The sequence below is a fragment of the Somniosus microcephalus genome, chromosome 8 (genome assembly GCF_052327205.1).
Source record: "Somniosus microcephalus isolate GS21.2 chromosome 8, FLI_Smic_1.0, whole genome shotgun sequence".
In the NCBI taxonomy this organism is placed as follows: Eukaryota; Metazoa; Chordata; class Chondrichthyes; order Squaliformes; family Somniosidae; genus Somniosus; species Somniosus microcephalus.
In genome coordinates this window covers 188111793-188255971 of record NC_140994.1, presented here as the reverse complement: position 1 = coordinate 188255971, position 144179 = coordinate 188111793, and the positions used below count along the sequence as shown (strand labels likewise).

Below are 144179 nucleotides of genomic sequence, written 5' to 3'. Positions count from 1 at the left end.
ATCAGTGAGGGACATGGAGAATCAGTCAGCGACATGGAGAATCATTGAAGAATATGGAGAATCAGTGAGGGACAAGGAGAATCAGTGAGGAACATGGGGAATCAGTGAGGGACATGGAGAATCAGCGAGGAACATGGAGAATCAGTGAGGGACATGGAGAATCAGTGAGGAATATGGAGAATCGGTGAAGGACATGGAGAATCAGTGAGGGACATGGAGAATCAGTGAGGGACATGGAGAATCAGTGAGGAATATGGAGAATCGGTGAAGGACATGGAGAAGCAGTGAGGGACATGGAGAATCAGTGAGGGACATGGAGAATCAGTGAGGAACATGGAGAATCAGTGAGGGACATGGAGAATCAGTGAGGAGCATGGAGAATCAGTGAGGAACATGGAGAATCAGTGAGGGACATGGAGAATCAGTGAGGAACATGGGGAATCAGTGAGGAATATGGAGAATCAGTGAGGGACATGGAGAATCGGGGAGGGACATGGAGATCAGTGGGGAATATGGAGAATCGGTGAAGGACATGGAGAATCAGTGAGGAATATGGAGAATCGGTGAAGGACATGGAGAATCAGTGAGGGACATGGAGTATCAGTGAGGAACATGGAGAATCAGTGAGGGACATGGAGAATCAGTCAGGGACATGGAGAATCAGTGAGGAAGATGGGGAATCAATGATGGACAGGGAGAATCAGTGAGGGAGATGGAGAATCAGTGAGGAACATGGAGAATCAGTCAGGGACATGGTGAATCAGTGAGGAACATGGAGAATCAGTGAGGAAGATGGGGAATCAATGATGGACAGGGAGAATCAGTGAGGGAGATGGAGAATCAGTGAGGAACGTGGAGAATCAGTGAGGGACATGGAGAATCAGTGAGGAATATGGAGAATCGGTGAAGGACATGGAGAATCAGTGAGGGACATGGAGAATCAATGAGGGACATGGAGAATCAGTGAGGAATATGGAGAATCGGTGAAGGACATGGAGAATCAGTGAGGGACATGGAGAATCAGTGAGGGAAATGGAGAATCAGTGAGGAACATGGAGAATCAGTGAGGGACATGGAGAATCAGTGAGGAGCATGGAGAATCAGTGAGGAACATGGAGAATCAGTGAGGGACATGGAGAATCAGCAAGAAACATGGAGAATCAGTGAGGAACATGGAGCATCAGTGAGGGACATGGAGAATCAGTGAGCAATATGGGGAATCAGTGAGGACCATGCAGAATCAGTGAGGAATATGGAGAATCGGTGAAGGTCATGGAGAATCAGTGAGGGACTTCGAGAATCAGTGAGGGACATGGAGAATCAGTGAGGGACATGGATAATCAGTGAGAGTTGTGCAGAATCAGTGAGGAACATGGAGAATCAGTTTGGGACATGGAGAATCAGTGCGGAACATGGAGAATCAGTGAGAAATATGAAGAATCAGTGAGGGACATGGAAAATCAGTCAGGGACATGGAGAATCATTGAGGAATATGGAAAATCAGTGAGGGACAAGGAGAATCAGTGAGGAATATGGGGAAACAGTCAGGGACATGGAGAATCAGTGAGGAACATGGAGAATCAGTGAGGAATGTGGGGAATCAGTGAGGAATCTGGAGAATCAGTGAGGGACATGGAGAATCGGGGAGGGACATGGAGATCAGTGGGGAATATGGAGAATCGGTGAAGGACATGGAGAATCAGTGAGGAATATGGAGAATCGGTGAAGGACATGGAGAATCAGTGAGGGACATGGAGTTTCAGTGAGGGACATGGAGAATCAGTGAGGAATATGGAGAATCGGTGAAGGACATGGAGAATCAGTCAGGGACATGGAGAATCAGTGAGGGACATGGAGAATCAGTGAGCAACCTGGAGAATCAGTGAGGAACATGGAGAATCAGCAAGAAACATGGAGAATCAGTGAGGAACATGGAGCATCAGTGAGGGACATGGAGAATCAGTGAGCAATATGGGGAATCAGTGAGGACCATGGAGAATCAGTGAGGAATATGGAGAATCGGTGAAGGTCATGGAGAATCAGTGAGGGACTTCGAGAATCAGTGAGGGTCATGGAGAATCAGTGAGGGACATGGATAATCAGTGAGAGTTGTGCAGAATCAGTGAGGAACATGGAGAATCAGTTTGGGACATGGAGAATCAGTGCGGAACATGGAGAATCAGTGAGAAATATGAAGAATCAGTGAGGGACATGGAGAATCAGTCAGGGACATGGAGAATCATTGAGGAATATGGAAAATCAGTGAGGGACAAGGAGAATCAGTGAGGAATATGGGGAATCAGTCAGGGACATGGAGAATCAGTGAGGAAGATGGAGAATCAGTGAGGGACATGGAGCATCAGTGAGGAACATGGGGAATCAGTGAGGGGCATGGAGAATCAGTGAGGAATATGGAGATTCGGTGAAGGACATGGAGAATCAGTGAGGGACATGGAGAATCAGTGAGGGACATGGAGAATCAGTGAGGAATATGGAGATTCGGTGAAGGACATGGAGAATCAGTGAGGGACATGGAGAATCAGTGAGGGACATGGAGAATCAGTGAGGGATATGGAGAATCAGTGAGGGTCATGGCGAATCAGTGAGGGATATGGAGAATCACTGAGGAACGTGGAGAATCAGTCAGGAACATGGAGAATCAATGAGGGACGTGGAAAATCAGTGAGGGACGTGGAGAATCAGTGAGGGACGTGAAGAATCAGTGAGGAACATGGAGAATCAGTGAGGAACATGGAGAATCAGTGAGGAACATGGAGAATCAGTGAGGGACATGGAGAATCAGTGAGGAATATGGGGAATCAGTGAGGAATATGGAGAATCAGTGAGGGACATGGAGAATCAGTGAGCAACCTGGAGAATCAGTGAGGAACATGGAGAATCAGCAAGAAACATGGAGAATCAGTGAGGAACATGGAGCATCAGTGAGGGACATGGAGAATCAGTGAGCAATATGGGGAATCAGTGAGGACCATGGAGAATCAGTGAGGAATATGGAGAATCGGTGAAGGTCATGGAGAATCAGTGAGGGACTTCGAGAATCAGTGAGGGACATGGAGAATCAGTGAGGGACATGGATAATCAGTGAGAGTTGTGCAGAATCAGTGAGGAACATGGAGAATCAGTTTGGGACATGGAGAATCAGTGCGGAACATGGAGAATCAGTGAGAAATATGAAGAATCAGTGAGGGACATGGAGAATCAGTCAGGGACATGGAGAATCATTGAGGAATATGGAAAATCAGTGAGGGACAAGGAGAATCAGTGAGGAATATGGGGAATCAGTCAGGGACATGGAGAATCAGTGAGGAACATGGAGAATCAGTGAGGGACATGGAGCATCAGTGAGGAACATGGGGAATCAGTGAGGGGCATGGAGAATCAGTGAGGAATATGGAGATTCGGTGAAGGACATGGAGAATCAGTGAGGGACATGGAGAATCAGTGAGGGACATGGAGAATCAGTGAGGAATATGGAGATTCGGTGAAGGACATGGAGAATCAGTGAGGGACATGGAGAATCAGTGAGGGACATGGAGCATCAGTGAGGAATATGGAGATTCGGTGAAGGACATGGAGAATCAGTGAGGGACATGGAGAATCAGTGAGGGACATGGAGAATCAGTGAGGAATATGGAGATTCGGTGAAGGACATGGAGAATCAGTGAGGGACATGGAGAATCAGTGAGGGACATGGAGAATCAGTGAGGGATATGGAGAATCAGTGAGGGTCATGGCGAATCAGTGAGGGATATGGAGAATCACTGAGGAACGTGGAGAATCAGTCAGGAACATGGAGAATCAATGAGGGACGTGGAAAATCAGTGAGGGACGTGGAGAATCAGTGAGGGACGTGGAGAATCAGTGAGGAACATGGAGAATCAGTGAGGAACATGGAGAATCAGTGAGGAACATGGAGATTCAGAGAGGGACATGGAGAATCAGTGAGGAATATGGGGAATCAGTGAGGAATATGGAGAATCAGTGAGGGACATGGAGAATCAGTAAGGAATATGGAGAATCGGTGAAGGACATGGATAATCAGTGAGGGGCATGGATAATCAATGAGAGTTGTGGAGAAATAGTGAGGAACATGGAGAATCAGTGATAGATGTGGAGAATCTGTGAGGAACATGGAGAGTCAGTGAGGGACATGGAGAATCAGTGAGAAATATGGAGAATCAGTGAGGAACATGGAGAATCAGTGAGGGACATGGAGAATCAGTCAGGGACATGGAGAATCAGTGAGGAACATGGAGAATCAGTGAGGGACATGGAGAATCAGTGAGGGACATGGATAATCAGTGAGAGTTGTGGAGAATCAGTGAGGAACATTGAGATTCAGTGAGGGACTTGGAGAATCAGTGAGGGACATGGAGAATCAGTGAGGGACATGGGGAATCTGTGAGAAATATGGAGAAACAGTAACGTACATGGAGAATCAGTGAGGGACATGGAGAATCCGTGAGGGTCATGGAGAATCAGTGAGGAAAATGGAGAGTCAGTCACGGACGTGGAGAATCAGTGAGGAAAATGGAGAATCAGTGAGGAACATGGAGAATCAGTGAGGGACATGGAGCATCAGTGAGGAACATGGGGAATCAGTGAGGGGCATGGAGAATCAGTGAGGGACATGGAGAATCAGTGAGGGACATGGAGAATCAGTGAGGGATATGGAGAATCAGTGAGGGTCATGGCGAATCAGTGAGGGATATGGAGAATCACAGGAACGTGGAGAATCAGTCAGGAACATGGAGAATCAATGAGGGACGTGGAAAATCAGTGAGGGACGTGGAGAATCAGTGAGGGACGTGGAGAATCAGTGAGGAACATGGAGAATCAGTGAGGAACATGGAGAATCAGTGAGGAACATGGAGAATCAGTGAGGGACATGGAGAATCAGTGAGGAATATGGGGAATCAGTGAGGAATATGGAGAATCAGTGAGGGACATGGAGAATCAGTGAGGAATATGGAGAATCGGTGAAGGACATGGATAATCAGTGAGGGGCATGGATAATCAATGAGAGTTGTGGAGAAATAGTGAGGAACATGGAGAATCAGTGATAGATGTGGAGAATCTGTGAGGAACATGGAGAATCAGTGAGGGACATGGAGAATCAGTGAGAAATATGGAGAATCAGTGAGGAACATGGAGAATCAGTGAGGGACATGGAGAATCAGTCAGGGACATGGAGAATCAGTGAGGAACATGGAGAATCAGTGAGGGACATGGAGAATCAGTGAGGGACATGGATAATCAGTGAGAGTTGTGGAGAATCAGTGAGGAACATGGAGATTCAGTGAGGGACTTGGAGAATCAGTGAGGGACATGGAGAATCAGTGAGGGACATGGGGAATCTGTGAGAAATATGGAGAAACAGTAACGTACATGGAGAATCAGTGAGGGACATGGAGAATCCGTGAGGGTCATGGAGAATCAGTGAGGAAAATGGAGAGTCAGTCACGGACGTGGAGAATCAGTGAGGAAAATGGAGTATCAGTGAGGAACATGGAGAATCCGTGAGGAAGATGGAGATTCAGTGAGGGACATGGAGAATCAGTGAGGGTCATGGAGAACCAGTCAGGGACATGGTGAGTCAGTGAGGAACATGGAGAATCAGTGAGGAAGATGGGGAATCAATGATGGACATGGAGAATCAGTGAGGGATATGGAGAATCAGTGAGGAACGTGGAGAATCAGTGAGGAACATGGAGAGTCAGTGAGGGTGATGGAGATTAGTGAGGAACATGGAGAATCAGTGAGGAACATGGAGAATCAGTGAGGGACATGGAGAATCAGTCAGGGACATGGAGAATCAGTGAGGGACATGGAGAATCAGTGAGGGACATGGAGAATCAGTGAGGGACATGGAGAATCAGTGAGCAACCTGGAGAATCAGTGAGGAACATGGAGAATCAGCAAGGAACATGGAGAATCAGTGAGGAACATGGAGTATCAGTGAGGGACATGGAGAATCAGTGAGCAATATGGGGAATCAGTGAGGACCATGGAGAATCAGTGAGGAATATGGAGAATCGGTGAAGGACATGGAGAATCAGTGAGGGACTTCGAGAATCAGTGAGGGACATGGAGAATCAGTGAGGGACATGGATAATCAGTGAGAGTTGTGCAGAATCAGTGCGGAACATGGAGAATCAGTGAGAAATATGAAGAATCAGTGAGGGACATGGAGAATCAGTCAGGGACATGGAGAATCATTGAGGAATATGGAGAATCAGTGAGGGACAAGGAGAATCAGTGAGGAACATGGGGAATCAGTCAGGGACATGGAGAATCAGTGAGGAACATGGAGATACAATGAGGGACATGGAGCATCAGTGAGGAACATGGGGAATCAGTGAGGGGCATGGAGAATCAGTGAGGAATATGGAGAATTGGTGAAGGACATGGAGAATCAGTGAGGGACATGGAGAATCAGTGAGGGACATGGAGAATCAGTGAGGAACATGGAGAATCAGTGAGGGACATGGAGAATCAGTGAGGGACATGGAGAATCAGTCAGGGACATGGTGAATCAGTGAGGAAAATGGAGAATCAGTGAGGAAGATGGGGAATCAGTGAGGGTCATGGAGAATTAGTGAGGGATATGGAGAATCACTGAGGAACGTGGAGAATCAGTCAGGAACATGGAGAATCAATGAGGGACGTGGATAATCAGTGAGGGACGTGGAGAATCAGTGAGGGACGTGGAGAATCAGTGAGGAACATGGAGAATCAGTGAGGAACATGGAGAATCAGTGAGGAACATGGAGAATCAGTGAGGAACATGGAGAATCAGTGAGGAATATGGGGAATCAGTGAGGAATATGGAGAATCAGTGAGGGACATGGAGAATCAGTGAGGAATATGGAGAATCGGTGAAGGACAGGGATAATCAGTGAGGGGCATGGATAATCAATGAGAGTTGTGGAGAAATAGTGAGGAACATGGAGAATCAGTGATAGACGTGGAGAATCTGTGAGGAACATGGAGAATCAGTGAGGGACATGGAGAATCAGTCAGGGAGATGGAGAATCAGTGAGGAACATGGAGAATCAGTGAGGGACATGGAGAATCAGTGAGGGACATGGATAATCAGTGAGAGTTGTGGAGAATCAGTGAGGGACATGGAGAATCAGTCAGCGACATGGAGAATCATTGAAGAATATGGAGAATCAGTGAGGGACAAGGAGAATCAGTGAGGAACATGGGGAATCAGTGAGGGACATGGAGAATCAGCGAGGAACATGGAGAATCAGTGAGGGACATGGAGAATCAGTGAGGAATATGGAGAATCGGTGAAGGACATGGAGAATCAGTGAGGGACATGGAGAATCAGTGAGGGACATGGAGAATCAGTGAGGAATATGGAGAATCGGTGAAGGACATGGAGAAGCAGTGAGGGACATGGAGAATCAGTGAGGGACATGGAGAATCAGTGAGGAACATGGAGAATCAGTGAGGGACATGGAGAATCAGTGAGGAGCATGGAGAATCAGTGAGGAACATGGAGAATCAGTGAGGGACATGGAGAATCAGTGAGGAACATGGGGAATCAGTGAGGAATATGGAGAATCAGTGAGGGACATGGAGAATCGGGGAGGGACATGGAGATCAGTGGGGAATATGGAGAATCGGTGAAGGACATGGAGAATCAGTGAGGAATATGGAGAATCGGTGAAGGACATGGAGAATCAGTGAGGGACATGGAGTATCAGTGAGGAACATGGAGAATCAGTGAGGGACATGGAGAATCAGTCAGGGACATGGAGAATCAGTGAGGAACATGGAGAATCAGTGAGGGACATGGAGAATCAGTGAGGGACATGGATAATCAGTGAGAGTTGTGGAGAATCAGTGAGGAACATGGAGATTCAGTGAGGGACTTGGAGAATCAGTGAGGGACATGGAGAATCAGTGAGGGACATGGGGAATCAGTGAGAAATATGGAGAATCAGTAAGGTACATGGAGAATCAGTGAGGGACATGGAGAATCCATGAGGGACATGGAGAATCAGTGAGGAAAATGGAGAATCAGTGAGGGACATGGAGAATCAGTGAGGGTCATGGAGAATCAGTCAGGGACATGGTGAATCAGTGAGGAACATGGAGAATCAGTGAGGAAGATGGGGAATCAATGATGGACAGGGAGAATCAGTGAGGGAGATGGAGAATCAGTGAGGAACATGGAGAATCAGTCAGGGACATGGTGAATCAGTGAGGAACATGGAGAATCAGTGAGGAAGATGGGGAATCAATGATGGACAGGGAGAATCAGTGAGGGAGATGGAGAATCAGTGAGGAACGTGGAGAATCAGTGAGGGACATGGAGAATCAGTGAGGAATATGGAGAATCGGTGAAGGACATGGAGAATCAGTGAGGGACATGGAGAATCAGTGAGGGACATGGAGAATCAGTGAGGAATATGGAGAATCGGTGAAGGACATGGAGAATCAGTGAGGGACATGGAGAATAAGTGAGGGAAATGGAGAATCAGTGAGGAACATGGAGAATCAGTGAGGGACATGGAGAATCAGTGAGGAGCATGGAGAATCAGTGAGGAACATGGAGAATCAGTGAGGGACATGGAGAATCAGCAAGAAACATGGAGAATCAGTGAGGAACATGGAGCATCAGTGAGGGACATGGAGAATCAGTGAGCAATATGGGGAATCAGTGAGGACCATGGAGAATCCGTGAGGAATATGGAGAATCGGTGAAGGTCATGGAGAATCAGTGAGGGACTTCGAGAATCAGTGAGGGACATGGAGAATCAGTGAGGGACATGGATAATCAGTGAGAGTTGTGCAGAATCAGTGAGGAACATGGAGAATCAGTTTGGGACATGGAGAATCAGTGCGGAACATGGAGAATCAGTGAGGAACATGGAGATTCAGTGAGGGACTTGGAGAATCAGTGAGGGACATGGAGAATCAGTGAGGGACATGGGGAATCAGTGAGAAATATGGAGAATCAGTAAGGTACATGGAGAATCAGTGAGGGACATGGAGAATCCATGAGGGACATGGAGAATCAGTGAGGAAAATGGAGAATCAGTGAGGGACATGGAGAATCAGTGAGGGTCATGGAGAATCAGTCAGGGACATGGTGAATCAGTGAGGAACATGGAGAATCAGTGAGGAAGATGGGGAATCAATGATGGACAGGGAGAATCAGTGAGGGAGATGGAGAATCAGTGAGGAACATGGAGAATCAGTCAGGGACATGGTGAATCAGTGAGGAACATGGAGAATCAGTGAGGAAGATGGGGAATCAATGATGGACAGGGAGAATCAGTGAGGGAGATGGAGAATCAGTGAGGAACGTGGAGAATCAGTGAGGGACATGGAGAATCAGTGAGGAATATGGAGAATCGGTGAAGGACATGGAGAATCAGTGAGGGACATGGAGAATCAGTGAGGGACATGGAGAATCAGTGAGGAATATGGAGAATCGGTGAAGGACATGGAGAATCAGTGAGGGACATGGAGAATCAGTGAGGGAAATGGAGAATCAGTGAGGAACATGGAGAATCAGTGAGGGACATGGAGAATCAGTGAGGAGCATGGAGAATCAGTGAGGAACATGGAGAATCAGTGAGGGACATGGAGAATCAGCAAGAAACATGGAGAATCAGTGAGGAACATGGAGCATCAGTGAGGGACATGGAGAATCAGTGAGCAATATGGGGAATCAGTGAGGACCATGGAGAATCCGTGAGGAATATGGAGAATCGGTGAAGGTCATGGAGAATCAGTGAGGGACTTCGAGAATCAGTGAGGGACATGGAGAATCAGTGAGGGACATGGATAATCAGTGAGAGTTGTGCAGAATCAGTGAGGAACATGGAGAATCAGTTTGGGACATGGAGAATCAGTGCGGAACATGGAGAATCAGTGAGAAATATGAAGAATCAGTGAGGGACATGGAAAATCAATCAGGGACATGGAGAATCATTGAGGAATATGGAAAATCAGTGAGGGACAAGGAGAATCAGTGAGGAATATGGGGAATCAGTCAGGGACATGGAGAATCAGTGAGGAACATGGAGAATCAGTGAGGAATGTGGGGAATCAGTGAGGAATCTGGAGAATCAGTGAGGGACATGGAGAATCGGGGAGGGACATGGAGATCAGTGGGGAATATGGAGAATCGGTGAAGGACATGGAGAATCAGTGAGGAATATGGAGAATCGGTGAAGGACATGGAGAATCAGTGAGGGACATGGAGTTTCAGTGAGGGACATGGAGAATCAGTGAGGAATATGGAGAATCGGTGAAGGACATGGAGAATCAGTCAGGGACATGGAGAATCAGTGAGGGACATGGAGAATCAGTGAGGGACATGGAGAATCAGTGAGCAACCTGGAGAATCAGTGAGGAACATGGAGAATCAGCAAGAAACATGGAGAATCAGTGAGGAACATGGAGCATCAGTGAGGGACATGGAGAATCAGTGAGCAATATGGGGAATCAGTGAGGACCATGGAGAATCAGTGAGGAATATGGAGAATCGGTGAAGGTCATGGAGAATCAGTGAGGGACTTCGAGAATCAGTGAGGGTCATGGAGAATCAGTGAGGGACATGGATAATCAGTGAGAGTTGTGCAGAATCAGTGAGGGACATGGATAATCAGTGAGAGTTGTGCAGAATCAGTGAGGAACATGGAGAATCAGTTTGGGACATGGAGAATCAGTGCGGAACATGGAGAATCAGTGAGAAATATGAAGAATCAGTGAGGGACATGGAGAATCAGTCAGGGACATGGAGAATCATTGAGGAATATGGAAAATCAGTGAGGGACAAGGAGAATCAGTGAGGAATATGGGGAATCAGTCAGGGACATGGAGAATCAGTGAGGAAGATGGAGAATCAGTGAGGGACATGGAGCATCAGTGAGGAACATGGGGAATCAGTGAGGGGCATGGAGAATCAGTGAGGAATATGGAGATTCGGTGAAGGACATGGAGAATCAGTGAGGGACATGGAGAATCAGTGAGGGACATGGAGAATCAGTGAGGAATGTGGGGAATCAGTGAGGAATCTGGAGAATCAGTGAGGGACATGGAGAATCGGGGAGGGACATGGAGATCAGTGGGGAATATGGAGAATCGGTGAAGGACATGGAGAATCAGTGAGGAATATGGAGAATCGGTGAAGGACATGGAGAATCAGTGAGGGACATGGAGTTTCAGTGAGGGACATGGAGAATCAGTGAGGAATATGGAGAATCGGTGAAGGACATGGAGAATCAGTCAGGGACATGGAGAATCAGTGAGGGACATGGAGAATCAGTGAGGGACATGGAGAATCAGTGAGCAACCTGGAGAATCAGTGAGGAACATGGAGAATCAGCAAGAAACATGGAGAATCAGTGAGGAACATGGAGCATCAGTGAGGGACATGGAGAATCAGTGAGCAATATGGGGAATCAGTGAGGACCATGGAGAATCAGTGAGGAATATGGAGAATCGGTGAAGGTCATGGAGAATCAGTGAGGGACTTCGAGAATCAGTGAGGGTCATGGAGAATCAGTGAGGGACATGGATAATCAGTGAGAGTTGTGCAGAATCAGTGAGGGACATGGATAATCAGTGAGAGTTGTGCAGAATCAGTGAGGAACATGGAGAATCAGTTTGGGACATGGAGAATCAGTGCGGAACATGGAGAATCAGTGAGAAATATGAAGAATCAGTGAGGGACATGGAGAATCAGTCAGGGACATGGAGAATCATTGAGGAATATGGAAAATCAGTGAGGGACAAGGAGAATCAGTGAGGAATATGGGGAATCAGTCAGGGACATGGAGAATCAGTGAGGAAGATGGAGAATCAGTGAGGGACATGGAGCATCAGTGAGGAACATGGGGAATCAGTGAGGGGCATGGAGAATCAGTGAGGAATATGGAGATTCGGTGAAGGACATGGAGAATCAGTGAGGGACATGGAGAATCAGTGAGGGACATGGAGAATCAGTGAGGAATATGGAGATTCGGTGAAGGACATGGAGAATCAGTGAGGGACATGGAGAATCAGTGAGGGACATGGAGAATCAGTGAGGGATATGGAGAATCAGTGAGGGTCATGGCGAATCAGTGAGGGATATGGAGAATCACTGAGGAACGTGGAGAATCAGTCAGGAACATGGAGAATCAATGAGGGACGTGGAAAATCAGTGAGGGACGTGGAGAATCAGTGAGGGACGTGGAGAATCAGTGAGGAACATGGAGAATCAGTGTGGAACATGGAGAATCAGTGAGGAACATGGAGAATCAGTGAGGGACATGGAGAATCAGTGAGGAATATGGGGAATCAGTGAGGAATATGGAGAATCAGTGAGGGACATGGAGAATCAGTGAGCAACCTGGAGAATCAGTGAGGAACATGGAGAATCAGCAAGAAACACGGAGAATCAGTGAGGAACATGGAGCATCAGTGAGGGACATGGAGAATCAGTGAGCAATATGGGGAATCAGTGAGGACCATGGAGAATCAGTGAGGAATATGGAGAATCGGTGAAGGTCATGGAGAATCAGTGAGGGACTTCGAGAATCAGTGAGGGACATGGAGAATCAGTGAGGGACATGGATAATCAGTGAGAGTTGTGCAGAATCAGTGAGGAACATGGAGAATCAGTTTGGGACATGGAGAATCAGTGCGGAACATGGAGAATCAGTGAGAAATATGAAGAATCAGTGAGGGACATGGAGAATCAGTCAGGGACATGGAGAATCATTGAGGAATATGGAAAATCAGTGAGGGACAAGGAGAATCAGTGAGGAATATGGGGAATCAGTCAGGGACATGGAGAATCAGTGAGGAACATGGAGAATCAGTGAGGGACATGGAGCATCAGTGAGGAACATGGGGAATCAGTGAGGGGCATGGAGAATCAGTGAGGAATATGGAGATTCGGTGAAGGACATGGAGAATCAGTGAGGGACATGGAGAATCAGTGAGGGACATGGAGAATCAGTGAGGAATATGGAGATTCGGTGAAGGACATGGAGAATCAGTGAGGGACATGGAGAATCAGTGAGGGACATGGAGCATCAGTGAGGAATATGGAGATTCGGTGAAGGACATGGAGAATCAGTGAGGGACATGGAGAATCAGTGAGGGACATGGAGAATCAGTGAGGAATATGGAGATTCGGTGAAGGACATGGAGAATCAGTGAGGGACATGGAGAATCAGTGAGGGACATGGAGAATCAGTGAGGGATATGGAGAATCAGTGAGGGTCATGGCGAATCAGTGAGGGATATGGAGAATCACTGAGGAACGTGGAGAATCAGTCAGGAACATGGAGAATCAATGAGGGACGTGGAAAATCAGTGAGGGACGTGGAGAATCAGTGAGGGACGTGGAGAATCAGTGAGGAACATGGAGAATCAGTGAGGAACATGGAGAATCAGTGAGGAACATGGAGAATCAGAGAGGGACATGGAGAATCAGTGAGGAATATGGGGAATCAGTGAGGAATATGGAGAATCAGTGAGGGACATGGAGAATCAGTAAGGAATATGGAGAATCGGTGAAGGACATGGATAATCAGTGAGGGGCATGGATAATCAATGAGAGTTGTGGAGAAATAGTGAGGAACATGGAGAATCAGTGATAGATGTGGAGAATCTGTGAGGAACATGGAGAGTCAGTGAGGGACATGGAGAATCAGTGAGAAATATGGAGAATCAGTGAGGAACATGGAGAATCAGTGAGGGACATGGAGAATCAGTGAGGGACATGGAGAATCAGTGAGGGACATGGATAATCAGTGAGAGTTGTGGAGAATCAGTGAGGAACATTGAGATTCAGTGAGGGACTTGGAGAATCAGTGAGGGACATGGAGAATCAGTGAGGGACATGGGGAATCTGTGAGAAATATGGAGAAACAGTAACGTACATGGAGAATCAGTGAGGGACATGGAGAATGCGTGAGGGTCATGGAGAATCAGTGAGGAAAATGGAGAGTCAGTCACGGACGTGGAGAATCAGTGAGGAAAATGGAGAATCAGTGAGGAACATGGAGAATCCGTGAGGAAGATGGAGAATCAGTGAGGGACATGGAGAATCAGTGAGGGTCATGGAGAATCAGTCAGGGACATGGTGAATCAGTGAGGAACATGGAGAATCAGTGAGGAAGATGGGGAATCAATGATGGACATGGAGAATCAGTGAGGGATATGGAGAATCAGTGAGGAACGTGGAGAATCAGTGAGGAACATGGAGAGTCAGTGAGGGTGATGGAGATTAGTGAGGATCATAGAGAATCAGTGAGCAACCTGGAGAATCAGTGAGGAACATGGAGAATCAATGAGGGACATGGAGAATCAGTCAGGGACATGGAGAATCAGTGAGGGACATGGAGAATCAGTGAGGGACATGGAGAATCAGTGAGGGACATGGAGAATCAGTGAGCAACCTGGAGAATCAGTGAGGAATATGGAGAATCAGCAAGGAACATGGAGAATCAGTGAGGAACATGGAGTATCAGTGAGGGACATGGAGAATCAGTGAGCAATATGGGGAATCAGTGAGGACCATGGAGAATCAGTGAGGAATATGGAGAATCGGTGAAGGACATGGAGAATCAGTGAGGGACTTCGAGAATCAGTGAGGGACATGGAGAGTCAGTGAGGGACATGGATAATCAGTGAGAGTTGTGCAGAATCAGTGAGGAACATGGAGAATGAGTTTGGGACATGGAGAATCAGTGCGGAACATGGAGAATCAGTGAGAAATATGAAGAATCAGTGAGGGACATGGAGAATCAGTCAGGGACATGGAGAATCATTGAGGAATATGGAGAATCAGTGAGGGACAAGGAGAATCAGTGAGGAACATGGAGATACAATGAGGGACATGGAGCATCAGTGAGGAACATGGGGAATCAGTGAGGGGCATGGAGAATCAGTGAGGAATATGGAGAATTGGTGAAGGACATGGAGAATCAGTGAGGGACATGGAGAATCAGTGAGGGACATGGAGAATCAGTGAGGAACATGGAGAATCAGTGAGGGACATGGAGAATCAGTGAGGGACATGGAGAATCAGTCAGGGACATGGTGAATCAGTGAGGAAAATGGAGAATCAGTGAGGAAGATGGGGAATCAGTGAGGGTCATGGAGAATTAGTGAGGGATATGGAGAATCACTGAGGAACGTGGAGAATCAGTCAGGAACATGGAGAATCAATGAGGGTCATGGAAAATCAGTGAGGGACGTGGAGACTCAGTGAGGGACGTGGAGAATCAGTGAGGAACGTGGAGAATCAGTGAGGAACATGGAGAATCAGTGAGGAACATGGAGAATCAGTGAGGAACATGGAGAATCAGTGAGGAATATGGGGAATCAGTGAGGAATATGGAGAATCAGTGAGGGACATGGAGAATCAGTGAGGAATATGGAGAATCGGTGAAGGACAGGGATAATCAGTGAGGGGCATGGATAATCAATGAGAGTTGTGGAGAAATAGTGAGGAACATGGAGAATCAGTGATAGACGTGGAGAATCTGTGAGGAACATGGAGAATCAGTGAGGGACATGGAGAATCAGTGAGAAATATGGAGAATCAGTGAGGAACATGGAGAATCAGTGAGGGACATGGAGAATCAGTCAGGGACATGGAGAATCAGTGAGGAACATGGAGAATCAGTGAGGGACATGGAGAATCAGTGAGGGACATGGATAATCAGTGAGAGTTGTGGAGAATCAGTGGGGAACATGGAGATTCAGTGAGGGACTTGGAGAATCAGTGAGGGACATGGAGAATCAGTGAGGGACATGGGGAAGCAGTGAGAAATATGGAGAATCAGGAAGGTACATGGAGAATCAGTGAGGGACATGGAGAATCCATGAGGGACATGGAGAATCAGTGAGGAAAATGGAGAGTCAGTCACGGACGTGGAGAACCAGTGAGGAAAATGGAGAATCAGTGAGGAACATGGAGAATCAGTGAGGGACATGGAGAATCAATGAGGGACATGGGGAATCAGGAAAGTACATGGAGAATCAGTGAGGAACATGGAGAATCCGTGAGGAAGATGGAGAATCAGTGAGGGACATGGAGAATCAGTGAGGGTCATGGAGAATCAGTCAGGGACATGGTGAGTCAGTGAGGAACATGGAGAATCAGTGAGGAAGATGGGGAATCAATGATGGACAGGGAGAATCAGTGAGGGAGATGGAGAATCAGTGAGGAACGTGGAGAATCAGTGAGGAACATGGAGAGTCAGTGAGGGTGATGGAGATTATTGAGGAACATGGAGAATCAGTGAGCAACCTGGAGAATCAGTGAGGAACATGGAGAATCAGTGAGGGACATGGAGAATCAGTCAGGGACATGGAGAATCAGTCAGGGACATGGAGAATCAGTGAGGGACATGGAGAATCAGTGAGGGATATGGAGAATCAGTGAGCAACCTGGAGAATCAGTGAGGAACATGGAGAATCAGCAAGGAACATGGAGAATCAGTGAGGAACATGGAGTATCAGTGAGGGACATGGAGAATCAGTGAGCAATATGGAGAATCAGTGAAGGACATGAAGAATCAGTGAGGGACTTCGAGAATCAGTGAGGGACATGGAGAATCAGTGAGGGACATGGATAATCAGTGAGAGTTGTGCAGAATCAGTGAGGAATATGGAGAATCAGTTTGGGACATGGAGAATCAGTGCGGAACATGGAGAATCAGTGAGAAATATGAAGAATCAGTGAGGGACATGGAGAATCAGTCAGCGACATGGAGAATCATTGAAGAATATGGAGAATCAGTGAGGGACAAGGAGAATCAGTGAGGAACATGGGGAATCAGTGAGGGACATGGAGAATCAGCGAGGAACATGGAGAATCAGTGAGGGACATGGAGAATCAGTGAGAAATATGGAGAATCGGTGAAGGACATGGAGAATCAGTGAGGGACATGGAGAATCAGTGAGGGACATGGAGAATCAGTGAGGAATATGGAGAATCGGTGAAGGACATGGAGAATCAGTGAGGGACATGGAGAATCAGTGAGGGACATGGAGAATCAGTGAGGAACATGGAGAATCAGTGAGGGACATGGACAATCAGTGAGGAGCATGGAGAATCAGTGAGGAACATGGAGAATCAGTGAGGGACATGGAGAATCAGTGAGGAACATGGGGAATCAGTGATGAATATGGAGAATCAGTGAGGGACATGGAGAATCGGGGAGGGACATGGAGATCAGTGGGGAATATGGAGAATCGGTGAAGGACATGGAGAATCTGTGAGGAATATGGAGAATCGGTGAAGGACATGGAGAATCAGTGAGGGACATGGAGTATCAGTGAGGAACATGGAGAATCAGTGAGGGACATGGAGAATCAGTCAGGGACATGGAGAATCAGTGAGGAACATGGAGAATCAGTGAGGGACATGGAGAATCAGTGAGGGACATGGATAATCAGTGAGAGTTGTGGAGAATCAGTGAGGAACATGGAGATTCAGTGAGGGACTTGGAGAATCAGTGAGGGACATGGAGAATCAGTGAGGGACATGGGGAATCAGTGAGAAATATGGAGAATCAGTAAGGTACATGGAGAATCAGTGAGGGACATGGAGAATCCATGTGGGACATGGAGAATCAGTGAGGAAAATGGAGAGTCAGTCACAGACGTGGAGAATCAGTGAGGAAAATGGAGAATTAGTGAGGAACATGGAGAATCAGTGAGGGACATGGAGAATCAATGAGGGGCATGGGGAATCAGGAAAGTACATGGAGAATCAGTGAGGAACATGGAGAATCCGTGAGGAAGATGGAGAATCAGTGAGGGACATGGAGAATCAGTGAGGGTCATGGAGAATCAGTCAGGGACATGGTGAATCAGTGAGGAACATGGAGAATCAGTGAGGAAGATGGGGAATCAATGATGGACAGGGAGAATCAGTGAGGGTTATGGAGAATCATTGAGGAACGTGGAGAATCAGTGAGGAACATGGAGAGTCAGTGAGGGTGATGGAGATTCGTGAGGAACATGGAGAATCAGTGAGCAACCTGGAGAATCAGTGACGAACATGGAGAATCAGTGAGGGACATGGAGAATCAGTCAGGGACATGGAGAATCAGTGAGGGACATGGAGAATCAGTGAGGGACATGGAGAATCAGTGAGGGACATGGAGAATCAGTGAGCAACCTGGAGAATCAGTGAGGAACATGGCGAATCAGCAAGGAACATGGAGAATCAGTGAGGAACATGGAGTATCAGTGAGGGACATGGAGAATCAGTGAGCAATATGGAGAATCGGTGAAGGACATGGAGAATCAGTGAGGGACTTCGAGAATCAGTGAGGGACATGGAGAATCAGAGAGGGACATGGATAATCAGTGAGAGTTGTGCAGAATCAGTGAGGAATATTGAGAATCAGTTTGGGACATGGAGAATCAGTGCGGAACATGGAGAATCAGTGAGAAATATGAAGAATCAGTGAGGGACATGGAGAATCAGTCAGGGACATGGAGAATCATTGAGGAATATGGAGATTCAGTGAGGGACAAGGAGAATCAGTGAGGAACATGGGGAATCAGTGAGGGACATGGAGAATCAGTGAGGAACATGGAGAATCAGTGAGGGACATGGAGAATCAGTGAGGAATATGGAGAATCGGTGAAGGACATGGAGAATCAGTGAGGGACATGGAGAATCAGTGAGGGACATGGAGAATCAGTGAGGAATATGGAGAATCGGTGAAGGACATGAAGAATCAGTGAGGGACATGGAGAATCAGTGAGGGAAATGGAGAATCAGTGAGGAACATGGAGAATCAGTGAGGGACATGGAGAATCAGTGAGGAGCATGGAGAATCAGTGAGGAACATGGAGAATCAGTGAGGGACATGGAGAATCAGTGAGGAATATGGGGAATCAGTGAGGAATATGGAGAATCAGTGAGGGACATGGAGAATCGGGGAGGGACATGGAGATCAGTGGGGAATATGGAGAATCGGTGAAGGACATGGAGAATCAGTGAGGAATATGGAGAATCGGTGAAGGACATGGAGAATCAGTGAGGGACATGGAGTTTCAGTGAGGGACATGGAGAATCAGTGAGGAATATGGAGAATCGGTGAAGGACATGGAGAATCAGTGAGGGACATGGAGAATCAGCGAGGGACATGGAGAATCAGTCAGGAACAGGGAGAATCAGTGAGGGACATGGAGAATCAGTGAGGGACATGGAGAATCAGTGAGGAACATGGAGAATCAGTGAGGGACATGGAGAATCAGTGAGGGACATGTTGAATCAGTGAGGAAAATGAAGAATCAGTGAGGAAGATGGGGATTCACTTAGTGTCATGGAGAATCAGTGAGGGATATGGAGAATCAGTGAGGAGCATGGAGAATCAGTGAGGAACATGGAGAATCAGTGAGGAACATGGAGAATCAGTGAGGGACATGGACAATCAGTGAGGAATATGGGGAATCAGTGAGGAATATGGAGAATCAGTGAGGGACATGGAGAATCAGTGAGGAACATGGAGAATCGGGGAGGGACATGGAGATCAGTGGGGAATATGGAGAATCAGTGGGAAGTATGGAAAATCAGTCAGGGATGTGGAGAATCAGTGAGGGACATGGAGATTCAGTGAGGAACATGGAGAATCTGTGAGGAACATGGAGAATCAGTGAGGAACATGGAGAATCAGGGAGAAACGTGGAGAATCAATGAGCAACCTGGAGAATCAGTGAGAGACGTGGAGAATCTGTGAGCAACATGGAGAATCAGTGAGGGACATGGAGAATCAGTGAGGAACATGGAGAATCAGGTAGGAACGTGGAGAATCAGTGAGAGACGTGGAGAATCAGTGAGGGACACTGAGAATCAGTGAGGGACATGGAGAATCAATCAGGGACATGGAGAATCAGTGAGGAACATGGAGAATCAGGGAGGAATGTGGAGAATCAGTGAGAGACGTGGAGAATCAGTGAGGGACATGGATAATCATTGAGGGACATGGAGAATCAGTGAGGGACATGGAGAATCAGTGAGGAACATGGGGAATCAATGAGGGCCATGGAGAATCAGTGAGGAATATGGAGAATCGGTGAAGGACATGTAGAATCAGTGAGGGACATGGAGAATCAGTGAGGGACATGGAGAATCAGTGAGGGACATGGAGAATCAGTGAGGGTCATGGAGAATCAGTCAGGAACATGGAGAATCAGTGAGGGACGTGGAGAATCAGTGAGGGACGTGGAGAATCAGTGAGGAATATGGGGAATCAGTGAGGGCCATGGAGAATCAGTGAGGAATATGGAGATTTGTTGAAGGACATGGATAATCTGTGAGGGACATGGAGAATCAGTGAGGGACATGGATAATCAGTGAGAGTTGTGGAGAATCAGTGAAGAACATGGAGAATCAGTGATAGACATGGAGAATCTGTGAGGAACATGGAGAATCAGTGAGGGACATGGAGAATCAGTGAGAAATGTGGAGAATCAGTGAGGAACATGGAGAATCAGTGAGGTACATGGAGAAATAGTGAGGGACATGGAGATTCAGTGAGGAATATGGAGAATCAGTGAGGAATATGGAGAATCAGTGAGGAATATGGAGAATCAGTGAGGGACGTGGAGAATCAGTGAGGAACATGGAGAAGCAGTGAGGATGGTGGGGAATCAGTAAAGGACATGGAGAATCATTGAGGAATATGGAGAGTCAGTCAGGGACGTGAAGAATCAGTGAGGAATATGGAAAATCGGTGAGGAACATGGAGAATCAGTGAGGGTCATGGAGAATCAGTGAGGAACATGGGGAATCAGTAAAGGACATGGAGAATCAGTGAGGAACATGGAGAATCAGTGAGGAACATGGCAAATCAGTGAGATACGTGGAGAATCAGTGAGGAACATTGAGAATTAGTGAGGAACATGGAGAATCAGTGAGGGACATGGAGAATCAGTGAGGGACATGGAGAATCAGTCAGGGACATGGTGAATCAGTGAGGAACATGGAGAATCAGTGAGGAAGATGGGGAATCAGTGAGGCACATGGAGAATCAGTGAGGGATATGGAAAATCAGCGAGGGACGTGGAGAATCAGTGAGGGATTTGGAGAATCAGTGAGGGACGTGGAGAATCAGTGAGGGACATGGAGAATCAGTGAGGAGCATGGAGAATCAGTGAGGATGATGTGGAATCAGTGATGGACATGGAGAGTCAGTGAGGAATATGGAGAACCAGTGGAAACATGGCTCCATGGTGGCCCAGGCTGGGAACTCAACATGCAGTGGTATTCAATATTCAGGAGAGATAGGCAAAAAGGAAAGGGTGTTGGGGTAGCATTGCTGGTTAAAGAAGGGATTAACACAATTGTATGGAAGGATATTAGCTATGATGATGTGGAATCTGTATGGGTAGAACTGAGAACTACCAAGGGGCAGAAAACGTTAGTGGGAGTGGTATATAGACCTCCAAACAGTAATGCGGATGTTGGGGACGATATTAAAAGGGAAATTAGAGAAGCGTGCAATAAGGGCACAGGAGTCATCATGGGTGAGTTTAATCTAACCAAATTAGTAACAATACTGTGGAGGAGGAATTCCTAGAGTGTTTAAGGGATGGTTTCCTGGACCAATATTTCGAGGAACCAACCAGAGATCAGGCCATCTTAGACTGGTATTATGTAACGAGAAAGGATTAATTAGCAATCTTGTTGTACGAGGCCCCTTGGGTCAGAGCGATCATAATATGATCGAATTCTTCATTATGATGGAGAATGAAGTAGTCGACTCAGAGACTAGAGTCCTAAATTTAAATAAAGGAAACTATGATGGTCTGAGGTGCGAGTTGGGTAAGATTGATTGGGGATTGTCACTCAAAGGGTTGATGGTGGATAGGTAATGGCAAACATTCAAAGACCGCATGGATGAACTACAGAATTTGTTCATCCCAGTTTGGCATAAAAATAAAACAAAAAAGGTGACTCCACCGTGACTAACAAGGGACATTAGGGATAGCATAAGATCCAAGGAAAGGACATATAAATTGGCCAGAAAAAGCAGTAAAGCTAAGTATTCGGACAAGTTTAGGATTCAACAAAGGAGGACAAAGGGATTAATTAAGAAAGGGAAAATAGAACATGAGAGTAAGCTTTCAGGGAACATAAAAACTGACTGTAAAAGCATTTATAGATATGTGAAGAGAAAAAGATTGGTGAAGTCAAGCATAGGTCCCTTGCAGTCAGAATCAGGGGAATTTATAATGGGGGACAAAGAAATGGCTGACCAATTAAATACATATTTTGGTTCTGTCTTCACAAAGGAGGACACAAATAACCTCCCAGAGATGTCGGGGAACATAGGGTCTGATGAAAGGGTGGAACTGAAAGAAATCAGTATTTGTAGGGAAATGGTGTTAGGGAAATTGATGGGATTGAAGGCCAATAAATCCCCAGGGCCTGATAATCAACATCCTAGGGTACTTTCGGAAGTGGCCCTAGAAAAAGTTGATGCTTTGCTGATCATCTTCCAGCATTCAATGGAATCTGGAACAGTACCCATGGATTGGAGGGTAGCTAATGTTACCCCACTATTCAAAAAAGGTGGTAGAGAGAAAACGGGGAATTACAGACCGGTAAGCCTGACATCAGTAATGGGGAAAGTGCTAGAGTTCATTATAAAAGATGTCATAGCAGAGCACTTGGAAAACAGTGACAGGATCGGACAAAGACAACATGGATTTACAAAAGGTAAATCATGCTTGACTAATCTACTGAAATTTTTTGAGGATGTAACTTGTATAATAGATAAGGGGAACCAGTGGATGTGGTGTATTTGGACTTTCAGAAGGCTTTTGATAAGGTCCCGCATAAGAGATTAGCGTGTAAAGTTAAGGCACATGGGATTGGGGGCAAGGTATTGACTTGGATAGAGGACTGGCTGGCAGACAGAAAGCAAAGAGTTGGAAAAAACGGTTCTTTTTCCGAGTGGCAAGCAGTGACTAGTGGGATACTGCAGGGATCGGTCCTTGGGCCCCAGCTATTCACAATATATATTAATGATCTAGACAAGGGAACTAGATGTAATATCTCCAAATTTGCAGACGACACAAAGCTGGGTGGGTGTGTGTGCTGTGAGGAGGATGCCCAGAAACTCCAGGATGATTTGGATGGGTTGGGTGATTGGGCAAAAGCATGGCAGATGCTATATAACGTGGATAAATGCGAGGTTATCCACTTTGGTGGCAAAAACAGGAAGGCAGATTATTGTCTGAATGGCAATAGGTTGGGAGAAGGGAAAGTGCAATGAGACCTGGGTGTCCTTGTGCACCAGTCGCTGAAGGTAAGCATGCAGGTGCAGCAGGCGGTTAAGAAGGCAAATGGCATGTTGGCCTTCGTAGCGAGAAGGTTTGAGTACAGGAACAAGGATGTCTTGCTGCAGTTGTACAGGGCCTTGGTGAGACCACATCTTGAGTATTGTGTGCAATTGTGTTTGCCTTATCTGAGGAAGGATGTTCTTGCCATGGAAGGAGTTCAGCGAAGATTCACCAGGTTGATACCTGGGATGGCAGGAATGACGTATGAGGAGAGATTGAGTCGATTGGGCTTGTAGTTGCTGGAGTTTAGAAGAATGAGAGGGGATCTCATTGAAACTTATAAAATTCTGGCAGGACTAGACAGACTAGATGCAGGAAGGATGTTCCCGATGGTCGGGGAGTCCAGAACCAGAGGTCACAGTCTAAGGATAAGGGGTAGGCCATTTAGGACAGAAATGAGGAGGAATTTCTTCACCCAGGGAGTGGTGAACCTGTGGAATTCTCTACCGCAGAAGGCAGTAGAGGCCAATACATTAAATATATTCAAGAAGGAGTTGAATATATTTCTTAAGGCTAAAGGGATCAAGCGGTATGGGGAGAAAGCAGGGACCGGGTACTGAATTTGGATGATCAGCCACGATCGCATTGAATGGCGAAGCAGGCTCAAGGGGCCGAATGGCCTACTCCTGCTCCTACCTTCTATGTTTCTATGTGAGGGACGTGGCGAATTAGTGAGGGACGTGGAGAATCAGTGAGGAACATGGAGAATCAGTGAGTGACATGCAGAATCAGTGAGGAATAGGGAGAATCAGTGGGGAACATATAGAATCAGTGAGGGATGTGGAGAATCAGTGAGGAACATGGAGAATCAGTGGGGAACATGCAGAATCAGTGAGGGACGTGGAGAATCAGTGAGGGATGTGGAGAATCAGTGAGGGACGTGGAGAATCAGTGAGGGACATGGAGAATCAGTGAGGGACATGGAGAATCAGTGAGTAATATGGAGACTCAGTGAGGGCCATGGAGGGGTTGTGAGGGACATGGGGAATTAGTGATGGACATGTAGGGTCTGTGAGAGACGTGGAGAATCAGTGATGGACATGGAGGGACAATGAGGGACGTGGAGGGACATTGAGGGATGTGGATGGACAGTGAGAGACATGGGGAATTAGCGATGGACAAGGAGGCACAGTGAGGGACGTGGAGGGACAGTGAGGGACATGGGGAATTAGTGATGGACATGGAGGGACTGTGAGTGACGTGGAGAATCGGTGCGGGACGTGGAGAATCAGTGAGGGACATGGGGAATCAGTGAGGGACATAGTCAGTCAGTGAGGGACATGGAGAATCGGTGAGGGATATGGGGCATCAGTGAGGGACATGGGCAATCTGTGAGGGACATGGAGAATCTGTGAGGAACGTGGAGAATCGGTGAGGGACATGAAGAATCAGTGAGGGACGTGGAAAATCAGTGAGGGACATGTAGAGTCAGTGAGGAATGTGGAGAATCAGTGAGGGGCATGAAGAATCAGCGAGGGACGTGGGGACTCAGTGAGGGACATGGAGATTCAGTGAGGAATGTGGAGAATCAGTGCAGTACATGGAGAATCAGTGAGGGACATGGAGAATCAATGAGAGACATGGTGAATCAATGAGGAACATGGAGAATCAATGGAGGGACATGGGGAATCAGTGAGGGACGTGGAGAATCAGTGAGGAACGTGGAGAATCAGTGAGAGACATGGAGAATCAGTGAGGAACATGGAGAATCAGTGAGGAACATGGAGAATCAGTGAGGAACGTGGAGAATCAGTGAGAGACGTGGAGAATCAGTGAAAGACATGGAGAATCAGTGAGAGACATGGAGAATCAGTGAGAGACATGGTGAATCAGTGAGGAATTAGGAGAATCAGTGGAGGAACATGGGGAATCAGTGAGGAACATGGAGAATCAGTGAGAGACATGGTGAATCAGTGAGGAATTAGGAGAATCAGTGGAGGAACATGGGGAATCAGTGAGGAACATAGAGAATCAGTGAGAGACTTAGAGAATCAGTGAGGAACATGGGGAATCAGTGAGGAATATGGAGAATCAGCGAGGGACATGGAGAATCAGTGGGGAATATGGAGAATCAGTGGGGAATATGGAGAATCAGTGAGGAACATGGGGAATCAGTGAGGAACGTGGAGAATCAGTGAGGGACATGGAGAATCATTGAGGGGCGTGGAGAATTAGTGAGGGACATGGAGAATCAGTGAGGAACATGGAGAATCAGTGAGGAACATGGAGAATCAGTGAGGGATGTGGAGAATCAGTGAGGGACATGGAGAATCAGTGAGGGACGTGGAGAATCAGTGACGAACATGGAGAATCAGTGAAGGACGTGGAGAATCAGTGAGGAACATGGAGAATCATTGAGGAACATGGAGAATCAGTGAGGGACATGGAGAATCAGTGAGGGACGTGGAGAATCAGTGAAGTACATGGACAATCAGTGGAGGAAGAGTGTGGGATATGGATGTGGCTGAGGCAGAGGCCAAACAGGTGGCTAGCACTTTGCTGGGAGTGTACTATAAGCCCCCAAACAGCCAGGGGGAGATAGAGGAACAGATATGTCGGGAAATCTCAGAGAAGTGTGCAAATAATAGGATAATTATAGTGGGGGATTTCAACTTCCCCAATATTAACTGGGATAGTCAGAGTGTGAAAGGCTTAGAGGGTGCAGAAATTCTTAAAGTGCATCCAGGAGACCTTTTTGAGCCAGCATGTAAAAATTTCTACAAGAGAGGGAGCGTTACTGGACCTAATTCTAGGGAATGTGGCCGGGCAAGTGGTCGAAGTGTTAGTAGGTGAGCACTTTGGTGACAGTGACCATAATTCGGTGAGATTTAAGGTAGTCATGGAAAAGGACAAGGATGGACCGGAAATAAAGGTTCTAAATTGGGGGAAGGCCGATTTTAATATGAAAAGACAGGATCTGGCCAATGTGGACTGGGATGAGCTACTTGAAGGAAAATCCACATCGGAGCAATGGGAGTCTTTCAGAAAGGAAATTGAGAGAGTACAATGGCAACATATTCCCGTAAAGGTCAAGGGTGGGACCAAGAAGCCCAGGGAACCTTGGATGTCAAGGGATATACGAGAATGGATTAGGAAAAAAGGGGGGCTTTTGGTAGATACAAAGGACTAAAGACAGAGGAAGCCCTAGAGGAGTATAAAAAGTGCAGGGGGATACTTAAAAAAGAAATTAGGAGAGCGAGGAGGGGCCATGAAATAACACCGGCGAGCAAAATAAAGGAAAACCCTAAGGTGTTTTATAAGTATATTAAGGGCAAGAGGATAACTAGGGAAAGAGTAGGGCCCATTAGGGACCAAAATGGCAATCTGTGTGTAGAGCCAGAGGATGTAGGTGGGGTTTTAAATGAATTTTTTGCATCTGTGTTCACTATGGAGAAGGACGATGTGGACGTAGAAATCGGGCAGGGGGACTGTGATATACTTGAACATATTAGCATCGAGAGGGAGAAGGTACTAGCGGTTTTAGCAGGCTTAAAAGTGGATAAATCCCCAGGCCCGGACGAGATGTATCTCAGGCTACTATGTGAGGCAAAGGAGGAGATTGCAGGGGCTCTGACACAAATTTTCAGAACCTCTCTGGCCACAGGGGATGTGCCAGAGGACTGGAGAACAGCTAACGTAGTACCATTATTCAAGAAGGGTAGTAGGGATAAACCAGGGAATTACAGGCCAGTGAGCCTAACATCAGTGGTAGGGAAATTATTGGAAAAAGTTCTGAGGGACAGAATTAGTCTCCACTTGGAGAGGCAAGGATTAATTAGGGATAGCCAGCATGGCTTTGTCAAGGGAAGATCATGTCTGAACAATTTGATTGAAATTTTCGAGGGGGTGACTAGGTGTGTGGATGACGGTAGTGCAGTGGATGTGGTTTACATGGATTTCAGTAAGGCTTTTGATAAAGTCCCGCATAGGAGACTGGTCAGGAAGGTAAGAGCCCATGGGATCCAGGGTGCCTTGGCACATTGGATCCAAAACTGGCTTAGTGGCAGAAGGCAGAGGGTGATGGTGGAAGGTTGTTTTTGTTAGATCCGTGGTTCAGTGGATAAATAATTACACGGATGCTGTACATAAACAAATAACAGGTCTTTACTGGAGGAGGGTAATCTCTAGACTGGGGTACAGAGGCATGCGCACAGCTTATATACCGGTGTGGTCACTGCCGGTACTACAGTATACAGGAGCTGTAAAAAAGTAGTTCTGACTTAAAGCACATACACTACAATTCCTCCCTTTTTTGATTAATAATACTCCCTTAATATTCAAATAACAATTACATTTTTACATGTACATTCAATAACAAAAGTCCATTTATAGATTCAGTCTTTGGGGCGGCTTCCTGACCCTTTCGGGATAGCACCTTTTTGGAGGTTCTTGTTCTTGGTGCAGAGGCGATTCTGACCCCTTTTCATCAGGTAGTTCATCGGGTTCCACTGCTACATGGTCTGAAGTAGATACAGGTAGGCTACCCTTCATCCGAACATCCGAAAACCGAAACCCTCTAAAAACCGAAGGTTTTTTCGGTCAGCGTAAGTCGTGCGCACGACATGACCAGAGTGGCGCACGACTTACGCTGAGCAGAGGGTCAGCGTAAGTCGTGCGCACGACCCCCCGCGGACCCCCCCGCCGACCCCCCCGCTGACCCCGACACCCGCCGACCCCCCCGCGGACCCCCGGCGACCCCGAACCCCGCGGACCCCCACCGACCCCGACCCCCGCCGACTTACGCTGAGCAGAGGGTCAGCGTAAGTCGTGCGCACGACCCCCCGCTGAACCCCCGCGGAACCACCTGACTCTCTTCCAAAGGCTCGAAAGCAACGAGAGTTCTGAGCCCGCGGCGGTGCCGGCCCCTGTTCCGACCGAGCACGACGACCTGTTGGTGGAAATGCGGAACTTCATTGCATTCCAGGCTAGCAGCGACGGACAAGCCACGACTGCGGACCCCCCCGCGGACCCCCGCCGACACCCCGCGGTCCCCCCCGCGGATCCCCGCCGACCCCCCCGCGGACCCCCGCCGACCCCGACCCCCGCCGACCCCCCCGCGGACCCCCGCTGACCCCGACCCCTGCCGACCCCCCCCGCGGACCCCCGCCGACACCCCCCGCGGACACCCCGCCGACCCACCTTCCGAAATCCGAAATTTTCCGAAAACCGAAACACGGCTGGTCCCAAGGTTTTCAGATAAAGGATAGTCTACCTGTACTACCGGTATGTCGGGTTCATCCCCAGGTACTCGAGACATGGGGTTGACGCATTCCTGTGATGCTAAGATCTGATCGACGTGGCGTCTCACAATGTTCTCCCCGACATCCACCGTGTACACCAATGGCCCCTGCCTTGTACATATCGTTCCGGGTTGCCACTTCTCTGTTCGATAGTCCCGGGGCAAGACTGGTTGCCCTACATTGAAGCTCCTTGTCGGCTTCTCGTTGATGTGCTGGAATTGTTTGTCCTCAACATTTCTTTGCACATTTGGTCTGAGCAAGTCCAGATGAGATCTCAACCTTCGGTTAAAGAACATCATGGCCGGGGTCTGGTTGGTAACTGCATGTGTCGCGTTTCGGGAGGCTAATAAGAAATTGTCCATCTTATGCTGTAGTGGAATTTCCTCGTCGCACATGGCCTTTATCGCCTTCTTAAAGGTTTGTACGAACCTCTCAGCCAATTCATTGGTGGCTGGATGATACGGGGCGGATGTGTAATGCCTTACCCCATTCCTTTTCATGAATTTTTGGAACTCGTCGGACACAAACTGTGGTCCATTATCAGAGCAGATCTGCTCTGGCAACCCGTTTCTGGCAAATATGGTCCGTAGGACTGCAATCGTTTTCTCTGTAGAGGTTGAAGACATCTTTATCACCTCAGGCCACTTTGAATGAGCATCCACTGCTATTAAGAACATTGAGTCCATGAATGGACCAGCGAAATCAATGTGCACCCGTTGCCATGGAGAGGAGGGCCACTCCCATGGGTGTAGAGGGGCATGTGGTGGTGCATTTTGGACCTTCTGGCATCCTGAGCAGCTCTTAGTTAGGTCTTCGATTTGTTGATCGATTCCCGGCCACCACACATAAGCCCTAGCTAGGCTTTTCATTTTCACTCCCCCCAGATGACCTTCATGTAGCTCATTTAGCACTCTCTCCCTTAACTTGGGTGGAATCACCACTCTGGATCCACACATCACTGTCCCCTGGCATACTGACAGCTGTTCTATTCTGGATGAGAATGCTGGCAACAGTGAGTCACCATGTGTTGGCCATCCCCTCACCGTCAATTCATATACCCGTGACAGCGTCGGATCATTGCGGGTCTCCTTCTCTATACCCGCATTTGTTACTGGCAATCGTTCAATTATCGATGAATAAAATATCTCGATAGGGTCCACTGCTGGTGCTTCCTCCACAGTAGGCAGTGGCAGGCGCGATAGCCCATCAGCGTTCCCATGCTGTCTCGTGCCTTTATATTCTATTTCATATTGATTCGCCCCTAGAAACAGGGACCATCTTTGTAACCACTGTGCATTCATTACTGGCACGCCCTTCTTAGGATTAAAGATGGAGACAAGTGGTTGGTGGTCAGTCAGCAAGGTGAACTTCTGTCAATGCAGATAGTGGTTGAATTTTTTTACTCCCCATACTAGGCTGAGGGCCTCCTTGTCAATCTGGGCGTAGTTGCGCTCGGCTGAGGTTAGTGACCGAGACGCAAAGGCTACTGGCCTCTCCAACCCGTCTGGGAATTTGTGCGACAGCACCGCTCCAATGCCATAGGGTGATGCATCACATGCCAAACGAATTGGTAGTGCTGGGTTGAAATGGGCCAACACCTCTTTTGATGTGAACAATTCTTTACACTTCTGGAAAGCTCGTCTACGTTCGTCATCCCACTTCCATGGTACCCCTGGTTGCAGTAGGGTGTTCAGCGGGTGTAATACCGTAGACAAATTTGGTAAGAACTTGTGGTAATAGTTTACCAGCCCGAGGAACGACCTCAGTTGTGACACATTTTCCGGTGCTGGAGCCTTGACTACTGCCTCTATATTGTCAAGGGACTTATGTAACCCCTCTTCATCGATGACGTGGCCGCAATACGAGATCTGTTTCTGGAAAAACTCGCATTTGTGGCGATTAGCTCGTACCCCATATTCCTTTAATCTGGCGAGCACCTTCTCCAAGTTAGCGAGGTGATCACCGTCATTTTCGCCCGTGACCAAGATGTCGTCCAAATAACACTGGGTCCCTGGAATCCCTTGCAGGACCTGATCCATCACCCTTTGCCAGATAGCTGGAGCCAAGGCTACTCTAAACACCAGCCGGTTGTATTGATAGAGACCTTTATGGGTGTTGATCGTAAGGTAATGTTTAGAAGCTTCTTCTACCTCCATTTGCAAGTACGCCTGGGCTAGATCAATTTTGGTGAAGCGTTTACCACCAGATAGCGAGGCGAAAATATCCTCAATTCGTGGAAGCGGATATTGCACCGTGTGAAAGACTGGGTTCACTGTCACCTTAAAATCCCCACAGATGCGGACCTTCTTTGGTTCCCCAGGCGTATTACTCAACGACCTCTTCATTACAGGAACGATGGGTGTAGCCCACTCGCTCCAGTCCACTTTGGACAGTACTCCTGAACGTTCCAACCCTTCCAGCTCTGCTTCAACCGCTGGTCTGATCGCATAAGGCACTGGTCTGGCCTTCAGAAACTTTGGGCTTGCATTATCCTCTATTTTAATTGTTGCTGTTATTCCTTTTAGTGTTCCTAGTCCCTCCTGGAACACTTCTTTTGCGTCAGTTAGCATTTTTGACAGTCGTCCAGGTGTGACGTCGTCATCCTTTTTGGCCTCCACCTTCAGTGCCTGTATGGAATGCCAATCTAAATGTATCTTCCGGATCCATTCCCATCCTAGCAGTGGTGGTCCTCCATTTGGCAATACATATATATCCATTTTAGGTATTTCCTGACCTTTATATGTCACTTTCACCCTTATTTTTCCTTTGGGGTAGACTTTTTGCCCCGTATACGTCTTCAAGACAATCTCTGTAGCTTTCAAGGGTATGTGTGAAAATAGCCACTTGTAGTCTCTTTGATTTATGACTGTTAGAGCTGACCTTGTGTCCAATTCCATTTCCACTTGGACTCCGTCTATCTTGAGTGTAACCCAGATAGTCTGATGATCCTCCATTTCGGTTACATTATGTAGTTTCAGACAACCCAGCTCCTTGCTTCCGGAGTCTGTGTCACTTTTCTGTTCGTCTGAACCACTGTCCATCACCTGGTGTAGCTTTTTGTACTTCTCCTGTGGAGATTTCTTACTGTTGGTTTTCTTCCCAGACCTGCAGACTCTTGCTATGTGTCCTGCTTTCCCACACTGTCTGCACACTTGGTCCTTGAACCAACAATCTTTCTGGTCATGTGTTGTTCTGCCGCAGCGATAGCACTTCCCTGTTCCATAGGTCATTTCGTTGGTGCTATATTCTTGCGGTCTCCGTTGTATCTCTGCAGCGCCCCTTGCGGCTGCTTCGTGTGATACTGCCATACTGAAAGCTTTGTCCAGCGTAAGGTCCTTTTCTGATAGAAGCCGTTTCTGGGTTCCTTCACTTTGTAGCCCACACACAAACTTGTCCCTTAACATGTCTGCTAGTCCCGCTCCAAACTGGCAGTATTTCGATTGCTTGCGCAGTTCCGTTAGGTACTCAGCATTGCTTTCGTCTTTGTGTTGGTTCCTTTTATGGAACTTAAATCATTCTGCTATCAGCAGCGGTGTGGGGTTTAAGTGGTCCTGTAGGATTTCTACTATGCTTTCAAAATTCTTGTTTACCGGCTTCTCTGGGGTTATTAGATTTCGCAATAACCCATAAGTTTTTGCACCCACGGAATTTAACAGAACCAGTGCTTTATTAGCATCTGGCACTTCATTCACCCTGCAGTACACCTCAATACGTTCCACATATGTCGCCCAATCTTCGACTTCATTGTCGAACGTAGAGATACTGCCACTCTTCGGCATCCTTGGTTGTGCGTTAACTATCACCAATGGCGCCTCCCGTGCTTCCCCTTCTTCTCCGCTGGCACAAAATGGCGTCTCCCGCGCTTTCCTTCCTTCCCGCGCTCGCCCTTCTTCTCCGCTGCGGCTTCACAAAATGGCATCTCCCGCGCTCTTCCTTCTTCTCCGCGGCTCAATGGCACCTCCCGCGCTCTCCCTGCTTCTCCGCGGCTCAATGGCATCTCCCGTGCTCTCCCTGCTTCTCCGCGGCTCAATGGCATCTCCCTTGCTTCGCCCCGCGGACCCTGATCAGCCCGTGATCCCTGGCTGTGCTCTGCGCATTCTTCTCTTGATATTTGTCGACGCCGCTCAGTCTAGAACCCGACTGTTTCTTACCCTCTCTCTCTCCGGTTTGCAGTATTTTTCCTCGACGCCGCTCGGTGATCAACCCCCGGCTGCGCCCTGCTCTCTTCACCCTCTTTCTTACCCCATCGACGCTGCCCAGCTCTCTCTCTCTGCCATCGGTCGGCACCAGCTGCCGCTGCTCGGGAAGGGTCTGCTCTGGACCTGTCGTCGGTCTCTTACTGCTCGTTGTGGCTGGGGAACCAAGCCCGGCTCTCCACAGCCTCCCCAGCGAAGTTGGATCTCTGCCTGACTGCTGGGCGGTTGCTCACAGTCGACGCCCGTGTTCCTGGACTCGACTATTTTTTATTTTTATTTTTTTGTTATGTTGCACGTAGATTCGCATCAACACTCATCGCCACTGTTAGATCCGTGGTTCAGTGGATAAATAATTACACGGATGCTGTACATAAACAAATAACAGGTCTTTACTGGAGGAGGGTAATCTCTAGACTGGGGTACAGAGGCATGCGCACAGCTTATATACCGGTGTGGTCACTGCCGGTACTACAGTATACAGGAGCTGTAAAAAGTAGTCCTGACTTAAAGCACATACACTACAATTTTTGTGACTGGAAGCCTGTGTCCAGTGGGGTACCGCAGGGATCGGTGCTGGGTCCCTTGCTGTTTGTGGTCTACATTAACGATTTGGATGTGAATGTAAAAGGTATGATCAGTAAGTTCGCAGATGACACAAAAATTGGTGGGGTGGTAAATAGCGAGGAGGGAAGCCTCAGGCTACAATATGATATAGATGGGTTGGTCAGATGGGCGGAACAGTGGCAAATGGAATTTAACCCTGAAAAGTGTGAGGTGATGCATTTTGGACGGACTAACAAGGCAAAGGAATACACAATGAATAGTAGGACCCTAGGAAAGACAGAGGATCAGAGGGACCTTGGTGTGCATGTACATAGATCCCTGAATGCAGCAGAACAGGTGGATAAGGTGGTTAAAAAGGCATATGGGACCCCGAGCTTCCGGTCGCCTGTCATTTTAATTCACCGCTCCATTCCCACTCGGACCTCACCGTCCTTGGCCTCTTGTATTGTTCCACGGAAGCTCAACGTAAACTCGAGGAACAGCACCTCATCTTCCGATTAGGCAGTCTGCAGCCTTCCGGACTCAATATCGAGTTCAACAATTTCAGATCATAAGCTCGGCCCCCATTTCATTTTCTCTTGTAATTGTTCCACTCCTTTTCCAACCCCCCTTTCCTTTTGTTTCTCTCTCACACCAGGCAGCTATCTTTTGCCCTGCCAGTACACTTTACACCTAATCCCAGCCTATTACCATCTCGTCTAGCTTCTAATCTCTTTTACTTCTTTTGTTTCTTTTATTCTTTTGTCCGATCGCAGCCCTGCCTCCGATCTAGTTTATTTTCTTTCCAGTTTTGAAGAAGGGTCCAACCCGAAACGTCAACTCAAATTTCTCTCCACGGATGTTGCCTGACCTGCTGAGTTATTCCAGCATTTTCTGTTGTTATTTCATATGGGATACTTGCCTTCATTAGCCGAGGCATAGAATATAAGAGCAGGGAGGTTATGATGGAGCTGTACAAAACGCTGGTAAGGCCACAGCTGGAGTACTGTGTGCAGTTCTGGTCGCCACACTATAGGAAGGATGTGATTGCTTTGGAGAGGGTGCAGAGGAGATTTACCAGGATGTTACCTGGGCTGGAGCGCTTCAGCTATGAAGAAAGACTGGACAGGCTGGGGTTGTTTTCCTTGGAGCAGAGAAGGCTGAGGGGGTACCTGATTGAGGTACACAAAATTATGAGGGGCATAGATAGGGTAGATAGAAAGGAACTTTTCCCCTTAGTAAAGGGGTCAATAACAAGGGGGCATAGATTCAAGGTAAGGAGCAGGAGGTTTAGAGGGGTTTTGAAGAAAAACTTTTCCACCCAGAGGGTGGTTGGAATCTGGAACTCACTGCCTGAAAGGGTGGTAGAGGCAGGAACCCTCACAACATTCAAGAAGCATTTGGATGAGCACTTGAAATGCCATAGCATACAAGGCTACGGACCAAATGCTGGAAAATGGAATTAGATTAGACAGGGCTTGATGGCCGGCGTGGACGCGATGGGCTGAAGGGCCTCTTTCTGTGCTGTATAACTCTATGACTCTGTGGGGGAGAAATTGGGTGAGTAGTGCCACCTGTTAACGCCTAAAGAGGCAGCCAGTGGCTGTAGCGCCACCGGTGTGCGCAGCACCCCATTAGCGCCCCATTCGTGATATTTGGTAGCGAATGCCACTGTAGCGCCGTTCGCTACCCACGCCCGATTCACGGGGCCTTGCTGTGCCGGCAGCGGCGCAAGTTAAGGTGGGGGTGCGGGGCGGCCGCCTTTTTCGGCGGCCGCCTGCCAGCACCTCCGTCCCTGGCCTCCTGACCCCCCCCCCGCAGCATTGCCGGCTGTTTCCTGAGAGCCCGGCACTTCTCCTCGGTGCCGGGCTCTTTTGCCGGCGCTCGTGATCGGGGATCACGCTGTTGCAGGCCCCTTCCCCTTAACAATGGGAGGAAGGCCTGCAGTACTGCAGCGTGCCATGCCGCAGCGTGTGGTGCTGCGGCATGTTGCGCTGTGGTATTCAGTTTCAGCGCCCTAAGAGGGACGCAGAGTGCCTCGAGCCTCGCCCCGTCTCCCTCGAGGGTTTCTGAAACTGAATTTCTGGCAATCGGTATTACTCCCAACGCAGCGCAAAAATCAGCGCCCAGGCAAACTTGGCGCCAGTTTGGCGCCTCAACCCAATTTCTAGGCCTATGACTCTAAGTGCTGATCAGCAAATTCAGAGATCACACCGTGGGCCGTGTGATAGTGGAAATTGCGGTACATTAAACTGGAGCAGGGTTTTCTACTTTACACTCCTACTTTATGTACTGTCCTCCTTATTTAAAAAAAACCTCTGGACTATCTCCCATCAATCTTCATTTCTCTTAAGAGAATAATATTCCTCTAGCCATTTGCCCTCTCAGCCCAGTCGTAATTCATTCCGACACTTGCCTAACTCTTCAGTGAGCTATTTTGCTTCTCTGTCACCTGCGATAGTCAAGTAAGTCTTAAATTCGCCAATCTACTTTTCATAGCTATTATATTGTAATTGCTTCCAATAAGTGTAATCTGCATTAAGAGCTTTCTTATTATATAATTTTCAAGTGGGATTGACTGATAAAAGTTGTGACACATCCAGAATGCTACTGGTTAGTTATTGAAAAGAATCGGCCCCTTTGTTTTGAATTTCTTGTAGACAGATGGCACTGTTGATCACTGCCACATTGAACCACTCTGCTGTATTTGTTGAAATCATTATGGGAATTTGATGAACATACGTTCCCTTACTGACACTGTGAATGTCTTATTCCTTGTACACATGCAGTGAGAAATGGTGTACACTGATACTGTATATTGGAAAGAGTTGTAAGATTCGCGAAATTTTCATTAAATAATCACGTAGGAAAATAGGGTTAATAAAGCAGCTTTATTGACCAAAAGAAGCTTATACAGAGAAACCTTTGATAAAAGGGCACACAAAATGGCCACCAGACCTCGTGACCAGCTTCTGGGACCATTTGAATTTCTGTTACTGCAAGCCAGACAGGCTTGTGGATTGAGGACATTAAAAGCCCATGGAAACCAGTTTCGGGAAGCCGAAACTCATGGAACTGAGCATACATATTGATTAGATTATAAGTACAGGACAGATTTGGGTGGCAGGATGAGACCCATCAAGAAATGGGCGGACAATTGAACGAACGCTTAAACCCATTACACTGTACAAAGAGAAGCCGTTTAACAGCCATCCAGGGCAATCTCCAGACCGATCAATATACAAACCAAGTTACGGTAACAAAGCAAAGACATTATCGGCCCAGGAAGGCCAGTTAAGCTATCACCGACTCCCGTTATGAAGGCAAAACACCCCTGCAGAGAGTTCTGCCTGCCAAAATTATTACAAAGACAGGACTATGATTTGGCGGGAGATAAGAATGTTCCAAAAAGGTATAACTGTGGATTGAGTAAAGTCCATCGGTGAGTTCTCCATCGGTACGCTTGGGAACAGACTCTTCGGTACAGCACTTCGGTTCGGAGCATCGAAACTTCGGTTAGGAACGTGTTCGGTGTTTGGCCAGGCAAGGCCCGGCCACGACGAGAAGACGACGAGAAGAATTCGGCTTGGAAGCCAGCTCGGCCAGGCAAGGCCCGGCCACGACGGAAAGACGACGAGGGAGGCCCGGGTACTTTTGTTGGGAGATCATCGACGACCCAGGCCGGAGAAGAAGACGCTCAGGGCCCAGGTACTCCAGTTCTGCTCCACCGTTGGAGAAATCAGAAGGACAATTCTGACTGTATAAAGAGTCATTTCGGAACCAGCATCCCGCCCCGGGGAAGACCATCGGGAGATCATCGACGACCCAGGCCGGAGAAGAAGACACTCAGGGCCCGGTACTCCAGTTCCTCAACATAACATCGGCGAGCGCTCATCGCAGGAGAACCAAGAGGAAAACAAGCTGCGCCAGAAGCTTCCAAACCCACGTGATGACAGAAAGCTGTGTCGAAAGGCTGCAAAGCCTTTTTCGCAATTCTTAAAGTGGTGAGCATGATCCCGAGTCCCTCAAATCGAAACTTAGTTAGGTTTAGGGGAGGGGGTTAAGGGTAATTGTAATGTGTTACCCCTTTCACGATGTGCCGTGTGTTCCCCATTTCTATAGAGTTAAGTTTATAGATGTGTGCATGCTTGTAGTTGCTTTAATCTGTGCATATGACATGTATTTTATAATGCTGCAAACTGTTCAATAAAGGCATCCATTTCGTGCTATTCGACCTGGTCTATTGAGTCTTTCTGCACTACAGCTCCCTGCACCTAAGTCCAAGGTCTAGAACCATAGGGGCGAGTGGGTCGAACCACTCACGGGTAATTATTGCAAGAAGCCTGGCAGGAGACCAGAGCAAGCAAGAGAAACCCCCTACAGAGTGGAAATTCTCAATGCATTAGCAAGTACCTACGGTTTCTAGGATGTCTGTGTCCAACAATCTTTTGCCTATGGCTAAGTGGAATTTGTACCCATTGCAGTAGGAAAGCTAGTGACAAGCACCATTCTCCCCTACACAATGCGCAATTAGTGTAGATACTAGGTAAGTAGTGCTGAAGCTTTGGGTTAGGGTCACCCAATGCCCACGAGAAGAAGTGTTATTTGTTACAGTGTCAGCCATGGTTCAGTGGTAGCACTCTCAAGTCCCAATGATCAAGTCCCACTCCAGAAACTTGAGCACAAAATCTAGGCTGACAATCCAGTGCAGTACTGAGGGAGTGCTACAATGTTGGAGGTGTCATTTTCGGATGAGACGTTAATCTAAGTTTAAGACATCTGCCCTCTCAGGTGGATGTAAAGGATTCCATGGCACTATTTCAAAGGAGAGTAGGGGAGTTCTCCTCGGTGTCATGGCCAATATTTCTCCATCAATCAACATCACAAACAAAGATTCTCTGGTCATTATCACATTGCTATTTGTGGGATCTTGCTGTGCACAAATTACAACAGTGACTACACATCAAAAGTACTTTGTTGGCTGTAAAATATTTTGGGAAGTCCTGAGATCGGGAAAGGTGCTATATAAATGCAAGTCTTTTTTTTCTATTATTTAGTTTAATTTTCTGTAAACTAATGTGCATAGGAACAATCCTCCACAGCAGAATTATATTATCTGGGTAGACAGTCAGAGCACACTATCAATTGTATTTAAAAATATCAAATCTTATTTTAGATTTATTTAATCACTAGCAAAATGAAGGAGTCTTATTTTATGCACGAGAAAACCTGTCTGAACTTGGAGGAAAATGTTACAATTTAACCCTCCTGGTTTAGCTGACGGAGTGTGCATGGGAAGTTGGCTGTGGAGGTTGGCGCCCTGATTCAAGCCCCATTTCGCCACCCATTAATTTAAATGAAGCACTATGCTGGCCGTACTGAATTCTTTGCTAGAAACGGAACAAACACACTCGGTAAATTACATATGGTTATATGAGGAATGATTTTTTTTTGCTAAAAGTAGTCCATACTTCGCCTTATGTTCTGTTTTAGATCCTGAGGGGGAGTAATTCAGTATAGCCCAGGAATGGGCACTAACTTCTGAAAAGTTTGAGATTTAGCGCCAAGCGCTACTGAATCTCTCTGCATGCTAAATTAAGTTTTAGCACTCAAAGAAAGGACTGGAGTGCTAAATCAAGCGCTAATGACTTAGCTCAGTGGCGTTAGACTCAAAGCGCTAACCAATATCAGGTGCAGTTTAATTGCTAGTCATCATTGCCACAGGCTCTTTCCAGTTCTTAAAGGGGAGGTTCAACCATGCTGCAGAACCTCATTCTCAGCATTGCTGGTTCTGCAGCTGTTTCAGCAAGCAGCAGAAGGCCAAGGAGAAGGATGGAATGATGGGGGTGTGGTGAGCAATGGGGATCTGGGGTTTAATTTATTGGTATCACAGTCTGATGAGGTGGTCACGGACCACCCTTCCAGAAGGCCGACCGAGTGGCTGCTTCCTCCCTCCTCCTCCTCATCTTCCTTTTCGTCCTTGTCCTCGTCCTCGTTCTCCTCCTCCTCTCCCTCTTCCTTCTCTGCCTCTTTCTCCCTGGTGGCAAGGGCTGGGCCCTCATAATGGCCAAGTTGTGGAGCATGCAGCAGACCACGACTAAATGGGACACCCGCTCAGCCCAGTGCTGGAGGGCTCATCCCAAGTGGTCAAGGCAGCAGAACCATTGCATGGCTTTCATTATATGAGTGCTAAGGAGGGGTGTTGGGGTTGCGGAGGGGAGTCATGAGCCAGGTGGAGAGCGGATAGCCCTTGTTTCAGACCAGCCAGCCGTGAGCTTGATGTGATTGTTGGAAGAGTGCTGGCACACCGGTCTAGTGCAGAATGAAGGCATCGTGGCTGCTGCCAGGATAGCGGGCATTCACATTGAGGATTCGTTGTCTGTGGTCGCACAGCAACTGCACATTAAGTGAGTGGTAGACTTTGCTGTTACGGAAGACCTCAGGATTGTTATGCGATGCCCGCAAAGCCACGTGGGTGCAGTCAATGATGCCTGGCACCATGGGAAAATTCCGCTCTCCTGGCAAAGCCACATGCACGTTTGTCCTGCTTCTCTCTGGTGATGGGGAAGGAAATGTAATCCCTTCTCCTACTGCAGAAAGCCTCTGTGACCTCCCGGGTGAAGCGATGGATGGCAAACTGCGAGATGTTCGCTATCATAGAATCATAGAATGGTTACATCGCGGAAGAAGGCGATTCGGCCCATTGAGCTCATGCCAGCTCTCTGCAAGAGCAGCTCAGCTAGTCCCACTCCCCCGCCCTTTCCCCGCAGCCTGCAAGTGTTTTTCTTTCAGGTACTTATCCAACTCCCTTTTGATAGCCGTGATTAAGTCTGCATCCATCACCTTTTCAGGCAGTGCATTCCAGATCCTAACCACTCGCTGAGTAAAAAAGTTTTTTCTTACGTCGCCTTTGGTTCTTTTGCCAATCACTTTAAATCTGTGTCCTTTGGTTCTTGACCCTTCTGCCAATAGGCATAGTTTCTCCCTATCTACTCTCTCCAGACCCCTCATGATTTTGAATACCTCGATCAAATCTCCTCTCAATCTTCTCTGCTCTAAGGAGAAGAACTGCAGCTTCTCCAGTGTATCCACGTAACTGAAGTCCCTCATCCCTGGAATCATTCTCGTAAATCTTTTCTGCACCCTCTGTAAGGCCTTCACATCCTTCCTAAAGTGTGGTGCCCAGAATTGGACACAATACTCCAGTTGAGACCAAACCAGTGTTTTATACAGGTTCATGATACTTTCCATGTTTTTGTACTCTATGCCTGTATTCATGAAGCCCAGAATCCTGTAAGCTTTTTTAACTGCTTTCTCAAATTGCCCTGCCACTTTCAACAATTTGTGTACATATACCCCCAGGTCTCTATTCATTCACCCCCTTTAGGATTGTAACCTTTAGTTTATATTTCCTCTTCTCATTCTTTCTACCAAAATGTATCACTTCGCACTTTTCTGCATTAAATTTCATCTGCCACATGTCCACCCATTCCACCAGCCTGTCTATGTCCTCTTGAAGTCTATCACTATCCTTCACTATACATCCAAGTTTTGTGTCATCTGCAAATTTTGAAATTGTGACCTGTACACTCACTTCCAAGTCATTAATATATATCAAGAAAAGCAGTGGTCCTGGTACTGACCCCTGGGGAACACCACTGCATACCTTCCTCCAGTCTGAAAAACAACTGTTCATCACTACTCTCTGTTTCCTGTCACTTAACCAATTTTGTATCCATGCTGCCACTGTCCCTTTTATTCAAACGCCTTTTGGAAATCCATGTACACCATGTCAACTGCATTGCCCTCAACAACCCTCTCTGTTACCTCATCAAAAAGCTCGATCAAGTTAATTGAACACGATTTGCCTTTAACAAATCCATGCTGGCTTTCTTTAATTAATCCACACTTGTCAAAGTTACTGTTAATTTTGTCCCTGATTATTGTTTCTAAAAGCTTCCCCACTACCGAGGTTAAACTGACCAGCCTATAGTTGCTGGGTTTATCTTTACACACTTTTTTGAACAATGGTGTAACATTTGCAATTCTCCAGTCCTCTGGCACCACCCCTGTTTCTAAGGAGGATTGGAGTAATATGGCCAGTACCTCCGTGATTTCTTCCTTTACTTCCCTCAGCATCCTAGGATGCACCCCTTCCGGTCCTGGTGACTTATCTACTTTAAGTACAGCTAGCCTTTCCAGTGCCTCCTCTTTATCAATTCTTATCCCATCCAGTATCTCCTCTACCTCCTCCTTCACTATGTCTATGGCAGCATCTTCTTCCTTGGTGAAGATAGATGCAAAGTACTCATTTAGTACCTCAGCCATACCCTCTGCCTCCATGCATAGGTATCCTTTTTGGTCCCTAATTGGCCGCACCTCCCCCCCCCCCCCCCCACCTTACTACCCGTTTACTATTTATATGCCGATAGAAGACTTTTGGATTACCTTTTATGTTGGCTGCCATTCTATTCTCATACCCTCTCTTTGCCCCTCTTATTTTCTTTTTCACTTCTCCTCTGAACTTATTATATTTAGCCTGATTTTCAGATGTATTCTCGACCTGACATCTGTCATACGCATTCTTTTTCTGCTTCATCTTACTCTCTATCTCTTTTGTCATCCGGGAAGCTCTGACTTTAGTTGCCTTACCTATCCCCCTAGTGGGAATGTACCTCGACTTACCTGAACTATTTCCTCTTTAAAGGCAGCCCATTGTTGCACTACAGTTTTGCCTGCCAATATTTGATTCTAATTTATCTTGGTCAGATCTGTTCTCATCCCCCTGAAATTTGCCCTCCTCCAATTAAGTATTTTTACTCTAAATTGGTCCCTGTCCTTTTCCATAGCTAATCTAAACCTTATGATACTATAATCACTGTTCCCTAAATGTTCACTTACTGACACTTGCTCCACTTGACCTACCTCATTCTCCAGAACCAGATCCAGCAATACCTCCTTCCTCGTTGGGCCGGAAGCATACTGATCAAGAAAGTTCTCCTGAACATACTTCAGAAATTCTTCCCCCTCCCTGCCCTTTATACTATTACTCTCCCAATCTATATTAGGATAGTTGAAGTCCCCCATTATCACTCCTCTATAGTTCTTGTATCTCTCTTTAAATTCCCTGCAAATTTGCTCCTCCACATTTTTCCCACTAGTTGGTGGCCTATAGAATACACCTAGTAGTGTAATGGCAACTCTATTATTTCTTAACTCTAGCCATATAGATTCTATCCTTGGCCCCTCCAGGACATCCTCTCCCTCCAGCACCGTAACATTCTCCTTAACCAATACTGTCAAACCACCTCCTATCTTTCCTGAATACCTTATATCCAGCAATATTTAAAACCCAATCCTGCCCTTTTTTGAGCCAGGTCTCTGTTAATGCCACAATATCATATTCCCATGGCTATTTGCGTTTGCAGCTCACCAACCTTTTTTACTGTGCTTCGTGCGTTCACATACACACACTGTAAACCTATCTTAGACCATCCTGTGTTCTCTCTTAGTCTGACCCAGCTAATGGCCCAGTAATTCCTGTCACAACGCGTGAGTAAGGACGGGGTACTCACGCGTGTGCCAGGAAGAATTGCCGGTTTTCAGAATGCACAGCGCATGCGCTGAAAACCGGCATTTCCTGTCCTCTGACCCAAGGGGTTAAGAGGCTGAATGCATGCGCGGTATCGGGCAGCGCGTGCGACTTGGATTTCCTGTATTTTTACAGATTTGCGCATGTGTAAAGGCCTCCGGTTTTTACGCATTGAAAAACCACACGTAAGTACTTAGTTTTACAGGTAAGTGGTCTTTTAGTACAATTTAGAATTTTTTTTTCCACAGGTTTATTATTTTTAAAGAATCTACAGTAAGGTAAGTTTAGTTTTAGACCCTATTTTTAAAAATTTATTTTTTTCAAAAATTTGATTAATTGTTTAAAATAGTTTTTTAAAGTTATTCATAGTTAATTTAATTATTGGGATGATTTTTAAAATTTTATTTAAAGTTTAAGTAGTGTTTTGGGTGCAGTACTTTTCATGAGTTTGACAGTCTTTACTATCAAACTTATGAATGAAGTTTCCCCTCCCCTGATTGGCTGAACAGTGCTCACCTGATCCCAGCCGGCACATCGCACTAACTACGCCGCTGGGTCAGGTTAGCACAGCGCGCCGGGATCAGAACCTGACCACTGACAGGAAATCCACTGCGGGCCAGATTTCAGATGTCGGCGCGCAGGGTGAGCGCACATCGGGGGCTTGCACGCGCGGCAAGCCCCCGACAGGAATTACTGGGCCGATACCTTACTATTTCTTGTTTTAGTGCTATCTGTCTCTCCCAATCCTTTGTGCCCTTTGTTTCTCCTTTCTAATGTTATGTCCTAGTGCCCATCTCCCTGTCAACTTAGTTTAAACCTTCCCCAACAGCACGAGCTAACCTCCACGCGAGGATATTGGTACCAGCTCTGTTGACGTGCAATCCGTCTGGCCTGTACACGTCCCACCTCCCCCAGAACTGGCCCCAGTGCCCAGGAATCTGAAGCCCTCCCTCCTGCACCATCTCTCCAGCCACGTATTCACCTGCTCTATCTTCACGCACGCATGGCAATGGGAGTAATCCAGAGAATACTACCTTTAAGGTCCTGCTTTTTAATCTCTTTCCTAGCTCCCTAAAATCTGCCTGCAGGACCTTATCCCTCTTGCTACCTATGTCATTGGTACCAATATGGACCACGACCTCTGGCTGTTCACCCTCCTCCCTCACAATGTTCTGCAGCTGCTCAGTGACACCCTTAACCCTGGCACCAGGGAGGCAATATACCATCCTGGAGTCATGTCTGTGGCTGCAGAAATGCCTGTCTGCTCCCCTAACTATCAAATCCCCTACCACTATTGCTTTCCCTGTCTTCCCTCCCCCCCACCTCCACACCCCCCCCTTATACAGCTGAGACACCCGTGGTGCCATGGATTTGGCTCTGGCTGTACTCCCCAGAGGAACCATTGCCCCCACCAGTACTCAGAACAGAATACTGGTTGGAGAGCGAGATGCACTCAGGGGACACCTGCACTACCTGCCTGGTCCTCCTCTTCTGTCTGGCAGTCACCCATTCCCTCTCTGCCTGCATACTCCTTAGCTGCGGGGTGACCACCTCCTGAAATGTGCTATCCACGTAACTCTCAGCCTTGCGGATGCTCCACAGTGATGCCAGTTGCTGCTCAAGCTCCATAACCTGGAGCTCGAGCTCCTCTAGCTGACGACACCTCCTGCACACGTGGTTGTCCAGGACACGGGAAGCATCCTGGAGTTCTCACTTGGCACAGGATGTGCATTCCCCTGGACCAAGCTGCCCTGCCATGCCTTTATTTATTTGACTATTAACTAACTTCTTTTTTTAAGTAACTTAACAGAAATGAACTTAAGACTTTAAAAAAAAATCACTAACTCTTCACCAATCAGCTCCTTACCTTGTGCTGACGTCACTTACTATGCTCCCTGATACTTGCGCTTCCTCCGGGCTCTTGGGCCTTCCTTTATCTGCGGCCACTGCTGTCACTGTCCTGCAGGTCTGTTCTCATGTCTATTAACTTAGAGACCTTGGCCTAGAAATTGGGTATAGCCCCGCTTGAGGCGTTAGAACTGGCGATGCGCTAAGTTTATAGCCAGACGAGAGCTATCCGTGCCTGGGGCGATATTGGGTTGCATCGCCCCCAAAGGGGATTCAGGCGCTAAATCAGCCGTTGCACGGTGCTCTTAGGGCGCGAAAGGTCAGGCGCTACTCAATTTCGACGCGGACGGGCGCAGCGCAGGTGAACTCAATTACGGCAAAGCACGAGACCTGCAGGCGCCGGCCGGCTCTTAAAGGGGTGGGTCAGTCAGACTGAGCTTCAACACCCAACGCCCTGTAGGCCTCAGATTCAGCGCTCGCCCTTGTCTGGCGGTACAAAGTTCATCACTATGGAGAAGGTTAGGCAGAGAGCAGAGCGCTTCAGCACTGAGGCTCTGGACCAATTGGTGGCTGCAGTTGAACACCGTCGACAGGTGCTGTACCCGGATAATGGCAAGAGGCCAAATCAGAAGGCTTACCGACGATCTTGGAGGGAGGTTGCTGTGAGGGTCAACTCCAGCAGCATGGTGACCAGGACCCCTGTTCAGTGCAGGAAGAAATTCAACGACCTCACGCGGATCGTTAGGGTGACTGATGGTTTACCAAACTTGTGCTTCCCTCCATCTGCAGCTGTCTTCGGGCACCCTGCTGCAATGATGTGCCACTGGCCGTCTGTCAGTATGCACCCATGGCCCTTTCTGGGCAGACACATGGACAGATGTCTCAAGGCCTCATGTAAGGGCTCTTGCACAATGGGGGGCATGCGATGATGTCTCAAGGCCTCATGTAAGGGCTCTTGCACAATGGGGGGCATGCGAGGATGCCTCAAGGCCTCATGTAAGGGCTCTTGCACAATGGGGGGCATGCGAGGATGTCTCAAGGCCTCATGTAAGGGCTCTTGCACAATGGGGGGCATGCGAGGATGTCTCAAGGCCTCATGTAAGGGCTCTTGCACAATGGGGGGCATGCAAGGATGTCTCAAGGCCTCATGTAAGGGCTCTTGCACAATGGGGGCATGCGAGGATGTCTCAAGGCCTCATGTAACAGAACCTCCCCTTCTTTCCCCTGCAGTCGAAGATGGCGCAGATTAGAAAAGAACAGCGTCGAACCGGTGGTGGACCTGCACAAGTGGTCACTCTCACGGATCTGGAGGAGAGAGTGCACCAGATACTTGGAGGACGTCTGTCTGGTCCAGTGACCACTGCATCTGCCGACCCCATTACTGACAGCGAGGGTAAGACTCTCACCTTTTCCACCTGTTGCCTTCCACTTGGTCCCCCCGCCAGCATGCATCCTCAGTGTGCAGCCATGTCAGAGCCATGCCACAATCTGGCATGCCTTTCAGCAAACCTGTCCTTTTGCTAAAGCCACTCTTCCACCTCCCACTTTCAGATGAAGCAGCACCAACTCGGGCTCAACGCGCTGAAGCTGCCAGTGCCAGTGCCACCGGAGGCGAGGACCAGGAGGAATCCGGACCAGCCGTTGCAGAATCCGGGGAGCTGAGACATCTGCAGGCTGGGGATAGTAGTCCCCTGGAGGGGAGGGGCGGTGGCTCTGAGGATGAACCAGTTGCCGGACCAAGCGGCATGGAGCAACGCAGGGGGGATAGGCAAGTTTAGCCACCGTCTCCCCGCAGGGCAAGGCAGGTCGTCATGACTGCTGCACAGAGTGCAGATGAGGTCCGGCGCCTCGCAGAGATGAGCAAACAGGCCCGGGTCAGACACACGGAGCTGATGGCTGCAGTGGAGAAGATGCCTGAGTCAATAGATTCATTGGCTAGGAGTATGTTGGACGTCGGGGCAACAATGGAGAGGACTCTGCAGGGCTTTGGCACAACAATGGAGAGGTCTCTCCAGGTGTTCGGGGAAACAATGGACAGGTCTATCCAGGGCTTCGGGGCCACAATGGACAGGACTATCCAGGGCTTCGGCCCAACAATGGAGAGGACTGTCCACGGCTTTGAGTCGGCAATGGAAAGGACTGTTCAGGGCTTCGGACAATCCCTGGAAAGGTCTGTGCAGGGCTTGTCCGAGGCAGTGGAGCGGTCGGCTCCTGCCTTGTCCGAAGCCATGGGAAGAACTGTCCAGGCCTTCTCCGAAGCACTGGCACCTGGCACACAGATCCTCACTGTTGCCACGCATTCACTTGCTGGGCTCGTCCACAGCCAGATTGACGCAACGCGATGTCTCACTGCAGCCACCCTCTCTGCATCAGATAGGATCACCCCGGGCCCTTCCACTCCCGTACAAGGCCAGGAATCCGTGGAGCCTGCGATTGTGGCGGATGAGCCGAGCCGCTCCCCTCAGATAGCCAGTGTGTCGTCCGACCATGGTGCAGGTGTCCTCTCTCGGCAGGAGACCATTGCACATGCCAGCGCTGGGACGCCTGCATTGCAGCTGCCACCACCTGCAGGCCACGCTGCTCCCAGCCATGCTCAAAGCAAGCATCCCGCGTCCGCACCCTCCAAGCCCACAGGTCGGCCAGGCCGTGCCTCAGGGGCTTCTGCGCTTCCAGACAGTCGGCAAGCATCCCCCAGCCTTGAGGCTGCCATTGGGGTGCAATTACGTAGGAGCAGCAGGGCGGGAAGGGGCCGGGCACGAACGAGAAGTCGTTCTCCCTCAAGGGGCCAGTTGTAGAGGGAGGTGCTGAGACGTTTGTTTGTCCAAATTCACGGACACCCTCACCTGCTGTTATAGGTGCAGATTTTTGTTGAGTTTTGCTGCTTTGCTGAACAGGTCACTTTTATTTTGGCAGTGATGGTTTCTGCTCACTTTACGTTGTTTAGCTGTAATGAAAGACTTTTGTGTCAATAAACAGAAGTTTAAATGTTGCTTGGTGCATGTGACTACTTTCAGTGATGCTGGCATGCAGAGGCCCTCAAACATCCAAAGTGCCCATTGTTAAGTATGTGTGTTGTATTGAACAATTAACACAAAGACTTAAACGTATAACTCAAACAGGTCTTTACTGGTTGGAGGTAGGGACTATACATAGGTCTTTACTTCATGCCCACAGGCGGGAACTGAGGGGAGATCAGTACCCACAGTACTATTTATACCCCTATGGCCAGGAGTGGTACTGCGTATCACTACGCCCAACAAGTAGTGCAGTCCTGTCCATAGGTTCAAAGTAGCACACATATTACATACACAACATTCCTCCCTTCCTAGCTTTACAGTCATCTCCCCATTTAACATAACGTAATAACATATATACATATATAACTTCAGGTTTACATAACAGAATAACATAGATACATAGATAACTTCATGTCAAAACAGATCACAGATTCAGTCTCTGCGGAAAACAGTTCACAGATTCAATCTCTGTGGTGGAGTCGGTTCACATTGCTGGAGTGACTCATTCAATAGTCCTTCCATGGATTTAACAGTTTGAACTTCCGAACTGAATTGGCTCCGTTCGGAGGGACCACGTGTGTGATCTGGTAGAGGTAATAATGGTTCAGATGGGTCATCTTCTGTTTTGACTTTTCCTTTTCTGCTTCTTGGAGACTCTCTGGGCTCCACTGTCAGCTGCCAGCTGCATGCGCAGTTCCTCCTTCTCTCCCTCCTTTTTCCGTAGTAGAGCCACCTTCTCCCGATGTTCCGTAGACTTTCGGTGCTCCTCCATGATTTCTGTATGGTGGGAGTCGAAGTTACAAGTTGGGCAGGACAGGACATAGTAATATTCGGTGTCGTCCTGATCTAGGCCAGCGAGAGGGTCTTCTATTTCCTCCATACCCAGCTGGGCGTTAGCCAGCTTTTGTTCCAAGTCCAGACATCTTTCCTGAAGAGACTTCTTCATGCGTACCTCTTCATCCAGCTTTTTCTGGGCTTTCAGCAAGTCGTTTACTAATGACCTCATTTGAGATTTTACTACTTCAACTTCTTTTGGAGATTGATTGATCGGACTATTAAATCCCTCTACCGGAGCAGCTGTTTCAGCGGTCTGTTGTTCTACGTTGACGTGAGTCAGCGTACTTTTGGCATCCAAGGGCTGCTCTGTTGCAGTCATCTCAGTCTGTGTTGCCACCTCAGCTCTTCCAATAACCTTTGAGAGCTCCGAACCCCTTCCGTTTGAATATTGAAGTTCGTGTTCAAGTTTTTCCCATTTCAGAGTCCTGTCCTTCAGCATATGCAGGAGTTGGCTGACCGTTAACTCCTCTGACATCAGACGTTTTGTGTGCTCCTGCTCCATTTTCTCCATCAGCTGCTTCTGTTGTCTTTCCAGATTCTCCAACTCTATATCAAAGAACTCTTTCGTTGCATTCAACTCTTGCTCACAACGGCGAAGCATTTGTTCTAATTGCTGTTGTAGTTTGAAATGGAGTTGAGTTCGAGCCCGGTGTCCCTCAGAAATGGGCACATCAGTAGACTTGCCAGACTCAGAATCCACAGTTAAACTATGTTGTTGTTGCTCAGTGGAATTCTGTGCTGAAACTTTGTCTTTTGCACCTGAGTTGGGCTTACCATCATCCGTTCCAGAGTCTGGGCCGACTATCTTCACCGAGTTCTCACTCATTATTGTTTGTAGGAAATGCCAGTCCATATTCATTTTCCTAATCCACTCCTGTCCTAGTAGTGGAGAACCTCCTTCAGATAGCACATATAAGTCCATTATTTGACTGTCTTCGCCCTTGTGGACCACTGCAACCTCTATTTTCCCGATGGGGTACACTCTTTGCCCCGTGTATGTTTTCAATATAATCCCCGTATCCTGTAGGGGAATATGTTGGAATAACTTTCCGTAATCTTTCTTATTTATGACCGTCAATGCCGATCCAGTGTCCAATTCCAGTTTTACTTGGACTCCTTCTATCTGAAGAGTGACCCAAATTGTCTGGAGGTCTGCACCCTTACCAGCGTTGAGTACTCTTAAGCTAGCCAGTTCATTACAGCTTAAGCTAGCCAGTTCATTACTGCTAGCGTCTGAATCGGACTCCTGTTCGGTCACCTTGTGTACCTTTGCGTATTTTCCTTGCGGTGACTTCTTGTTGCTGGTCTTCTTCCCTGACCTGCATACTCTAGCTATATGTCCAAGCCTACCACAAGTTCTACATTCTTGGTTTTTAAACCAACACTGGTTCTGATCATGCGTTGTCTTTCCACAACGATAACATTTGCCAGAACTCACACCCAATTTGTGTGCACTGAGCTCCGGTGACCGTAGCTGCATTACTGCCGTGCCTCTCGCTGCGGCTTTGTGTGCTGCTGCCATAGTGACCGCCTTCTCAAGCGTCAGCTCATTCTCCTCGAGCAGTCGCTTTTGTGTATCCTGTTTAAATAAACCACACACAAATTTGTCTCGAAGTGCCTCTGTCAGTCCCGTTCCAAACTGGCAATATTTCGCTAATTTACGCAATTCCAGCAAATAATCAGCATTGCTTTCATGCTGCAGCTGCCTTCTGTCGTAAAATTTAAATCGTTCCGCTAGCATCAGCGGCGTGGGGTTTAGATGATCTTTCAGGACAGTAACAATCTCATCGAACGTCTTATCCGCCGGTTCATCTGGTGATAACAGGTGTTTCAATTGCCCGTATGTCTTCGCACCCATTAAATTTAATAATGTTAGAGCTTTATCTTGGTCATGAATTTTATTGGCCTTACAATAATTTTTTACTCTTTCAACATATATGGCCCAATCTTCGAGGTCACTATCAAAGGTGCTAATATTCCCGTGTTTAGGCATTGTAGATTTGCAATTTCTCAGATTTTATTTTGTTTACTTGTTATCAAAGATGGCGGCTTCCCGCTCTTGCCGTCGTCCTCCGCCCACAAAATGGCGGTTTTCCCGCGCTTGGCGGTCTTCACCCGTCCCCCGACACCGTCTCCCTTCAGCCCCCGAGTGCGGCCCTTATCTTTGGTTCCGATCGCTGGCCCGCGCTGCGCCTCGCACTTGAAGCGGCTCCCGGCCTCTGGCTCACCCGCTCGCGCGGCTCTTATCAGGGATTGCGATCGCCCTTATCTTCTCCAACTTCCCCAGCCCTGCCTTTGCAGCCAACACTGCACGGCTTACCCCACCACCTAGGTTGAACAAGGAAACTGCAGAAAGACTTCTGTCAGTCGCTGGAAGCTGTCAGGATGTTTGCTGCACTCCAGTGCTCAGTCGCTGATGGAGGCTTCAGAGTCCTAAAGCCTGTCGCTTCTAGTGGGGTGGTGATGTTTGAAACCTCTCTTCAACTGCCGCAGGGTAAGAACCTGACTCGTCGCCAGTGTTAAGTATGTGTATTGTATTGAACAATTAACACAAAGACTTAAACGTATAACTCAAACAGGTCTTTACTGGTTGGAGGTAGGGACTATACATAGGTCTTTACTTCATGCCCACAGGCGGGAACTGAGGGGAGATCAGTACCCACAGTACTATTTATACCCCTATGGCCAGGAGTGGTACTGCGTATCACTACGCCCAACAAGTAGTGCAGTCCTGTCCATAGGTTCAAAGTAGCACACATATTACATACACAACACCCATGAGGTAAGACTCTCATCATTCTGCCACAGGGGTGTCGAGACGAGTCCAGAGGAGCCTCTGACGAATGGACCTTCCACTTTCAGCAGCCCTTCCATCTTCCTCCTCCTCCTCCTCCTCCTCCGCCTGCTCTTCCTCCTCCTCCTCCTCCTCCTCCGCCTGCTTGTGCAGGGTCCGAGGGAAGGTAATGAATGGACGCGTTCGCCTATAAAGGGCATCTGTCACTTGCCGGATGCAACAGCGGACTGCAGCCTGAGCGACAGTCGCTTTGTCCCCAATGGCTGACTGAAAGGAGCCGTTGGCATAAAAATGGAGGCCTTCAGTCAGTGTAGCCATCACGGACAGAGAGGTTCTGCAGCGTTCACGCGGCTGCAGATCCTGACCAAGCAGGTGGCACAGATCAGTAACAATGTCCCTCTAGATTCGGAGCCTTCACAAACACTGCTCCTCCGACATGTCAAGGCTTGTCACCTGCTGCCGAAAGACCCTCGCAGCCTCCCGTCGGATTGGCTGACCTCCATTGCCCCTCCTCCTTCTGGACAATCCCGGCCCTCTCTCCCGCCGTCTCTCTGCCCCTTCAGTGTTGGGCGATGAGGCCGTCACCCTCCAAACAAGCTCCCATTCGGATGCCAGTTGGTCAAAAGGCTTTTAGGTGTAGTGCTGCAAGTGCTTCGGACAGGGTTGAAGGTCCCAAGTACTGTAAAGCTCAAATCCCAGAACTCCGCTCCACATTAGCTCGCCAACTCTCTCCAGCAGCGATCGCAATGAGCAGGCCAAGTGGCAGAAGATTCTGCACTAGAGCTGTCCCCTTTAAATAGCGCCGCCCTACTCCGAGAAGGGCCTGTTAGCCCTCCTTCGAACTGTCACTAATAGCGCTGGGCGCTAAGGCTCCGGGCGCACCCAATATGCGCTCAGGCGCTCCTAAAAGGCGTTGCACACTGAAATGATGTCATGAGCCGTTTGCGCGCGCGGGTGCGCGCAAACACTTAGCACAGGCGCTAAATGTATAGTCAATTTCTGAGTCGGCACTATCCTCATAGCGCTCGCCCCAACATAGGGCTTCGCCCCAATTCTAGGTCTCTTTAGGCACTCAGCGCCGATGCTACCAACCCAATTTCTAGGCCCTTGGGTTTTGTGGCTCCGCTCCGCCTTTTCAGTCAGATGTCTCCACCTCCTCCACCAATTCCTGTGCTCACAAACTTCCTCACTCTGCTTGCGAATCACTCCATTTGTGAATCTCCCAGCTCTGTGTCCAAGCTCTGTACTGTATCTCCTGTTGCAGACTGGAAGGAACTGCTGGCGAAGAAATGGAGGGCGACGATTACCTTAACTGCCACTGAGAGAGCCATGGTCGACCTGATCTGAGGCTCGAGGTCTGGTTGCAGGAGGTGGCAGAGTTCGGTAATGACATCCTTGCTGAAGTGGAGCCTTCCAATGCACTACTCCTCACTTAATTGGAGGTAGAAGAGGCGTTCTCTATACACTCGAAGGGTAAAGCCTCCTGTTGAGAGCCCTGATGGCCCTCCTCCTCCCTCTGGCCACATGTTGCAATCTTTCTCACTGCCTCCGCTCCCTCCGCAGTAGATCCTGGAGGGCGAGATCGACTGCCAGTACAGCCCCCATTAATGTAACGATGTGTAGCACTTTGAAATTCTGTCAGAATAAATGTAACAAATTTTTCGTAGCCACAACACTCCTGATACAAAAGAAACTTTAAATGACTGAATTAAACTTGCACAATCGCAAACTGACAAGGAAGCAGTGAAACAGCACTAACCTGACAACTGCGACTGATCCCTTTAAATATCGCGCCTGGAGCTGCCATCCACCTGCTTGACACCTTCTCTTCCTGTTGTTGTCAGGGTGAGGCGCTAAGGCAGAGGGCAATAATCAATTTGGCAGATCGGGTGCTCAGTGAGTGTTGCATGCTCACCGACATCACGGTCTGCCAGCCGCTAAAGCCTCAGGCACTAACTGTTAGCGGCGGCGCTAAGGGGCAATTGGATTTGACGTGCGGTGCTGGATTCGCATCGCCCTGGTGCTACTTCATTAGCACCCCATTAGTGCCCCCGCCAGGTGCTAACTATTAAATCCGTGAATCTTAAGGTATGGTGTTCTTCAATAAATAGACGGAGACTGCAGATCAACAATCAACAGGTGTTTACTGGATGAGGGTAGTCTAAAAACTAACAGTACAGATGCCTGCTCAGGGCTTATATACAGGTGTGGTCACTGCCGGTGCTACAGTATACAGGAGCTGTAAAAGTAGTTCTCTCTTAAAGGTACATACACTACACTAACGGCAGGCGCTAACCAACTGAATTTCTCCCCCTTGATCTCTGTCTGAATGCTTTAGCTCAAAAGTTTCTTTTTGTGCCTTCATGGGGCTAAATTATTATTTGTTTCTTTGGACCTCATAGATATGCAACAGGTAAGATATATAATAAAAAATATATATTTTTGAATAGTTTTTCCTTTTGCTGCAGGGCACTTTTTATATTTACAGGATTGGAAATGATTAGTTATAGCTTTTTATATTGCTATAATATTATCATAGTTTGGAACATTCAATCTGTAAACATAGGCTGAGCCGTTACCATAGTGATGAGACCATGCTGAGGAACTGATTCGGTTGCTGGAGAGATTTTCTTTTGTTTGTTCATGGGTTGTGGGTGTCGCTGGCAAGGCCAGCATTTATTGCCCATCCCTAATTGCCCTTGAGAAGGTGGTGGTGAACTGCCTTCTTGAAACACTGCAGTCCGTGTGGTGAAGGTATCCCCACAGTTATTAGGGAGGAAGTTCCAGGACTTTGACCCAGCGACGATGACGGAACGGTGATATGCTTCCAAGTCAGGATGGTGTGACTTGGAGGGGAACTTGGAGGTGGTGGTGTTCCCATGCGCCTGCTGCCCTTGTCCTTCTAGGTGGTAGAGGTCGCAGGTTTGGGAGGTGCTGCTGAAGGAGCCTTGGCAAGTTGCTGCAGTGCATCTTGTAGATGGTACACACTGCAGCCACAGTACGCCATTGGTGAAGGGAGTGAATGTTTAAGTTGGTGGATGGGGTGCCAATCAAGCGGGCTGCTTTGTCTTGGATAGTGTCGAGCTTCTTGTGTGTTGTTGGAGCTGCACTCATCTAGGCAAGTGGAGAGTATTCCATCACACTCCTGACTTGTGCCTTGTAGATGGTGGAAAGGCTTTGGGGAGTCAGGAGATGAGACACTCGCCACAAAATACCCAGCCTCTGACCTGCTCTTGTTGCCACAGTACTAATGTGGCTGGTCCAGTTAAGTTTCTGGTCAATGGTGACCCCCAGGATATAGATGGTGGGGGATTCGGCGATGGTAATGCCGTTGAATATCATGGGACAGTGGTTAGACACTCACTTGTTGGAGATAGTCATTGCCTGGCACTTGTGTGGTGCGTATGTTACCTGCCACTTATCAGACCGAGCCTGAATGTCGTCCAGGTCTTGCTGCATGCAGGCATAGACTGCTTCATTATCTGAGGAGTTGTGAATGGCACTGAACACTGTGCAGTCATCAGCGAACATCCCCACTTCTGACTTTATGATGGTGGGAAGGTCATTGATGAAGTAGCTGAAGATGGTTGGGCCTAGGACTGAGGAACTCCCGCAGCGATGTCGTGTGGCTGTGATGATTGACCTCCAACCACCACAACCATCTTCCTTTGTGCTAGGTATGACTCCAGCCAATGGAGAGTTTTCCCCCCGATTCCCATTGACTTCAGTTTTACTGGGGCTCCTGATGCCACACTCGGTCAAATGCTGCCTTGATGTCAAGGGCAGTCACTCACCTCTGGAATTCAGCTCTTTTGTCCATCAAATCAACATCAAATAGCAAATGGAGGCCTGTTGGTGTTTGTATAGTGTTATACCTATAGAAATATGTGAATGTTCTCATGGATCATGCACCTTGTTTGTTAGAAGTTTCATTATTTAAATTAGGTCTGTCTATTACGTACAGTAAAAAAGATAACATTTCTGTGGATGGACTGTAATTGGAGCACTTTGCCCCTTTTTATTTATGCAGCCATATTTGCATTCACCGCTGAGGCCCTTAACCTACTAAGGCGATTAAAATGAAAGAATTACATTTACAAGGAATTGAGAATTTACATCATTTACTGTTCCCTTCGTAAAGTTAAAGACAACCTATCTCTTTAGGTACATTAACTTTTCAGAAAAAAGATCTGTTGCTGTTAATAGTATTGGAGTCTGGTTCCTGACTGCTCGCCTTTTTTATTGACTTAAATTATTCAGCATGTGTCTTGTAGAATTTACTGATGCCTGAACAGCTTCTGCCTACCAGCTTTACTTATCTTTATGTTTTAAAGAAACAGCGGCGGAATAGTTTGAGATCAATATTTGCAATGCATTTTTATCACATGCTAGCAGTCTTTGGTTTTGTTACTAGCAGAATCTTAAATTACAGCACTGATAATTAGTTTTGGTTCAAACTCAATGTCTGCCACAGGGTTGCACACTTACTTGTGCTTGTACTCGGGCTCCAATCTCTATATATACTTCACTGCATCCTAGTCCAGTCAGTTCATTAAAATGAGTCTTGCTGATGAACGCAGTAAACCGACTCTGCTGAGGCATAAGCAAGCAAAGGTTATTGGCTGGGTTTTATGAACTCTTTAATTCCATTGACATTCTATAACATTTTGTTGATCTAGCTCAGTAGAATGTTAAGCTTTAGATTTTGCTGCAGTTTTTCCCTTCATGTTTTTATAAATATCTCCTGTTCTATTCTTATACTTCGAGGCAAGGGTTTGTATACTAGATTTTGGCTGTGGTTTCAGTCTGTAGTACTGAGGTACCTGAAAAACTGAAGGCTGCTTACGATGGGGTATGGACTAGTGTTCATGACTCCTTGGACAAGGGTAATGTAGTAGACGTAATATATTTGGATTTTTAAATGGCCTTCGATAAGGTACCACATAGTAGACACATGACTAAGGTCAGAACATGTGAAATCAGGGGACAAGTAGCAGAATGCACAGCAAGCTGGCTAAAAAACAGAAAATTAAGAGTAGGGGTTATAGGTTGTTACACAGACTGGCAAAAGGTGGGAAGTAGTGTTCCATAGGGACTGGTGCTGGGGCCACTGTTGTTCGCCATTTATATAAACCATTTGGACTCGGGAATTGGAAGTTCAATTAAAAAATTTACGGACAACACCAAATTGGGGGTATAGTTAATACTGAGGATGACTGCAATAAAATACAGGAAGATATTAATAAACTTGCCGAATGGACGTGTAATTGGCAAATGAACTTCAATATAGATAAGTTTGAGGTGGTGCATTTTGGTAGGAAGAATAAGGAGGCCACATACTGCTTGGAAAATACATGTCTAAATGAGGTAGAGGAACAGAGGGATTTGGGGGTACAGATACACAAATTACTAAATGTAGCAATGCAGGTTAATAAGACCGTAAAAAAGCAAACAAAGCACTGGGGTACATTTCTTGATGGATAGAATAGAAAAGCAGAGAAGCTACCTTAAATTTGTATAGAACCTTGGTTAGACCACACTTGGAGTACTGTGAACAGTTCTGGTCTCCATATTACAAAAAAGATATAGAGGCACTGGGGAAGGTGCAAATAAGTTCTACTGGGATGATACCAGAACTGAGAGGTTATACTTATCAGGAAAGATTGAACATGCTGGGACTTTTTTCTCTAGAAAAGAGAAGACTGAGGGATGACCTGATAGAGGTCTTAAAGATTATGAGAAGATGTTTCCACTTGCGGGCAAGAGCAGAGCTAGGGGCCATAAATATAAGATAGTCACTAATAAATTCAATAGGGAATTCAGGAGGAACTTCTTTACCTAGAAAGTGGTTAGAATGTGGAACTTGCTACCACAAGGAATAGTTGAGGTGACTAGCATAGATCCATTTAAGGAGAAGCTTGACAAACACATGAGGGAGAAAGGAATAGAAGTATATGTTGATGGGGTTAGATGAACAAGGGTGGGAGGAGGTTCATGCGGAGCATAAACACCGGCATGGACCTGTTGGGCCAAATGGCCTGTTTCTGTGCTGTAAATATTATGCAATACTTTGTAGCTCTGCCCCAGTTTTGCACACCAAAATGCACCACCTCAAACTTATCTATATTGAAGTTCATTTGCCAATTTCATGTCCATTCTGCAAGTTTATTAATGTCTTCCTGTATTTTATTTATTTATTTATTTTTTTACGCTGAAGCACCCCAATCTCAGCATGTCATATTTATGCGCTATTGCATGAAAGAAGACATGACAGGGTGGTTATCAACCAGCAAAGCTTAATTGGCCGCACCTGTCAAGATTGCCACTAACCATATTTGCAAGCATTGTCGCACCAACCTGGCAATGACTGGAGAACAGTCTTCACAGGATCCAGATCAGCAGAAAACCAGATGCAGAGCTTTCCTATCTGCTGTAAGGACATTTGCTGCTAAAGTGCACCATAGGGTTGGCGCAGCCAGTGACTACCAGTCAGCTGTAGCTTCGAGCCTGTCTCCACTTCCTTCTTGGCATGCTGCATGGCAGGTGTGTGGGGACTGCGCTACTTGATGTCAGCAACCAGCAAACAGGGGTCAGGTCCTGGGCTGCTCCATCACTTGCCTGCAGACACTTGCCTGCGTAGGGGTTCCCCTCCCTTAATTTTTCTCTTATGACTTCTTAATCTCCTGCGCCCTCAGTCTTGACAAATGCCACCAATGGCTTAAGATGCCTTTTGAGCCTTTTTAAAGACTTTGAATATTTTTGTCATCCTGTCTGAATACTTCACTTTAATTGTCTCTAATCCTTTAAATTCCACAAACACAATTTTCTGTTTCCTACCAATAGTATGCTGCCTATGCCTACCCACATCTACACCTGGACCAGTGTATTATTCAAATGCGATTACCCAGGAAATTTGGGTGCTATTAGCACTTTCCTATTTTAGTGGGATTAGCAGCAGTTTTTAACCATTTAGAGCTGATTTTCACCAGTAAGTGAAAAACAGGCTAAGTAATTAAAAAAGGTCATAAATAAAATAAGTTGCCTGCTTCAGATCAATAACAACTATTGTTTGCTGGTCTTTTTTAAATTGTTTAAATTGGAAGCTAAATACTGGAAAGTTACGAGCATTGTAACCTTAGCATTAGAACATACAGAGATTTACCACGTGTCCTTTCAAAACCAGTCTACAAAGTGCTGTGGAATTGAAGACAACTATTGGATAGTCTCAACTCCATTCCTATTAGGCATGAGCACACAGAACAAAACTGGTCGATAATGGCACGAATGAACGAAGAACTTCACTGCACTGTCGAGGTTGAAGCCAGGCAACAAATGTGTGTATAATCTGGTCATTTCATTCAGAGATGGTGAGTGTGGGGAATGGAAAATGTCACTGAGGTTGGGGGCTGATTCACATTGTTGGGACAGAATAGAAAGTTTTTCTCTACATGTAATCATTGACCTGATAGTGCTGAATACTGTCACAGAGAATTGGGAATGGGCATGTGTTCCATTTCCTAGCACGAACAACCCTCACTTTGATGAACAGAAAATTCACAGATAAAAGGCAGACTACAAACTTTCTGCAAGAATAAATATATGTTTAAATTATAGGATGAATTATGTAGGGCATTGCTACAGCAGAAATCTTTCTATATGTAGTGTCAATGGTGAGTGGCTCTGCTCGGAGTGTTTTGAACAGTCTAATCTTAAACCCTTTTGTGCCAGTAGATGGCATGGGTATTACAGGATTATTTTCCACATCAGCATCATTGTTTTCTATTTTCATTCTCTGGTAGCAATGCTTAATTTGGATATAAAATTATCACCACAGATAATAAATGTAATTCAATTACTTATCAATTCAATTATCACTTTTGTTTGAGTGTAAAGTAACATCACCTTCAAAGAAGCATTCGAACATATGAAGGAACATACGAACAATGACCCTCTGGTCCATTGAGCCTGTCCCACACAATTGCGATACCTTGTGTATCACAATATATACACTCCAATCCACCCAAAACCATGTGATCTCCTGGGAGAGGCAAAAAAACAGATAAAAAATCCAGGCCAATTTGGGGAAAAAATCTGGGAAATTCCTCTCAGACCCAACTAGGCAATCGAAACTAATCCAGGAGATCACTCTGGCCCTGAATTCCCTGCAGTGCCTACCTTCTGTAGGAGGTGATCTCCGCCCCAGCCAGAAACAGGTTCAGCTCTCGCTTGAAGGAATTCAGCGAATCAGCATCCACCGCACGAGACGGCAGCCTGTTCCAGAGGTCCACTATTCTCTGGGAAAAGAACCACCTCCTGACATCTAACCTAGATCTGGCCTTCTACAACTTGAATTTGTGACCCCTGGTCCTCCTTTTTAATTGCAACAAACTGTCAACTGGAACACAATTTATTCCCTTCATTGGCCCAGAAATTCGGGTCCCAACGCGTGAGTACGCACGGGGTACTCACGCGTAGGCCCAACGAGAGTGCCGGTTTTGTGCATGCACTGCGCATGCGCGGGAAACCGGCACTTCCGTTCCCCTGAAAGAAGGGGTTGACAGGTGGAGCGCGTGCGCCGGAGAGGCGGCGCGTGCGCATCGAACTTACGTTTTTTTTGCAGGTTTCTCTGGGAGGGTAAGTCTCCAGCAGTTACACTTTTAAAAAGCAGGCACAAGGCCTGCTTTTAACAAGGTAAGTGGCAAATTAATTAAAATTAAAACATTTTTTTCCACAGGTTTATTATTTTTAAATACTTTAAAGGAAGGTAAGTTTATTTTTAGCCCGGTTAGAAAATGTAATTAATTTTTACAAAAATTTAAATTATTGTTTAAAATAGTTATTTCATGTAATTTATAGTTATTTTAAAAATGTGATTGAAAAAAAACAATATTTGAAGTTTTAGTGATGTTTTGGGGCTTATAGTATTTATAGGTTTGACAGCTCTTCCTGTTAAACTTATGAATGAAGCATTCCCTGCTATCATTGGCTCTCCATGGCCCATGTGATCCCAGAGGACGCATCGAACTAACTGCGTCCCGGGATACGGAAGCACTGTGTGCCAGCAGTTGGAGGAGGCCCAGGATCGGAATCCCATGCGGGCCCACAGCTCAACAGCTGGCGCGCAAGGTAAGTGCAGGTTGGGGGCTTGCACCTGAGGGAAGCCCCCGACCCGAATTTCTGGGCCAATATTATCTTATATAAACCTTCAGCCAATCCTTTTAACTGATGAAAGGGGCTTATCTGATGATGAAATGCTGTGCAGAAAGATTAGAATGAATTGTTACCTGTATTAAAAACTTGCATTAGGTACAAGGTACGGGAGCATGAAGCAAACTGGCTTAGTTTGAATATGAAGTGACAGTGGTTTACTGCATCTATGGAAAGACAACTGACTGCTTCAAATATTCCAGGTAACTACAGCAAGAATATTTAGCAACTGAAGGGTGTTTCTAATTTCAAAGTTTGTTATGTTGATAATGAGCCTATGTTTCCTCTCCAATTTTCTTCCTTCCTCTACTGAAGATACTGACCCACCCCAGGATACAGTTCTATGGGCCCTAGCTGCCCTCTAGTCCTCATCCAAGGTCATTCTTCATGTTGACTGGCCTGCTTAACCACATAAGGCTGAGTCCAAACTTATTCATGCCAAACGTCCATACAGAAGCACTGTTCAGATTGGGATCACGTGTTTGCGATCAGGTGGAGGAACCCTGTCTGATTTTATTTTTCTCCCTTTCCAAAGCCAAGGGTGCTGAGAGTAATTGTAGTATCCTCATCCCACCCCAGCTGAGACCAGCTCATTCGGCACAGGCTGGGGATCAAAGATGGGTCACTCCATTCAATCTAACTTCTGCCCTGCCCTGCTCACAGCACCAAAACTTCCGTGGCCAAGGTCACAAATGAGATCCTATGTGACTGTGATCACATTCCTCCCTGGCACATCTGTGGTATTCAACAGAGCCAACCACAAAAATTGGTGGCATAGTAAGTAGTGTAGACAGGAGCATAAAATTACAAAGAGACATTGATAGATTAAGTGAGTGGGCAAAACTGTGGCAGATCGATTTCAATGCAGGTAAATGTGAGGTCATCCATTTTAGACCAAAATAGGATAGATTTTTTTTAAATGGTGAAAAGCTAGTGTAAAGTCTGTGGGTTGTGCAGTAAATAAATACACAGGCCTAGAAATTCAGCTGTTTGCGCCAGCCGTTAGCGCCAGATTTCCGGCGCTATCCACTTAGCGCCCGGGCACCGCCGGATCTGCGCCTACGCTGAAATTCAGCTGGGCTTTAGCGCCGGCGCAAAGTGTTAGCGCCCGCTCAGCTGCGCGCGCATCTTATGACGTCATTCCGTCGTGCAACGCCGTTTGTGCGCCCCAAACCGGAAATTCAGTGGCGCCCGGCCGATGTGGCCGTGGCGCTGCTAAGAACTGTGAAATGGAACTCAACAGAGGCCCTGTGGGATTCGGGGAGCGCTAATTAAAGGGCACATCCACTCACCCATAAAAGCCAGCCATTTCGCTGCAATGACTTGACTGGTTTGGATTTCTGCACAGAGAGCAAGGCACAGAGATTACTGATTTCGGACACCATAGGAGAGGTATTTTTGGCTTCTAGCCAGTGCTTTGACATTTGCATCCTTGTGATTTTGCTGTTTGGAACTTTGTAATGGGGGCTGCATGGGGGGCCAACCCTCAGTTCCTACATTTTGTGCGAAGGGCTCGCAGACGCTTTGAGAGAGGGCCAGGCATGCCTAGACGCAGAGGGGCCATTAGGCGTCGCCAACGTAGGCCTTACCCAGTCAGGCAATACCGGGAGCAGGTCTCATATCTCACCATGACTGCGGCGCATTGTGTTAAGAGGCTGCGCTTCAGAAGGGAGGTGGTTGAAGAGATCTGCCAGCTGCTTCATGCAGATTTGCAGCCACAGCTCATGTCCAGGGCGTCTCTCTCGGTGGAAGTGAAGGTCACGGTGGCTCTCAGCTTTTATGCAAGCGGCTCCTTCCAAGCCGCTGCTGGGGACATCGCGAACATCTCCCAGTTCGCCGCGCATCGCTGCATCCGACAGGTCACCGAAGCACATTTCGCGAGGAGGCACCAATTCATCTCCTTCCCCATGACCCAACACAAGCAGGAGCAGCGTGCATTCGGATTTGCCAGGATCGCGGCCTTCCCCATGGTGCAGGGCGCCATTGACTGCACGCATGTGGCTATGCGGGCACCTATCCACAATGCCGAGCAATACCGCAACCGGAAGGGCTACCATTCCCTAAATGTGCAGCTGGTGTGTGACCACAGGCAGAGCATCCTAGCTGTCAATGCCCGCTTCCCAGGAAGCAGCCACGATGCCTTTATCCTGCGCCAGACTACTGTGGCTGACATGTTCCAGGCACAGCCTCCACCAAGGGGATGGCTTATCGGGGACAAGGGCTACCCTTTGTGCAGATGGCTCATGACCCCGCTCCGCGCGCCCAGGACCCCAGCGGAGCTGGCATACAACGAAAGCCATCAAGCCACAAGGAACCTAATAGAGCAAACGATAGGCGTCCTCAAGCAACGGTTCCGTTGCCTGGATCGTTCGGGCGGGTCTCTTCAGTATTCGCCGGATAGAGTCTCCCAGTTCGTCGTGGTGTGCTGCATGCTCCACAACCTGGCTATCCGCAGGACTCAGGCACTGCCACCTGACATTGCCCCACCACCTCAGGAGGACGAGCAGGAGGACCCTGAGGAGGAGGAGCACCAGGCCAGGAGGGAGCGACAAGGTCCAAGGGCCGTCCGCCGGGGGCTTCTTGCTCGACACTTCTAGGCCCCCTGTCAGGGAATGGCCTGGCCCACTGAACGCAGCCGCTTCGCAAGCCCTCAGCCGGTTAACCCAACAACCACTTGAAACATGACACCTGCACATGGTGAATAAATAAACATCTTTATTTCAAAAACTCAGGGCCCTTCCCACATGGAAGAGCAAAACAGAGAAGACCCCCAAAAAACAGTAACAAACTTCTGTCACTCCCAAAACCTGGGGAGGACTAACATAACATCACCATCCAAATGGCCTTCGTCACTGGCCTAACAAAAACAAGCCCCCCCCACAACACAAAGACCCCCATAAAACCAAACCACATAATGCCCCCCAGAACAGAAGCCCCCGCATCACCCAAACCCTCGCTCAACACGCTCTATTCGGTGTGGCGAGAGGGCGAGTCTGTCGACAGCCGTCTTTTGCCCCGGCCCGTCCTGCTGCTGCGCCTCAAGCTGGGCCGTGAGGCTGTGGCGAGGCTGGGGGAAGGATCTTCAGGGCGACAAGGCGTCTCGCCAGATGCCCTTGGGGGTCGGCCTACACGAGGGCGGGCCCGGGAGGGGCCGGCTGGTGGCTGCTGCAGCTGTGGGTGGCCCTCTTCACTGGCTGCAGTAGCTCCTTGCACCCTGGCTGGGGGAGTCGCAGGCTCGCCTGCACCAATGGGGACAAGGTGGGTGATGCCAGGCGCGCGCTGGTCGCCAGACACACGTGCACTCGGCCGGCCTGGCCGGGGAGCAAGCGCGCCAAACTGTTGGTCGCCAGACCGGTGTGCGGCAGCAGGGCGGCGGCTGGCCTGGCGACGCCTCCGCGCCAGTGCGAGGGTGGCAGAAGTCAGTGCCCCAACTGCGCCGGCATGTCCCCGCATCTGCAGTGTCATTGTCTGCACAGCACCTCTCAGCTGGCGACTGGCGTGCTGCGCTGCCTCGAGTTGTTCGACCCCCCTCTCATGCGCTGCCACAAGGAGCTCCACCCCCCTGGCGTGCGCTGCTGCGAATAGCTCTAGGCCCCTGGCCTGGGATTGGCCGAAAGCCACCACACTTTGAGCGAGGCTTTCGATGGCGTGAGGCATCTGTGCCACCACCTCCATGATTTCGACGTGCCGGCGCTCCGACGCCGCCGACATCTCGTCCAGGAGGCGCACCTCCTGGGCGACGTCCGAGTCCGGACTGGAGGGCGCCTCCACCCTCTGGCCAGAAGGCTGGCGTGCCGCCGGAGCGTTGCCGCGTGCGGCCACGCCACTGGGACCAGGTTCTGCCCTCCCCTCCACCGCCTCCCCCCTCTGGGCAGAAGGCTGGTGTGCCGCCGGAGCCTTGCCGCGTGCGTCCATGCCACTGGGACCAGGTTCGGGGCTCCCCTCCCCCGCCTCCCCCTGGCTCTCCGGCACGCCAGACGTCTCCCCTTCATTGCCATCTCCTGGAGCGGAGGAGGGTTCCCCTGAGGTGGCGCCTTCCTGCTGCTCCTCGACGTCCTCCTCCTCCGAGGGCCTGGCTGTGTGGGCTTCAGGGAGCACCTCCTCCTCACCAGCTGAAAGCAGGAAGGCACAAGTGTAGCTTTAGAGTGAGGACAGGCCGACAGCGAGGGAGGCCGCACTGGTGCATTATGTGCATTTTTCGGCCAGTGGGGAAGGATGTAGGTCTGATGCGCGAGGGCAAGGAGAGAGGTGCACCCGGTCCTGTCCTTACCAGTGGGTTCCAGTATAGGGTCGGCGTCGCCGAGCGCCACAGGCCCAATCACCGGGTGACGCAGCAGTCGGGCCACCCTCTCTTCCAGAGCCGTTAGCTCCTGGTAATCGTGAGGGCCTCCACCAGTGACACGCAGGCTCCTGGCGTTCCTCGCCAGCTTGGCCTGCAAGAGAAAGGAGGGCGTCTAAGTACAGTGTGGTGCCCCGTTGCTGTGTGTGAGGCCTCCCATGGCGGAATAGCTTGCACAGTGTGGTGCCCTGTAGCTGTGTGTGAGGCCTCCCATGGTGGAATAGCTTGCACAGTGTGGTGCGCTGTTGCTGTGTGTGAGGCCTCCCATGGTGGAATAGCTTGCACAGTGTGGTGCCCCGTTGCTGTGTGTGAGGCCTCCCATGGTGGAATAGCTTGCACAGTGTGGTGCCCTGTTGCTGTGTGTGAGGCCTCCCATGGTGGAATAGCTTGCACAGTGTGGTGCCCTGTTGCTGTGTGTGAGGCCTCCCATGGTGGAATAGCTTGCACAGTGTGGTGCCCTGTAGCTGTGTGTGAGGCCTCCCATGGTGGAATAGCTTGCACAGTGTGGTGCCCCGTTGCTGTGTGTGAGGCCTCCCATGGTGGAATAGCTTGCACAGTGTGGTGCCCTGTTGCTGTGTGTGAGGCCTCCCATGGTGGAATAGCTTGCACAGTGTGGTGCCCCGTTGCTGTGTGTGAGGCCTCCCATGGTGGAATAGCTTGCACAGTGTGGTGCCCTGTTGCTGTGTGTGAGGCCTCCCATGGTGGAATAGCTTGCACAGTGTGGTGCCCTGTTGCTGTGTGTGAGGCCTCCCATGGTGGAATAGCTTGCACAGTGTGGTAAGTGCAGAAAGAGCTATTGATTAACATGCAAGTGCCATTGCAGCGGCAGCAGGGCTGGGCATTAGACCTTGGATGTCCCTTTGGCCCTAATGGCAGGTGCACATGCAAGGATGAGGGGGACATTGGAAAGGGTACTCACCTTGACCAGCCGACATAGGTCATTGTATTTCTTGCGGCACTGGTCCGCACTCCTGGGAACATCGGAGTTGGAGGAGACCCTCCGGGCAATTTTGGTCCACGCCTCCCTGAACTGGCTCCTGGGAGCCTTCCTGCCACTAGCCGGGCACACGACCCGTCTTCTTTTGCGCACCCCATGAAGGAGCACACCCAGCGCATGCTCAGAGAACCGCTGGGCTCTTTCACGGGCCCTCTCCATGAACTCCAGGCGTTGATATGGCACACAACCAGTCCTGAGGCCTAGTTGCAGGGCTACAGCATGCAGGGCGTGGCTGCAGTCAAAGTTGACCCTTCCCCCTTTAAGAGCTGGCCGGCGTCAGGGTGTCTGCTGACACTCACCACATGATCGCACCTGCGCTGCGCCCGGAATCGGCGTTATCAGGCTGCATCGCCGGATTAGCGCCTGAACACAGGGTTCCAACGCCTTTTGCAGCGCTCGGCCAAAAAGTTGGCCAAATCTACTGAATTTCGGCGAGCTCGCCTGCACTTTCCGGCGGCCGCTGAATTTGACGAGCGCCCGACTTTAGCGCCGCAATAGCGTCCGAACTGAATTTCTAGGCCACAGACTTTTGAAGTACAAACAAACAGGTCTTTACTATTCAGAGGTCAGGGCGAATCTGCCCTAGTTATCCTGTAACATCACTTATATACTGGTGTGGTCACTGTCGGTATTACCGTATACAGAAGCCAATCAAATAGTGCCACACCTAAAGTCGTTCTCTTAAAGGTGAACGGTTACACTCAATCGTTCCCTTAAAGGTAGACGGGTACATACACTACAATCCTCCCTTTTTAGCTTATTACTTACAGGGTCCCCGTTAAACATACATATCTTCAACTTCACATAACAATTTACAGATATACTCTCGGTGGAGAACAAACAATTTACAGAGATAATTCCGGTGGAGTCAACGTCATATAAAACAGTTTACAGATATACTTTCGGTGGGAACAGTTCACAGGTTCAGTCTCTGCGGAAACAGTTCATAGATTCAGTCTCTGATCTTGACTCATTCCGAACAGCATCTCTTTGGTGTAGCCGGTTCACATGGCTAGCGTGACTCCTCCATAGCCTTTTTCTTAACGTAACAGCTTGACCTTCCGTCCTGTTGAACCAGCAGTGCGGACTTTTACAACCAACTGGCTGTCTTGATAATTTTCGGGTTTTCAACTAATTTAGCTCCTTTCATGGTGTCCCGCCTGAGATGATAGTATTTTAGACAGTTATTATCTCCTGCTTCTTCTTTTTCTTTTCTGCCTTTTTGAAACTCTCGGAGCTCCTTTCTCTGTGGCCATCTGTAGCGCCACCAACTCTCTATGTTCATTAGACCTTAAGTGCTTCATGCGGATTTCTGTACTTTGGGAGTTTTCATCACAAACTGGGCAGACCAGATCCTCGTAATATTCAGTGTCACTCAATAGGTCATGATAGTATTCGGGGTCGTCCTGAGTTAGGCCAGTGAGGGGCCCTTCTACTTCCTTCTTATCCAACTGGACGTTAGCCGACGGTGGTTCCTTCTCTGACCATCTTTCTTGAAAAGACTTCCTCAAGCATTCATATTCATCCCGCTCTTCCTGGGATGTCTGCCATTCCTTCACGCCTGGCCTCATTTGTGAGTTCAATACCTTCCCTTCCATCGGGGATTCCGTTATCAGGCTATTTAATCCTTCTACTGAAGTAGCTGTTTCCGCATTCTTCTGTTCCCCTTGACATAATTCAGCATACTTTTGACATCCATGTGCAAGCTGTGTTGCCCCCTCAGCTCTCTCCGTGACTTTTGGAAGCTCCGAATTCTTTCCCTTTGAAACCTGAAACTCGTGTTCCCATTTTGGAGTCTTGTCCCTCAGCGTGTATAAGAGTTGGCTGGCCGTTAACTCTTCTACGGGGACACTGTGGATTAGCGCCTTCTCCATTTCATCCACCTTTCCCTCCAATGTTTTCACCTTCCTTTCCTCCGGTCCTTTGGTTTTAAGCGCTCGAAGAAATTGCGCCTTGGTGTTCTCTAACTCCTGATCAGGGGCCATTCCTACAGTCTCTGTGTTCCTTCCATTGGCTTTTCCTTCCACTGCCCGGATTCCTAGTTGAATATGTTCTTCAAGTTGTTGGACCTCTGCCATTGCCGCCTCATATTTGTCTTGGGTTTCCTTCAATAATTTAACGAGCTCTTGGACATCTTGAATTTCACGTTCTGCTATGTCTTCCACCTCTAATTTTCCATCTACGGATGGAATCTCTACCGATGAGTCTGTCTTGGCCTGGAGCTCGTCAAACATTTCCTGCAGCCTTTGTAATTCTCGCTCATGTTCAAACTTTAGTTGTTCATATGCTTTCACTAAAACTAGCTTTTCGGAGGTTGCCGAGTTAATCCCCTCCAGAATTGTAGCCTGGGCCTGTTCATACTGTTCTTTCCACTTCTCACACTCTGCTTGTAAGGAGTCGTAGAGAAGAACTGGAATAAAATCCCGGCTTCCTGAAGATTCCTCTTCATTTGCTTCTTTCGCAATTTCCTGTTGGAGTTCAGCCAAGGCTGCTATGCTATCTGCCTCTTGAAGTCTCACTGCCATCAAATCTTCTTTATTCTTGCAGTCTATCTCAGTCATTTTCCCTTTATTTTCATTTAACTGAGTGATAAGCTCCTCTTGCAACATGGCCACATTATTCACATCAGGTAAAGAAGCATTTCTCTTTTCCATGTCCAAGATTTTTTTCTGCATCTCTTTAAGTGCACACTGCGATTCAGCTTCTCTTAACCTTGCCTGCCCTAGCTCCGTCTCCAATTGCAGAACAAAATCCTCAGTGTAGCGTGGTTTGCCTTTATGCTGTATCTCTAGATCATGCAAATATTCTAACTCCTGAACATCATAAGGGAGGTGTGATCGGTAATTGGTCACGATGGCTCTATGGTCGCTCTCTGCTTGAGCCAGCAGGTTCTGTTGTCTTTCCAGACTCTCCCATTCGGTGTCACAGAACTTTTTCATTGTTTTCATCTCCTGTACGAGACGGTAACTTAATTGTTCGAATTGTTGTCGTACTTTGAAATAACGTTGAGTTCGAGCTCGGTGTTCCTCCGTAATGCATATGTCTGTGACTTGAACAGACTCAGAATTCTCTGTCTTTATGCACGCCATCGTTTTTCCAACCTTAGTCAGTGAGTTCATGTTAACCTTGTTTTTCATACGTGGGCTGGACTTATCGTCTTCCGGCTCAGAGTCTGAGCTGCTTGTCTGCACCGAGTCCTCACTCGTCATTGCTTGTTGGTAGTGCCATTCCATGTCTATTTTCTTGATCCACTCCCGTCCTAGAAGTGGTGGTCCTCCCTCATGTAGTACATACAAGTTCATTCTTGGGTGTTCTTTACCTCTATCTCTCACCTTGACTCTTATTTTTCCCATGGGGTATACTTTATGCCCCGTGTATGTCTGCAATACGAACTTGGTATCTCTTAAGGGTATGTGTGAGAATAGCCGGTGGTAATCCCCTCGATTTATGACTGATACAGCTGATCCAGTGTCCAACTCCATTTTCACTTGGACTCCAGCTATTTTTAGCATGACCCAGATAGTTTGTAGGTCAGCTTCCTTACTCACATGGTGGATACTCAGACTACCCAGCTCCTGGCCGTTTGGATCTGAGTCTGGATTCTGTTCGTCTGAACTCTTCTCAGCCCCCTTGTATACCTTGTTGTACTTTTCTTGTGATGGCTTTCTTTGGTTGTTGGTCTTCTTCCCTGACCGGCATACCTTAGCGATGTGACCCAGTTTGCCACATTTCCTACATTCTTGGTTCTTAAACCAGCATTGATTCTGGTCGTGTGTTGTCTTCCCACAACGATAGCATTTTGTTGTACTCGAGGTAATTTGGTCCACCCCGAGCGCCGCCGCCTTAAGTTGCATTTCCGCCGTTCCTTTCGCTGCGGCTTCGTGTGATGCGGCTATAAGGACAGCCCTGTCAAGTGTAAGGTCGTTCTCTTCTAGTAGGCGCTTTTGCGTCCCTTCCTTGGACAATCCGCCTATGAACTTGTCTCGCAGTGCCTCTGTCAGATTCCCTCCGAACTGGCAGTATTTCGCTAGCCTACGCAGTTCGACCAAGTATTCTGCGTTGTTTTCGTCTTTCCGTTGCGTTCTTGCATAGAATTTGAATCGTTCAGCCAACATCAATGGTGTGGGGTTCAAGTGGTCCTTCAGAACAACCACAATCTCTTTGAAAGACTGATCCACCGGTTTAGCTGGTGCTAGTAAATCCTTCAAGAGCCCGTATGTCTTTGCGCCATCGAGTTTAACAATGTTATCGCCTTGTCGTCTTCCTCTATTTTGTTGGCTTCACAATAGATCTCGATGCGTTCCACGTACGTGGCCCAGTCTTCTATTTCAGAATTAAAGTCGTTAATATTCCCTCGCTTAGGCATGTTTCTTCCCTTGGGAGCAGCACCAGTATTTCTTTAAGTATTACTTATTATCTTTTTTTTTTCTAAAATGGCGGTTTTCCTGCGAAAATGGCGGTTTCCCGCTCTTCCCTTCTCTCTCTCTCTCTCTCTCTCTCTCTGCCCACTTCAATGGCAGTTAAGATGGCGGTTATTTTCCCGCGAAAATGGCGGTTTCCCGCTCTTCCTTTCTCTCCCCGCCCACTTCAATGGCGGTTTCCCGCCTCTGTCGTCTTCTCCGCCTAATGGCGGCTTTCCGCATTTCTCCCTGGTGTAAGGGGTACGCTTTCCCCACAGCGGACAGGTTCAGCCGCTGGGCTGGCTCTCGCGCAGTCTCTCTCTCCCCGTGCTCGGCTCTGTCTCTCCCTCTCCCGCACGTTCGGTTCTACCGGCTCTGGGTACTCCGTAGGTGGAGAACAGTTCAGCCGCTGGACTGGCTCCTCGCAGTCTCTCACTCCGCACCCGGCTCTCACCCGCACGGTTCCCGTTCGCCTCCCCAGCCCTCTCGCAGACTGGTGTTTCCCTCCCCGGCTGCGGCTGGGTTTCTCCTCCCGCGCCTACTCGCAGGTTCAGCGCTCCGTGGCTGCGGTCGCTGCCCGGATTTTTCCCGCCGATCGCGGTCCGGCTGTCACCCGACGCCGTTGGACCCGACTTTTGGCCGGTACAGCTCCCCCTCGACCGAGGTCAAGTGCTCTGCCCTTCTCCTCCGGATACTTCTACCCCTTCCCCTACTCACAGTCTCTTCGGCCGCCTTGTTTCTTGCTGGTCGGCTCACTCCACACCGTGGTAGCAGGGTAATCAGTGCCTGTTGCTGATGAAGCTTTTGTTGCTAGTCTTCCAGCTTCTGTAAAGTACCACACTTTCTGTTGTTGTAGCCTCGTGTTTTCTTTTGGTAGCACGACGAGGGCGGTTGCCTCTCTTCGACGCTCTTTGTTACTTTGCTATTCTTGCCGCAGGGTACGATCGGACTCGTCGCCACTGTAAAGTCTGTGGGTTGTGCAGTAAATAAATACACAGACTTTTGAAGTACAAACAAACAGGTCTTTACTATTCAGAGGTCAGGGCGAATCTGCCCTAGTTATCCTGTAACATCACTTATATACTGGTGTGGTCACTGTCGGTATTACCGTATACAGAAGCCAATCAAATAGTGCCACACCTAAAGTAGTTCTCTTAAAGGTGAACGGTTACACTCAATCGTTCCCTTAAAGGTAGACGGGTACATACACTACAGCTAGCAACACTGGAGGTTCAATGTGATTTAGAGGTCCATGTACACAAATCACTAAAATGTAGTAGTCAGGTACAAAAAATAATCAAGAAAGACTAATGAAATGTTTGCCTTTATATCTAGAGGGCTAGAATATAAAAGGGAGGAAGTTTTGCTGCAACTATACAAAGCCCTGGTTAGACCACATTTGGAGTACTGTGTACAGTTCTGGACACTGCACCTTAGAAAGGATAGATTGGCCTTGAAAGGAGTGAAATGTAAATTCATCAGAATGTTATCAGGGCTCAAAGGATTCAATTATGAGGCATGATTACATAAACTAGGCTTGTATTCCCTGGAATATAGAAGGTTAATGGGTGATTTGATTGAGGTTTTTAGGATTTTGAAAGGAATTGATAGGCTAGATAGAGAGAAACTTGTTCCACTGGTAGGGGAGTCTAAGACAAGGGGACATAACCTTAAAATCAGAGCCAGAACATTCAGGAGAGAAGTTAGGAAACACTTCTTCACGCAAAAGGTTGTGGTGGCTTTTGGATCTTTCTCCCACAAAAAGCAGTAGATGCTAGCTCAGTTAGTAATTTTAAATCTGAGATTGCTAGATTTTTGCTAGCCAAGGGTATTAAGGGATATGGAGCCAAGGCAGGTATATGGAGTTAGGATACAGATCAGCCATGATCTCATTGAATGGCAGAACAGGCGCAAAGGCTGAATGGCCTACTTCTGTTCCTATGTTATCTCATTGCATCACCTTTCCTTTATTGACCAGCTATGTGAGACTGCCTTTGTGTGGCACTGCTTCTACCTTGCCCCTGCACAGCCATTTATGGAGTTCCTCAAGGATCCTTTCTTGGCCCGGTTCCTCTACCTCATCTACATGTTGCCCTTCAGTGACACCATTCACAGGCATTTGGTCAGCTTCCATATGCCTGCTGATTGTAGTGTATGTGCCTTTAAGTCAGAACTACTTTCACAGCTCCTGTATACTGTAGTACCGGCAGTGACCACACCAGTATATAAGCTTTGCGCATGCCTCTGTACCCCCAGTCTTGAGACTACCCTCCTCCAGTAAAGACCTGTCTATTGTTAATGTACAGCATCTGTGTGATTATTTGATAACATCATATCCACTGAACCACGGATCCAACAGTGGCGACGAGTGTCGATTCGAATCTACCTGCAACATAAAAAAAAAAGTCGAAGCCAGGAACACGGCCGTCGACCACGAGCAACCGCCCAGCAGTCAGGCAGAGATTGAACTTCGCAGGGGTGGCTGTGGAGAGCCGGGCTTGGTTCCCCAGCCACGACGAGCAGCAAGAGACCGACGACAGGTCCAGTGCAGACCCTTCCCGAGCAGCGGCGGCTGGAGCCGACCGACGGCGGAGAGAAAGCTGAGCAGCGTCGACGGGGTAAGACAGAGGGTGAAGAGCGCAGGGCGCAGCCGGGGGTTGAACAACGAGCGGTGTTGAGAAAAAGAAAACAAACCGGAGAGAGAGAGGGTAAAGAAACAGCCGGGTTCTAGACTGGTTCTGTTAAATTCCATGGGTGCAAAAACTTATGGGTTACTGCGAAATCTAATAACCCAGAGAAGCCGGTAAACAAGAATTTTGAAAGCATAGTAGAAATCCTACAGGACCACTTAAACCCCACACCGCTGCTGATAGCAGAACGATTTAAGTTCCATAAAAGGAACCAACACAAAGACGAAAGCAATGCTGAGTACCTAACGGAACTGCGCAAGCTATCGAAATGCTGCCAGTTTGGAGCGGGACTAGCAGATACGTTAAGGGACAAGTTTGTGTGTGGGCTACAAAGTGAAGGAACCCAGAAATGGCTTCTATCAGAAAAGGACCTTACGCTGGACAAAGCTTTCAGTATGGCAGTATCACACGAAGCAGCCGCAAGGGGCGCTGCAGAGATACAACGGAGACCGCAAGAATATGGCACCAATGAAATGTCCTATGGAACAGGGAAGTGCTATCGCTGCGGCAGAACAACACATGACCAGAAAGATTGTTGGTTCAAGGACCAAGTGTGCAGACAGTGTGGGAAAGCAGAACACATAGCAAGAGTCTGCAGGTCTGGGAAGAAAACCAACAGTAAGAAATCTCCACAGGAGAAGTACAAAAAGGTACACCAGGTGATGGACAGTGGTTCAGACGAACAGAAAAGTGACACAGACTCCGGAAGCAAGGAGCTGGGTTGCCTGAAACTACATAAGGTAACAGAAATGGAGGATCACCAGACTATCTGGGTTACACTCAAGATAGACGGAGTCCAAGTGAAAATGGAATTGGACACAGGGTCAGCTCTAACAGTCATAAATCAAAGAGACTACAAGCGGCTATACCCTTGAAAGCTAGAGATTGTCTTGAAGACATATACGGGGCAAAAAGTCTACCCCAAAGGAAAAATAAGGGTGAAGTGACATATAAAGGCCAGGAAATACCTAAAAAGGATATATATGTATTGCCAGATGGAGGACCACCACTGCTAGGACGTGAATGGATCCGGAAGATACAATTAGATTGGCATTCCATACAGGCACTGAAGGTTGAGGCCAAAAAGGATGATGACGTTACACCTGGACGACAGTCAAAAATGCTAACTGACGCAAAAGAAGTGTTCAAGGAAGGACTAGGAACACTAAAAGGAATAACAGCAACGATTAAAATAGAGGAAAATGCAAGCCCAAAGTTTCTGAAGGCCAGACCAGTGCCTTATGCAATCAGACCAGCTGTTGAAGCAGAGCTGGAAGGGTTGGAACATTCAGGAGTACTGTCCAAAGTGGACTGGAGCGAGTGGGCTATACCCATCATTCCTGTAATGAAGAGGTCGTTGAGTAATACGCCTGGGGAACCAAAGAAGGTCCGCATCTGTGGGGATTTTAAGGTGACAGTGAACCCAATCCTTCACACGGTACAATATCCGCTTCCACAAATTGAGGATATTTTCGCCTCGCTATCTGGAGGTAAACGCTTCACCAAAATTGATCTAGCCCAGGCGTACTTGCAAATGGAGATAGAAGAAGCTTCGAAACAATACCTTACGATCAACACTCATAAACGTCTCTATCAATACAACCGGCTGGTGTTTGGAGCAGCCTCGGCTCCGGCTATCTGGCAAAGGGCGATGGATCAGGTCCTGCAAGGGATTCCAGGGACCCAGTGTTATTTGGACGACATCTTGGTCACGGTCAAAATGACGGTGATCACCTCGCCAACTTGGAGAAGGTGCTCACCAGATTAAAGGAGTATGGGCTACGAGCTAATCGCCACAAGTGCGAGTTTTTCCAGAAACAGATCTCGTATTGTGGCCACGTCATCGATGAAGAGGGGTTACATAAGTCCCCTGACAAGATTGAGGCAGTAGTCAAGGCTCCAGCACCGGAAAATGTGTCACAACTGAGGTCGTTCCTCGGGCTGGTAAACTGCTACCACAAGTTCTTACCAAATTTGTCTACGGTATTACACCCACTGAACACCCTACTGCAAACAGGGGTACCATGGAAGTGGGATGATGAACGTAGACGAGCTTTCCAGAAGTGTAAAAAATTGATCACATCAAAAGAGGTGTTGGCCCATTTCAACCCAGCACTACCAATTCGTTTGGCATGTGATGCATCACCCTATGGTATTGGAGCGGGGCTGTCACTCAAATTCCCAGACGGGTTGGAGAGGCCAGTAGCCTTTGCGTCTCGGTCACTAACCTCAGCCGAGCACAATTACGCCCAGATTGACAGGGAGGCCCTCAACCTAGTATGGGGAGTAAAAAAATTCAACCACTATCTGCATGGGCAGAAGTTCACCTTGCTGACTGACAACCAACCACTTGTCCCCATCTTTAATCCTAAGAAGGGCGTTCCAGTGATGACTGCACAGCGGTTACAAAGATGGTCCCTGTTTCTAGGGGCGAATCAATATGAAATAGAATATAAAGGCACGAAACAGCATGGGAACGCTGATGGGCTATCGCGCCTGCCACTGCCTACTGTGGAGGAAGCACCAGCAGTGGACCCTATTGAGATATTTTATTCGTCCATAATTGAACGATTGCCAGTAACAAACACGGATCAGCCATGATCTTATTGAATGGCGGAGCAGGCTCGAGGGGCCGATTGGCCTACTCCTGCTCCTATTTCTTATGTTCTTATGTTCTTATATAGAGAAGGAGACCCGCAATGATCCGACGCTGTTGCGGGTATATGAATTATGGTGAGGGGATGGCCAACACATGGCGACTCACTGTTGCCAGCATTCTCATCCAGAAGAGAAAAGCTGTCAGTATGCCAGGGGACAGTGCTGTGTGGATCTAGAGTGGTGATTTCAACCAAGTTAAGGGAGAGAGTGCTAAATGATCTACATGAAGGTCATCTGGAGGGAGTGAAAATGAAAAGCCTTGCTAGGGCTTTTGTGTGGTGGCCGGGAATCGATCAACAAATCGAAGACCATCTAAGAGCTGCTTAGGATGCCAAAAGGTCCAAAATGCACCACCACATGCCCCTCTACACCCATGGGAGTGGCCCTCCTCTCCATGGCAACGGGTGCATATTGATTTCGCTGGTCCATTCATGGACTCAATGTTCTTAATAGCAGTGGATGCTCATTCAAAGTGGCCTGATGTGATAAAAATGTCTTCAACCACTACAGAGAAAACGATTGCAGTCCTACGGACCATATTTGCCGGAAACGGTTTGCCAGAGCAGATTTGCTCTGATAATGGACCACAGCTTGTGTCCGACGAGTTCCAAAAATTTAAGAGAAGGAATGGGGTAAGGCATTACACATCCGCCCCGTATCATCCAGCGACAAATGGATTGGCTGAGAGGTTCGTACAAACCTTTAAGAAGGCGATAAATGCCATGTGCGCCAATGAAATTCCACTACAGCATAAGATGGACAATTTCTTATTAGCCTACCGAAACGCGACACATGCAGTTACCAACCAGACCCCGGCCATGATGTTCTTTAACCGAAGGTTGAGATCTCGTCTGGACTTGTTCAGACCAAATGTGCGAAGAAATGTCGAGGACAAACAATTCCAGCACATCAATGAGAAGCCGACAAGGAGCTTCAATGTAGGGCAACCCGTCTTGGCCCGTGACTATGGAACAGAGAAATGGCAACCCGGAATGATATGTACAAGGCAGGGGCCATTAATGTACACAGTGGATGTTGGGGAGAACATTGTGAGACGCCACGTCGATCAGATCTTAGCGTCACAGGAACGCGTCAACCCCATGTCTCGAGTACCTGGGGATGAACCCGACATACCGGTAGCATCTACTGCAGACCCAGTAGCAGTGGAACCCGATGAACTACCCGATGAAAAGGGGTCAGAATCGTCTCTGCACCAAGAACAAGAACCTCCGGAAAGGCGCTATCCCGAAAGGGTCAGGAAGCCGCCCCAAAGACTGAATCTATAAATGGACTTTTGTTGTTTAATGTACATGTTGAAATGTTAATTGTTATTTGAATATTAGGGGTACTACTAATCTAAAAGGGGAGGAATTGTAGTGTATGTGCCTTTAAGTCAGAACTACTTTTACAGCTCCTGTATACTGTAGTGCCGGTATATAAGCTTTGCGCATGCCTCTGTACCCCCAGTCTTGAGACTACCGTCCTCCAGTAAAGACCTGTCTATTGTTAATGTACAGCATCCGTGTGATTATTTGATAACAGCATATCCACTGAACCATGGATCCAACACTGATAACATCCAGCTATACTTCTGTACCATTTTCCTAACCCCATGACCACCTTTGTGCTGTCAGATTGCTTGACTCACATTAAATTGTGGATAAGTGAAAATGTCTTCCAATTAAACACCTAGAAGTCCAAAACCATAATTTATGGCCTCCCTCATGAATTCCTCACCCTTGCCACTGATTCTATCCCCCTTTTCGGTCCTTTGTTCAGACTGCATCAGGCTGTGGAAAACCTTGGCGTCATCTTAACATCTCAACTAATCATCAGATTCAGACACTGGAATCAGCGGTCGACTTTATTTCAGATATTCATTACAATAACCAAGCAGACAACATATAGGTCTACAAGCAAACAGCTCATTGGGATTACCCGGCCTTCCAGTTCTTGCCTCTAATCCAGGAACTTCATGCTGCTCAACTTCTCTACTAAACCTCATCCTTATATATTCTCACAAAAATTACTTCCTTCTCGTTTCATCATTCTGGCCTAATTTGGGCAACTGTTCAGGTCAGCACATCCCCCCAAATTAAACTAAATAGACCACGAGGAATCTTTCTAGCAGAGCCAGACAGATCAGGAATATACTTCTAACAGAACCAGACAGCTCGGGAGAGAAAAGGCAGAAGCAAAGGTCGTCAAGAAAGTTCGCGCAGGAAGATAGGGGGGAAAATTCAGTTGGTAGCGCCACCCATTAGCGCCTTCAGAGGGCGCTAAGTCGGGCGCAAAGCAACTAGCGCCCGGGCACGGCGATATCTGCGCCGCTCGCGAAATTGACCGGAAATTTTGCGGTGGCGCTAAACAATACCACCACGATCTCCTGTGCCGGCAGATCGTGACATCAGTCGAGTGCGCAATGCCCCGTTAGCGCCCCGGACCGGAAATTGAGTGGCGCCCCCTGCCTTACCGCCTGCCGCTAGCAACGACAGGTTGAGAGGAGCGTTCTGCTGTCAGAAAGGGACTAGGGGTGCGCTATTTAAAGGCGACCACTTCTTGCCTTTTTTTGTCTGTGACATTTTTGCACCACACATTCTGAGAGAGAGAGAGAGGCTTCTGGAGAGATTCAACGCTGTGTGAAGGAGTTTTGGGTACTGAGCAGCACTTTGCAGGTTGGTTTTGATTTGCCCTTCCTTGTATCAATTTAGAAGAGACTATGGGGTCTGCACTCTGAGCTCTTCCCCTGGTTCTCTCCATTGTTCTTTCCAGCAGATTTGATGTACAGGTCTTTCCAGGCTGAGATTCAAGGCTGCAATGAGCAGGATGTGGATGGAGAGCAAGATCAACCCCCTCCTTTAAGATAAAAACAGAAAATGCAGGAGAAACTCAGCAGGTCAAGAGGCCAATTCATTAAATATATTCAAGAAGGAGTTGGATATATTTCTTAGGGCTAAAGGAATCAAGGGGTATGGGGAGAAAGCAGGGACAGGGTACTGAATTTGGATGATCAGCCATGATTGCATTGAATGGCGGAGCAGGCTCGAGGGGCTGAATGGCCTACTCCTGCTCCTATCTTCTATGTTTCTATGTTTCATCTGTGAAGAGAGAAACAGATTTAACGTTTCAGGTCGATGACCATTCGTCAGAACTCCCCTTTAAGAACTGGATGGTGCCAGTGTGTCTGTGTTACATTGCTGACTGAAATCACATGAGCTTTGCCAGCGCTGTGAGGTAGCGCCTCGCTCCTTGGCCTTAGTGCCTTAAGAGAGGTGTGTAGCGCCTGATTTAGCACTCCAATCACCTCCAGGGGCGATAAAAGCCAAGTTTGCTGTCGGAGGCGATAATTAGCGCCAGGCGCTAAACTTTGCGGACCGCCAATAATAGCACCCTAAACGGGGCGATACTGAATTTCTCCCCAATAGTGTTAGAAGCAGATGATCTAATTAGTGGTTAATCACAAAGCAAGCCAGTAGCAAACAAAAGCAATGAGAAAGCCTTACAAAGACAGCAATAAGGAAGTCTGCCAAAATCCACATCAAAGCAGTGGGAGACTTTCAGAAGGGAAATAGAGAGAGTACAACGCCAACATGTTCCCGTAAAGGTCAAGGGTGGGACCAACAAGCAAAGGGAACCTTGGATGACAAGGGATATACAAAAATGCATTAGGAAAAAAAGGGGGGCTTTTGACAGTTACAAAAGACTTAAGACGGAGGAAGCCCTAGAGGAATATAAAAAGTGCAGGGGCATACTTAAAAAAGAAATTAGGAGAGCGAGGAGGGGCCATGAAATAACACTGGCGAGCAAAATAAAGGAAAATCCTAAGATGTTTTTATAAGTATATTAAGGGCAAGAGGATAACCAGGGAAAGGGTAGGGCCCATTAGGGACCAAAGTGGCAATCTGTGTGTAGAGCCAGATGATGTAGGCGGGGTTTTAAATGAATTTTTGCATCTGTGTTCACTATGGAGAAAGACGATGTAGACATAGAAATCGGGCAAGGGGACTGTGATATACTTGAACATATTAACATCGAGAGGGAAGAGGTACTAGCGGTTTTAGCAGGCCAAAAAGTGGATAAATCCCCAGGCCCGGATGAGATGTATCCCAGGCTGCTGTGTGATGTAGTGTCTGTGTAGATAAAGACACTGAAGACAGGAGTTGGTTCATAGGTATTTACTAAGCAAATCTGGGGGGGATTTTCTAAAGGATATACACAATACACAGCCTTATATAGCCCAAGTGGCAATTACCGGCATTACGCACACCTGGGGCTCTTAAAGGCACATACACCATAATTGCTCTTAAAGGCACATACACCACAATTCCTCCCCTTCTAGCTAACTAGTACATCATATTTTAAGTAATTATTAATTACATGTTATATGCAAAATAATATACATTGCTGTATTAATTAATTATAAGTTAGTCTCTCAGGAGGCTTCCTGACTCGGCCCGGATAACGCCTCGGGGGTATAGTAGTTTCTGGTGGTGTAGTAGGTTCTTCTGGCAAGGCTGATTCGGCTTGAAGGCCAGTGTCGGGTTCATCGGGCTCCAGTATCACCGGATCGGAGGTAGATATGGGTATCTCTACTTCATCATTAGATGTATAGAGTGGTGGTGTAGGTTGTCCCTTTTCGGATGACTTGATGATTTGGTCAGCATGGCGCCTTATTATGCTGTCTCCGATGTCCACGGTATACATCAGTGGTCCTAATCGTGTGCAGATAGTTCCAGGCTGCCATTTCTCGGTACGGTAGTCCCGGGCCAAAACCGGTTGGCCTATCTGGAAGGTCCTAGTTGGCCTTTCATTCATGCCCTGAAACTGCCGGTTCTCCACGTCCCTTCGGATGTTGGGCTTGACCAAATCCAGCCGGCATCTTAGGTTTCTATTGTAGAACATCATGGCGGGAGTTTGGTTAGTAACCATATGCGTTGCATTCCTATATGCAAATAAGAAGTTATCCACCTTGTGCTGAAGTTTTATGTCTTCATTACCCATGGCCTTGATGGCCTTCTTGAAGGTCTGGACAAACCTTTCAGCCAATCCATTGGTGGCGGGCTGGTATGGGGCGGACGTGTAGTGCTTTACCCCATTGTTCTTTAAGAACTTTCTGAATTCTTCGGACACAAATTGCGGTCCATTATCAGAACATATCTGCTCCGGCAGCCCATTCCTGGCAAATATGGTCCTTAATACTGTGATGGTTTTTTCCGTGGTGGTGGAGGACATCTTTATTACCTCCGGCCACTTGGAGTGTGCATCAACTGCGATTAAGAACATTGAGTCCAAAAACGGACCAGCAAAGTCAATGTCCACCCTTTGCCAGGGAGATGAGGGCCACTCCCATGGATGTAGAGGGGCCTGTGGCGGAGCATTTTGGACCTTCTGGCATCCTAGGCATCTCTTGGTCATGTCTTCGATGTCTCCATCGATACCTGGCCACCATACAAACGCCCTAGCTAGGTTCTTCATTTTCACTCCACCCAGATGCCCCTCGTGAAGCTCCTTTAGCACTTTATCCTGGAGTTTGGGTGGAATCACCACTCTGGATCCACACATCAAGGTTCCTCGGCACACTGACAGCTGTTCTCTTCTTTGCGAGAATGCTGGCAACAGTGGTTCGCCATGTGCTGGCCATCCCTTCACTGTTAAATCGTAGACCCGTGAGAGAGTAGGGTCATTTCTTGTCTCCCTTTCAATGGCAGAATTTGTCACCGGTAGACATTCCACTATGGTAGAGTGGAATATCTCTACTGGGTCTACTGTAGGTGCCTCTTCTATCGTTGGCAACGGTAGGCGTGATAAACCGTCAGCATTCCCATGCTGTTTTGACCCTTTGTATTCAATGTTGTATTGGTGTGCCCCTAGAAAAAGGGACCACCTCTGTAGTCTTTGTGCCGTCATAATGGGGACACCTTTTTTAGGGTTGAATATGGAGATGAGGGGTTGATGGTCAGTCAGCAAGGTAAATTTTTGTCCGTGTAGGTAATGGTTGAATTTCTTCACTCCCCATACCAGGCTGAGTGCTTCCCTGTCTATCTGGGCATAGTTACGCTCAGCTGAGTTCAATGAGCGTGACGCAAAAGCTATCGGCCGTTCCAAGCCATCAGGGAATCTATGGGACAATACCGCTCCTATGCCGTAAGTGGATGCATCGCACGCCAGTCTGATTGGTAGTGATGGGTTGTAATGAGCCAAAATTTTCTCGGTTGTGATTAAGTCTTTACATTTATGGAAGGCACGTTTACAGTCTTCGTTCCATTTCCAAATCACTCCTGTCTGTAGAAGATCATTAAGAGGGTGTAGAATAGTTGATAAGTTCGGTAAAAATTTATGATAGTAATTTATTAATCCCAGGAATGACCTTAATTGTGAAACATTTTCAGGTGCTGGGGCTTTTATAACTGCTTCAATTTTTTCAGGTGACTTATGCAACCCTTCCTTATTAATTATGTGGCCACAATATGATATCTGATTTTGGAAAAATTCGCACTTGGGGCGATTTGCTCGTAGGCCCCGTTCTTTCAGCCTAGTGAGCACCTGCTCCAAATTGGCAAGGTGATCGTTGTCGTTTTCTCCTGTTATAAGGATGTCGTCTAGGTAGCATTGAGTCCCCGGAATCCCTTGCAGGACTTGCTCCATAGCTCTTTGCCAGGTAGCTGGAGCTGATGCTATTCCAAAAACCAGTCGATTGTACTGGTACAGGCCTTTGTGTGTGTTTATTGTGAGATACTTTTTAGAGGTCTCCTCAACCTCCATCTGTAGATATGCCTGTGCCAAGTCAATTTTTGTGAAACGTTTCCCTCCGGATAGTGAGGCGAAAATATCTTCTATCCTCGGAAGAGGATACTGTACCGTGTGAAGGACCGGGTTTAGTCACCTTAAAGTCTCCACAGATGCGAATTTTTTTTCTGATCCTCAGAGTTATTTTTCAATGTTTTTTTCATGACTGGAACGATGGGTGTTGCCCATTCGCTCCAATCTATTTTGGATAATACGCCTGCCTTTTCCAAATTCTTCAGCTCTGCCTCGACTGCCAGACGTATTGTGGTCCTTGAGGTGCTGCCGAATTGCAGCTAAGTCCGTTTCCACTTCGTCGCCACTGTAGTGTCCGTGTGTAGATAAAGACACTGAAGACAGGAGTTGGTTCATAGGTATTTACTAAGCAAGTCTGGGGGGGTTTTTCTAAAGGATATACACAATACACAGGCTTATATAGCCCAAGTGGCAATTACCGGCATTACGCACACCTGGGGCTCTTAAAGGCACATACACCATAATTGCTCTTAAAGGCACATACACCACATGTGAGGCAAGGGAGGAGATTGCAGGGGCTCTGACACAAATTTTCAGAACCTCTCTGGCCACAGGGGATGTACCAGAGGACTGGAGAACAGCTAACGTAGTACCATTATTCAAGAAGGGTAGCAGGGATAAACCAGGGAATTACAGGCCAGTGAGCCTAACATCTGTGGTAGGGAAATTATTGGAAAAGATCATGAGGGACAAAATTAGTCTCCACTTGGAGAGGCAAGGATTAATCGGGGATGGTCAGCATGGCTTTGTCAAGGGTAAATCATGTCTGACCAATCTGATTGAATTTTTCGAGGGGGTGACTAGGTGTGTGGATGAAGGAAATGCTGTGGATGTGGTATACATGGACTTCAGTAAGGCTTTTGACAAAGTCCCGCATAGGAGACTGGTCAAGAAGGTAAGAGCCCATGGGATCCAGGGTGCCTTGGCACGTTGGATCCTAAACTGGCTGAGTGGCAGGAGGCAGAGGGTGATGGTCGAAGGTTGCTTTTGTGACTGGAGGCCTGTGTCCAGTGGGGTACCTCAGGGATCGGTGCTGGGTCCCTTGCTGTTTGTGATCTACATAAATGATTTGGAGGAGAATGTAAAAGGTATGATCAGTAAGTTCGCAGATGACACGAAAATTGGTGGGGTGGTAAATTGCGAGGAGGAAAGCCTCAGGTTACAGGACGATATAAACGGGTTGGTCAGATGGGCGAAAAAGTGGCAAATGGAATTTAACCCTGAAAAGTGCGAGGTGATGCATTTTGGACAGACAAATAAGGCAAGGGAATACACAATGAGTGGTAGGACCCTAGGAAGTACAGAGGGTCAGAGGGACCTTGGTGTACATGTACATAGATCCCTGAAGGCAGCGGAACAGGTAGATAAGGTGGTTAAAAAGGCATATGGGATTCTTGCCTTCATTAGCCGAGGTATAGAATATAAGAGCAGGGAGGTTATGATGGAGCTGTACAAAACGCTGGTAAGGCCACAGCTGAAGTACTGTGTGCAGTTCTGGTCGCCTCACTATAGGAAGGATGTGATTGCTTTGGAGAGGGTGCAGAGAAGATTCACCAGGATGTTACCTGGGATGGAGCACCTCAGCTATGAAGAAAGACTAAACAGGCTGGGGTTGTTTTCCTTGGAGCAAAGAAGGCTGAGGGGGGACCTGATTGAGGTGTACAAAATGATGAGGGGCATAGATAGGGTAGATAAAGAGGAACTTTTCCCCTTAGTAGGGGGGTCAATAACAAGGGGGCATAGATTCAAGGTAAGGGGCAGGAGGCTTAGAGGGGATTTGAGGAGGAACTTTTTCACCCAGAGGGTGGTTGGAGTCTGGAACTCACTGCCTGAAAGGGTGGTAGAGGCAGGAACCCTCACAACATTCAAGAAGCATTTGGATGAGCACTTGAAATGCCATTGCATACAAGGCTATGGACCAAATGCTGGAAAATGGGAATAGATTGGACAGGGCTTGATGGACGGCGCAGACACGATGGGCCGAAGGGCCTCTTTCTGTGCTGTATAACTCTATGACTCTATGACTCTATAATGAACGTCTGCTTACTGCTGCAGTCAGAATATACGGTGCTCAGCTGTTTTTCACTATATCCTTAACACTTGCTCATTAACCTTCCCCACAACGCTTCACACTTTAGTCTTTTTCAGAAAACTTATCCTAAAACCTGGTCTACCTAACAATTTTTTCCACAAAACTATCCTAAAATCTGCTCTACTTGAAACTGTTCAGCCCTCTCCATCACCAAGTTCACTTACTTCAGGCACCTGCCTCCACCCCTGCCTCCTCCCAACTACTGCATTTTTCAGCTGTGGACTGGGTTTCTCCAGTATTCTCCTTGCCATCCTTCTTCCTTCGTAAATGTATTCAAAACTTAGCTGCAGTAAGTCCTGCTCACCCGTTATCCTGTTTTCATTGATTTACATGGGTTCCTGTCCCCCAGCATATTGGATTTAAAATCCCTTCATGACCTCACCCTGCCCTACCTTTGCAACTTCTTCCAGCATTAAGCCCCCTCCTGTACCCTTTAGTCCTCTGACTCTGGCTTTTTGTGTATCTCCATCTCCATCATTCATTCCAACATTGGTGGCATAGCACGATAGCAAAAAACTGCGGATGCTGGAAATCCGAAATAACAACAGAAAATGCTGGAAAAACTCAGCAGGCCAGGCAACATCCATGGAGAAAGAAGTAGAGTCAACGTTTCAGGTTGAAAACCCTTCGTCAGGACTGAAAAAACACAGGAAATGAAACAGATTAAAAGGCCAGTTTGGGGGGCTGGGAAATGGGGATGAAAGAACAAAAGAGAAGTGAAGAGACATTAAGAGGTATTCAAAACGAGACGAGATGGTGATAGGACTAGTAAAGAGACAAAAGACGACTCTAGATGAGGTGTAAAATGCACTGGCAGAATGAGAGACAGCTGCCATGTGGGAGAGAAAAAAAGGGGGACGGGCACAAAACAAAGGTGTGGATAAAAAATATATATAAAAATGTAATGGGGGCCGAGGTTATGACCTGAAATTGTTGAACTCGATGTTGAGTCTGGAAGGCTGTAAAGTGCCTAATCGGAAGATGTGATGCTGTTCCTCGAGCTTACGCTGGGTTTCCGTGGAACAATGCAAGAGCCCGAGGACGGTGAGGTCTGAGTGGGAATGGGGCGGTGAATTAAAATGGCAGGCGACCGGAAGCTCGGGGTCACCCTTACGGACTGAACAGAGGTGTTCCGCAAAGTGGTCACCCAATCTGCGTTTGGTCTCCCCAATGTAGAGGAGACCACATCGTGAGCAGCGAATACAGTATACTAGATTGCAAGAAGTACAAGTAAATCGCTGTTTCACCTGGAAGGGGTGTTTGGGGCCCTGGACAGTGGGAAGGGGGGAGGTATAAGGGCAGGTGTTGCATCTCCTGCACTTGCACGGGAAGGTGCCGGGTGAAGGGGAAGGGGTGCTGGGGGTGATAGAGGAGTGGACTAGCGTGTCTCGGAGGGAGCAGTCCCTACGGAATACTGAAAGGGGAGGGGAGGGGAAGATGTGTTTGGTGGTGGGATCACGTTGGAGGTGGCGGAAATGGCGGTGGATGATCCGTTGAATGTGGAGGCTGGTGGGATGAAAGGTGAGGAGAAGGGGAACCCTATCGTGGTTTTCGACCTGAAACGTTGACTCTTTCTCTCTCCACGGTTGTTGCCTGGCCTGCTGAGTTTTTCCAGCATTTTCTGTTGTTATTTTGGTGGCATAGCCTCCTGCCAAATTGGCCCCATTTTCCCAGCATTCCCTCCCTAAGCAAGCCCTCTAGCTCCACCTTTAAAAGCTGCCTTAAAACCCACATTGTCCAGAAAGCTTTTGGTTACATCTCATAACTCTTCCACCATGGCTTGCGTTCATTACTTTTTACTTTTCCTCTGTTGTTAAGTCTGCGCGTTGTTTAGTTAATTAACACACAGACTAATGAGTAACAACAAAACAGGTCTTTACTGGTTGGAGGTAGGGACTATATTGAATACAAGATTACTGCACAGTGCTTATATACCGGTGTGTTCACCCCCGGTATTACGTCTACAGCAGCCTGAGAAAGTAGTACATCTCTTAAGGTGGAACAGGCTTAAGCTCTCTTAAGGTGGAACAGGTTACATACACAACACTCCTCCCTTCTTAGCTTTATAGTCATCCCCCCATTTAACATAACGTAATAACATATATACATATATAACTTCATGTTTAACGTAACATATCACAGATTCAGTCTCTGCGGAAAACAGTTCACAGATTCAATCTCTGTGGTGTAGTCGGTTCACGTTACTCATTCAATAGTCCTTTCATGGATTTAACAGCTTGAACTTCTGAACTGATTTGGCTCCGTTCGGAGGGACCACGTGTGTGATCTGGTAGAGGTGATAATGGTTCAGATGGGTCATCTTCTGTTTTTACTTTTCCTTTTCTGCTTCTTGGAGACTCTCTGGGCTCCATTGTCAGCTGCCACAGCTGCCAGCTGCATGCGCAGTTCCTCCTTCTCTTCCTCCTGTTTCCGTCGTAGAGCCAGCTTCTCCCGATGTTCCGTAGACTTTTGGTGCTCCTCCATGATTTCTGCACTTTGGGAGTCGAAGTTACAAGCTGGGCAGGACAGGACATCGTAATATTCGGTGTCGTCCACCAGGTCATGGTAATATTCGGTGTCGTCCTGAGCTGGACCAGTGAGAGGGTCGTCTATTTCCTCCATACCCAGCTGGACGTTAGCCAGCTCTTGTTCCAAATCCAGACATCTTTCCTGAAGAGACTTCTTCATGTGTACCTTTGCGTATTTCCCTTGCGGTGACTTCTTGTTGCTGGTCTTCTTCCCTGACCTGCATACTCTAGCTATATGTCCAAGCCTACCACATGTTCTGCATTCTTGGTTTTTAAACCAACACTGGTTCTGATCATGCGTTGTCTTTCCACAACGATAACATTTGACAGAACTCAACCCCAATTTGTTTGCACTGAGCTCCGGTGACCGTAGCTGCATTACTGCCGTGCCTCTCGCTGCGGCTTCGTGTGCTGCTGCCATAGTGACCGCCTTCTCAAGCGTCAGCTCATTCTCCTCGAGCAGTCGCTTTTGTGTATCCTGTTTAAATAAACCACACACAAATTTATCTCGTAGTGCTTCTGTCAGTCCCGTTCCAAACTGACAATATTTCGCTAACTTACGTAATTCCATCAAATATTCAGCATTGCTTTCATTCTGTAGCTGCCTTCTGTCGTAAAATTTAAATCGTTCCGCTAGCATCAGCGGCGTGGGGTTTAGATGATCTTTCAGGACAGTAACAATCTCATCGAACGTCTTATCCGCCGGTTCATCTGGTGATAACAGGTGTTTCAATTGCCCGTACGTCTTCGCACCCATTAAATTTAATAATGTTAGTGCTTTATCTGCTTCAGGAATTTTATTGGCCTTACAATAATTTTTAACTCGTTCAACATATATGGCCCAATCTTCGATGTCACTATCAAAGTTGCTAATATTCCCGTGTTTAGGCATTGTAGTACTTTATCAGATTTGCAATTTCTCAGATTTTTTTTTTTTTTTTACTGCTATCCAAGATGGCGGCTTCCCGCTCTTGCCGTCGTCCTCCGCCCACAAAATGGCGGTTTTCCCGTGCTTGGCGGTCTTCACCCGTCCCCCGACGCCGTCTCCCTTCAGCCCCGAGTGCGGCCCTTATCTCCGCCGCGATCGATGGCCCGCGCTTTTCACCGCGGCTCTCGCGCCTTCAATTTCTGCCGACGCTGCGCCTTGCAGTCCGAGTGCGGCCCTTATCTATGATTGCGATCGATGGCCCTTATCTCCCGATCGCGATCGCCCTTGTTCCTCCGACTTCCCCAGCCCTGTCTTTGCAGCCAACGCTGCCCGGCTTACCCCACCACCGAGGTTGAAAAGGAAACTGCAGGATGTCTTCTGTCCTCCAGTTCACAGTCGCTGGAAGCTGTCAGGATGTCTTCTGCACTCCAGTTCACAGTCACTGATGGAGGCTTCAGGGTCCCGATGCCTGTCGCTTCCAGTGGGGTGGTGAGGGATGAAACCTCTCTTCGACGTCCTGTCTGTGGACGAAGCCGCCGTGGAATAACTGCCGCAGGGTAAGAATCTGACTCATCGCCAGTGTTAAGTCTGCGCGTTGTTTAGTTAATTAACACACAGACTAATGAGTAACAACAAAACAGGTCTTTACTGGTTGGAGGTAGGGACTATATTGAATACAAGATTACTGCACAGTGCTTATATACCGGTGTGTTCACCCCCGGTATTACGTCTACAGCAGCCTGAGAAAGTAGTACATCTCTTAAGGTGGAACAGGCTTAAGCTCTCTTAAGGTGGAACAGGTTACATACACAACATCTGTAATGCACCACAGGTCAGATTTAAATGTTAAAGGAACAATATAAATGCAAGTTTTTGTTGGGGAGCCTAAAGTTTAATTCTGAGTTCTGGCTAGAATATTGAAAGTGATAGAAAATGTGTAGTTCAAGCGACCTGTTAATGTGAAGAGGTTTCAGCTGCTGTGGTAGAACCTGAGAACTTGCTGGAATCAAATTTAGGCATTTGTGTGAAACTGCCTGATTTTCACACCGTCTCAGCTGTGCAGCAACTGCAGTGTGCAGAGAACTTCAAAAATTCCCAGGCAGATGTCTCGGAATTAAAATAAAATTGTTTATAATCATTTGTTTATTGTTAGCAAGGGCTGACCTTCCTGTTTGCTCTTTGCCAATATTAAATTTAATTGGCATTTGGATATTGGTGAGCAGAGTTTTTTTCTTTTATGTGTCAGATTGGTGAATTGGAAAGATTTCCTTCTGCTCTTTAGGCAGAACATTCCTCCCTGCATCCCATGTCATTGTCCCACTAACATGAAAGGGGGAATTTTCCCAGCACCGAGGAGGCAGGTTTGGAGGCGAGACAGTTGGCAAAATCGAAGTGAGAGCGGGTTCGGAATCACCTCCAACCTGCCTCCGTGCAATTTTGCCGGAGGCGGGTTTGATGGGTGCGATTCGGTTCCACCTCCATCAGTCGGGAGAGGTAGTTAAGACCCTTAAATAGTTGTTAAGGGTCTCTATAATCCTATTTTGACAGGCCTTTGTTATTTTGCCACATTTTGTGCGCGTTGCACGACCCTCCTAAACCACGCCAGCTAATCCTGGTGGGTTGACAAGTGGATGGTCTCCTCACAGCTGCAGCTCCACCATTAAAATGGAACTTTCATCAGGGAGCAGTTGCAGGTGGCAGAACTTTTGTTCCACAGGTCTTTCAGCATTTTTAGCAGGCCTACCAAAGTCGGAGATGCTGCAGCTTCTATCTCTCAACTGTGGGACCTCCTTGGATGACCCTCTCCCCGCTTGGACTGAGCTTTTCCCCAACGGAGGTATCTGCCAGCAGCATGGGAACCATTTATTTTCTTTCACCATGGACCTCAGATTCGGATGAGGAGCAGCCACGGCAGCAGCAGAACCAGGCAGCTCAGCAGCAACAGCAGCAGGAGCACCAACCTCCTGCTCACCCACCTGATGGTGCACAGGGCAAAAGGCACCAGCGCATGGAAGCACATCACCGCAGGAGATACCCCCCCTCAGTGTTTACAGACAGAGGATAAGCTACCTCAACATGACTGAGCAGCAGTGCCAAAGGAGGCTGATACTTTCACGACAGGTTTACGGAGACATCTGCGCATTGCTGCACCAACACCCGGAGCCCAGAGGAGCAGGTGAACACCCCTTACCAGTGGCTGACAAAGTCACCACCGCACTCAACTTTTTTGCCTCAGTCTCTTTCCAGGGATCATCAGCAGACATCAGCGGCATCTCCCAGTCGGCCGCCCACAGTTGCATCACACAGGTTACCAATACCCTTTTCACAAAGGTGCACAATTACATCCACTTCTCAAGGGATCAAGCAAGTATAACCGCACGTTCAGTTGGCTTTGCAAATATGGCAGGCTTGCCAATGGTTCAGGGCATCATAGGCTGCACACATGTGGCCCTTAGGGCACCCCATCCGAACCCAGCTATCTTTGTCAACTGCAAGGGCTTCCACTCCTTCAACGTTCAGCTGGTGTATAACCACAAGGAGATTTTGCATGTTTGCACCAAGTTCTGTGGTAGTTGCCATGGCTCGTTCATCCTGCGGAACTCTGGTGTTCCTCCGCTTTTCAATCCACTAAACCAACTTAGTGGATGGCTCCTTGGTGACAAGGGCTACCCCCTGAAGAAGTGGTTAATGATGCCGATCAGGAGGCCAGCTAACGAGGCTGAGGAGAGCTACAATGCCAGCCATATTTCGACCAGGTCCATCATCGAGCAAACCATTGGCTTGCTGAAGATGCGATTCCGATGCCTTGACAGATCAGCTGGAGCCCTGCAGTGTTCAGCAGCCAGGGTCTCCAGAATGGTTGTGGTCTGCTGTGCACCACACAACATGGCACAGTGTCGTGGCTTGCAGCTTCCTGATGAGCAAGTGGCTCTGTTCACAGCCTCCTCAGATGAGGAGGAGGAGGAAGAGGAGGACTGAGCGGCGGCACATCAACTAGCAGCAGCGGCAGCATGCGAGCACATGGCTGCCCGAGATGCACTCATCCTGGCCAGATTTGCATAGGTTGCCCATTGTGGCACATGTGCTTGGCTCATTCTTAACACATGATAGACAATGGACATGACTCTGTGACCTCCTTTCATTCTGACCACCAACCTGACCATGCAAGTGTCGTGGAGCCCACAATGTGGAGCTGCCTAAGCCAGATGCCATCATGCCAACAGTTTGCCATTACCTAATTTTAATACATTCACACAGGGATAGCATTTCATCAAGAAACAGAAAAAAATCACCCAATCTGCACACAGATCTGGAGGTTATATCCCTTGCCAGCTGGACCCACAAAGCCTTGGTTTCTTTGGGAGGCCTCTTCCTCCCAAATGAGGGGAAGAGCACCTCCCTGCTAGCTCTCGCTTCCTCAACCAGCATACCCAGTGCCTCATCCGAGCACCTCGGGGAGGCCCTTGCCTTGGAGCTGGCCATTCTTCAAGGAGATAAAAGTTTGGAGGTGGTGCACCATTGACCAAAAACCAGTGGAATGAGCCAAGGCAGCAAGCAGCCCTTAAATGAAGCTGGATAAGTGACGTCAGCGGAGGCTAGTTTCAGTCCCAAAAGACTAATTGGCCCAGGGGAACCCACATCTCTGAAAGTAACTGACCAATTAGGATAAAATCGCAAATTTTTCCCACCTGACAGTGGAGGCGGGTTTGGAACCCACCCAAACCGAAACCCACCTCCAACCCGCCTCCAATGGGAAAATCACGCCCGAAGGATCAGTTGTAGTAGAAGCCAATCATTATACAATGAAAAACAATTGTGTGCACTTAAGGATTGGCTTTATACACTGAGGTAATGAAAGCTTTCAATTATATAGTAAGTCAAGGACTGAATTAATATTAATATAACTGTGTTTGACTGTGGGGATGTCTACTTTTTAGCACTTTGAGCTCAGTTGACAAGTTCCTGGTGTTTAGGGAAATGCTCATTTATAATCAGTTTGTTTTCCATGGTACTTAAGGATCAAAATCTCTGCTATATTCAGTGCTTCCCTTCTTGAGCAATACTTAAATTAATTGGAAAAAGAAAACATTGCTGGCCTACGAGTGCCCTGAAATTTAAAGGCTAAATTATATTTAATTTTTAATTAATTTTAAATGTCAGGGTTGTGACATAAGAGGATATAGCATAGCTTAGAGAAACGTTTAATATTCACTTTAGATGCAAATGCATTATTTTGATTCTTCAAATGCCTCCAGTAATAGATGGAAGTATGAGGTCATGGGTAAATTTATTTCTCCTGATAGGACATTGCTTTACAATGGCCCAGAAATTCGGCTCTCCCCGGGTGAGTACGCATGGGGTACTCACCCGTAGGCCGAATGGAATTGCCGGTTTCCTGCATGCATTGCGCATGCATGGGAAACCGGCACTTCCGATCCTCTGAACGAAGAGGTTCAGAGGTGGAATGCGCGGAAGGGTAAGCCTGCAGGATTTACACATTTAAAAAGCAGGCGTAAGGCCTGCTTTTTGCAAGGTAAGTGGTCAATTAATTAAAATTAAAACATTTTTTCCACAGGTTTATTATTTTTAAATACTTTAAAGCAAGGTAAGTTTATTTTTAGCCCTGCTATAATATAAAATTATTTTTTTCAAAAATCTTAATTATTGTTTAAAATAGTTATTTAATGTAATTTATAGTTTATTTAAAAAATGTGATTTAAAAAAAAAAATTATTTGAAGGTTTACTGCTATTTTGGGCCCGTAGTATTTATAAGTTTTGACAGGTCTACCTGTCAATCTTATGAATGGGCTTTTCCCTCCTCCAATTGGCTGCCCATGGCTCACGTGATCCCAGGGGACGCATCGCACTAACTACACCCCTGGGACACGCAAGCATAGCGCGCCGGCAGCTGGGCCAGGCCCCGGAGCGGAATTCCACGGGGCCCTACAGCTCAACAGCCGGCGTGCAAGGTAAGTGCAAGTCGGGGGCTTACACCCACAGGAAGCCCCCAACCCGAATTTCTGGGCCAATACTTTCATTGGCACATGATGATTTTTTAGATTTTGTGCACCAACAGGAAGATCAAATCAACAGGTGCAGTTAATTACCATCCTAGTTTACTAATAATTCTCCTGAAGTGCCTTGAAATATGAATCAAATGAAGTTAATCCTCTTTCAGCCTGTTCTAGTCTTAGTTTTTGTATGGTTGCATTCTCTGAAAGTTTGCCTCTTGTTGCCATCTCCAATTAACAGGATTTAATATCATTCATCTGACATAACTCATGGCTTTTTTTTTAACAATTAGCTTAATTTACTATTCCAAATGTTACCCCTTCATCTTCATTGAATTTTAGCTAGAAGGGTGAATCTGCTCCAGTGTTTAGCTGGTGGGAGTAGTCTATAGGCCCCCTAACAGTAGCTGCACTGTGGGACAGAGTATTAATCAAGAAATAATGGGGGCTTGTACGAAGGTATTGCAATAACAGTGGGCGATTTTAATCTTCATATAGGTTGGACAAATCAAATTGGCAAAGGTAGCCTTGAGGACGAGTTCATAGAGTATATTCAGGACAGTTTCTTGTTGTGGAACCAACCAGGGAACGGATTATTTTAGATCTGGTAATGTGTAATGAGACAGCATTAATTAATGATCTCATAGTAAAGGATCCTCTAGGGAAGAGTGATCATAACATGATAGAATTTCACATTCAGTTTGAGGGTGAGAAACTTGGGTCTGAAACTAGTGTCTTAAACTTAAATAAAGGCAATTACAAGGGTATGAAGACAGAGTTGGCTAAGGTGGACTGGAAAAATAAATTAAAAGGTAAGACGGTAGATAAGCAGTGGCTGACATTTAAGGAGATCTTTCATAACTCTCAACAAAGATATATTCCAGGGAGAAAGAAAGACTCTTTGAGAAGGATGAACATCTGTGGCTTACTAAGGAAGTTAAGGTGGGTATCAAATTGAAAGAAATGGCATACAATGTTGCGAAGGTTAGTGGTAGGTCAGAAGATTGGGAAATTTTTAGAAACTTGCAAAGGATGACTAAAAAAAAATAAAGAGGGAGAAAATAGATTATGAGAGTAAACTAGCAAGAAATATAAAAACAGACAGTAAGAGCTTCTACAAGTATATAAAAAGGAAGAGAGTAGCTAAAGTAAGCATTGGTCCCTTAGAGGTTGAGACTGGGGAATTAATAATGGGAAACAAGGAAATGGCAGAGACTTTGAACAAGTATTTTGTATCTGTCTTCATGGTAGAAGACACTAAAAGCATCCTAATAATAGTGGAAAATCAAGGGGCAAAAGGGAGGGAGGAACTTAAACTATCACTAGGCAAACTGATGGGACTAAAGGCTGACAAGTCCCCTGGACCTGATGGCCTGCATCCTAGGGTCTTAAAAGAAGTGACTGCAAAGATAGTGGATGCATTGGTCGTAATCTTCCAAAATTCCCTAGAATCTGGAAAGGTCCCAGCGGATTGGAAAACCGCAAATATAACGCCCCAATTCAAGAAAGGTGGGAGACAGAAAGCAGGAAACTATAGGCCAGTTAGCCTAACATCTGTCATTGGCAAAATGCTGGAATCCATTATTAAGGAAGTAATGGCAGGGCATTTAGAAAATCATAATAAAATCTGTTGACTCTGCTTGATTGTATGAAAGGCAAATCGTGTTTCACAAATTTATTAGAGTTCTTTGAGGACGTAATGAGCAGGGTGGATAAAGGGGAACCAGTAGATGTAAGAACATAAGAACATAAGAAATAGGAGCAGGAGCAGGCCATTCGGCCCTTCGAGCCTGCTCTGCCATTCAATGAGATCATAGCTGATCTTCTGCCTCAACTCCATTCACCGACCCTATCACCATATCCCTTGATGCCCTTACTAGTCAGAAATCTATCGACTTCTGTTTTGAATATAACCAATGACTGAGCCTCCACAGCTCTCTGGGGTTGGGAATTCCAAAGATTCGCCACACTCTGTGTGAAGAAATTTCTTCTCATGTCAGTCCTGAATGGCCTACCCTTTACCCTGAGGCTGTGACCCCTGGTTCTAGATTCCCCAGCCAAGAGAAACATTCTCACAGCATCCACCCTATCAAGCCATGTAATAATTTTGTATGCTTCAATGAGATCCCCTCTCATTCTTCTGAATTCAAGAGAATACAGGCCTAGTTTACTCAATCTCTTCTCATATGACAGACCCGCCATGCCAGGAATCAATCTTGTGAATCTTCGTTGCACCCCCTCTATGGCAAGTATATCCTTCCTTAGGTAAGGAGACCAACATTTTACAAAGTACTCCAGGTGTGGTCTCACCAAGGCCCTATATAATTGGAGTAAGACTTCTTTACTCCTATACTCAAATCCTCTTGTAATGAAGGCCAGCATACCATTTGCCTTCTTAATGGCTTGCTGCACCTGCACATTCACTTTCAGTGACTCATGCACAAGGACACCCAGGTCCCTTTGAGCATCTGCATTCCCCAATCTTTCACCATTTAGGAAATACTCTGCCTTTCTGTTTTTTCTACCAAAGTGGATAACTTCACATTTATCCACATTATATTCCATCTGCCATGTTCTCGCCCACTCACTGAGCCTGTTGAGATCCCCTTGAAGCCACTTCACATCCTCTTCACAACTGAGACTGCCACCTAGCTTTGTATCATCAGCAAATTTGGAATTGTTACATTTAGTCCCCTCATCCAAATCATTGATATAGATTGTGAATAGCTGGGGCCGAAGATCCTTGTGGTACCCCACTAGTAACAGCCTGCTATCCTGAAAAAGTCCCATTTATCCCTACTCTTTGTTTTCTGTCTGTTAACCAATTCTCAATCCATGCTAGAATATTACCCCCAATTTCATGTGTCCTAATTTTGTTCACCAACCTCTTGTCCTTATCGAAGGCCTTCTGAAAATCCAGAGACACCATATCTACCAGTTCCCCTTTGTCTGCTCCACTAGTTACATCCTCAATTCTAAGTGCCCAGTTATTGCATCCTTTATAATAGATTCCAGCATTTTCCCAACTACTGATGTGAGGCTAACAGGTCTGTAGTTCCCAGTTTTCTCTTCTCCCTCCTTTCTTAAATAGCGGGGTTACATTTAGGTTATTGATTAGCCCTTTCTCTTTACACAGTACCAGATCCAGAATAGCCTGTTCCCTGGTTGGTTCCTCCACATACTGATCCAGGAAACCATCTTGAGTGCAGTCCAAGAAATCGTCCTCCACACCATTAGTGGTAATTTGATTTGCCCAGTCAATAGGTAGATTAAAGTCCCCCATGATTACCATATTGCCCTTGTTACATGCACTTCTAATTTCTTGATTGATCCTGTGCTCTACATTACCAGTACAGTTTGGTAGCCTATACACAACTCCCACCAATGTTTTCTGCCCTTTGCTGTTTCTTAGCTCCACCCAAACTGATTCCAGTTCTACATCATGATCTGCCGAGCCAAGATCTTTTATCTCTACCGTACCAATCTCATCCCTTATTAACTGCACTATGCCACCTCATTTTCTTTTTTGCCTGTCCTTCCTAAATGTTGAGTACCCTAGAACATTCAGTTCCCAGCTTTGGTTACTCTGCAATCATATCTCTGTAATGGCAATTACATCATACCCATTTACTTCTATTTATGCCATGAGTTCATCCACCTTGTTGCGAATGCTACGTGCATTTAGATAAAGTGCCTTTAATTTTGCCTGTTTAATATTTTTCTGCACTTTACTGTTGGCCTTTGTTTCTGCTCCCTACTAGTTTTGCTGACTACTTTTTTAACTTGCACTTCCAGCTTTGTTTCTCTCCATTCTGGGCCCATACTTAGGTTCCCAGCCCCCTGACAAACTAATTTAAATCCTTCTCAACAGCACTAGCAAGGGAGTGTGTTTGGATTTCCAATAGGCATTTGATAAGGTACCACATAAATGGTTGCTGCACAAGATAAGCGCTCATGGTGTTGTGGGTAATATATTAGCATGGATAGAGGATTGACTAACTAACAGAAAACAGGCAGTCAGGATAAATGGGTCATTTTCAGGTTGGCAAACTAACTAATGGGGTGCCACAGGGATTAGTGCTGGGGCCTCAACTATTTACAATCTATATTAATGACTTGGATGAAGGGACCGAGTGTACTGTAGCCAAATTTGCTGATGATACAAAGATAGGTGGGAAAGCAAGTTGTGAGGAGGACACAAAGGCCGCGATTTCACCAGTGGAGGCGGCATCGTGGCGGGAGAGGTGGTTGGCCGGTTCCGGTCGCGCTCCCGTCTGCAGGATTTTCCATTAATAGGGCATGTTAAGCCCGACCTGTGGGGTTCCAGGCCAATTAAAAGGAAGCAGGTCTGATGACGTCATTTGATGACGCATCATCAGCTGGTTTCCTTAAAAGGACCTTGGCTGCATTCATTTTGACATTTGTGCAGTCAGTGTTCTACAGCATTGAGGTGCTGCAAACACTGACAAGCACTGCACAAAGGTGCACGGCTGCACCCAGGTGCTTGCATGACTCCCTCCAGATGCTTATGGAGGGAGTCACATCACGCGGTGCGGTCCTCTTCCATTCCAAGGATGGATGATACCTCACCAGGACAATCACGTATCCTGGTTGCACATTGCACAGGAGGGCAAAAGCAGGGATGTCGTCAGGTGTAGCTGGCTGCAGTGGTGCAAACCTTTCAACAATCTCAGTAGATCACAAAATGTTACTGCAAAGCCACACTCAACCTCATCCTGCTGTGCAACTCATCACATCCCCATCACTGCCTTCCCTACCCTACTTGTGTACATCTTTACTCACACCAACTTACTTTGCATTTCCACCCATCTCTCTCTATCTACATTATCACTTCCCCATCTCACTAGCCACCCCTCACATTTGCCCTCATCCTAGTGCAATCATACCAACTAACAACACACAATCATAGGCACTTGGGTGTTTTATGCAATGTTCATGTAAATTTTATGTTAACATGCTATCAAACATTGAAATCTTTATTTTCAACACTTTGCCTTATTGTACAGATCTGTGCTCACCTTTGGAAGTGTCTTAGTGAGTTGCAGTGAATGGTGAGGCATAACGGTACTCCCCATAATGGTGATGAGTGTGAAAGGGATGACTTGGTCATTGTAGGGATGCTTTATGGTGATGTTGTGGGGTGGTGTTATCCTGGTGCTGTGACGGAATAAGCCATATTTCAAGTGATACACCATAATATGAATAGATTTCTGACATTATTAATACAGGAAACTCTTTTTTATCCGGCACCGACGGGACCGGCGTGCTGCCGGTTGATCAAAAAGTCCGGATTACAGAGAGGTATATTTACTAAGGTACGAGAGCCCCGTACACGGCCACAGATCCAGGCGTCCCTGTTGCATGGCAACAGATGCAGGAACCCCGGTTACACGGCCACAGATCTAGGCATCCCTGTTGCATGGCAACAGGTGCAGGAACCCCGGTTACACGGCCACAGATCCAGGAACCCCGGTTACACAGCCACTAATATGAAGTAAAACTTACCTGAATCTACTCCTGAATTTTGCCAGTTAAGAGAGATTTCCGGTTATTTAGGTGCCGGTAAAAAGAGAGTTTCTTGTACATGATATACTGGGTTTAAAAATCTAAAGCCTCGGAGACACAGGCTGCAAATAGAAAACAGACTTCTGAGATGGGATGGTTTGATAACACAAGTTGTAAACACAATAAGTATCTGGAAGGTTACAGTCTAGTTAAACTTATTAAAAGTGCTATCCGGAGGATGGTAACATCTTCAGTCGTTCCTTTCCTTTAGGGAGAGATAGCCTGAACCTTTAGACCCATTTAAGCATCTTATAGAATTCGGCTATCTCTAACTTTAGTTGAAGGTGAACGTCTGGGGAATACGCCTGATCTGGGGTAGCCCAAAAAGGGCTAGGACTTGTAATTATCCCTTCAGCGCTTCATGTGGCAGCCAGGGTGTACAACATCAAGTGAAGTAAATCTGGCCATGGTGATGCTAACGCTGGCCTCCCGGGCAGCAATGTTGTTGGGTGTTGATGCCCTGTGTCCTTTGCAGCATCACTTGATTGTGGAGAAGGTTGGTATTGTTGTTGGTGATGTTGGTATGTCTGGTGGTGTTGGTGTTGAGGCTGATCGTGGTGGGATCCTGAGGACGAAGGTGAGATTTTTTCAAGGACTGGAAAAGATGGCAGCTGCAGTTGAGATGACAGAAACGATCTGTCAATGGTGAGGGAGCTTGCTCGAAGGAAGTGACAGTGGATAGAGAGTTTAGTCCAAACACTGACAAATTGCATACAGCTCAAAAGTGTCTTCCAAGTCCTGAAGGCTCAAGCTTCTGACATTGGAAAGTACCCAGCTGTGAAATGGTAGCTTTCATACCACTTTTGCGGCTGTCACCTATTCACAGCAATGGGGAGATATAGAGAACCCGACCTACTTACCTGACGTGATCTCCGAACGATGTGAACCCCGTTAAAAATTTACATGGAGGCAGGTTCGCAGCAGGTTCCTAACCCGCTGTCAATCATTTCGATTTTGATCGCGGAGCCACCTCCAAACCCACACTCTGAGCGCTGGCAAAATTCAGCACAAAGAGTCTGCAAAGGGATATAGATAGGTTAATTGAGTGGGCAGAAATTTGGCAGATGGAGTATAATGTGGGAAAAGGTTAGGTTATCCACTTTGGTAGGAAGAATAAAAAAGCAAAATATTATTTAAATGGAGACTACAGAATGCTGCGGTGCAGAGAGATCTGGATACCTTGTACATGAAACACAAAATGTTAGCATGCAGGCACAACAAGTAATTAGGAAGGCAAATGGAATGTTGGCCTTTATTGCAAGGGGGATGGAGTATAAAAGTAGGGAAGTCTTGCTACAACTGTACAGGGCATTGGTGAGACTACACCTAGAGTACTGCGTACAGTTTTGGTCTCCTTATTTAAGGAGGGATATACTTGCATTGGAGGCAGTTCAGAGAAGGTTCACCAGGTTGATTCCTGGGATGGAAGGGTTGTCTTATGAGGAAAGGTTGAGCAGGTTGGGCCTATACTCATTGGAGTTTAGAAGAATGAGAGGTGATCTTATTGAAACATATAAGATTCTGAGGGGGCTTGACAGGGTAGACGCTGAGAGGATGTTTCCCTTTGTGGGGTAATCTAGACGGAGGGGGCATAATTTCAGAATATGGGTTCACCCATTTAAGATGGAGATGAGGAGGATTTCTTCTCTCAGGGTCGTGAATCTTTGGAATTCTCTACCCCAGAGAGCTGTGGAAGCTGAGTCATTGAGTATATTCAAGGCTGAGATAGGCAGATTTTTGAACTACAGTGGAGTCAAGGGTTATGGGGAACAGACAGAAAAGTGGAGTTGAGGCCAAGATCAGATCAGCCATGATCTTATTGAATGGCGGAGCAGGCTCGAGGGGTCGAATGGTCTACTCCTGCTCCTATTTCTTATGTTCTTATGGTGTGCACACCTACTGCCAGGTGAAAAACAGGCAAAGTCTCAAATTCTTCTCTAACTGAAGAATCAGCTTGATATTTATGAGAAGCATTGAGTCACATTATACATGGATGACAGTGGCACATTCAAGCATCAGTCAGCCTTGGGCCTGCAACCTCCGATCTCAGAGTAAATTGATATTATTACAGATCTTCCTTCTTTCTATCTATCTCTCTATCTAACTGTCTAGCTGTATGTCTGTGTGTGTGTGTTTGTCTATCTATCTCGCTGTCTATATGTATTGTCACACTTCAGGCATCACTTTTCCATTTGAATCTGTAGTATCACACTTGAATCTGATTGCTATTGTTTTATGAATATGATGAAATTTGAGCCAATCACAACTAATAGAAAAGGATCATACCAATCAAAAGCAGGTATATACACTTCCAGTGAAAAAATACTAAGAACAGATGAAAACTGTAGTGTATGTAACCGTCTACCTTTAAGAGACTATTGTACGTAACCGTTCACCTTTAAGAGAACTATTTTAGGTGTGGCACTACTTGTTTGGCTTCTGTATATGGTAATACCGTCGGTGACCACACCGGTATATAAGTGCTGTGGCATGATTTATAGGGCAGATTCGCCCTGACCTTCGAATAGTAAAGTCCTGTTTGTTTGTTACTCCTGAAGTCTGTGTCGTTATTAACTGCACAACCCACAGACTTTACAGTGGCGACGAGTCCGATCGTACCCTGCGGCAAGACTACCAAAGCAACTAAAGAGCGTCGAAGAGAGGCAACCGCCCTCGTCGTTCTGCTGGGAGAAAACACGAGGCTGCAGCATTAGAAAGGAGGAAGACTTTAGCAACAAAAGCTTCCATCAGCAACAGGCACTGACTGTCCCTTCTGCCACGGTGCGGAGTGAGCCGATCAGCAGGAAGCAAGGCGGCCATGGAGACTGTGAGTAAGGGAAAGTGTAAAGAATATCCGGAGGATAAGGGCTGTGCACTCGACCACGGTCGAGGGGGAAAGGAGCCGGACGGAAAGTCGGGTCCAACGGCGTCGTGAGACAGCCAGACCGCGATCGGCGGGAAAGTCGGGCAGCGACCGAAGCCACGAAGCGCTGAGACCGGGAGCGTAGGCGCGGGAAGAGAGAAACTCAGCCGCAGCCGGGGAGGGAAGCACCGGACTGCGAGAGGGCTGGGAGGCGAATGGGAACCGAGCGTGCGGGAGAAACAGAGCTGACCAAGGGAGACTGCGCGAGAGCCAGTCCAGCGGCTGAACTGTTCTCCGCCAACGGGAGTACCCAGCGCCGGTAGAGCCGAGCGGGCGGGAGAGAGAGAGACAGAGCCGAGCAAGGGGAGAGAGACTGCGCGAGAGCCAGTCCAGCGGCTGAACTGTTCTCCGTCAACGGGGTGTACCCAGAGCCGGTAGAGCCGTGCGAGCGGGAGAGAGAGACAGAGCCGAGTAAGGGGAACTGTGCGAGAGCCAGCCCAGCGGCTGAACCTGTCCGCTGTGGGGAAGACGTACCCCTCCCACCAGGGAAGAAACGCAGGAAGCCGCCATTAGGCGGAGAAGACGACAGACGCGGGAAACCGCCATTGAAGGGGCGGGGAGAGAAGGAAAGAGCGGGAAACCGCCATTTTCGCGGGAAAAGCCGCCATCTTAGAAAAAAAAAGAAATAATAATTTAAAGAAATACTTGTGTTGCTCCCAAAGAGAGGAAGATGCCTAAGCATGGTAACATCAACGATTTTAATTCCGAGGTAGAAGACTGGGCCACGTACGTGGAACGCATTGAGATCTATTGTGAGGCCAATAAAATAGAAGAAGATGACAAAGCTATAACCTTGCTGAACTCGATGGGCACAAAGACATATGGGCTCTTGAAGCATCTACTAGCACCAGCTAAACCGGCGGATCAGACTTTCGATGATATTGTGGCTGTCCTGAAGGACCACTTGAACCCTACACCGTTGATGTTGGCTGAACGATTCAAATTCTATGCGAGAACGCAACCGAAAGATGAAAGCAACGCAGAATACTTGGTCGAACTGCGTAGACTAGCAAAATACTGCCAGTTTGGAGGGAATCTGACAGAGGCATTGCGAGACAAGTTCGTGTGCGGGTTGGCAAAGGAAGGAACGCAAAAGCGACTACTCGAAGAGAACGACCTTACACTTGACAGGGCTGTCCTTATTGCAGCATCGCACGAAGCCGCAGCGAAGGGAACTGCAGAAATGCAGCTAAAGACAGCAGCACTAAGTGTGGATCAAATTACCTCGACAACAACAAAATGCTATCGTTGTGGGAAGACAACACACGACCAGAACCAATGCTGGTTTAAGAACCAGGAATGTAGGAAATGTGGCAAACTGGGTCACATAGCTAAGGTATGCCAGTCAGGGAAGAAGGCCAACAACCAAAGGACCAACAACCAAAGGAAGCCATCACAGGAAAGGTACAACAAGGTACACAAGGTGGCTGAGAAGAGTTCAGACGAACAGAATTCAGACTCAGACCCAAACGGCCAGGAGCTGGGTAGTCTGAGAATTCACAATGTGAGTAAGGAAGCTGACCTACAAACTATCTGGGTCATGCTGAAAATAGCTGGAATCCAAGTGAAAATGGAGTTGGACACTGGATCAGCTCTATCAGTCATAAATCGAAGGGATTACCACTGGCTATTCTCACATATACCCTTAAGAGATACCAAGTTCGTATTGCAGACATACACGGGGCATAAAGTATACCCCATGGGAAAGATAAGAGTCAAAGTGAGAGATAGGGGTAAAGAACACCCAAGAATGAACTTATACGTACTACATGAGGGAGGACCACCACTTCTAGGACGGGAGTGGATCAAGAAAATGGACATGGAATGGCACTATCTAAAAGCCATAACGAGTGAGGACTCGGTGCAGACAAGCAGCTCAGATTCTGAAACGGATGACGATAAGACCAACCCAAATATGAAAGACAAGGCTGAAATGGACTTGCCGACGAAGGTTGGAAAAACGAAGGCATGCATAAAGGCTTATGCTCCAGAGAAGAACAAAGTTTCAGAACAGAACTCCACCGAACAATGACAACAATTAGAACAATTGAGTTACCGTCTCGTACAAGAGATGAAAACAATGAAAAAGTTCTATGACACCGAATGGGAGAATCTGGAAAGACAACAGAAGCAGCTAGCTCAAGCAGAGAGCGACCATAGAGCCATCGTGACCAATTACCGATCACATCTCCCTTATGATGTTCAGGAGTTAGAATATTTGCATGATCTAGAGATACAGCATAAAGGCAAACCACGCTACACTGAGGATTTTGTTCTGCAATTGGAGACGGAGCTAGTGCAGGCAAGGTTAAGAGAAGCTGAATCGCAGTGTGCACTTAAAGAGATGCAGAAAAAAATCTTGGACATAGAAAAGAGAAATGCTTCTTTACCTGATGAGAATAATGTGGCCATGTTGCAAGAGGAGCTTATAGGGGCGAAACTGAAAGAAGCTAAGCAAAGGATGTTGGAACTTGAAACACAGAACCAAATCAGCAGTAACCAGCTATGTCGAGCAGAGAAGGAGTGCAATGGTCTACAGGAGAAGGTGCAATATCTCTCAGTCCAGAATAAGGGACTACTCACTCAGTTAAATGAAAGTAAAGGGAAAATGGCTGAGATAGACTGCAAGAATAAAGAAGATTTGATGGCAGTGAGACTTCGAGAGGCAGATAGCATAGCAGCCTTGGCTGAACTCCAACAGAAAATTGCAAAAGAAGCAAATGAAGAGGAATCTTCAGGAAGCCAGGATTTTATTCCAGTTCTTCTCTACGACTCCTTACAAGCAGAGTGTGAGAAGTTGAAAGAACAGTATGAACAGGCCCAGGCTACAATTCTGGAGGGGGTTAACTCGGCAACCTCCGAAAAGCTAGTTTCAGTAGAAGCATATGAGCAACTAAAGGTTGAACATGAGCAAGAAGTCCAAAGGCTGCAGGAAATTCTTGATGAGCTCAAGGCCAAGACAGACTCATCGGTAGAAGTTCCATCCATAGAGGAGAAATTAGAGGTGAAAGACATGGCAGAACATGAAAGGCAAGATGTCCAAGAACTCAGAAAATTATTGAAGGAAACCCAAGACAAATATGAGGCGGCAATGACCGAGGTTCAACAACTTGAAGAACAGGTTCAGCTGGGAATCCTTTCAGCGGAAGAAAAGGAAACTGTAAGAAACACAGAGACTGTAAGACATGAGCTAGAGAGCATCATGGCACAAGAGCTAGATAGCATCATGGCACAACTTCTCCGAGCGCTGAAAGCCAAAGTCTAAGAGGAAAAGAAGGTGAAAGCATTGGAGGGAAAGGTGGATGAAATGGAGAAGACTCTGATTCACAGTGTTCCCGCGGAAGAGTTAACGGTCAGCCAACTCCTTCATATGTTGAGGGACAAGACTCTGCAATGGGAACAATCTGAACACGAGCTTCAATCTTCAGAGGGAAGGAGTTCGGAGCTCTCAAAAGTTACGGATATAGCTGAGGGTGCAACACGGATTTTACTGGGATGCCAAAAGTACGCTGAATCACGTCAATGGGAACAACAGACTGTTGAAACAGATGCTCCAGTAGAAGGATTGAATAGCCCGATCAATCAATCTCCGATGGAAGGGGAAGTATTGAAGTCATTAGTGAAGGATTTGCTGGAAACCCAGGAAGAGTGGGATGAATATGAACGCATAAAGAAGTCTCTTCAGGAAAGATGTCTAGGGAGGGAACAACAGTCGGCTAACGTCCAGTTGGGTAAGGAAAAAGTAGCAGGCCCTCTTGCTAGACTAGCTCAGGATGACACCGAATATTACCATGACCTGTTGAGTGACACGGAATATTACGAGGACTTGGTCTGCCCAGCTTGTGATGAAAACTCCCAAAGTGCAGAAATCAGGATGAAGCACTTAAAGTCTAAAGAACATAGGGAGATGGTGGCGCTACAGCTGGCAGCTGATAAGGGAGCCCCGAGAGTCTCCAAGAAGCAAAAAAGGAAAAGACGAAGCCGAAGATGATAACCATCTAAATCATTATTACTTCTAATGGGAAAGTAGGGAAAAATTACGAAGGCAGTCCAGCTGTTTGTAAAAGTCAGCACTGCTGGTTCAGCAGGACGGAAGTTCAAGCTGTTACGTCAAGGGAAAGACTATTGGATGAGTCACGCTAGCAATGTGAACCGGCTACACCACAGAGATGTTGTTCGGACCGAGTCAAGACCAGAGACTGAATCTGTGAACTGTTGCCACAGAGACTGAACCTGTGAACTGTTTTCCGCAGAGACTATGGCCTAGAAATTGAGTTGGCGCCGCGCCAGGGCTTTAGCGCCGGAAATTTAGCGCCGGCGCTAAGTCCCCCTGCGTGCGCCAAAAATTCAGTAGCGCCGCGCCCAGACGGCTGCCGGCGCTACTGGAGGGTGTCAGCGCCTCGCAATGGGCGCTGACTGCCGCATTGCGGCGCTAATCCGCCGCTGCGGCACCCGATGCGGTGCGGCAGGCTGGGGAAGTGCAGGCCTCCTCCTTCCGTTAAGGAGGAGCTGCCTGCACCCGACCGCTGGCCGTTGATCTGTGGAGAAAAATGAGCCCGGCACCTCGGAGAAGTGCCGGGCTCGCGGCCCACACACATCTGTGCCGCGGGGGGGTGTTGGAGGAGTCCGGGGAGGGAGGTGCGGGCAGGCGGCCGCCGGGAAAGCGGCCGGCCGCCGCGCGACCTTAATGCGCCGGCGCTAAGACCCGTAGCGAACTTTTGAAAAATCGTTGGTTGCGGCTGCCGATGGCAGCGCCCAAGTGAATTTCTCAATCGGCTGTACTTGCGGCGCTAGGCCCTCTAGCGCCTCAAAATGGGCGCTAACCCCACTCAATTTCTAGGCCTATATCTGTAAATTGTTTTACATGAAGTTGAATATATGTTATGTTTAATGGGGAATGCGTATGTTGTAAGCTAAAAAGGGAGGATTGTAGTGTATGTAACCGTCTACCTTTAAGAGACTATTGTATGTAACCGTTCACCTTTAAGAGAACTATTTTAGGTGTGGCACTACTTGTTTGGCTTCTGTATACGGTAATACCGACGGTGACCACACCGGTATATAAGTGCTGTGGCATGATTTATAGGGCAGATTCGCCCTGACCTTCGAATAGTAAAGTCCTGTTTGTTTGTTACTCCTGAAGTCTGTGTCGTTATTAACTGCACAACCCACAGAATTTACAAAAACAACTAGTCAACAATGAGAAATGAGTAAAAGCTGCCAACAAAAAAAGGTGAATGAATGAAATTGCTTCAGATAAATTTCGGAAATCCTTTTGTCTGCCATCTTGGGCTCTCACTCAACTGAGAAATGGAGTACTTTTGAGTTCCGGCTTGTAACAAAATAAAAGCATAGAAATTACATGATTTATAAGAAAATTCTTAAACCTTCCTATACAGTAATATTTGAGCTTAAAATGCCTCTAAACAAGGTTTTCCATTGGCGGCTTGTACCTTTATAAAAAGGAGCTTCTCAGAACTGCAACTCTTAGCTGGAGAGACTCAGCAAAGTAGTAGACAGTTGATCAATAGGCATCTGTTTCTGGTTAACAGCAATATTGACCATTTAAAGAGCATGCTCTGTCTTTTCCAGCTGATATCCATTGATAGAAATGAACTTAGGACTAAACCCACCCCCTCACCCGAAAGCATTATTGGAAGCAGTTAAGAGAATTTGATTGTTCTCATATTAAAAACATCATTACAGTGTAAAGCATGATTTTTTGAAATTTGAAATGAAGAAACTTGCATGGGAAATGGATGATGTAAGTTATTATATTTAGTGTGATTCTTGTTTAGCAAATGTAGCAAAATGGTAAATTCTAGAAGAACTGTATCATTATTCAAGCTTGTAGGTGGATTCTGAATAAAAATCCTGAAATTAAATATATTTATTTAAATAGAAGCTTTTAGTATTATGTATTATGGTCACTTGCGCTGTAGCATGACAGGGAGATGGAGCAGAGGCAGTAAAAAAGACAAGCTACTCACAGAGGAAGGAGGAGGAGGAGGAGGTGGAGGAGAAGGAAGGGAGGAGGCAGCCTGCACATCCATGTTCTGGACGGGCTGTCCTTGTGTGCATCATCAGACTCCAGTTCCCCTGAATGAAACCCCAGATCCCTGTTGTTCAACACTTCCCCACCTCACCATCCCTCAATCACGGAACATCACAGCTTCCTCTTGGCCAAAATGCTGAACTGAAAGGCACCACAAAGCAAACATTCCAAACCATATTTATAAATCATTCAATCCAGTACTACATAACAAAGTCAACTAATCACCCGTGTGCATTTGCCTGTACTAGTGCTACTACGAAATGCTACCCCAGTTGCTGCAGTATGGCTGGTGGAAGGCTGCTGAAGTTTCAATGGGGGAGATTGCAGATGGCCTTGCAGGATGACCTTGAACAGCTCTGGGCCTAGAAGGCCCGGTTGTAAATTGCACCACCTCGGCATTGGCAGCAGCAGTCTGGACTGGCTGGCTGACAGGCAACTACAAGGGCCCTGGTGGAGTGGCAGTGGTGCAAGTACGAATGCTGTCATCCTGAGAGGAGACAGAAGGTTTGTGCTCCATGGACCCACTGCTACTCCCCTGGGGTGGTGCCTCAGCAATCCTAATAATCTGTTGGAGGACAGATTGCTGGACAGCTGTGATACCCTGCAAGCCCCTTTCATGCTTGTAAATGCAGCCATGATGGCAGCAGTCTGACCTTGCGTGACAGCAATTTGAGCTTGCATAACAGAAGTCTGAGCTTCTACTACAGCACTGAGACATTGGGTCGCTTCCACTTGTGCTGCAATGGAAGCTGTGATATTGCCCATCAGACCCTGCATCATGGTTGGGTCCACAAGTGCTCTAATGGAGTTGCCCATCACTTCCATCCTGGAAATTATGGGCTCCAAGCTCTGCGCAAAGCCCTCTGCAAGGTTGGAGCTGGACTTTTCCATGCTCCTTGACAGTGACAACAGGTTCTCTGGCAGGCCTGCCAATGCACCAAGCATTTCTGTGTGAATGCCCATTACCTTCATCCGAAGGCCGCCCCATCAAAGTTCACATATGGGTCCTCTGTAGCAGAACTCGTGTGCGACCTCATCCTCCGGGGAACTGGGACCTGCACTACCCTTTCCCCCTGCCCTGGCTGCAAGCCACTTGTGGCCAGTGACTCACCACATGCAGATCCCGCCTCTATACTACTCTTTAATGTACGTGCAGTTCCAGTTTCTGCGCTGGTGCCTGGGAGTGTCAGATTGAGTGATGGTGTCTCTTCTCCATCACTCTTCTCTTGCTCTTCCTGCACTGGCTGGGAAGCCTGGAGCTCTTGGGTATCTGTAAGGAGACAGGCACAAGGGTAGGGTTGTGTTGAGGGGAGCAGGGGGAATCAAGATGTGCATGCTTACACCATCAACAGCTTGTAAATGAGAAGAGATAGTGGGATGAGGAGGAAGTGGGATGTGAGAAGGAGGATTAGGTATGAGCATATTGTCATCTTCAAAGGTGTCAGCCTCACTGATCGCCATGGCCTCATTATCAGCCCTTCCAATAATGTCGAGCATGGTCTTTTCCAACTGGGTAAGGATATGCAGGCTTGCCCGTTCCCTGCCGGTTAGCTACTGCTGTCTACAATTGTGAGCCACCTTGCCCTGCAAGAGAAAGGGAAGTGAGTGTGGTGCAATGTGTTTGGATGATGTTTTGTGAAGGAATAAGCCATATAACCTGTTCAAAAAAAGACACCATTCTATGAAAGAATTCTGGGCTTATTAAAACATGACAAACTGGGTCTGGAAATCTAGAAACCTAACGATGAAAAAACTGTGATAGCATTCTGGCTATTGAGATAAGATAGTTGTTGACACTGAATCAATAACCTTATTGAAACAGAAGGTTAAAGGCTCCAGCAAGCTGACCTTTAGGAATGAAACAATGGTTCACCCTGGAAAAGGTATTCTAATTTACACTTCATAAAGAAGCACACAAAGCATAAACATCTGCCTACGTAAAAATGACATCAAGTAAAAAACACACCTACAATCACATCGTTTTTTATGGTAAACTTAGAACACCTAGAGAGGAGTCATAATTGTGTAATGCTACCAGCTGAGGTGACTGTAAGAATTGCAGGGGTCAGCAGAAAAATGACTGGAGCTAATTAGCTTACATCAGCAGAAAACCTTAAAGGAAATACCACTGGAAAAGGGTATAAATATTGAACTCTCAAATGGGATAGTAGACTCGCTTTAAAGGGGCAAAGTGATTCTCAGCTTCAGAGGTGGCTCTGTAATTCTCCAACACTTTGTACCTCGGAGATCAAAGGTATTTGATTTTGGTGGATATCCTGAATAGAACTTTAAGAACTGTAAAACTGTAGCGAAGTTGAGATTTAAGAGTAAGGTTCTCTGATAATAGGATTGTAAGCTTTCTCTTTTTGGAACTGTTAATGTTGCAATTGACTCACCAACTATAAATTACATGTTGGTTCTTTAATAAATCTATATATTTTTAGAATTGTCTCACATAAGATTTCTGTATCAAACTCGCAAACTCAATCTCTGTACACTCTTTGGTGAGGAGTTGCAGAATTCTGGGGGAGTTTTCTGGACCCTCATAATATCCGGAATATTACAGTCTAGCTAAACTTATTAAAAGTGCTATCTGGAGGATGGTAACATTTTCAGGTTGTTCCTTTCCTTTAGGGCGAGATGGTCCAGAGCTTTAGACCCAATTAAGCGTTTTTCGGATTCAGCTACCTCAAACTTTAGTTGAAAATGAACATCTGAGGAATACGCCTGATCCGGGGTAGTCATAGAGGGGCTAGGACTAGTAATTATCCCTTCAGTGTGTCAGTGAGCGTGGTGCAATGTGTTTGAGTGATGTGTATCAGTGAGTGTGGTGCAATGTATTTGGGTGATGTGTGTCATTAAGTGTGGTGCAATGTGTTTGGGTGATGTCTATCAGCGAGTGTGGTGCAATGTGTTTGGGTGAAGTGTATCAGTGAGTGTGGTGCAATGTGTTTGGGTGAAGTGTGTCAGTGAGTGTGGTGCAATGTGTTTGGGTGAAGTGTGTCAGTGAGTGTGGTGCAATGTGTTTGGGTGATTTGTATCAGTGAGTGTGGTGCAATGTGTTTGGGTGAAGTGTGTCAGTGAGTGTGGTGCCATGTGTTTGGGTGATGTGTGTCAGTGAGTGTGGTGCAATGTGTTTGAGTGAAGTGTGTCAGTGAGTGTGGTGCAATGTGTTTGGGTGATGTGTGTCAGTGAGTGTGGTGCAAAGTGTTTGGGAGAAGTGTATCAGTGAATGTGGTACAATGTGTTTGGGTGGTGTGTATCAGTGAGTGTGGTGCAATGTGTTTGGGTGATGTGTGTCAGTGAGTGTGGTACAATGGCCCAGAAATTCGGGTCGGGGGCTTCCCACGGGTGTAAGCCCCCGACCTGCACTTAACTTGCGCGCCGGCTGTTGAGCTGTGGGCCCCCGTGGAATTCTGATCCTGGGCCTGCTCCAACTGCCGGCGCGCAATGCTTGCATATCTCAGGAGTGCAGTTAGTTCGATGCGTCCCCTGGGAGCACGTGGGCCATGGGGAGCCAATTGGAGCAGGGAATGCTCCATTCATAAGTTTGACAGGAAGAGCTGTCAAAACTTAGAAATACTATGGGCCCCAAAACATCACTAAATCTTCAAATAAATTTTTTTTTAATCACATTTTTTAATTAAACTATAAACTACATGAAATAACTATTTTAAGTAATAATTTAAATTTTTGAAAAAAATTATTTTATTTTCTAACGGGGCTAAAAATAATCTTACCTTTCTTTAAAGTATTTAAAAATAATAAACCTGTGGAAAAAATGTTCAAATTTTAATTAATTCACCACTTAACTTGTAAAAAGCAGGCCTTACACCTGCTTTTTAAATGTGTAACTTCTGGAGACTTACCCTCCCAGGAAAACCTGTAAAAAAAAGTAAGTTCGATGCGCATGCGCAGCCTCTCCTGCGCATGCGTTCCACCTCTTAACACCTGCTGTCAGGGGGACGGAAGTGCCAGTTTCCCGCGCATGTGCAGTGCATGCAGGAAACTGGCACTGCCATTGGGCCTACGGGTAAGTACTCCATGCGTACTCAGCCGTGGAGACCCGAATTTCTGGGCCAATGTGTTTGGGTGATGTGTGTCAGTGAGTGTGGTACAATATGTTTGGGTGATGTACGTCAGTGAGTGTGGTGCAATGCGTTTGGGTGATGTGTGTCAGTGAGTGTGGTGCAACGTGTTTGGGTGAAGTGTGCCAGTGAGTGTGGTGCAATGTGTTTTGGTGATGTATGTGTCAGTGAGTGTGGTGCAACGTGTTTGGGTGATGTATGTGTCAGTGAGTGTGGTGCAATGTGTTTGGGTGATGTATGTGTCAGTGAGTGTGGTGCAATGTGTTTGGGTGAAGCGTGTCAGTGAGTGTGGTGCAATGTGTTTTGGTGATGTATGTGTCAGTGAGTGTGGTGCAACGTGTTTGGGTGATGTCTGTGTCAGTGAGTGTGGTGCAATGTGTTTGGGTGATGTATGTGTCAGTGAGTGTGGTGCAACGTGTTTGGGTGATGTCTGTGTCAGTGAGTGTGGTGCAATGTGTTTGGGTGATGTATGTGTCAGTGAGTGTGGTGCAATGTGTTTTGGTGATGTATGTGTCAGTGAGTGTGGTGCAATGCGTTTGGGTGATGTGTGTCAGTGAGTGTGGTGCAACGTGTTTGGGTGATGTATGTGTCAGTGAGTGTGGTGCAATGTGTTTTGGTGATGTATGTGTCAGTGAGTGTGGTGCAACGTGTTTGGGTGATGTCTGTGTCAGTGAGTGTGGTGCAATGTGTTTGGGTGATGTGTGTCAGTGAGTGTGGTACAATGTGTTTGGGTGAAGCGTGTCAGTGAGTGTGGTGCAATGTGCTTGGGTGATGTACCTGCCATGGTTGAATAGCTGGCAGTATGCGCAGGTGTGGGTGTGAGACTTGCAGCAGTGATAAGTGTGTGAGGGTGAGGTCAAGCTATGTATGTGAGATATGCGTTGTGATTGATAGAGATTGTTGGTAGGTGAGTGAAAGGGGTGTGGTGCATTGAGCAGTGTGTGAGGCTAGTGGTGCAGTTGGTGGGAGACAGCATTTGAAGATGCGTTCACTCACCTTGACCACTTGTGTGGGGCCATTAAACTTCTTTCAGCACTGGATCCAGTTCCTCAGGGCAAGACTGCTGGCAGTGACTGCTTCAGCTGTCTGCTCCCACTGCCTTCTCACTGTATGTCTGGAGGGACCCCTTGGCCCCCTGCAGGTAGAGGACCTGTCTCCTCTGTTCAACCCCCTGCACTAAGGCCCCCAGTGCTGCCTCTGAGAACCTGGGTGCCCTTTCTTTGCCCTGTGGAGCCATAACTGAGTGATAGTTGCCTTGACAACCAGTTCAATGAGCTGCTAAATGCAGAATGCACCTCACCTCTAAAAAGTGCAGACTGCGTTTAAAAGTGGAGGCTAGCTTTAAATAGAGCAAGCCTCGCATGAACTTGTGCCTCCTGCTGAATGCCCAGCCACTCAGCAGCAACCTCATCGCAGGACTGCACGCATCAATACTCTTAATTAGGAGGCAGCACGAATGTCGCATGCTGCCTGTACTACTTTCAACGGGTGCTGGCCGATCGCGCATCGCGATCTCTGCGTTTTCGGCAATTATCGAATTTTTCAGCCCTATGCCTTTAGGTCTTTGGCAAAGGAAGGATATAAATTGGTGTAATTTTATCTTCAGTTTTACATTTCTATATCCTCATTATAAAATCCATGGGCGGGACTTTCAATATCAGTGGGGGCGGTACTGGTTTGGCTGTCCATTATACACCCTGCCCCATTTTCCAGCATTATCTTCAAAAAGGAATTGGATAAATACTTGAAAGAGAAAAAATTGCAGGGATATGTGGAAAGAGCAGGGGAGTGGGACTAACTGGATTGCTCTTCGAAAAAGCTGGCACAGACTTGGTGGGCTTAATGGCCTCCTTCTGTGCTGTACTATTCTATTTATGATTCTATCTCAGTCTCACCATCAGCAATGACGGGGGTGATCTGTTTTATTATATAATTATATAATTTCAAAACATACCTGTCGCACAGCCAAATTTCTATTACACTCAGTTTGGTTTTTTTTAAAAAGAGAAAGACATGTAGTAATGTCCTTCTGAGTTACATCCCCAGTGGCAGAAAATATATTATATTTAACCTCAGAATACGCCTGAGTAGTTACCCTGTATCTGGCCTGAAAATGTGCCTAATTGCAGCACTAGGACTTTGTGCCTGAGTTACATTCAACTCCTCTTAGGAGAAGAATTAGTATAATATCCTTGTCCTTGTAAAATGGCAAATCAACAACCACAACTTGCATTTATATAGCACTTTTAACGCAGTAAAAATGTCCCAACTTGTATCCTCCAACTTACTATTGAGTACCACTATTGAGTACTGCTATGGGAAATCTGCCAGCAAAAAAGAAGAAATTTCAGGCATGAAGGCATCTGAATGTTAAATCTGTAAAACGTGCGGAAATTGCCCCTCACCCCATCCAACAGTTTCCAAAGTTCAGACCCATCGAACAGACAACACAAAACCAAATGAATCTGCTTAAAAATCAGCAAGAGATTACAAGCAAGCATCCGACAGTTATATAGCATATAATAATTCCCAATTAACCTCAACATACACAGAGCTATCCCTTTACTTTAAGCTCAAGCAAAACACCACATACGTACTAACACCAGCAAGTAGTCAATCTGGCAGTGACTAGATTTATGATTTCTGGCAACTGACCAGGTCGCCCGGCTGCAGCAGTGAGTGGTCAATTTATAGCATCTTTTATACCCCAAAACTTGGCAACTCTCCCACTGTGTATGTGTTGCTAACTATACGGCATTAGTTGTTTTACAGTTCTTCTTATCATTGTTCATTGAGCATCCGTGGGTTTCAAGGCTGGTTACATTCCATAGTTTAAAGATGTTTCTGTTTTTGCACTGATTCCACAGCTCAATAGTCTGTTCCCATAGAATTTCAAAGTCTGTTTTCCATATTTGTTGAAAGACAATTGGCAGCTTTCACAGCTTACAACCATAGCATCTCAGCAACCAATCTTTGGCCTCACGAAGCATGATGGTCCATAAAATTTGGTCAATTTACTATTGAGTACTGCTATGGTCAAAGTTACAGCAAAATTTACAGCAAATAGTATGTTCTTACAATTCCACCCTCAAGTGGTTGTGCTCCCGAATCAAGGGTCACAGGCACTTACAACTTGTAGGTGTTGTTTTCTTCCTTCGGCATCTTCTGCAACAGCTTACCCCACTGTTGTTGCTTACATCTCCTATTGACTTGACAAGTTATCATTGGTAAATATAATACAACCATCAACTGAACAATGACCAAAACGTGGGAGATAATTCTTATCCAGGGATGAACCTCAATACTCATACCGATGTCCCACCAGGACTTTAGAGATCATTTTACGCAGTTCACGATTTTTCTGGGCCAAGGTATAAAAGTGTTTTTGGGACTGACTAATGCATCTCATTAACTCTATCAAGTTTTCTGGCAGAGGTGGAATGTCATAGCCGAATTGAGTTACATACTGGTGTAATTGCTCTTTCAACTCATCTTCTACAGCGATATCTACTTGCCTATGCGAATATATACTTAATAAAGAAAGACTTTCATTTAAATTGCGCCTTTCACGACCACTGGATGTCTCAAAGCACTTTACAGCCAATGAAGTACTTTTTGAAGTGGAGTCACTTTTGTAATGTGGGAAACACGGCAGCCAATTTGCACACAGCAAGGTCCCACAAACAGCAATGTGATAATGACCAGATAATCTGTTTTTGGTATGTTGGTTGAGGGATATATATTGGCCAAGACACCAGGGATAACTCCCCTGCTCTTCTTCGAAATAGTGCCATGGGATCTTTTACGTCCACCTGAAAGAGCAGACAGGGCCTCGGTTTAACGTCTCATCCGAAAGACGGCACTCCCTCAGTACTGCACCGGAGTGTCAGCCTAGCTTTTTTATGTGCTCAAATCCCTGGAGTGGGACTTGAACCCACAATCTTCTGAATCAGAGGCGAGTGTGCTACCTACTGAGCCACAGCTGACACTAATGAAACCCGCGCCCCAAGTCTCACAGGTTGGACTGGGGTAAAACAAGAATTTCCCGCCACAACAGGACAAGTCAGGTTGTTACTGTACTGGTATTCCCGGTGCATAGCGGTGACACAATATTCACCCAGATCATATGAGGAAATGCTGGCCTGCAATCACTTTCATGGTGTTTTTCCATTCTATCCCATCCCAGTCAAACCCACACACAGGGGCTGCGTGGTCTACCACATTATAAGGGCAGATGAATGTATCCCGAGCTTGCGCACACCCGGTAAGTTCTGGGGCCACCCATGTGGTCCCATCCACTTGGGTCACGTACTTCGGGGGTTTGTCATTATTAAGTGATCTCCCTAATGTTCTCCTATGTTCTCGACAAGGAACAGAGGATTTGGGGACGCCTTTTCGGGTAAAATGGGATAATACAATACCATTCCTAACAGGGTGATGTTCTGTTCCTGGAAATGGCATTCATGTTTCACTGGGTACACCTGTACCAACCCCCTGACTTTTCACATATTCATGGTAAATTGGTAAGTAGACATTGCCCTTAGGTGTCGATCAGTCATCCATGAGGGTAACTTCCCTTCAGCTATGCTCTGTAGGTTTTCACGGGCTTGTTCCACTAACCAAGACCCATACTTTACACACACATCATTTCACGCGGCCTCACTAGAGGCATTTCGATCCTACTTTAAAATTTGATTTATCTTTTTAGCATGGGATTCTAAATATTTAACTACGTATTGTAGATGAATGGTCATAATTTGGTCCTCTTCCAATTCCTGCTGTTCTAGACCATTCATTTTATTTAAAATTTCCTTTAAACGATTCCTAACCACCTTTATCGATTGATCCAAATTAGCCAAATCAAGGCTATTAATGAGGAAGGTTCCAGTATTAAAAACAGTTGCTGCATCATTTATCAGACCCCGTCGCCTTCTGATATGGTTCCCTTTAATCCTGTAACCAAACTCAATTTCTTCAATGATCTCAGTACTTCTTTTCCCCAAGGTATCATTAAATCCATTACCATCCCCTGAGCCCTTGCGATATAACGGCTCTAATTCCAATTCCGCCAGTGCTCTGCCGGCCCTTTCCCAAAATCCTTCTATTAATTTCTGCATCATCCTCCCATATAACTGCGCTGTCTCTGGTTTGCACCAGTTTGGCAATCCCACTTCAGTCAGATTCAATATTACTGGCACCACCTCGTGGCGCACATCATGGTACAATATCATTCGAGTTGGGATTACCACTAACCCATTTGTCAGCCCCAGAGTTTGTTTGGGGCAGACAACCCGGGTTTCTTGTTCTTCCCGCAGTTGTGTTTTATTGGTGGGGAGGAAGTTTAGGACGGACTTTCAATTCCACTGTCTGTATTATTCCGTTTTTACACTCCTGCACATGATAATGTGTGCAACCCTTCTAACTCCTACACGGCCTTCCCTCCCCATCCACCAATCATTGGTAGGGACCCCTGTCATCTATTTCATTCGCTTGGATACTTTTCCTGCCTATCCAGTGGATGGGAGCTCCACAAAACGGCTCTGTGGATACGAAAGTATGGTTAGATGGCGTCCCGAAGGGTTTACGCACCCATATATACCCTTATGCTCTTGCTACCATCGTGGCCAACATAGCATAGTTTCCCCATTGCTTTCTGATTGAGTCAGACTCCTGGGGTTCCCCCTAGGCTCCCCTATCTGGTGGTATCTCGCAATGTTACCGGCCTCTGTTCAGAGGAACCATACAAGTGGTTAACTCGCGGTTACACTCTTACATCTTATACATACCCCTTTTCCCTCTTGAATTTTGTGAGTGGTCACCCATATCCTTCCCAAACAACTGGTTTCACACGTACCCGTAATGGACTGGAGAGCGACCTCCTGAGTGGTGCCTAAGCCTGATGTTGCTGGGACAATAGTAATCTGACTGTTGTAACTCACACTGTTGGACATCTCCCCGTGCGTTGCTGCTGCCTCTCCGAGGTGGAGTGCTATACCACACAGCACCCAAAATAGTCTCCCCATCTTCCCTTGCCTGTAAGGGAAAGGGACAAAAATGGAGTGTTACTCCCGGCCTTGCACCCTATGTACACCCATTAGTTCAGGCTCTCAATACTGATGTATTTTTTAAAAACAAAACAAAACGGGCACCCTACTTTTCTTTTTCCTGCATTGGGCAATTTTTTCACTCCTACCACTGACGATAATTCAAGGGTGTCATTTTATTTCTTTTACTACGCTGCCGTGTGGTAGGGGGGGTCAGTTGGACTCGTCTGCAGAGAGGAGGTGGTTCCAGACCTGGGGATGAGGAGGTTTCTACAGCTCCCATGTCCTGTCCACCTTCATTTGAATCATTCTGTACCTGTGGAGGTGCCACTTCAGGCAAGGGCGCCTCATTGGGTGGGGGTGTCCCATTAGACACCCCTTCTTCATCATCCCACTGGAGCAGATAAATCCGCTCACCATGCTCATAATCGTGGCTTGTTGTCTTCTGGACCTGTTAGTGCGTTGGAAAAGCTTCATCTGGTCAATATGAAACCACTTAATTTTCTTAAGTAACTGAACCGCATAGACCATGGGACTAACTTTATCAACAATGTTATACAGCCCCTTGTAGAGTGGTTCAAAGACTTTCACCTGGCTCCCTACTTCCCACTCCTGGGATTTACTCAGAGCCATGTATAGTCTGTTGCATTGGTGCATCTTCCCAATGTTGTGGGCAGCCCTCAAGTTCAGTTCTTTTAAAGTTCCCCACAGATCGCTCAGAAATTTGTCCCGAGTCACCTCCTTAATTTATTTATCAGTCAGAGTGGGGACCAACAGGTGTGTGGGGTTCGCATGGGTGTCCCCGTTAGCAATTCATGAGGGGAGTGACCCGTTCCTTTGGATCTGTCACTACGTATCCCCATAAGGAGCCGACAGCAGGATAGGAGGCAGGTGGCAGAGCTTTGAATGTGTAGGGTGGTGCTCGTGGCACAGAAGAAACAACAACAATTTCTATTTATATAGCACCTTTAACATAGTAAAACGTCCTAAGGCACTTCACAGGAGCGTTATAAAACAAAATTTGACACCAAGCCACATAAGGAGAGATTAGCGCAGATGACCAAAAGCTTGTTCAAAGAGGTAGGTTTCAAGGAGCGTCTAAAAGGAGAAAAGAGAGGGAGAGAGGCGGAGAGGTTTAGGGAGGGAATTCCAGAGCTTAGGGCCTTGACAGCTGAATGGTTGAGCAATTAAAGTCAGGGATGCTCAAGATGCCAGAATTAGAGGAGCTCAGATATCTCAGGGGGTTGTGGGGCTGGAGGAGATTACAGAGATAGGGAGAGGCAATGCCATGAAGAAAGCTGAACAAATGTTGATATCTCTATGGCTTCCACCAATGGTACATTGCAGGAAGCTAGTAGGTAGTCCTGAATCTCTTTGTTTTCTCAGCTGCTGCCTAGATATTTTACGCCCACTCAGTGTTCTGCCTGCTCGTCTGCCCAGACTGGTTTCCTCCTCGTTGGTGACTGGTCATTGTCGACCAAAGCTGGCATTAAAATCCAAGTTTGTTCTTTTGTGACTGAATACATTAAAGCTTTGAGAATTTAAATTTTAGTCAGGTAGTGTGCTGATTACTTCCTTCATGTGCAAATATATGGCCTGGTGAGAATTAAACTATGCAAGCATTTTATGGGAATTGTGTAGAGCAGTATAATTGGGAATCTCTTGTATTACCTATGGACCTGTGGGACCTTGATTGAATGATACCCGGTCAGGTGAACTGAAGCACTCTTCTCTGATATCTATGAAGAATCATTGGGGAAATTAGTTCCAGCAAGTTCCAACCAGTTCCCAGCGGATATAATTCTATAATTCTAAAACTGCCCATAATTCAATACTAATTAGATAACTACTCAACATGGCCACAACAGTAAAGAGGAAGAAATGGAAATGTTGCAGTGATACACTATATGTCACATGACAGTGAGTTGATTCTATTAATAGCTTAGTTGTGTTTTATTTAATGCAATGGGCTACATATTGAATGCAATCAGCTAATACATCATACACTCTGCGTGCAATCACAGCGACAGAAGTTGACAGTGTATTCATGGGTGTTATTGCATTGATCATGTGTATCTGACTGTCAACTCATATGGGCATGTACTGTAAACTGGTTAACCAGAGCAGCCAGTATTTGAGAACAGAAAACAATATATTGGAGATGAAAGTTCTGCTGTTCACTTATCTGGTATTTTAGGCAGGTCCAGTACTCTTATATGTATGTAGTATATATAATGCATACCTCCTGTATGAATGTATATTCAGTACTTAGCATCAGCCTTTATGATGTGTACTGTCAGAGATTTTGTTGGCTCTCATCTGTATATAGGAAAACAGACTGCCATGAGTTTGTCATAAGCAAATATTGTGCAGTTTCTTAACATCATCTGAACTTTGAGATTTATTATTTTCTTGAAACAGGTTCTTGTGCTTTATTCTGTATAAATATTGGCCCAAAAATTCGGGTCCCCACAGGTGAGTACGCACTGTGGGCCAATGAAAGTGCCGGTTTCGTGCATGCACTGCGCATGCACTGGAAAACGGAAATTCCGTTCCCTTGAAGGAAGGGATTCACAGGTCAAATGCATGCACCAGAGAGGCAGCGCGTAAGCCTGGAACTTCTGATTTTTTTACAGGTTTCTCCGTGCGGGTAAGTCCCCAGCAGCTGCGCATGAAAAAAGCAGTCGCAAGGCCTGCTTTTAACAAGGTAAGAGGTTAATTAAGTAAAATTAAAACATTTTTTCCACAGGTTTATCATTTTAAAATACTTTAAAGAAACGTAGGTTTATTTTTAGCTCTGTTAAAAACTTTAATAAATTTTTTCAAAAATTTAAATTTTTATTTAAAATAGTTAATTTATGTAATTTATTTTAAAAATGTGATGTTTTAAAAAAAAATGTATTTGAAGTTTTACTTAGATTTTGGGGCCAATCGCCATTCATGGATTTGACAGGTCTTCCTGTCAAATCTCTGAATAGAGATTCCCTGCTCCAATTGGCTCCCCAAGGCCCACGTGATCCCAGGGGACGCTGCGAACTAACTTCGCCACTGGGATATGCAAGCACTGCACAGTGGCAGCTGGAGGAGGCCCAGGATCAGAATCCCACACAGCCCCACAGCACAACGGCAGGCACGCTATATAAGTGCAGGTCGGGGGCTTGCGCCCGCGGTAAGCTTTCAACCCGAATTTCTGGCGAATTAACTAGATGTGTTTTATCATTATACAAGAATTGAGCTCGCTGTCCTTTGTCAAGTGCCGAAACAGTAGTGGGTTTCCAGCACAATAACCCGTAAGGGTCAATAGCCTGGCCCCTGCCCCTGCGCACAAATATGCTAAACTCATCAAATGATGCAAGGTCAGTTAACATAGAAACATAGAAGATAGGAGCAGTTGTAGGCCATTCGGCACCTCGAACCTGTTCTGCCATTTATTGAGATCATGGCTGATCATCCAAATTCAGTACCCTGTCCCTGCTTTCTCCCCATATCCCTTGATCCCTTTAGCCTTAAGAAATATATCTAACTCCTTCTTGAATATATTTAATGAATTGGCCTCAACTGCCATTTGTGGTAGAGAATTCCACAGGTTCACCACTCTCTGGGTGAAGAAATTCCTCCTCATCTCAGTCCTAAATGGCTTACCCCTTATCCTTAGACTGTGACCCCTGGTTCTGGACTCCCCCGCCATCGGGAACATCATTCCTGCATCTAGTCTGTCTAGTCCTGTTAGAATTTTATAAGTTTCAATGAGATCCCCTCTTATTCTTCTAAACTCTAGCGAATACAAGCCCAATCGACCCAATCTCTCTTCATACATCATTCCTGCCATCCCAGGTATCAGTCTGGTGAATCTTCAGTACACTCCCTCCATGGCAAGAACATCTTTCCTCAGATAAGGCGACCAAAACTGCACACAATACTCGAAGTGTGGTCTCACCAAGGCCCTGTACAAATGCAGCAAGACATCCTTGCTCCTGTGCTCGAATCCTCTCGCTATGAAGGCCAACATATCATTTGCCTTCCGAACCGCCTGCTGCACCTGCATGCTTACCTTCAGTGACTGGTGCACAAGGACACCCAGGTCTCGTTGCTTTTCCCCTTTTCCCAATCTATTGCCATTCGGATAATAACCTGCCTTCCTGCTTTTGCCACCAAAGTGGATAACCTTGCATTTGTCCACATTATACTGCATCTGCCATGCATCTGCCCAATCACTCAACCTGTCCAAATCATACTGGTGTTTCTCTGCATCCTCCTCACAGCACACATGCCCACCCAACTTTGTGTTGACTGCAAACTTGGAGATATTACACCTAGTTCCCTCATCTAGATCATTAATATATATTGTGAATACCTGGGATCCTAGCACCGATCCCTGCGGTACCCCACTAGTCACTGCCTGCCACTCAGAAAAAGACCAATTTATCCCAAGTCTTTGCTTCCTGTAAGCCAACCAGTTCTCTATCCAAGTCAGTACCTTATCCCCCAATCCCATGTGCTTTAACTTTGCACACTAATCTCTTATGTGGGACCTTATCGAAAGCCTTCTCAAAATCCAAATACACCACATCCACTGGTTCTCCCTTATGTATTCTACCAGTTACATCCTCAAAAAATTCCAGTAGATTAGTCAAGCATGATTTACCTTTTGTAAATCCATGTTGACTTTGTCCGATCCTGTCACTGTTTTCCAAGTGCTCTGCTATTACATCTTTTATAATGGACTCTAGCATTTTCCCCACTACCGATGTCAGGCTTACATCCCTTATAATTCCCCATTTTCTCTCTACCACCTTTTTTAAATAGTGGGGTTACATTAGCTACCCTCCAATCCATGGGAACTGTTCCAGAGTCTATAGAATTTTGGAAGGTGACCAACAATGCATCTACTATTTCTAGGGCCACTTCCTTAGGTACCCTAGGATGTAGATTATCAGGCCCTGGACATTTATCGGCGTTCAATCCCGTCAATTTCCCTAACACCATTTCCCTACAAATACTGATTTCATTCAGTTCCTCCCTCTAATTAGATCCTATGTTCCCCGACATCTCTGGGAGGTTATTTGTGTCCTCCTTTGTGAAGACAGAACCAAAGTATGTATTTAATTGGTCAGCCATTTCTTTGTTCCCCCTTATAAATTCCCCTGATTCTGACTGTAATGGACCTACGCTTGACTTCACCAATCTTTTTCTCTTCACATATCTATAGAAGCTTTTACAGACAGTTTTTATGTTCCCTGCAAGCTTACTCTCATACTCTATTTTCCCCTTCTTAATTAATCCTTTTGTTCTCCTTTGCTGAATCCTAAACTGCTCCCAATCTTCAGGTTTACTGCTTTTTCTGGCCAATTTATATGTCCTCTCCTTGGATCTTATGCTATCCCTAATTTCCCTTGTTAGCCATGGTTGAGTCACCTTTTATGTTTTATTTTTATGCCAAACAGGGATGAACAAATTCTGTAGTTCATCCATGCGATCTTTAAATGTTTGCCATTGCCTAGCCACCGTCAACCCTTTAAGTAATGTTCCCCCATCCATCCTCGCCAACTCCCGCCTCATACCATCGTAGTTTCCTTTATTTAATGTCAGGACCCTAGTCTCTGAGTACAAGAGCAGGCCAGAGGCTGGGAATTCTGCGGCGAGTGTCTCACCCCCTGACTCCCCAAAGCCTTTCCACCATCTACAAGGCACAAGTCAGGAGTGTGATGGAATACTCTCCACTTGCCTGGATGAGTGCAGCTCCAACAACACTCAAGAAGCTTGACACCATTCAGGATAAAGCAGCCTGCTTGATTGGCACTCCATCCACCACCTTCAACATTCACTCCCTCCACCACCGACGCACTGTGGCTGCAGTGTGTACCATCTACAAGATGCACTGCAGCAACTCGCCAAAGCTCCTTCAACAGCACCTTCCAAACCCGCGACCTCTATCACTTAGAAGGACAAGGGCAGCAAACGCATGGGAACATCACCACCTACAAGTTCCCCTCCAAGCCACACACCATCCTGACTTGGACCTGTATCGCCGTTCCTTCACTGTGGCTGGGCCAAAATCCTGGAACTCCCTTCCTAACAGCATTGTGGGTGTACCTACACCATATGGACTGCAGCGGTTCAAGAAGGTGGCTCACCACCATCTTCTCAAGGGCAATTAGGGATGGGCACTAAATGCAGGCCTAGCCAGCGACGCCCACATCCCATCAATGAATAAAAAAAAGTCAAATACTTCAATCTCCATCTTAATGAAGAATTCTAACATATTATGATCGCTCCTCCCCAAGGGGCCTTGCACAACAAGATTGCTAATTAATCCTTTCTCATTACATAATACCCAGTCTAAGATATTAATCCTTTCTCATTACATAATACCCAGTCTAAGATAGCCTGATCTCTAGTTGGTTCCTTGACATATTGGTCCAGGAAACCATCCCGTATACACTCTAGGTGTTCCTCCTCCACCGTATTGTAACTTATTTGGTTAGCCCAATCTATATGTAGTTTAAAGTCACCCATGATAACTGCTGTGCCATTATTGCACACATCTCTAATTTCCCATTTAAAGCCATCCCCAACCTCAGCATTACTGTTTGGGGGTCTGTATACAACTCCCACTAACGTTTTCTACCCCCTGATATTTCTCAGCTCTACCCATACAGATTCCACATCATCAGAGCGAATATCCTTCCTTACTATTGTGTTAATCTCCTCTTTAATTTGCATAATCCTCTGCCAATAAAGATGAGCCAGGAGTGCCAAGGCCAAAATGTCGAGTACCAGCAGCCACTAAAGGGCTGCCAGCTGCCTGTTGTGTGTTCAACCATTTGCTGTTATGGGGGGAGGGGTGCCTGTCATTGGGCAAGTGGAGCAAGTACTCGCGTGGTCACAGAGGGCACTATGAATAGGTCCAGGAGGGTTACAGTGGTCTGGAAAAAAATGTTTCCCAACAAGGCGGTTTGTGGTCCCCAGGGACTGGAGATGGCAAACTTTACTATAACACAAGCAACATTACACCTAGTGATCAAAATAATTCTTAACCCATGGTTTCACTTTTCTATTCCTTAAATGCATGAAGAACTGGCTTTCTGGTTTGAAAGGACTGATCGGCCAAAGAATACCTCTTAATATTTATGAAACTGTTTTGTAAGAATAAATAGCTTAAACAAATGTTGCTCTGTTTTCTGCTCCTGAACTGCAGTTTCTGTCTCTACTGTTGGTTCTGTGCACACATTCATTCAGATTCAGCATGATGAAGGTCATGGATGTGCATTTTTCATGGGAAAATGGATGAAATCACAAAATTCAATCTCTGAAGGTCTGATAAAAATTCTAGACTGCCATATAATAAGAACAGAATTAGAATTATTCCATTGCCATAAAACAGTGACCTTGGCTATGGTAGGTACAGTTGAGGCAGGAGCTTTTAATAATTGTCTGTGCATGTGCAAATGATTTTGTGTGGAGTTTTTTTTTATGCGTTCCTGCAATGTCGGCATTGCTGGCAAGGCAAGCATTTATTGCCCATCCCTAATTGCCCTTGTGAGCTGCCTTCTTGAACCACTGCAGTCTTTGTGGTGAAGGTTCTCCCGCAGTGCTGTTAGGGAGGGAGTTCCAGGATTTTGATCCAGTGATGATGAAGGAACGGAGATATATTTCCAAGTCAGGATGGTGTGTAACTTGGAGGGGAACTTGCAGGTGATGGTGTTCCCATGCAACAAGACCTGGGTGTCCTTGTGCACCAGTCGCTGAAGGTAAGCATGCAGGTGCAGCAGGCGGTTAAGAAGGCAAATGGTATGTTGGCCTTCATAGCGAGAGGGTTTGAGTACAAGAACAAGGATGTCTTGCTGCAGTTGTACAGGGCCTTGTTGAGACCACATCTTGAGTATTGTGTGCAGTTTTGGTCGCCTTATCTGAGGAAGGATATTCTTGCTATGGAAGGAGTTCAAGAAGATTCACCAGGCTGATACCTGGGATGGCAGGAATGACGTATGAGGAGAGATTGGGTCGATTGGGCTTGTACTCGCTGGAGTTTAGAAGAATGAGAAGGGATCTCATTGAAACTTATAAAATTCTGGCAGGACTGGACAGACTAGATGCAGGGAGGATGTTCCCGATGGTCGGGGAATCCAGAACCAGGGGTCACAGTCTAAGGATAAGGGGTAGGCCTTTTAGGACATAAATTAGGAGGAATTTCTTCACCCAGAGAGTGGTGAACCTGTGGAATTCTCTACCACAGAAGGCAGTAGAGGCCAATTCATTAAATATATTCAAGAAGGAGTTGGATATATTTCTTAAGGCTAAAGGGATCAAGGGGTATGGGGAGAAGGCAGGGACCGGGTACTGAACTTGGATGATCAGCCATGATCGCATTGAATGGCGGAGCAGGCTAGAGGGGCCGAATAGCCTAATCCTGCTCCTATCTTCTATGTTTCTATGTTTCATGCGCTTGCTGCCCTTGTCCTTCTAGAGGTCGCAGTTCTGGCAGGTGCTGCCAAAGAAGCTTTGGCGAGTTGCTGTAGTGCAACTTGTAGATGGTACAAACTGCAGCCACGGTACGCTGCTGGTGGAGGGAGTAAATGTTTAAGGCGGTGGATGGTGTGCCAATCAAGCAGGCTGCTTTGCCCTGGATGGTGTCGAGCTTCGAGTGTTGTTGGAGCTGCGTTCATCCAGGCAAATGGAGAGTATTCCATCACATTCCTGATTTGTGCCTTGTAGATAGTGGAAAGACTTTGGAGAGTCAGGAGGTAAGACAATCGCCACAGAATACCCAACATCTTACCTGCTCTTGTAGCCACAGTATTGATGTGGCTGGATCAGTTAAGTTTCTGGTCAATGGTGACCCCCAGGATGTTGATGTTGGGGGATTCGGCGATGGTAATGCCGTGGAATGTGAAGGGGCGATGATCAGACTCTCGCTTGTTGACGATAGTCAGTGGTGCGAATGTTACTTGCCACTTATCAACTCAAGCGTGAACATCGTCCAGGTCTTGCTGCATTCAGGCATGGACTGCTTCATTATCTGAGGAGTTGCGAATGGAACTGAACACTGTGCAGTCATCAGTGAATATCCCCACTTCTGAGTACATCTATTTGTCTGCCTCCACACGCTTGGCTTGTCCTTCTGTCAACAACAACCTAAATTTATATGGTGTCTTTAACGTCCCAAGGTGCTTCACATGAGTGTTATAAAAAGCACAATATTTGACACTGAGCCACATAAGGAAGTGTTAGGGCAGATGACAAAAAGCTTGGTCGATGAGGTAGGTTTTAAGGAGCGTCTTAAAGGAGCAAAGAGATGTGAAGAGACGGCGAGATTTAGGGAGGCAATTCCAGAGCTTAGGACCTAGGCAGCTGAAGGTACGACCGCCAATGGTGGAGCATTTAAAATCAGGGATGTTCAAAAGGCCAGAATAGGTTGTGCGCAGAGGTCTAGTGGGATTATAGGGCTGGAGAAGATTACAGAGATAAGGAGGGGCGAGGCCATGGAGGGATTTGAAAACAAGGATGAAAATTTTAAAATCGAGGCGTTGCTTAACTAGGAGCCAAGGTAGGTCAGCAAACATAGGGTAGATAGGTGAACATGGTGCGAGTAAGCACACAGGTGGCAGAGTTTTGGATGACCTCAAGTTTATAGAGGGTAGAACTAGGGAGGGTAGCCAGGAGCGCATTGGAATAGTCAAGTCTAGAGGTGATAAAGGCACAGATGAGGGTTTCAGCAGCAGATGAGTTGAGGTAATGGCAGAGACGGGCGATATTACAAAGTTGGAAATGGGCAGTCTTAGTGATAGAACGGTTATATGAGGTAGGAACCTCAACTTGTGATCAAATGTGACACCAAGTTTATGAACAGACTTGGTCAGCTTTTGATAGTTGCCAGGGAGAGAGATCGAATCAGTGGAAAGGAAATGGAGTTTGTGGCATGAACCATTGACAATGGCCTCAGTCTTCCCGTTATTTAATTGGAGGAAATTTCTACTCATCCAGTGCTGGATGTTGGACAAGCTGTCTGACAATACAGAGATGGTAGATGGCTCGCGAGAGAGAGGTGGAGGAGAGGTGGAGCTGGGTATCATCAGCGTACATGTGAAAACTCATATTGTGTTGCTGGATGATATCACAGAGGGGCGGCATGTAGATGAGAAAAAGGAAGGGGCCAAGGATAGATCCTTGAGGGACACCAGAGGTGACAGTGCTGGATCGGGAAGAGAAGCCATTGCAGGTGATTCTATGGTTATGGCTGGAAAGCTAGGAATTAAACCAGGTGAGTGCAGTCCCATCCAGCTGGATGATGTTGGAGAGGCATTGAGCAGAATTTTCAGGTCAACCATGTCAAAGGCTGCAGACAGGTCCAGAAGGACGAGAAGGGGTAGATTACCTTTGTCACAGTCAACTAGGATGTCATTTGTGACCTTGGTAAGAGCAGTTTCAGTACTGTGGCAGGGGCGGAAGCCTGATTGGAGGGATTCAAACAAGGAGTTCTGGGAAAGATGGGCAGGGATTTGGGAGGCGACAATACTGTCAAGGACTTTGGAGAGGAAAGGGCAGTTGGAGATGGGGCAGTAGTTTGCAAGGGCGGAGGGGTCAAGGGTTGGTCTTTTGAGGAGAGGGGTGATGATGGCAGATTTGAAGGAAAGGGGGACAATACTGGAGGAGAGAGAACAGTTAACATGGAAGTCAGGAAGGAAAGTTGGGTTGTCAGCAATTTAGTAGGAATGGGGTCGAGAGAGCAGGAGGTCAGTCTCATTGACAAGATGAGCTTTGAAAGGGCAAGAGGGGAGATAGGAGAGAAATTGGAGGAATATGAGAAATTAGAGGACCTGGAAGGAGTCGGCATCTGAGGCAGCAGCAGATAATGAAGAGCACGGGAGGCCGAGGACAGCAGACCTGGAAGGAGTTGGCAGCAACGGATACAAATCCACCGAATTCCAACAGAACAGCAAAATCAAGGAGTGACGTCACAGGACTGCAGGTAGGTGACTGGTGGGTGAGTATGAGCATTTTATTCTCTCTAACTTAACTAGATAAACTAATTAATATAACTATAAATAATTGTGTGAATAAAGATTTTAACTAAGAGAGCGAGAGAAGCGGCCGCAGATAAAGGTAGGCCTGACTTTTAAGATTCTTTGGGAGTAAGATTTGGTATCAACCATTTTGACGCGCTAACATCGCTTGGCTGGTAACTTAAGCGTCTGGTGCTAATTACTGGCGGCGACTGCGAAATTGAGTTTTAGCACCCGAAGAAGGGAGTGGAGCGCTAAATCAAGCACTCCACTTCCTTCTTAGGGCGCTAACGTCAGATAGCGGGACGGAGACTTCAGCAGCGCTGCACACTGGGCCGTGCAGCACTGCCGCGTTCAAAGGCTCCTTCCCTCCCTTAAAGGGAAGGACCATCGCTGCAGGCTCTGCAATAGAAAAATCACTTACCTGGACCACCAAGGCAGCCGTGATCCCGCACAATCAGCCCGGCAATCAAGCAGTGTGCCGGGCTGATCGATCGCGGGCAGGAACCCGCGACAAAAACTAGAACAGGAACGGACAGTTCTTTTTCCACTTAACTTGGCTGTAGTGTATGTACCTTTAAGGGGAGAACTACTTTTTACAGCTCCTGTATACTGTAGTACCGGCAGTGACCACACCTGTATATAAACCCTGAGTAGGGATCTGTACGTTTAGTTTTAGAGTAACCCTCATCCAGTAAATACCTGTTGATTGTTCCTGCAGTCTCATGTCTAGTTATTGAAGGACACACAACATCAAAAATACATGGATCTAACAGTGGCGACGAGGCAGATTCGAACCTACCTGCAACTCTGCATTACCTCCCAGGGATTCGCTCCTGAAGAACAGTGGAAGAAAGTTGAGGCCAGAATCATGGGCGTCGACCACGAGCAACCGCCCAGTCATCAAGCAAAGATTTGAGCATCGCAGGGGAGGCTGTTGAGAGCTGGGCTTGGTTCTCCAGTCACGGTGGTCCAGCGAAACGGGCTGGCAACAGGTACGGCACAGACCCTTCCCGGACAGCGGCGGCTAGAGCCGACCGACGGCACAGAAAAGGCGGAGCAGCGTCGACGGGAGAAGAGAGAGGGTAGAGCGCACAGGGCGCAGCTGGTGTTCAGGACCGAGCGGCGTCGACGGGAGAAGAGAGAGGGTAGAGCGCACAGGGCGCAGCCGGTGTTCAGGACTGAATGGCATCGATGGGAGAAGAGAGAGGGTAGAGCGCACAGGGCGCAGCCGGTGTTCAGGACTGAATGGCATCGATGGGAGAAGAGAGAGGGTAGAGCACAGAGGGCGCAGCTGGTTTTCAGGACCGAACGGCGTCGACGGGAGAAGAGAGAGAGGCGTGAAGGAAAACGCGCAGAGCGCAGCCGGTGTTCAAGGGACGAGCAGCGTCAGTGGGGAAGAAAGGGAAACGCGCAGAGCGCAGCCGGTGTTCAAGGGCCGAGCAGCTGCAGCGGAGAAGAAGGGAGAGCGTGGGAAAACGCCATTTTGAGCCACAGCGGAGAAGGGAGAGCGCTGGAAAACGCCATTTTGAGCTGCAAGAAGAAGGGAAAGCGTGGGAAATCGCCATTTTGAGCCAGTCTAACCACACCCAGGGATGCCGAAGAGTGGCAGTATCATAGCGTTCGACAATGAAGTTGAAGATTGGACGACATATGTCAAACGCATAGAAGTGTACTGCAAGGCGAATGAAATGCCAGATGAGAGGAAAGCGCTGGTATTGTTGAATTCCCTGGGTGCAAAAATGTATGGCTTACTGCGAAACCTAGTAACCCCAGAGAAGCCAGTGGACAAGGATTTTGGAAACATGGTGTCAATCCTACAGAACCACTTAAACCCCACACCGCTGCTGATAGCAGAAAGATTTAAGTTTCACAAAAGGAACCAGCATAAAGATGAAAGTAATGCTGAGTATTTAACAGAACTGCGCAAGCTATCGAAACACTGCCAGTTTGGAACGGGACTACCAGATACTTTAAGGGATAAGTTTGTGTGTGGGCTTCAAAGTGAAGGAACCCAGAAATGGCTTCTATCAGAAAAGGATTCTTACGCTGGACAAGGCTTTCAGCATGGCAGTAACACACGAACAGCCGCACGGGGCGCTGCAGAGATACAACGGAGACCGCAAGAATATGGCACAAATGAAATGTCATACGGAACAGTGAAGTGCTATTGCTGCGGCAGAACAACACACGACCATAATGATTGCTGGTTTAAGGACAAAGTGTGGAGACAGTGTGGAAAAGTAGGACACATAGCAAGAGTCTGCAGGTCGGGAAAGAAAACCAGCAGCAAGAAATCTCCACAAGAGAAGTACAAGAAGGTACATAAGGTGACGGAGAGTAGTTCAGACGAACAGAAAAGTGATACAGACTCCGGAAGCAAGGAGCTGGGTTGTCTGAAACTACATAAGGTGATCCAAACGGAGGATCATCAAACTATCTGGGTCACGCGCAAGATAGCTGGAGTCCAAGTGAAAATGGAATTGGACACAGGATCAGCCCTAACAGTCATAAACCGAAGGGACTTCAAGCGGCTATTCTCACATATACGCTTGAGAGATACAGAGATTGTCTTGAAGACGTACACGGGGCAAAAAGTCTACCCCAAAGGAAAACTAAGGGTGAAATTTGTATACAACGGTAAGGAAACACCAAAAATGGACCTATATGTATTGCCAGATGGAGGACCACCACTACTAGGACCAGAATGGATCCGGAAGATACAGCTAGATTGGCATTCCATACAAGCACTGACTGTAGATGCCAAAAAGGATGACGACGCCACACCAGGACGACTGTCAAAAATGCTAACTGATGCATAAGAAGTGTTCCAGGAGGGACTTGGAACACTAAAAGGCATAACAGCAACGATCAAAATAGAGGAAAATGCAAGCCCAAAGTTTTTTAATGCCGGACCGGTGCCTTATGCAATCCGCCCAGCCGTCGAAGCAGAGCTGGAAGGTTTTGAACGTTCAGGAGTACTGTCCAAAGTGGACTAGTGCGAGTGGGCCACACCCATCGTTCCAGTAATGAAGAGGTCGTTGCGTAATACGCCTGGGGAACCAAAGAACGTTCGCATCTGTGGGGACTTTAAGGTGACAGTGAACCCACTCATTCACATGGTACAATATCCGTTTCCGCGGATTGAAGATATTTTCGCCTCGCTATCTGGAGGGAAATGCTTCACTAAGATTGATCTCGCCCAGGCGTACCTGCAAATGGAGGTAGAAGAAGCCTCGAAACAGTACCTCACGATCAACACTCATAAAGGTCTCTACCAATACAATCGGCTGGTGTTCGGGGTAGCATCAGCTCCGGCTATTTGGCAAAGGGCAATGGATCAAGTCCTGCAAGGGATTCCAGGGACCCAGTGTTATTTGGACGACATCCTGGTCACGGGCGAAAATGAAAGTGCTCACCTTGCCAACCTGGAGCAGGTGCTCACTAGATTGAAGGGATATGGGCTCCGAGCTAATCGCCACAAATGAGAGTTTTCCCAGAAGCAGATCTCGTATGGTGGCCACGTTATTGATGAAGAGGGGTTACATAAGTCCCCTGAAAAGATTGAGGCAGTAGTCAAGGCTCCAGCACTGGAAAATGTGTCACAACTGAGGTCGTTCCTCGGGCTGGTGAACTGCTACCATAAGTTCTTGCCGAATTTGTCTACAGTACTACACCCACTGAACACCCTACTGCAAACGGGGGTACCATGGAAGTGGAATGACGAATGTAAACGAGCTTTCCAGAAGTGCAAAGAATTGATCACATCGAAAGAGGTGTTGGCTCATTTCAACCCAGCACTACCAATTCGGTTGGCGTGTGATGCATCACCCTATGGCATTGGATCGGTGCTGTCGCACAAGTTCCCGGATGGCTCGGAGAGGCCGGTAGCCTTTGCATCTCGGTCACTAACCTCAGCCAAGCGTAACTATGCCCAGATTGACAGGGAGGCCCTCAGCCTAGTGTGGGGAGTGAAACAGTTCAACCACTATCTGCACGGGCAGAATTTCACCTTGCTGACGGACCACCAACCACTTGTCTTCATCTTTAATCCAAAGAAGGGCGTGCCGGTGATGACTGCGCAACGGCTACAAAGATGGTCGCTTTTTCTAGGGGCGAACCAATATGAAATCGAGTATAAGGGCACGAAACAGCATGGATACGCTGATGGGCTATCACGCCTGCCACTGCCTACTGCGGAGGAAGCACCAGCAGTGGACCCTGTCGAAATATTTCATTCGACTATAATTGAACGCTTGCCAGTAACTAACGCTGATATAGAGAAGGAGACCTGAAATGACCCGACACTGTCTCGGGTATATGACTTGACGCTGAAGGGATGGCCAACACATGGTGACTCACTGTTGCCAGCATTCTCATCCAGAAGAGAACAGCTGTCAGTATGCCAGGGGACCTTGATGTGTGGATCCCGAGTGGTAATTCCACCCAAGTTAAGGGAGAGAGTGCTCAATGAGCTTCACGAAGGCCATCTGGGAGGAGTGAAAATGAAAAGCCTTATGTGTGGTGGCCGGGGATCGATCAGCAAATCGAGGACCTGACAAAGAGCTGCTCAGGATGCCAGAAGGTCCAAAATGCACCACCACATGCCCCTCTACACCCATGGGAGTGGCCCTCATCTCCAGGGCAACGGGTGCATATTGATTTTGCTGGTCCATTCATGGACTCAATGTTTCTAATAGCCGTGGATGCGCACGCGAAGTGGCCTGAGGTGATCAAAATGTCGTCCACCACCACGGAGAAAACTATTGCAGGCCTACGGACCATATTTGCCAGTAACGGCTTGCCAGAGCAGATTTGCTCTGATAACGGACCACAGTTTGTGTCCGAAGAGTTTCGAAGATTCATGAAAAGGAATGGGGTAAGGCATTACACATCCGCCCTGTATCATCCAGCCACAAATGGATTGGCTGAGAGGTTCGTACAAACCTTTAAGAAAGCAGTAAGGGCCATGTGCGATGACAACATTCCACTGCAGCATAAGGTGGACAATTTCCTGTTAGCCTACAGAAATGCGACACATGCAGTCCCCAACCAGACCCCGACCATGATGTTCTTTAACCGAAGGTTGAGATCTCGTCTGGATTTGCTCAGACCAAATGTACGAAGAGATGTTGAGAATAAGCAATTCCAGCACATCAATGAGAAGCCGACAAGGAGCTTCAATGTAGGGCAACCAGTCTTGGCCCGCGACTACCGAACAGAGAAATGGCAACCAGGAACGATATGCACATGACAGGGGCACTAATGTACACAGTGGATGTTGGGGAGAACATTGTGAGACGCCATGTCGACCAGATCCTAGCATCACAGGAACGAGTCAACCCCATGTCTCGCGCACCTGGTGATGAACCCAACATACCGTTAGCATCTACCCCAGAAACAGTAGCATCGGAAGCTGATGAACCAACTGACGACAGGGGGTCTCCGCACCAAGAACAAGCCACTCAGGAAAGGCGCTATCCAGAGAGGATCAGGAAGCCGCCCCAAAGACTGAATTTATAAATGGACTATTTTCAGTTAATGTGCAAGTTAAAAGTGTTAATTGTTAAATGAATGTTATGGTACTGTTAATCTAAAAGGGGAGGAATTGTAGTGTATGTACCTTTAAGGGGAGAACTACTTTTTACAGCTCCTGTATACGGTAGTACCGGCAGTGACCACACCTGTATATAAACCCTGAGTAGGGATCTGTACATTTAGTTTTAGAGTAACCCTCATCCAGGAAATACCTGTTGATTGTTCCTGCAGTCTCGTGTCTAGTTATTGAAGGACACACTACATCAAAAATACACGGATCTAACATTGGCCACCTGCTTTTAATCATCACCCCCAAAGTGGCCCCCAATTTCGGGTCCGCGGTACTACCGGGGCGATGCGTACGGCGATGATGTCATGATCTCCGGGCGAAGGAGATCGGGGCACAACACCGTAGCGCTGCCACAAAACTCCTGCCGAATATGAGGGTTGTCGATGTCAGCACTGCATCCGGTCGCAAAGCCATTTGGGGGCACTAACTGGAGGCACGAAGGCATCCAATTTCACCCCTTTAGTCTTACATTTATTTCTGTAAGTTAGTTAATAGTCGAATAAATAGAGGCACGGCAGTACACATCAGTCCCGTGGGATGCACATCCTGTGCCATGTGTGAAATCCAGGACGTTTCCCGTATCCTGGACAACCACGTGTGCAGGAGTTGTAGTCAGCTGGAGGAGCTCGAGCTCTGGCTTTCGGAGCTTGAGCAACACTGCGGTGCAGCCGTGAGGCTAAGAGCTACGTGGATAGCCACAGATATGATTCCAGGATGGTATGTTGCCTGACTGGTGCCAGGGTCAAAAGATGTCACTGAGCGGCTGCAGAACATTCTGAGCGGGAGGGTGAACAGCCAGAGGTTGTGGTCCATATCGGTACCAATGACATAGGTAGAAAAAGTGATGAGGTCCTGCAGGCAGATTTTAGGGAGCTAGGAAAGAGATTAAAAAGCAGGCCTCAAAGGTAGTAATCTCTGGATTACTCTCGGTGCCACGAGCTAGTGAGTATAGAAATAGAAGGATAGAGCAGATGAATGTGTGGCTGGAGAGATGGTGCAGGAGGGAAGGCTTCAGACTCCTGGGACATTGGGACCAGTTCTCGGGGAGGTGGGACCTGTACAGGCTGAACGGGTTGCACCGCAACAGAGCCGGAACCAATATCCTCGCGTGGGGGTTTGCTAGTGCTGTTGGGGAGGGTTTAAACTAACTTGGTAGGGTGATGGGCACCAGGATTTAGCATTAGAAAGGAGAAACAAAGTGCATAAAGGATGAGGAGAGACAGATAACACTAGAGTAAGAAATAGTAAAGTATTAGGTGGGGTCAGACTAAGAGAGAATACAAGAAGGTCTAAGATTGGTTTACAGTGCATGTGTGTAAATGCATGGAGCATGGTAAATAAGGTTGGTGAGCTGCAGGCACAAATAGCCACATGGGATTATGATGTTGTTACGTCCGTGTAATAATAAGAAAAGGACTGCGGAGAACGGTACAACAGGTGTTTACTCAACGTGGTTCAAACTGCAACTGAAACAACAGATTACTACTCAGCATTATATACAGTTGTGGTCACTGCCGGTACTACAGTATACATGAGCTGTAGAAAGTAGTTCCCCCCTTAAAGGTACATACATTACAATTCCTCCCCTTTTAGATTAACAGTACCATAACACTCATTTAACAATTAAATATCAAACTAATTACAATTAACACTTTTATCATGCAACATTAGCTGAAAATAGTCTATTTATAAATTCAGTCTTTGGGGAGGCTTCCTGATCCTTTCTGGATAGCGCCTTTCCCGAGTGTCTTGCTCTTGGTGCGGAGGCGATTCTGGCCCCCTGTCGTCGGCTGGTTCATCAGCTTCCGATGCTACTGCTTCTGGGGTAGATGCTACCTGTACGTCGGGTTCATCACCAGGTACGTATGGGTGAGGCATGGGGTTGACTTGTCCCTGTGACTCTAGGATCTGGTCAGCATGGCGCCTCACGATGCTCTCCCCAATGTCCACTGTGTACATTAGTGGGCCCTGCCGTGTGCATATCGTTCCTGGCTGCCATTTTTCTCTTCGGTAGTCGCGGGCCAAGACTGGTTGCCCTACATTGAAGCTCCTTGTTGGCTTCTCATGGATGTACTGGAATTGCTTACTCTCAACATCTCTTTGTACGTTTGGTCTGAGCAAATCCAGGTGAGATCTTAACCTTCGTTTAAAGAACATCATGGCTGGGGTCTGGTTGGTGACTGCATGTGTCGCATTCCGGTAGGCGATCAGGAAATTGTCCACCTTGTGCTGCAGCAGAATGTTGTCATTGTACATAGCCTTTATTGCCTTCTTAAAGGTTTGTACGAACCTCTCAGCCAATCCATTTGTGGCTGGATGATATGGGGCGGATGTGTAATGCCTTACCCCATTCTTTTTCAAGAACCTCCGGAACTCTTCGGACACAAACTGTGGTCCGTTGTCGGAGCAAATCTGTTCTGGAAAGCCATTCCTGGCTAAAATGGTCCGTAGGACTGCAATAGTTTTCTCTGTGGTGGTGGAGGACATTTTGATGACCTCAGGCCATTTCGAGTGCGCATCCACGGCTATTAAAAACATTGAGTCCATGAATGGACCAGCAAAATCAATATGCACCCGTTGCCATGGAGATGAGGGCCACTCCCATGGGTGTAGAGGGGCCTGTGGTGGTGCATTTTGGACTTTAAGGCATCCTGAGCAGCTCTTGGTCAGGTCCTCGATTTGTTTATCGATTCCCGGCCACCACACATAAGCCCTGGCTAGGCTTTTCATTTTTACCCCTCCCAGATGACCCTCATGAAGCTCATTCAGCAATCTCTCCCTTAACTTGGGTGAAATTATCACTCGGGATCCACACATCAAGGTCCCCCGGCACACTGACAGCTGTTCTCTCCTTGTCGAGAATGCTGGCAACAGTGAGTCGCCATATGCTGGCCATCCCTTCACCGTCAAATCATATACCCGAGACAGTGTCGGCTCATTTCGGGTTTCCTTTTCGATACAAGCGTTAGTTACCGGTAGGTATTCAACTATAGTCGAATGAAATATTTCGACAGGATCCACTGCTGGTGCTTCCTCCGCAGTAGGCAGTGGCAGGTGTGATAGCCCATCAGCATTTCCATGCTGTTTCGTGCCCTTATATTTAATCTCATAGTGGTGCGTCCCTAGAAAAAGTGACCATCTTTGTAGTCGTTGCGCAGTCATCACCGGAACGCCCTTCTTCGGATTAAAGATGGAGACAAGTGGTTGGTGGTCCGTCAGCAAGGTGAACTTCTGCCCGTGCAGATAGTGGTTGAACTTTTTCACTCCCCACACTAGGCTGAGGGCCTCCCTGTCAATCTGGGCGTCGTTACGCTCGGCTGAGGTTAGTGACCGAGACGCAAAGGCTACCGGCCTCTCCGAGCCGTCCGGGAACTTGTGCGACAGCACCGCTCCAATGCCATAGGGTGACGCATCACAAGCCAACTGAATTGGTAACGCTGGGTTGTAATGGGCCAATACCTCTTTCGATGTGATTAGTGTTTTGCTCTTCTGGAAAGCTCGTCTACATTCGTCATTCCACTTCCATGGCACCCCAATTTGCAGTAGGGTGTTCAGTGGGTGTAGTATTGTAGACAAATTTGGCAAGAACTTATGGTAGTAGTTTACCAGCCCAAGGAACGACCTCAGTTGTGACACATTTTCCAGTGCTGGAGCCTTGACTGCTGCCTCAACCTTCTCTGGGGACTTATGTAACCCCTCTTTATTGATAACGTGGCCACAATACGAGATCTGTTATCTAAAAAACTCGCATTTGGGGCGGTTAGCTCGGAGCCCATATTCCTGCAATCTAGTGAGCACCTGCTCCAGGTTGGCAAGGTGATCACTGTCATTTTCGCCCGTGACCAGGATGTCGTCCAAATAACACTGGGCCCCTGGGATCCCTTGCAGGACTTGTTCCATTGCCCTCTGCCAAATAGCCGGAGCTGATGCTACCCCGAAAACCAGCCGGTTGTATTGGTAGAGACCTTTATGGGTGTTGATTGTGAGGTATTTTTTTGTTGCTTCTTCTACCTCCATTTGCAGATACGCCTGGGCCAGATCAATATTAGTGAAGCGTTTCCCTCCAGATAGCGAGACGAAAATATCTTCAATCCGCGGAAGTGGATATTGTATGGTGTGAAGGACCGGGTTCACTGTTACCTTAAAGTCCCCACAGATGCGAACCTTCCTTGGTTCCCCAGGCATGCTGCTCAATGACTTTTTCATCACAGGGACGATGGGTGTAGCCCACTCGCTCCAGTCTGCCTTGGACAGTACACCAGAACGTTCAAGACTCTCCAGCTCTGCTTCGACGGCTGGGCGGATCGCATAAGGTACCAGTCTGGCCTTAAAAATTTTGGGCTTGCGTTTTCTTCAATTTTAATCGTCGCTGTCATGCCTTTTAGTGTTCCAATTCCTTGCTGGAACACTTCTTTCGCATCAGTTAGGATCTTTGACAGTCGCCCAGGTGTGACGTCGTCATCCTTTTTGTCAGCCACAGTCAGTGCCTGTATGGAATGCCAATCCAGTTGTATTTTCCTGATCCATTCACGTCCCAGTAATGGTGGTCCTCCATCTTGCAATACATACAGATCTAGTTTTGGTGTTTCCTTACCGTTATATATAACGTTCACCCTTATTTTTCCTTTGGGGTAGACTTTTTGCCCGTGTACGTCTTCAAAATAATTTTTGTGTCTCTCAAGGGTATGTGTGAGAATAGCCGCTCGTAGTCCCGTTGGTTTATGACTATTAGAGCTGACCCTGTGTCCAATTCCATCTTTACCTGGACTCCTGCTATGTTGAGAGTGACCCAAATGGTTCGGTGATCCTCCGTTGTGATCACATTATGTAGTTTCAGACAACTCAGTTCCCTGCTTTCGGAGTCGTTATCACTCTTTTGTTTGTCTGAACTATTCTCCGTTATCTTATGTACCTTCTTGTACTTCCCTTTGGTCGGTTTCTTATTGCTGGTTTTCTTTCCCGACCTGCAGACTCGTGCTATGTGTCCTACTTTTCCACACTGTCTGCACACTTTGTCCTTGAACCAGCAATCATTATGGTCGTGTGTTGTTCTGCCGCAGCGATAGCACTTCACTGTTCCGTATGACATTTCATTTGTGCCATATTCTTGCGGTCTCCGTTGTATCCCTGCAACGCCCCGTGCTGCTGCTTCGTGTGATACTGCCATGCTGAAAGCCTTGTCCAGCGTAAGATCCCTTTCTGATAGAAGCTGTTTCTGGGTTCCTTCACTTTGAAGCCCACACACAAACTTGTCCCTTAAAGTATCTGCTAGTCCCGTTCCAAACTGGCAGTGTTTCGATAGCTTGCGCAGTTCCGTTAAATACTCAGCATTACTTTCATCTTTATGCTGGTTCCTTTCGCGAAACTTAAATCTCTCTGCTATCAGCAGCGGTGTGGGGTTTAAATGCTCCTGTAGGATTGACACTATGTTTTCAAAATCCTTTTCTACTGGCTTCTCTGGGGTTACTAGGTTTCGTAGTAAGCCATATGTTTTTGCACCCATTGAATTCAACAATACCAGCGCTTTCTTGTCATCTGGCACTTCATTCGCCTTGCAGTATACTTCTATGCGTTTGACATATGTCGTCCAATCTTCGACTTAATTGTCGAACGCTGTGATACTGCCACTCTTTGGTATTTTTGGGTGTGGTTAGGCTGGCTTAAAATGGCATCTCCCGCGCTTTCCTTTCTTCCCCGCTGTGGCTTAAAATGGTGTCTCCCGCGCTGCTGCCAACACCGCTCTCGGCGGTCCTCGTGGCAAATGGCGACGCCTTGTGGGTTTCGCGCGCTGCTGCTGCGCTGCTGCCAATGCCGCTCTCTGCGGTCCTCGTGGCAATGGCAATGCCTCACATTTTCCTGCGCGCCTCTCTCCCCCGTTGACGCTGCTTGGCCCTTGAACACCGGCTGCGCTCTGCTCTCTCTCGCCTCTCTCCCCCCTTGACGCTGCTCGGCCCTGAACATCGGCTGCGCTCTGCTCTCTCTCGTCTCTCTCCCCCGTTGACGCCGCTCGGTCCTGAACACCGGCTGCGCTCTGCTCTCTCTTGCCTCTCTCCCCCGTTGACGCCGCTCGGTCCTGAACACCGGCTGCGCCCTGTGCGCTCTGCCCTCTCTCTCTCCCCCGTCGACGCTGCTCCGCCTTTTTCTGTGCCGCTCGATCGGGCTCTAACCCGTCGCTGTCCGGGAAGGGTCTGCGCAGTACCTGTTGCCAGCCCGTTTTGCTGGACCACCGTGACTCGAAAGCCAAGCCTGGCTCTCGACAGCCTCCCCTGCGATGCTCAAATCTCCGCTGGATGACTGGGCGGTTGCCCGTGGTCGATGCCCATGCTTCTGGACTCGACCTTCTTCCACTGTTCTCCAGGAGCGAATCCCTGGGAGGTGATGCAGAGTTGCAGGTAGGTTCGAACTTGCTCGTCGCCGCTGTTACTTCCGTGTAATAATAAGAAAAGGCCTGCAGAGAACGGTACAACAGGTGTTTACTCAACGTGGTTCAAACTGCATCTGAAACAACAGATTACTACTCAGCATTATATACAGGTGTGGTAACTGCCAGTACTACAGTATACATGAGATGTAGAAAGTAGTTCCCCCCTTAAAGGTACATACAGTACAGTTGTCGTGATAATGGAGACCTGGCTCAAAAAAGGACAGGATTGGGTTTTAAATATTCTTGGATATAAGGTGTTCAGAAAAGATAGGGAAGAAAAGAAAGGAAGTGGGGTGGCAGTATTGGTTAAGGAGAATGTTACAGTGCTGGAGAGAGAGGATGTCCTGGAGTGGTCAACGACAGAATCGATTTGTTTAGAGTTAAGAAATAATGGAGATGCCATTACACTACTAGATGTATTCTATTGGCCATCAACTAGTGGGAAAGATGTAGAGGAGCAAATTTGCAGGGAAATTACAGAAAGGTGCCAGAACTATAGAGAACTAATAACGGGGGACTTCAATTATCCTAATATAGACTGTAATAGTAATAGTGTAATGGGCAGAGATGGGGAAGAATTTCTGAAGTGTGTTCAGGAGAACTTTCTTGATCAGTACGTGTCCAGCCCAACGAGGAAGGAGGCATTGCTGGATCTGGTTCTGGGGAATCAGATGGGTCAAGTGGAGCAGGTGTCAGTAGGGGAATATTTAGGGAAAAGTGATCATAGTACCATAAGGTTTAGACTAGCTACAGCAAAGGCCAGGCAGCTAACATAAAAGGGAATTCAAAAGTCTTCTATAGGCATACAAATAGTAAATGGGTAGTAAGAGGAGGGGTGGAGCTGATTAGGGACCAAAAAGGAGACCTACGCATGGAGGCAGAGGGCATGACTGAGGTACTAAATGAATACTTTGCATCTGTCCTCACCAGGGATGAAAATGCTGCCGAAGTCATAGTGAAAGAGGAGGTAGTGGAGATACTAGATGAGATAAGAATTGATAAGGAGGACATACTAGAAAGGCTGTCTGAACTTAAAGTTGATAAGTCACCAGGGCCGGGTGGGATACATCCTAGGATGTTGAGGGAGGTTAAGGAGGAAATCGTGGAAGTACTCGCCATAATCTTCCAATCCTCCTTAGATATGGGGCTGGTGCCAGAGGACTGGAGACTTGCCAATGTTACACCCCTGTTCAAAAAAGGGTGTAAGGATTAACCCAGCAACTACAGGCCAGTCAGTTTAACCTCAGTAGTGGGGATGTTTTTGGAAACGATAATCAGGGACAAAAGTAATAGTCACTTGGACAAGTATGGATTAATTAAGGAAAGCCAGCACAGATTTGTTAAAGGCAAATCATGTTTAACTACTAGCACTTTTTCCACTTGGCCAGCCACATTCCCTAGAATTAGGTCCAGTACCGCCCCCTCTCTTGTAGGACTTTCTGCATGCTGGCTCAAAAAGCTCTCCTGGATGCACTTTAAGAATTCTACACCCTCTGAGCCTTTCACACTCTGACGATCCCAGTTAATATTGGGGAAGTTGAAATCCCCCATTATTATTACCCTATTATTTGCACATTTCTCTGAGATTTGCCTACATATCTGTTCCTCTATCTCCCCCTGACTGTTTGGAGGCCTATAGTACACTCCCAGCAAAGTGCTTGCCCCCTTTTTGTTTTTAAGCTCCACCCATATGGCCTCATTAGAGGAACCTGCTAATATATCATCCCTCCTTACTGCAGTAATTGACTCCTTAATTAATATTGCGACACCCCCTCCTCTTATACCTCCCCCTCTGTCTCGCCTGAAGATTCTGTACCCCGGAATATTGAGCTGCCAGTCTTGCCCCTCCCTCAACCATGTCTCCGTGATAGCAACAATATCATACTCCCATGTGTTTATCAACACCTTCAGTTCATCCACCTTATTTGCAAGACTCCTTGCATTAAAATAGATGCCATCCAGCCTTGCCCTTATATGTTATATGTAAGATTTAAAGTGGTCATGGAAAAGGACATGGATGGGCCGGAAATAAAGGTTCTAAATTGGGGGAAGGCCGATTTTAATAGGATAAGGCAGGATCTGGCCAAAATGGACTGGGATCAGCTACTTGTAGGAAAATCCGCATCGGAGCAATGGGAGGCTTTCAGAAGGGAGATTGAGATCATACAATGGCAACATGTTCCCGTAAAGGTCAAGAGTGGTTCCAAAAACCACAGGGAACCTTGGATGTCACGGGATATACGAGAATGGATTAGGAAAAAAAGGAGGGCTTTTGGCAGATACAAAAGGCTAAAGACGGAGGAAGCCCTAGAGGAGTACAAAAAGTGCAGGGGGATACTTAAAAAAGAAATTAGGAGATCAAGGAGGGGCCATGAAATAACACTGGCGAGCAAAATAAAGGAAAATCCTAAGATGTTTTATAAGTATATTAAGGGTAAGAGGATAACTAGGGAAAAAATAGGGCCCATTAGGGACAAAAGTGGCAATCTGTGTGTGGAGCCGGAAGATGTAGGAGGGGTTCTAAATGAATTTTTTGCATCTGTTTTCACTATGGAGAAGGACGATGTAGACATAGAAATAGGGCGGGGGGACTGTGATATGCTCGAGCATATTAACATCGAGAGGGAGGAGGTATTGCCGGTTTTAGCTGGCCTAAAAATGGATAAATCCCCAGGCCCGGATGAAATGTATCCCAGGCTGCTGTGTGAGGCAAAGGAAGAGATTGCGGGGGCTCTAACACATATATTCAGGACCTCTCTGGCCACAGGGGATGTGCCAGAGGACTGGAGAACCGCTAATGTAGTACCATTATTCAAGAAGGGAAGTAGAGAAAAACCGAGGAACTACAGGCCAGTGAGCCTAACATCAGTGGTAGGAAAATTATTGGAAAAAATTCTGAGGGACAAAATTTGTCTCCACTTGGAGAGGCAAGGATTAATCAGGGATAGTCAACATGGCTTTGTCAAGGGAAGATCATGTCTGACTAATTTGATTGAATTTTTTGAGGGGGTGACTAGGTGTGTGGATGAGGGTAACACAGTGGATGTGGTATACATGGATTTCAGTAAGGCCTTCGATAAAGTCCCGCACAGGAGACTGGTCAAGAAGGTAAGAGCCCATGGAATCCAGGGTGCCCTGGCACATTGGATACAAAACTGGCTTAGTGGCAGAAGGCAGAGGGTGATGGTCGAAGGTTGTTTTTGTGACTGGAGGCCTGTGGCCAGTGGGGTACCACAGGGATCGGTGCTGGGTCCCTTGCTGTTTGTGGTCTACATTAATGACTTGGATATGAATGTAAAAGGTATGATCAGTAAGTTCGCGGATGATACAAAAATTGGTAGGGTGG

The 144179-nt window shown here is 47.1% G+C and overlaps 1 protein-coding gene across 1 annotated transcript; it reads right to left on the bottom strand.

Annotated features, from left to right (window-relative positions):
- Positions 1–63578: 63578 nt before the first annotated feature.
- LOC147113967 (uncharacterized) lies at positions 63579–118431 on the bottom strand. Its single transcript, XM_085996176.1, has 3 exons — positions 118216–118431; positions 64909–65071; positions 63579–64750 (listed from the first exon to the last, which is right to left on the bottom strand). Exons 1-3 carry the CDS (start codon positions 118429–118431, stop codon positions 63606–63608), a joined length of 1524 nt encoding a protein of 507 aa, XP_085852302.1. The 3' UTR covers positions 63579–63605.
- Positions 118432–144179: the final 25748 nt, after the last annotated feature.

What these genes read in the sequence shown, in the direction of transcription:
- LOC147113967 (XM_085996176.1), bottom strand. Translation starts at nt 118,431, where the DNA reads ATGGCTCTGAGTAAATCCCAGGAGTGGGAAGTAGGGAGCCAGGTGAAA. An exon ending in AAGCCACGATTATGAGCATG is followed by an intron (nt 65,072 to 118,215) that starts GTGAGCGGATTT and finishes TTTCTCTTGCAG; the next exon opens with GCCAAGCTGGCGAGGAACGC. An exon ending in CCCTATACTGGAACCCACTG is followed by an intron (nt 64,751 to 64,908) that starts GTAAGGACAGGA and finishes TCCTGCTTTCAG; the next exon opens with CTGGTGAGGAGGAGGTGCTC.